Source organism: Myodes glareolus, chromosome 1 (genome assembly GCF_982192425.1).
Source record: "Myodes glareolus chromosome 1, mMyoGla1.1, whole genome shotgun sequence".
Lineage (NCBI taxonomy): Eukaryota > Metazoa > Chordata > Mammalia > Rodentia > Cricetidae > Myodes > Myodes glareolus.
In genome coordinates this window covers 30,128,572-30,240,694 of record NC_142026.1, presented here as the reverse complement: position 1 = coordinate 30,240,694, position 112,123 = coordinate 30,128,572, and the positions used below count along the sequence as shown (strand labels likewise).

The 112,123-nt window shown below is 47.1% G+C and overlaps 2 protein-coding genes and 1 long non-coding RNA gene across 5 annotated transcripts; 2 read left to right on the top strand and 1 right to left on the bottom strand.

Moving 5' to 3' along the window:
* Nucleotides 1-39,283: 39,283 nt before the first annotated feature.
* LOC148123285 (uncharacterized) lies at nt 39,284-45,496 on the top strand. The gene is made up of 2 exons (XR_015737656.1): nt 39,284-39,414; nt 44,704-45,496. It is a non-coding gene; the product is annotated as an uncharacterized LOC148123285 (long non-coding RNA).
* Nucleotides 45,497-58,204: 12,708 nt separating this feature from the next.
* On the top strand, nt 58,205-73,594 carry Hjurp (Holliday junction recognition protein). Its single transcript, XM_048441772.3, has 8 exons — nt 58,205-58,431; nt 58,531-58,597; nt 60,796-60,851; nt 62,992-63,082; nt 64,151-64,209; nt 65,284-65,376; nt 66,848-66,920; nt 68,214-73,594. The coding sequence occupies exons 1-8, from the start codon at nt 58,336-58,338 to the stop codon at nt 69,656-69,658; spliced, it is 1,980 nt and encodes a 659-aa protein (XP_048297729.1). The 5' UTR covers nt 58,205-58,335; the 3' UTR covers nt 69,659-73,594.
* Nucleotides 72,189-110,682, bottom strand: Mroh2a (maestro heat like repeat family member 2A). 3 transcript variants are annotated; one of them, XM_087905245.1, is made up of 42 exons: nt 110,478-110,682; nt 109,529-109,627; nt 109,268-109,449; nt 107,234-107,365; nt 106,917-107,079; nt 104,410-104,508; nt 103,183-103,337; nt 102,570-102,713; nt 101,428-101,520; nt 101,178-101,256; nt 100,964-101,077; nt 99,741-99,817; nt 98,575-98,694; nt 98,175-98,285; nt 96,788-96,935; nt 95,694-95,734; nt 95,077-95,218; nt 94,770-94,822; nt 94,239-94,346; nt 93,398-93,517; nt 93,177-93,299; nt 91,815-91,967; nt 90,706-90,828; nt 89,750-89,829; nt 88,388-88,496; nt 87,772-87,867; nt 86,955-87,059; nt 84,405-84,528; nt 83,888-84,006; nt 82,774-82,926; nt 81,945-82,099; nt 79,576-79,735; nt 79,311-79,504; nt 78,917-79,054; nt 78,443-78,557; nt 75,780-75,929; nt 75,495-75,677; nt 74,513-74,668; nt 73,740-73,871; nt 73,194-73,296; nt 72,846-72,911; nt 72,189-72,445 (listed from the first exon to the last, which is right to left on the bottom strand). In XM_087905245.1, exons 2-42 carry the CDS (start codon nt 109,611-109,613, stop codon nt 72,324-72,326), a joined length of 5,025 nt encoding a protein of 1,674 aa, XP_087761371.1. In that variant the 5' UTR covers nt 109,614-109,627; nt 110,478-110,682; the 3' UTR covers nt 72,189-72,323. The 3 variants fall into 3 exon arrangements, with proteins under 3 accessions (XP_087761371.1, XP_087761390.1, XP_087761382.1); XM_087905264.1 differs by having other exon boundaries at nt 82,774-82,878; XM_087905256.1 differs by having other exon boundaries at nt 103,183-103,334.
* Nucleotides 110,683-112,123: the final 1,441 nt, after the last annotated feature.

Genomic DNA, 112,123 nt, shown 5'->3' with positions numbered 1-112,123 from the left:
CACATGGTACAGGTGCACGTGTTTGTTGATCCTCTAGACACATTCCGATGTGAAAAACAAAACAAAACTTTTGGAAGAAGTCCCAAGAGAAAAGACTGGAAGAGAGCTCCTAGGGTCCTGGAGAGGGTCTGGAAGAGGGAGCCCTGGGGGAACCACAGGAAAGGAAAAGAGGCTTACACTCATCCAAAGGAGAGGGAACTGGAAAGACTGACAAAAAAAAAACCCAGAAAGGCCAGAAGGAAAAGAAAACCAAGCCTTGAAAGGGGCAGCAACATGTCCAATCAATGTCCACCCTCAAACACCTACCCACATTCAATAACCTTGAACCTGCTAGAAAAAATGGGCCAAAGACTGAAATCTAAATCCAGGACAGGTAATACAATTTCTAATCAACATAAATATTGTTCAGCCTCCTTGTAATCGAACCGAAAGAATTCATCAATAATGAGGCACCAACAGGGAGGTTTGTGGATGGCAGTATTGTCTGTTTGGGAAGAGGGTGAGGGGCAGACACATTCAGAGAGTGGGGGTGAGGGTCAGGGGTGGAAAGTAGGGTAAAAACTGCTTTAGCTCCTGCAGAGTCATTGGTGGTGACACAGCAAACTTAAGTATTGCAAACAGCAGAGAAAACATTAAAAATGATCATTATTGGCTTCAGGGAATCTAGATAAAAGAATCAGAAATATGTTAAGAAGTTAGAATTAGTTTTCATCTGCAATGCATCTTGTCTGTGTGCCAATGGATGGCCCTATACCCGTGAACATACTGGCAGCGCAGCATAGACTCAGTGGGAGATTTTTAAAGTACATGAAGTTGGGAGGGAACTAAGAGGGAAGGGTGTTGGAGAGGAGAGAGAGTGGGGGTGAATCCAATTGAAACATATCCTATGAGTGACATTCTCAAACAGTAAAAGGTTGCTATCCCAGCGCCTGAAGAGACAGCACAGCTGGCAAAGTGCTTGCCTCCAAGTGTGAGGACTTGAGTTTGGGTCCCAGGAAGGCACATAGAAAAGCTGCCTGTGGTGGTGTGTGGCAGTCACACCCAGAGCAAGATACCCAGACAGAGACAAGCAGCTCTTTGGTGAAGTCCCAGGCCTATGAGACCAAATAGAAGGTAAAACACGTAATGCACTTGTATTTTAATAAACAAAGCTTGCCTGAAGATCAAAAAGTAAAACAGTCCCACTGGTCAGCCTTACAGATCAGGCAGTGGTAGCGCACACCTTTAATCCCAGTAGCCACACCAGTCTGCCATAGAAACCGAATGGTGCAGGCCTTTAATCCCACCCCTAGAGAAGATTGTAAAATGGGAGGAAACAGTTTTCAGACACAGTCTCATTCTGAGATTCCTGGAGGCAGGATCGCCATTTCATACTGAGGTCGAGGTGACAGCCAGTGGCTGGCTGCTTTGCTTTTTGAATCTTCAGGGTGAACCCCAATTTCTCTCTCTAAGTTTTTATTAATTGTTCTTCAGAAACATTCCTGAAGATTGACACCACACACTGTCCTCTGACATTCACACATGTGCACATGTGCATCCCCACATGCATGAGTGTGAATTCCTGTGTACACACACACACACACAGTTATACTTAGAAAATGTTCAATAGTGATTTTTTTGCCACAGGAAAAACTGGAAGTAACCTGTTTCCATCACCAGGAGAATGTTTCTCCCAGAATAGACAAGATGATGCCGGGGCAGGCATGTACTGGTGGTATAGGAAAATCGCTAGGGCTTCTTGCACGTAGGAAAAGATCAAGGTGAAGGAAGTAACAAAAAAATTCTGATCTTACAGTTGTGCTTGAACACTGCCTCTAGGACCTTGAATGAATGCTTCCAGACAGTTTCCCTATACATGTAAGTTGGGTAGCATGCTTGCTGTCAAGGCAACTATCAAATGCATCACACATAACACTCAAAAACAGGTGGATCCAGATCTGTCGAAGTGCTAGTCACTTCTGGGGGCGGGGACATAAATCTGTGGGTGAGGGTGAGGGTGTGTGTGTGTGTGTGTGTGTGTGTGTGTGTGTGTGTATGTGTATGATTTTAATTTTGTTCTTTAACTTTTTGCGTTTTCCCAAATTAAATACATCATGTATGCCACCTGGAGAAAAGTCTTTAATGAAAAGAACAGCATCTTGGAGCTGGATAAAGTGAAGACAAACTGTGACCTTAGCTGTCTCCTTCTCCTCTAGGAGACAGGAGGTGAGGGAGTGAAGATGGCCACACAAAGGTCTCTGTCTCCAGAGCCCATGGAGAGGAAAGCAGAGCTGGAGGAGAGATGGTCACTATGGGTTTGTTTGCTCTAAAGAGGTACTATCAATGTGAGTCTTGGGAAACAAAACTAACAGATCATGGGAGACCCAAGTCCAGGGTAAATGCCAGAATATAATAATGTCAGCAATCAATAAATAAACAATACAGGGACCAGAAGGCATCTCAAGGGTCGATGGGAGAGATGAGAAATTGAAAATAAAATGGTTGAAGAGAACCCCAAGTCTGTCCAAGGACATAGCTTTTGGAGGTTCACTCAGCATCCAGAAGTGTAACTTCAAAAGAGTCCCCTCAGCCCTCGGGGACTCCTCTCCATATTAATAGGAGCAGAGTCTTCATCAGGTTTTTTATTTGTGGTTCCATAAGTTTCCTTTTGCATAAGGATACAGATGTAAACATCTGCTCTGGAGCCCTTGGTCCACTCTGCCCATTTGCTCTGGTCATATAACTGCACAGGTGGCCAGAAGAACTTCTCTTGTCTCTTGGAATGGAGAGGGAGCCACTACTTCGTTCAAGGAAAAATCATACAAATGGTTTACTAAGAACAGAGCTCCAAAATTTAAAGCTGATGCATCTGTGCATGCCAGCCTGTCCTACAACTGGGTATTAAACCTTCACATAGAACTTGAAAGACAGGATTCATGACCGCAGGGTTCTAATACAGTATGACACCGTATGGCACAACATACCCAGGCTGTCTGATCTGCCAGCTCTTGAGGGCTCAACAGAAATGCTTATTGGAAGCTGTATCTTTCTATAAGAGGTACTGATGTTGTACCATCCAGAACACTTCTTTAAATGTAAGCTTCAAGTCCGGGGCTTCTTGGCTTATCTTTTGCACCACAAGAGTGTCTGTCTCTAAATCACGGAACTCTGGAGAGCAGTAGGACAATGAAGTCAAGAAAAAAAATGACAGACACTGCCTAACCCACCAAGACGACCACCATAAGTAAGACTCCATTAGGAAAGTGTCCTGCAAGACTGAGTGGTGACTTTTGATAAGACTGGGTTCACTTTGCTCAGTACGCTATTCTACCTCTAAAGCTGGGGAGCTGGCTCAAACTTGTTGTCCTTGCAGAAGACCTGGGTTCAGTTTCCAGGGCTGGGGTCACAACCATTTGTAACTTCAGTTCCAGAAGAATATGATAGCCTCTTCTGGCTTCCACGGGCACCGCACACATGGAGTGCACATACATTCATTCAGACATACACACATATACTTAAATAAAAGTATTTTTTAAGTCAAGAGGATAGGAACAAAACATAAAAGTTCTGGAGTCCTTCACTCCCAGGTTTCATAGAGAAATGGAAGACTCACTTTCCCGTAACAATGAAAACCATATGTCAAGAAGAAGTCAGACAAACCAAGAAACGCCTACTAATCTAACACTGAAGGGAGAAAGAGGTATCATGGTACAGGAAAAAAAAAGCCAAAGCAAAGGCTTGTGGGTCTGAATGAAAACTAGACTGAGGCTGGGTCCCCTGACAACCAGGAGTATTATATAAGTTGTTGGAAGAACTTGATTAGATTTGCACCCCAATGGACCAGAAGCAGAGGGAGCAAGTGGAGAAAGAGCTAGTAAGAGGAGGGAGGGCTCCATGAGTGGGGTAGAGGGGTGTCACCCATTAGATTAATTGAAGAAAGTTGCCATTAGCAGGAGTTGACTCCTTGAGGGCTGTTAAGTTGAGAGTCTCAGTCTATTCTCAGCTACGAGCCTAAGTCCACCGTCAGGTTTCTGTTCTGTGGGGCCTCTCTTGCATGATGACTGTTCTATACAGGCCTCTCTAACATAGAACCTGGTCTCTGTAGGCCTCTCTACCATAGAACCTGGTCTCTGTAGGCCTAACACAGAGACTGCTCTGTGTAGGACCAACATGGAGACTATTCTATGTGGGCCTCTCCATCATGGTGAATTGACCATAAGGGTCTCTCTAACTTGGCAACTTGCTTTATTGAAACAAATGGCCAAGAAGATCCCAAAGAAAGCATGATAGTGAGACAAATTCACAATCTTGTATTATCCAACCTTAAAAGTGACAACCCATCACATTTTCTATACGCTTTTGAGGGGCAGCAAAACCCTAGGTCCAGCCCACACTTGAGGAGGGGGCTATAAGAACGCAATACTGGGAGGTGGGCATCCTTGGGGATCTTAGAAGCCCGTCTACCACAGGACCCTTTCATTTAACAGTCCCTTCTAGTGCTCTAGATTTACCAAAAATATTCATCCTTTTAATACAATATTATGTCAAGAATGACTACAAGACTGCCAAACACCACTCGAGTCCCATAGTGTAAGTTCAGGTCAGGGGCTCCTAAAGCCCCTGACTCAGAGTTACCTATAGTAAAGGGGGACAGACCTCACAAGCAACCTACATTCTTACCACGTGCCCCTAACTAGGCTTTAAAATGGTGGTTGGTGCTTCTCTCTGCCAATTACCGTGGCACTGATCACTCCACTTTACCACAATGACCAACTTCATCTGTTGACCTGACATAGGATTAAGCAATTCTCTTTGTTACATATCTTTAGCTTTGAGAAGAAAAATTATCTTCCTATTAATGGTCACTTCTGCATTCTCCACTCTCACAGACAGGCATGGTCCTTCCTCCCTGACCAGTTCAACCTGGACTCATCCATCAACTCCAGAAAATACTATGGGAAGGATTGCAGTGGAGCATGGTGGGGAATGTGCATACTAGGAGGCTGGTATCAGTGTGAGAGTCTTGGCAGAGAGTTCACACGCGGACAACTTGACCTGTGTTTACCCCCAGTGTTACATGCATGGTTCTGCTTCCGTTAGATGTTTTGGACCCTGTAAAGTAAACACTCCGGGCGGTCTCCTCTTGCTGTTCTCTCTGTACCACGTTTACGCTTTTGTCCTTTATTCATCAGGGTTAATATTTTATTGATTCCGGCTAGAAATGGGTCTAAAATTTTCATATTGATCATAAAAATCTTCTACGTGCAAATTCAAGTTTGTTTTTATTTCCTGGAAATCATCTTGTTGTTTTCTGGCTGCAGCCTCCCTGGGGCATGAGTGATCTCACACAGGATTGGGTTTCTTCAGATCTAGAACAGATCACAAAGACGATTGTGAGGAAAAGAGAGGGGATGTGATAGCTCAGAGCAGAGTGCCGTGCGAGCAGAGTGCCTTTCAGAATTGCTGTTGGTCCTCACTTCTACATGAAGCTCTTACCCTCATAGACAAAGACTAGCAGCATCACACAGCCAATGCCAAATCATGGCCAGTGTCAAGCCAGAGAAAGCCCTTGAGGTGGCAGCGGATGGCTGTCCATGGTGTGTGATCGTGGACAGAAGGGAACCAGGAAGGCAGAACACAGGCAGCCATGAACGTGAGGCTCTGGATGTAGATTCTGATCCACCCAACAGGGATAGGAGCTCCTGTGCCCGTGTTTTTGGTGGCCCAGCTGTGGCAGTCACCGGTGAAGCCCAGAGAACCTGGAGATTTATGTAAGGAACCATCATTTTAGAAGCAGAGGCCCAGTGTGCAGAAGATGTGGACAGGAGAAATTCCCACTGAACTAAGCAAAGAGCAGAAACTTTACAACAAAAATCCCCCTGGATCTGATGCAACAAAATGTACGGGTAGGGAGGGTCCTGGAGAATGACTTAGGGGTAAGAATAACATCAAATCATAAACCAACGTAACCAGAAAACACTGCAAAGGAGGGGGAAAGTTGGCAGCCAACTTCTCGCCTCCCAAACTGTTGCCTAGAAGCATCTGGTCACTCTGCTTTGTAAGAGGGAAAATACTGTGACCTAAGACTTCTGTCCTCGGGCAAGGCAGCTACGATGGCAGCAGAAAACACTTAATAGTATGATAAAGAGAGAACGACACCAGCCAGCCTACACTGCAAAGCCCAGCTCTGGATGGCCAATGCGGGTCAAGGGACATAAGGAGTGCTGAAAATCAAGATGAAATGGAGAAAATAGGACAGGGTTATATTGCAGTGTCTGTTTTTTATATTTCACCTCAGTGAATAAAGATCAGAAGAGACTTACTAGGAAATTCTGTAATGTAAAGAAAAGAAGCAAACAGAAAGCGGTAAATGAGGGGGAAATAAGAGAAAGAGACTGGGGTGCGAAGGCTTCCTCCAACCACAGAAGAGCATGGCCAACCTTCAAGTTCTGCAGAGCTGGGAAAGTCGTACCAAGTCCACCCCACTCCACCCCTAGCAGAGGCCAGGGTAAGAACTACAGCTGGGACGGGGGGGTGACTCTGGAGAGCAGCACTGGGGGCTTTTCTACAGATAGGACCATCCTAAAACTTGATAGTCATGTGATAAACGACACGTGAAAATGACACACGAGTGCATGAAAAAATGCGGGGAATTTCAGTGACGCTGTGGCCGGTACCTGCGTCCAATCCCTGGCCTGGGTCTAGTAAAATCCAGTTATTTGTGATGTCATCCGTTGGAGGGGGTGAGTGAAACACACATGGCACTTCTCTGCAATACTTTTTTTCCAACATGACTGTAAATTAAAAGAAAAATGTCTCACCTTCCTGAGTGTTGTGGTCAGAAGCATCCTTGGTATAACTTTGTAATTCCTACAGCTCCAACTAGGTAACACCTACAGCTCCTCACGTGTAACACCTGCCACTCCAATGTGCCTGCTTCCTACAACATCCTGAAAATGAAGCTGAAGCTGTTTCGCCACAGTTAAGTTTCAATGAGTACCCTAAATCCAGACCCACGGGAGGGGTATTCAGCCAGTTCTGGGATTTATTTAACTCTGTGAAATTTTTGGCTCTGTATTTTCTTTCCTATCTCAGTTATTTGATTTTCAGTCCTTTCACAGATTTCTGATGCATTTAATGGGTTCCCTGTGCCCACGAGGAGGTTATATCCGTAAAGAAAAAAAAATACAACCAAGGTGGGCTCTTAGAATATATCTATATTTCTTACAACCTAAAGATGCTCCCTCCCTCCCAGGAGGAGGGGGCGTGGCTCTAAACCAGAGACAGCAGTTCCTCCAACTTCCCACTCAGGCAGCAGAGGTTTACATCACAGGCTCAATCAACAGACTAATCTGAGACTCTAGACCAGTGGCTCTCAACTTTCCTAATGCTGCGACCCTTTAGTATAATTCCTCATGCTGTAGAGAGTCCCCAAACATAAAACTATTTTATTGCAATTTCGTAACTGTAATTTTTCAACCATTATAAATCATAATGTAAATACCTGATATGCAAGACCTGGTATGTGACCCTCCCAAGGTCTTGAGACCCACAGGTTGAGAACCAGCAACCTAGACTCACTTTCCTGTGTTCTGGGAATGAATGAGCTTGCAGGGACTGCTGCATTCTGAACCACACTTGTAGAACTTCTGGTCCACACTGGAATGCTACAGATTAGACAGTGAGCATCCACTCATCCTTAGGCTGCACTAAAGACTTCACAGAGCATCCATCAAATCTCCGAAAACACAGTCTATGACTGCTGAGACCTGAAGAGGCAGCTTCATGTAAATTTCAGACCAGGGCTCTTCTACAGTCAGCTTGGACCCATGAACAATGAAGGCAAACTGCTCTTTCTAGAACATGAGACACACACTCCACCAGTACAGGGACACTTTCAAGGGCCAGAAATCAAGCATAGCTAGGATGCAAGCCTACAGCGTGCCAGGTTCTGTGCTGAGCTCCTGACAACCTTCCCATGAGATTCCCGGACGAGGAAAACAAAAGCACACACGGGGAAGCAGACTTTTCCAGAGTAGAAAATGCAGGGTTCCAACCCAAGCAGGCTGTCCCACAAGCTCAGCCTTGAAACTGCAAGGGGCTTTGTGCCGCTTCAGTGTCTCTTGAAGAAGGAAGGGATTCTCATTATCACTATACGAATATACTGCCAAATGTAACTATTAGGAAGTTTATGTTGTTGTTGTTGTTGTTGTTGTTAAATAAGAGACTCTCCGCTGAAGATTTTTAAGGGGGGGGGGGTGTGGTGCACGGGGTGTGTGGGATGTGCATGTGCTGTGGTGTATGTATGTGTGGTGCATGTGGTATGGTGTGTGTGTGTGTGTGTGTGTGTGTGACGTGTACAGCATGCATGTGGAGGTCAGAGGACAACTTGCAGGAGCTGGTTCTCTCTTTCCAACATGTGGGTCCTGGAGATTAAGCTCCCATCGTCAGACTCAACGCAAGTCACCCCTGCTCACTGAGCCACCTCACCAGCTGCCTTGCAACACCACCTCACCAGCTGCCCTGTAACTTTTATCGCCAATACTTACGGATCACGTGTATAACCCATGTCACCACTAGAATATTCTTGCATTCTCTGAACCAGACAAACATGAAAATCAACGATGCTATTGTCTTACGCAATCATGGTATTTGACATGTTTTTAGGATTGCTTCTTAGTTTGACTCTCACAGGGACCAAACTGACCTTACAATGCCATTTTCAGGAAAGATGGACAGTTGTGTCCCTTTATGGTAAACACAAATGAGGAAATTGCTCTCTTAGACAGCTCCAAGTGGGAAAAGTCAGTTGTTCGGACTCTGGGTGTGCTCCAGAGGGCCTAGCACCAAATTCCAATCTGCTTCTCTCTCCCTTCCCATCAATTATTCATTGTGATGGGAGGTGACACTTGCAGAGACTTCAGATGCCACCCAGAGACATCCCCCCCTCCTCATTCTGGCAGTAGCACTGTAGAGGTGTGTGCAGAGGTGCACCGGTCTATAGGGGGTAGCATCCACCTTGGCCCTCATCTGTCAATCATCATTGAGACAGATTAAGATTGCTTTTTTAATTTCTTGTTGTTTTGAAGACATTTTCCTGTTTTTCTAATAGCAGCATGTTTGAACAGATGGGCAAAGCTGCCAAAGCTGAAAAATTTGTGCAAGTTTTAGATTATTGGTCCCAGCGGACATAGTGCCCATACCTGGGATCCCAGCACTTGGAAAGCAGAGGCAGGAGGATCTCTGCGGGTTTGAGGTCATCCTGGTCTACAGATCAAGATCCAGGACAGTCAGGACTACAGAGAGAGACCCTGTCTCAAAAACCAAAAAATAAGGAAAGATAATTGCTCGCGCTCTCTCTCTCTCTCTCTCTCTCTCTCTCTCTCTCTCTCTCTCTCTCTCTCTGGAGCAGACACAGACAAGCAGAGGTAGCAGACAGTGCTTAAAGGTACTATTTGCCAAAAGCCATCTAGAACAAGATGGGCAGCAGGGACATCTCAGAGGGGGCTGGAACCTGCCGCCTTCACAGGTAGTGAGAAGACCATCAATTAAGACACAAGAAATCTAGTCTGAGACAAGAACAACTTCACCCCAAACTTTGTAGAAGGGTAAGTACAAAGTCCCAATCTCGAAAGAGCCTCCCTCCCACTCCCAAGCCTCTGAGGAGGTAGAAGTCCTGCCACGGTGGGGACACTTGCTTTAGTGCTGCAACATCACATGCAGAGGGCATCTGACACACCACAGTCTCAACTGCATTAGTGTGGCTACAACACACGCGGAGGGCACCCGACACACCACAGACTCAACATCAGGAACACAGCCGCCTAAGTCTTAACGTGAACTAGAAATGAAATCTTCAATTATTCATCCAGCCCCTTTGCTTGCCCACTGACTTCTGAATAATACAAGCGATGCCCATCCCAATCAGCTGAGAGGTCCAGAGAGTCACAGTGAGGAAAGACAAGCAGAGCCCACTTCCCTTCCTCTACTAACAACAACAACAACAAAAATCCCTATTTGAATTTTATCCCTTAGAATTTGAATAGATCCCTTCTTGAGTTTATTCCATCTCATCATAGTGTTGAACTAAGAAAACTTAGATTCCTCAGATTCCCCATAGATAGGTGGAACTGTGAGTGTAGCTATTTTGCGTACATTTTTATGGGTCACTCAAGAAAAAGAATAATATTTTAAAATCATGCCCCAGAAATTCTAAAAGAAATCACTACATTTATAAAGCAACTCAAATGGAGAGATCACCCAGGAAGCAGCACCTTGCCCCTGTCTCTTGAAGGGACCTAAATTTCACATCTCCACAGAAAATGATACCCTGACCAGAAGCACCAAACTCATCACCTAGACTGCACAAACCACAGCCAGAGCAGCACAGACCGAGGGGAGAAAGCAAAAGCTGAGAACATACCGTGGAGCTGCTCAATCAGCCAAGAGCCTCTCTCTCCCCAAAGAGCCTGCTTGTCTCTTCTCCCACTGGAGGAGGGAGGACTTTATAGACCAAGCCATCCTAGCCACGCCTTCCTCTCTAAGCCTCTTTGAAGAGAAGGAATACAGAAAAGAAAAAGAAAAGAAAAGAAAAATTCACACCACACAGGAACAATTTTCGTAAGTGAACAGGGCTGAGCGATGCCTGAGCATGTAGAAATGCCGAGAAGATAATTACTAAATGCTAATAAGATAAGCAATCCCGATTTCCACTCCTGCTTGCCATGAGTATTAATTCATACTAAAATCTACTTTCTACAGTTAGTGGCACATTTTAAAAAACCACAAATGAGATGGAAAATGCTCATTATGAAAAATGATGATGAGATTAATTAATGAATTAAAAGCCTTGATTAAGATTAGCAAACACACTTAACTGGAAGTGATTTAACTGGCATGGCTCTTTTGCAGATTTGTAGACCTTCCCAACTCTATCTTTCATTCAGCCTTGGAGCTGCCTATGTAGGGCTTAAGGGTGAGAGGTGGACCAGCTTTGCTAATTAATAGTTACTTCCACACAAATTCCCTTGACACTCCTTTGTCTTCGTTAAACCAGACTAGAAGAGAAGATAGAAGAATGGCCAGTGAATACCTTTCAGCCTTAAAGGACACACCACCAACGGGATGCCTTTGTTCTAACTGGGGGAGCCTAGTATTGGTCAATTTTTCCAGTTTGTGCTCATATGTGGGGTGCAGGCTATAGACATATAGAAACGGCAGAGTGTAGTTTCAAATCTGATAACTGAAGAGAGAGCTCAATCAATCCATGGTTGGCCTGGGAAGCATGAGGGCCCAGCTTGGATCCCCAGTATCCACACCATACCCTGGTATGGGGTGTGCACTGGGTTAGTCCTAAAACTACGGAGGTAGAAACAGGAAGATCCTTGGGATTCCCTGGCCAGCCAGTAAGGTCCAGGTTCATTGAGAGATCCTATTTCAAGAAACGAGGTGGGTGGAGCTAGAGAGCTGTCTCAGTGGTTAACAGTACTGGTTGCTCTTTCATAGCTTAGGCATTCAGTTCCCAACACCCATATCAGGCGTATCACAACCACCTGTAACTCAAGCTACAGGGGATCAAACGCCCTCTTCTGGACGTGGCCAGTAACTGCATGGACATGACATCAACATACATTATATAATAATTAATAAGGTAGAAAGAAATTGAGAAACATCGCCCTCTGGTCTCCACATGCATAACTACATACACATATAGTTGATGGCATGGGAGATACAAATATAAAGGGACTAGAGACTAGGCAGGATGAGTGTCAAGGAATGCTTCTGTAGAGACAGACGATTGAACAAACCCTGGAAGTGAGGCTGGATTCTTGTGGCAATTCCCATAGATGGTATCTTCAGTACAGAGAGAAAAGCCCTCAGCAAAGAGGGCAAAAGATGTCAGACAGAGGTGCCTAGCTCAAATACCCCAACTACAGGACAGGTCACAAAGGTTAAAACAACGGCCATTTGCAAAGCAGTGGGGAAGGGAGGGTGCATAGAAAGTGGAAACAATGCTTCTTCTTCTTGTGAGTGAAGAAGCTGTAGCAGGAGATCAAAAAGTCAGGCCGGAAATCAGAAATCTCAAGATCACCTATAAGAACAAACCTAGGACCACAGCATCCTGATCCCCTGTAATCCCTTCCCTACCCTCACACCCTTGCACCTACACCTTTGGTAGCCAGCAAATCCAGGTTTCTCATTCCCTGACCTGCACTGGAAGCAACAAGAGTCTTCAGAGGAATTAAGAAATCAGAATATAAAACCTAAAACCTAAAAATGAAAAGAAAATCAAGCAAACTAAAAAGATCGGGTAACAAAGAAAAGTAAAGATACTGGGGTACCAACTGCAGTTTCTATATGAGGGTTGTCTGTGTCTGTCCAAATGCCATGAGGGACCCTGGAACCTCTTGACTTAGAGCTAAATTCCCAAGAATAGAATCCAAGCATGTGTTGCCAAGTGACTGGTACAGGTTATGACACAGATGTACAATTCCATCATGGGTTTAACTTGTACCTACAGAGAAAACTCCTAGGGGGAGAAGACTTGCTGCCGTCTGCTGCCTGGGGGCTGTGCTGGGAAAACTGGATGAGGTCATGGCACTGAAGACTCAGAGCCTGGCCAGGCTTTGGGTATTCGGTAGGAGACTTGAGTATGCTGTAATAGTGAGCACGTGTTGGTCCTAACTGAGAGGGACAGAGGCCAGGAAAAGCATCTGAGATGCTGAATATCACAGGCGGGATGTGAGTTGACCCTGCAGGACAAGAGGACCTTGGGCAGATGCCTTCCTTGAAGGATCTCAGATCCTGGAGAGCAAGTTCCTGCACTCCAGGCCTACAAGTTTCTTCATGCTTCCTGCAAAACACAACTTTCTATCTCCTCCAAAATGTTGTATTTAGTCCCTATTATGATCCGAATTATGTCCTTATAATACATTACATTGAAGACCTGACTCTTTGCACCCCTAGAGTGTGAGCCTACTTGGAAATATGGTTTAAAGAGATGATTAAAGCACTAAGGATCAGTGGGTAAAGTACTTGCCTTGCAAGCGTGAGGACCTGAGTTTGGATCCCTGGCGTCCACCTATAAAGCCGGACTTGGTGGTGCTCACTTGTAATCCCAGTGTGGTGAAGTCAGAGACAAATAGACCTCTGGGACTCGCTGGTCACCCAGCCTGGTAAGAAACTCCAGGTTTTGTGAGAGACCGAATCTCGAAAAATAAAGAGGCGAGTTATCGAAGAATATACCCAGTGTCAAACTCCGACCTTCACATGCATAGTTACACATGTGCATGCCTACACATATGAACACATGCACCTACCATGCACATCATCTCCACCACAGCAACACATAAGCAAAGGATTGATTAAGGCAAAATGAAGCTATTAGATTGAGTTTTGATCTCTATTAAGCAAACAAAGAACCGTCATAGAAACACACAGGGAGTAATCCCATGAAAGTCCTTGAAGAAGATGCCGTCCTCAGGCTAAAAGGGAGAAATGTCAGTACTGCCACTTTGACCTCAGATTGCCAGTCTCCAAAAGCCAAAAAAGAAAGAAAGGAAGGGAGGGAGGAGGGAGGGAGGGAGGGAGGGAGGGAGGGAGGGAGGGAGGGAGGGAAGGAGGGAGGGAGGGAGGAAGAGAGAGAGAGAGAAAGAGAGAAAGAAAGAAAGAAAGAAAGAAAGAAAGAGAGAAAGAGAGAAAGAGAGAAAGAGAGAAAGAGAGAAAGAAAGAAAGAAAGAAAGAAAGAAAGAAAGAAAGAAAGAAAGAAAGAAAGAAAGAAAAGAAAGAAAGAAAGGAAGAAAGGAAGAAAGGAAGGAAGGAAGGAAGGAAGGAAGGAAGGAAGGAAGGAAGGAAGGAAGAAAGGAAGAAAGGAAGAAAGGAAGAAAGGAAGAAAGGAAGAAAGGACTGCCATCATAGACACCCAAGAAAGGCAAAGAAATCTGATGGTGGCTGTAGTCCCAGCCTCCACTGCCTCCTAAGTACAGCCCAGGAGAGCAGCCAAGCATCAGGGGCCAAGGGAACTGTCTTAGTGTCCAAATGAGGACACTGAAGCCAGGAGGGACTTTCTCATTGATTTTTATGGTTACTGAAGTCAAGTTCTTTGCTTTATCTCATATGTTTTCATTATTCGCCTGAATGTCTTTGATCAAAAACCAGTCAACTATCATTTGGCCAAACCAACCAAGTTCCATTTGAACAGCTTTAGCATGTCCCGAAAGGCATTCACGAGTGGATCCTCCTATAAACAAACGTCATCCAGAAGTGGGCAAAAGAGTTGGAGAGATGGCTCAGCCGGCCAATGTGCTTGCAAGCGCTAGGACCCCAATGAAACCCCAGAATCCACATAAAAGTCAAGCACAGATAATCTCAATCCAATGATTACACAGAGAGCCCACATTAAACCAATGTATCTCACAAAAAGGACCAAAAAAAAATCACAAATCCGTAAAAGAGACAGGTAAGGGTGGAGGAGGGGAAAGGCAGGGAGATAAGAGAGGGTTGGGGAGGTGGTAATCAGAATGCATTATATACATTTATGAACACATTCAAGAACTTAATTTTCAAAGAAAATGAGGTAGAGAACTCTTTAGGAACAAGTCCTGAGGTTGACCTCTGATCTCATATGGATGTGCAACACACACACACACACACACACACACAAGCATGCACACACACACAAGCATGCATACACACACATGCATGCACACAAAAAAAATAAGTAAATAAAATGAACAATGAGTGAGGGAAACAAGTAGAAATACAGGCGGACGGTCTGAGTATGGGCGTGTAACCTAAAGGTTTGTCATTTTACCCAAGACTTGACAAATTGCCCCGATCCAGCTAAGCAGGTAAAGACTTATTTTAATGTTAGGTCATTGCACTGTCTCTCAATGCCAGGAGATGGCGGCCATAAGCAAAGTCATCCAGCTCTATCCACCAAACAGGCTTCACAGGTGAGAGACAGTGTGGACCCTGCTGGCTCCTCCTTGTGTCCTAGTCCCCCACTAAGAGAAACACAGGCACTCACGTAATCTCAATATGCAAAATCCAAAGACACAGGCTGTCTTGGCTTTGCTTCACTGACGCTTGTGCCTTAAGAACAAACCAGAAGTGACCAGCAGTGGTAGCTACAAAACACTTGATACCACTGAGCTTTGAAAATGCTCTGGATGGCAAACTCTGTGTGTGCTATGGATTGGACCTGAAATGCATCCACGCAGGCATAGGCTCATGTTCTAAACACTTGTCTCCAGCCATTGGTGCCTGGTTGAAGGCTCGGGGGCTATCCGAAGATGGGAGGAGGTAGTTTACTGGGGGTGAGACTGAAGGTTAGAGCCCAGTCCCTAATTCCAGCACTCCGCTTCCTAACACACAGGATCTAAACAGCTGCTGCCCCCACCACCACCACACACTGAGCCACCTTCCCACGCCTTTCCCACTCTGGTGGACCAAACACTTTGAAACTAGGAGCCGAAGTAAACCCTCCCTTCTATAATTTGCTGCTCTCAGTCATTTTGTCATGGTGGTGGTAAAGTAGCTGTCACATGGTCTATATTTTACGTTGACGGAAAATTTTCTTAAAATGTTGTGTAAGATTGGTTCTAGTACAGGCTCTGGTACTTTGCTAGCTCTGGCATTGTGAGCAAAGCTCAGGAAGATGGGATCCTGTCACCTTGTCTCAGGTGTGCCCTCAGCGGGTCAGCTGTGGTGATGGACCAACCCAATTAGAACTCTTTCTTCCTGGGGCTGCAGAGATAGCTCAGTGGTTAAGAATGGCCGCCGTTCTTGCAGAGGATCCAAGTTTGGTTCCTAGCATTGGAACTCGATGATTCTCGGGCTCAGCGGGGCTTAAGCACTGTCGATCCAAAGAAGCAGAAGTCACCAAGAGGCAGCACATGGTGGGCGGGGCTAGCATGCTGCCCTCGAGTACAGAGTACTGAAGACAGGAATGGAGTAATAACACAGAGAAGCAACTGATTCTACCGCATTTATCACTTCACACGACAAGACTGGAGAGAGGGAACTAAAATGAGCACAGGAAGTTCCAACCATAGCTTGGGTTTCTTCTGAACTACCAGGGACCACAGTTACAGGAGAGACGTCTGGTACCACCAAACAATCCCTCGAGAGAGGAACAAATGGACTTCCAGTGAACATGGTAAGCTGATTCCATATCTATAACTCTATGAGGTACCCACTCCGGACATAAAGAAGCCTGGGCATCAGCAAGAGGACCAGGTACTCAATGGGTCTTCCCATCTTCCCAGACTGCTCCTTCTCCAATCTCATTCCTCCCAGGCCTACTAGAAGTCATCTGTTCTCCCAAGCATGGAGCTCAGCTCTTCCCCTATGGAGATGGTGCACAACATCACACAGCAGAGTGCTGCCCTCTCTGGATGAGTTTGTACCATGAAAGATGCTTAAAGGGACTTGGTCCTCTCATCTGCTGCAAGGAAGATCCCTTGGATGGCTGCATAGAGTCTGCCCTTCTGTGGAGGCCTCACAGGGTCTAGGTTCTTGGCCCATCCTTTGGCCATGTTTGAGGATGCAAGTCCACATAGGCCTGGGCTTTGCCCTTCCAGGAACCCAGGTTGTCCCCCAGAGGTTTTGACAAAGAAAGAAGCCTCAGGTACTAGTTGAGTGGACCCATCACCCAGAGACTACTTCCCATTCTAGAAGGGAAGTTAGAGAGAGGGCTATCGCAGCCTAGTCTTCGTCCTGGCCGAGCACAGGTGAGAATTTTGCACACTGATGACAGCTGATGGAAGCGAGCATCTATCCGCACGTTGGAACTCGGGGATCTCAAGGGAAGCAGTTGTCCATTAAACTACGTCAGCCTTAGCTAAGGGGCATGATGCTCACCCGGCACAAACTGACTCCTGGGAAGAAGAGATGCAGCCGTGAGCACACCCATGGCAAGCTCCAGGTTCAGTCTCAAGCATAAGGTGATAGGGCCTCCACATGTGCAAGCATAGGCAAGCGCATTATCTGTGCACACATACATACATGCACAGGTGTGCATCACATCACACACACACACACACACACACACAATTAAATAAATATCTGATTGGGATGGAAATCATCATAAACGAATAAAAGGACCTGTTTTCTTTCACACACTCACAAATAAACCTGCCCTCTCTGTTTCTCTGTCTCTGTCTCTCTCTCCCCCTTCTTTCCCTTCATCCCTTCCCGCTCCTATTTATTTTTGGTGCTAGGGATCAAATCTAGGGCCATACATTTGCTAAACTAAGCTATGTCTGCAGCTCTTAGGTGTTTTGAAATATGTTTTTGCTATGACGCTCAGGATAGCCTTGCATCTCCTATGTAGCCACACCAGTCTGAAGCTCCCAAATCTATTGCCTCTGCCTCCCCACTACTGCGACTGCAGGCATCCACCACCGTGCTCGGCTTGTCACGAACATCACCTGCAAATCTCTGGCTCAGCTCTCACACTGAATCTGGAACCCTGGTGTCTACACCACAAGCCACGGAGATGCAGACACAATACCTAAGGACTACATTCTCCAGCAATAGTACCTGCAGACCCCCATCATCCAGCGGGTTTATGGATCCAAGTCACTGATTTTGAGGAGGCCACAGAACCAGGTGTGGTGGCACAGGCCTGCCACCCCAGCGTTTGGGTGACTGAGAGAGGACAACGGTGAGTTCAAAGCCATTCTGGGCTCCACAGTGAGATCTAGTCTTAAAACCGACTAACCAATCATTGAACAAAAATGAGCCAAGCATGGTGGAACAGTCTTAAAATCTCAGCAATTGGGAGCCGACTATTATGTAGTTTGAGGCCAACCTGGGCTACAAAACAAAACCCTATCTCAAAAGAAGAATGAATGAATAAATGGATGGGTGTATTTTTTAAAAAGAGTCAATGAGATGCAAAGCAAGTCATTTCAAAAGGCTTCCAAGACTTTCTTTAAATTGTATTTAAATGTCTGCCTTCAAGTAGAGGAAGCGAGGCTGGGAAGAGGTGGGAGTAGGCTTTTGAGGAAGCATTCCCCTGCCTTTGCGTGTACTTCAGTGCCTGAGTGAGACAGAAAGTATTAAAAATTCACACAGCCTTCAATCCGGCCTATCTGACCTTGCCCTGTCCCATTTTAGAACTCCAGGCAATAAGAATCCATTTCTTCCCTTTTATCCAAATTACCGAAACTTTGAGATAGCAGAAAGAGTCCTGAGTGATTCCTGACCACTCTTATGTGGTAACGGCACGGCGAGGAAAACATACTCCAGGCCCATGTGGCTTCTCAGAGCTGTTGCTGGGCTTCTGACCAGGGATGTGACGCCCCTCACTTAAAAGCACGGTGGCCAAGGGTGATGGAGGTAATGGAGAAGGTAGGGGTGGCCATGCACAATTAGGGTCATTAGTAGCATTGCCATCCCACAGAGGGCCTTGAGGGCAGAAGGTTCGAATGCCAGAGATGAAAATAGCCAGGCCACCACAGATGGGAATTAAAGATTTGCCCCAAAAGTAACCTGATGGGAAAGATATTTTCCAATGAGCGAGGGGATGCTGTCATAGTATGCATGCTAGCCCCTGTAACCTCATTCCTACCCAGAGCTAGTTGCTATACGCTTTGAGCTAAGGGCTACAAGCACCCACACAAGGAAGTCTGTCTAGCAAAATCAAGCTAGGTAAGCAAGGAATAGATGATAGTTATGAGATTCTGGTCTCTTTAGATAAGACATCCCATCCATAAATTTATATAGGCTTTGTTTAGCATATAAAGATTATATAATATACATATATATATGTGTGTGTTGCATGTTCTATGTTATATAGTATATGTATTTATGTATGTATGTGTGTATATCTCCTTACTATATCAGTAGCACCCCAAGTAGAAATTCATATTCGAATGTGTGTGTGCAAGTATTTGTGTAGGCCAGAGGTCAGCTGTCCACATTGGTTCTCTGCTTGCCTGTTTTTTTGAGACAGGGTCTCTCATTGGAACTGGAACTCCCTGGTTGGGCTAGGCTGGTTGGACAACACGCTCCAGCATCCTCCTTGTCTCTGCCTTCCCAGCTCTGGGATTGCAAGTGCACGCCACCACTCCTGGATGTTTATATGGGGGCTAGGGATTGAACTCGGGTCTTCATCCTTGCTCAGCAGGCACTTTACCAACTGAGCTATCTCACCAGATCCATGAATCCCTATATTTAATAAGCCTTCAAGCACACACTCTCTGTGTGATGCACACGCATCTGAGACAGCAGATGGACTCATCAGCCAGAAGTGAAGTCAGGTAAGTTAAGCAGAACTTAGAGTTCTTTGTGTCTGCGCTGCAGCCTGAAGGTGTCACCACTCTGGATGAACCTCTTTCCCCTCAGTTAATCCTTCCTGGAAATGACCTTACAGGACACCTAAATGCCTGTCCCTTAGTTGATTCCAAATCTAATCAACTCAAGAGTCAAGTTCCTATGGAGTTTTTGACTTGGATTTTTAAGACAAGATGTTTTTATTGAATGGATCTCGCAATTATGGGATATTGTATAATTTAAAAAGTGTGAGCTATCTGTACTATTCTGGTTCTAATTGCTACAGCAATGTGCCTGTAGCAGTCTCTGTTGTGGGATATTCACCTGCCAGAGAAGGTTATCAGGCACAGATTTCAGGCAATAGAAAGTCTTTATTAGCCAGCTGGTGACTATTCTGAGTGTTTGGGACCCCAGTTTGCACTGAACTTTTCTCAGGATGGGCTTTTGAGCCCTGAATTCATGCCCTGGATTGACGCACCTCAGTTAACAAGAACAGTTAGCCAGAAGCAGAACCATAGAAGCCAAAGAGCAAGGTTAATAAATTTAGAGACTTTTCCAGAATTATGGACTGTGATGGGTTAGGTCTTTGTTTCTGTTTTGGCAGGTGGTGCTGTCTACATGCTGAGTTTTATGGCCTGGCTGGTACTTCCATCATGGGGTCAGTTGTGCTGAGGTCTGGGGGTCTACTACAGTCTCCTAAAGAAAAAATTTAGCCCACAAATTGGGAGGGCCAAGGATGAAGCCAACTGACCTCATTGCTTTGAGATCTGGTGAGGACAATTATTGGTCACAGCACGGGCACAGATCAGAGCATGCTGACACATCTAGAGCTAGAAAATTGGAGAGAAAGAAATTTTATGAGTGCATGTGTCCAGTGACCTAGAGAACCTCCCTTAAAGCCCCATCTTCTAAAGGTCCGCAGCATCCAGCAGGAGACAAGCCTTTGCACCAGGACATTTTGGGAGCACTGCTCACAGAACAGGCCTGCTTTGTTTCCTTTTCAAGATCTTGAAGACAGATCACATGACTTTTGTGGGTAGGGGTGATGAAATTAAGAAAAAATCATGGGCCAGAGCAGGTGCTGGGCCTGGGGAGCGCTTCCTCGGCCCTGGATTGTGCTCTGCACTTTCAGGGTGATGTCTCTGAACACCACTTCCAGGACTCATAAGGTTGAAAAGCGCAACATAGACATTCTTAGTTTTGCCCTAGATCTGAAGGAAGAGGAGACTGACAAGAGCTCTCTTCCTCCTGTTACTTTTGTCCTTTTTCTTCCTTCCTTCCTTAATTCATTGCTCTCTTCTTTCACCCATTCCTCTCTTGAATCCTCTTCCTTCCCTTCCTTTCTTTCCATTCCTTCTTCCCTCATTTCTTACCTTCTTCTCCTCTCCCTCTACCTTTTTTCTTTCTCTCCTTTTCTCCCTCCCTCCATCCCTCCCCTCCTTCATCTTCCTGCCCTTCTTTCTTCTCCCCTCATCTCACAGATGCACATCAAAAGGCTATTGGACCCATCTGATGATGTTGGATATATGGAAATTACAAAATTAAGTGAGCTGTTTCACTTAAGGACTTTGAGAGGGAATATTTGATAATAAATGGACATATTAAGATAGACTTAAGATCTTAAGATATTAAGATAAATATTCTTTGGTTGGTAATGCAGGCCAACCAAAGAATAAGATAGCTCCCCCACTATACTCACTAGACCCTATGATGGCCTTTGTTTTTTTTGTTTTATTTTGTTTTGTTTTGTTTTGTTCTGTTCTGTTGCTGCTGGTGTTTTTAATTTGATTATTAATTTTCTGTTACACACAAAACGCAAGTTAGCTAGGAATAGGAATTGGTCTCTTTTACTTTCCTTTGTATTTTAAATAACTCAACATAACCTGAACAAAGAAAACAAAAACTAAGAAGAGAAGGCAAGAAACGAGGTTGGGGAATGTGAGTCAGTGAGAGAAAGCACTGCTCATGCAAGCCTGACAATCCAAGCTTGTTCCGCAGAGTGCACGGAAAAGGGTTGGGTTTGGAAAGTGGCTCAGCCCTGTGATTGGGGCGCTCCTACAGCAACATGGGCGGGAGAGACCGAGGAATCACCTGGAAGCTCGTGGCCACACTGGCCTGCAGTACTCAGTGCACCTCGACAAGGTAGAAGGCGAGAACCAACTCCCGAAAGCTGTCTTTTCTTCTGTGCTGCGGTCCATGCGCACCTGCCCACACACCTGATAAGAGGAGTCCTGTGGTATTGAGTTGTGTTTGTGTGGTTTATCACAGCAACTTAACACTGATACTGTCTTCCGCGAGCAACAAATTTTAACTCCCCCTTCGTTTTCTTCTTCTTTGTGGAGGTTTTAATTGGGTTGCAGCTTCATAATAGCAAATGAAAGTGACAGAAAGAGACACTGGAAACAGACATAACCCTTTCCTGTCGTCTTAGTCCCTCTTTGTGACTAGAGATGAGATGCTTGCTGAAGGGTGACTTCGCAAGAGTCAAAGTTTGGGTATTATAGGGCAAGCCCAGCATATATCACATCTGATGACTCAGCTTAGAGGAGACCAATTGAGAATATTGTCACCACTGTGAAATTAAATTTATTGACACTGTGTCTCCTGTAATGAGCCATCATCCCTTCAACTGTTATAACTGAGAAAAGATGAGAGATGTGGTGGGAATCCAGACAGCATGGTTATTTATGTTATGTTACTCATGGAACGGTAAAGTCAGTAAAGCAACCAAAACCTCAACCTATGACCAAAGCTCTCTGCTATACCACAGAAACAGGACATGACACTCCTTCCTGCTGGAAGTGAGGGCACCGAGTCAACCAAAAATCCTGGGACCATATGATATTCAGTTGGCATCTGTCTTCTTTGATCCCTGAGGTTGTAATTGCACCCGTAATTTATGAGACAATCCTCCTAGGAAGTCTCAGCACATCACTCAGCTCACAGTGTTCTGTCAGCTTAGCTGAAGCGCCAGAGCGGCCTGTCCCAGGATACCCTGGGGGATGCAAGAGGAGGTAGTCAATGCTACTGACTCTCTGTGTGACAAAATTACAGGCCTGAATTCCCACAAGACCTAAGACCTGAGGTCATGGGAACCAAAGCTGAATTCATGTATATTTTTAAGTTATTTGTATCCCATTTGCTAAGCCAGAGATGGAATAAATCATTTGGGTTCCTATATGTTCAATGCCTTCCTGTGAATTTTTCCATACAAAGTTGGCTCCTATCCAAGACTAGACCTCAGGTACAAACCACCTTCCCCTCTAGTACCAGACAGCTTTCAGAGATAGGTTGTGTCCAGTACAATGTCCCTGCATCTGCCGTGGTTCCTGAAACAGTCAGTACCTAGTGCCCACTGATGTTTGGGTAAGTTGATTGAGTAATTCAGATACCTACCACCAGGGCTATTTCAGCAGCCACGCTGTAGAATATGATGGGAAGCTATGACCAAACAGGCTCCCTGGCCATGCTTCTATCACTCTAGGTCTGGTATTCTTTATCCCCACTTGAAGGTTCAAAGCCCCTTTATCAGGAGACTCTCGGCTACAAATGAATTTATTTCTAGGTTCGAGTAACAGAAAATCCTCAAAGGCAGTCTCATGACAAGCCCAATCCAGAAATGGATAGAGACACACAGGAGAGCTCTTTGTAATGACTCCCTTCCCTCTGTTCCTCTCTTCTCCTCCCTCTTCCTCTTCCATCTCCCTCCTCTCCCCTCTCTCCCAATTCTCTCCTACTCTTCATTTTTTTTTTTACCTTCTCTTTCATCAGGACTCTTGCCGATCCCAGCACAACCTCAGAGCTCCACCATTGACAGACAGATATAGAAGCCGCCGTACCTTGCAGGCCTGTCTATGCCCAATCTATTGCATTTAATGAGCTGAAGGCACTGAGTTTTCCACATCTTTCTAAGAGGAGGGCTTATGAAGTTTTAATAAACAAACAAACAAAACTAATGAGACTAAGAAATCACAGGACACACTGGCTCAGAAGAGCACAGCCTGGGCTTACTCTCTTAGGATCAGCCCAACGGGGGCTCCGGCATCACCAGGACCCAGTTCTGTCTCTGTGTTTTAGCCTAGCATTCTCTATCTGGGCCTTATCCTCAGACGTGTTTTTCCTTCATGGCTTTGAAAAGGCCCAAGCAGCTAAGTCTAACACCACATCACAGGTGTCTACGTGTAACTTCTGATATCCCAGCGGTGCCTCCAATTGTAACACCTGCGTCTGCGTTACCCTCTCGGTACTGTTCGAGCACCACTGTACTGTACGTGAGCCGGGCAAGGGTCTGGAGATTGAAAGAACACACAAGAGACCTGGGTCATTTGAAAGGAGATCAGCTGTTTATTCAACCTTGGAAAAATCCTTACATACCTAGATGCTGCACAAGGAATTCCTCCAGGCAGGTGGAAAATTGCCACACCCAAGATGGAGTAAACAATGCTCTATAGCTAATCACCAGGCAGGACAGAGGGAGTACAGAAACAAAGAGGAAACGCTGGCTGGCCAGAGACTGTCCTCAAAATGAACCCCAGGAGCAGGGGTAGACCCATGGGCCCTACAGGTCCCCCTTTTACATAAATTATATGACTAGGCATGTCTTAGGTGGCACTGGACATCAGGCAATACCCCTTACACATCATGGGAAAGAGTCCAGGTCAAACACATTTCCTTTCTTAGGTTGGGCAGCCCCCAAAAACCTTTCCCGTCACTGACTCACTAGTCACCCATCACCGAGCTCAGCCAGATTCATGCTGAAAGATCTTCCGGGGCATTAGCTAAGAGGACTTGCCACGTGGCGACATTGACTTGAGCTTGCCTTTGGCTCTGGCACCATGAAAACATGAAGATGATGCGCCAGCACGTATAATCACTCCTTAAGGAGGCTGTGCCTGCTCACTCCTTAATAAGTCTGCCTGCAAATTGGAGTCCTTTAAGTAAGATCTCAGCGCTTGCAGGAGGAACCCTGGTATAGTTAACTAGAATAATCTCAAGAGTCAGTTTGAAAATTGTGCACTCCAGGGTCCATGAATAATAGCAATAAGCCTTTTACTGTATAACCTAGCAGTGGTCTTTAACCAAAATCAACTGCAAAATTAACTGCAATATTCATTTGTAAATTTAGCTCAATATGAGTGGCCAAGGCGTTTGCAACCTGCCCTGATAAGGTATTCTTTGTGCTAGCAGAAGCAACTGACTGACTAATGGAAAATCCAGCAGCAGTAGCTGCTCTGGCAGCCACAGCAATGGCTGCCATTATCATGGGATGGGTTGATAGGGAGAGGAATAATCCTTAGCACTCGGACCATCACAGTCAGCTCATGATCCCAGCAATTCTTCAGTTGACAAGCCAGTGTCTATTTGATCTCTTGGCTCCGTCCTGTCTTCAGGCTTCTGGACAGGAAAATCCACAGCACGCACCAGACACTCAGATACCCATATTGGACTGTCAGCATCCTGCGGAAAAGCACAAACAGCCCCTCTTCCCCACACCAGTACGGGATCTGGACCACACCAAGTGCCATCTGCTAGATTTTTCCATTTGATGGATGAGGCATCCAGGAAGAAACTGGCCGCCAATGCCGGTCAGCAGTGGTATGAGATTGAGCATCAACAGTAAAAAAAAAAAAAAAAAAATTTAAATGTATAAAGTAAAAGACAAATGGTCTCTGAGAGTGGAACCATATTCCCCCTTTTTTGTTTTATGCAAATAGGCTTTGAGCATACGATACACTCGTTCCACTATAGCTGTCCTTGAGGATTATAAGGTATTTCTGTTTTATGAAAAATAGAGAATTCAGAGCAAAATTTAGCAAAGCCAGTTCTGGTGTAGGCTGGCCCATCGTCAATTTTTACAGTTTTTGGAACTCCCATGTAGGCAAAAGCCTGGAGACAGTGACTTCTAACATCCTGTAATTTCTCTTCTGTATGGACTGAGGCAAAAATAAGATGAGAATATGTATCCATGGTTATGTGAACATATTGCATATGCCCAAAAGAAGGAACATGGGTAACATCCATTTACCATAAATGGTTAGGAGCAAGCCCACGAGGATTAACTCCCAAATGGGGAACAGTTAAGAGTTCTGTACACAGAGAGCATTTTTTAACAACATCAGTGGCCTGCTCTCAAGACATCTTAAGATGAAATTTTAGAGACCCAGTCTTGAGATGAAAATGTTTATGAGCCTTTTCTGCAGCTTCGTAAGATTCTTGACTAACTGCACAAATTTGCTGAGTAAGCTGATAAGTCAATGCATTCCCCTCACTCAAGGGACCAGGAAGGTCAGTATGAGCCCTCAAATGCCCTACGTAAATGGGAACATATCGGGCCCAAAGCAATGTTTGGGTAGCCAATAACTGCACCTGAACTTGAGATACAGAGGCAATATAAGCTGCAGTTTCCAAAGGTGCAAGAATTTTGCTTATATATTAACTGTCAGTAAAAAGGTTAAATGGAATATCAGCATATTTCTCTAAGGCCATTTGTACAGTGATCAATTCAGCCACCTAAGCAGATTTAGCATTAACAGGCTAGATATCAAAATCAGGAGCAGAGCTCACCACAACTCTCCTGGTGGAAGACCCATCAGTAAACACATTCCATGCCCCTGCCAGAGGCTGCAAAGAAATAACTTTAGGAAAGCATACGGGATGATTTTTGGAAAAGGTGACCAATTTATCAGAAGGATAATGATTATCAAACCTGCAAAGATTAGTGTTGGGTCCGGGGGGGTCACACAAAGATGAGAACACCACCAAGTCTAAGAAATTGGAAGCAAACATTATTCCAGAAACCAGATCCTAGGAAAACCAGAAGCAAACTTAAAAATAAAAAAATAAAAACACCATGGGGCACAGAAGCTTATCAGTTAGCTAAGACCACAGCCAGAGATGGTGGTTGTTAGGCTGTGGCCCCAGGCCGGTTTTTGAACCCACTTTTTTATAGTAGGGGCACCAAACATTAGCTCTGAAAAAAAGGAATTTTTACAATCTTGCCCTGACCTGTGGGTTAGTCAGCAGAGAACCTAAAGAGCAGAGTGAATTCTAATGTCAATGGGTAACTAGGCAGCCATCATGAAATATGTTTCAGAGGAGATTACAGCAAGAAAACAGATGTCTTTAGCAATTAGTCAGAAAAGGGACTGCTAGTAATACTAGAAGGTTAGTAAATTAGGATTAACTGATTCTTAGACTGAGAACTTAGAAGATAGTGGAAAGCTTTTCACACTATCTCAAGGTAAAACCCAGATACTGACTCCCACACTTTACAACCTCCATTATCAGAGCTCATTAATTAAACCATTGTATTTGTCCACTGTCTCCTGGGACCTCCAGGTGTATACTGGAGTTTTATGCCTCTCCTCTGGTGGCACCAGTTGTCCATAACAGAAACAGTGCCTAACTCAGAGGTCAGTATCTCTGTCTCCTAAAGGTTAACTCAGTTCACATCTGTCATTTATCAGGGATGGCCAGGACACTACTCTCAATTTGCAGGGAGAAGCTCTGGCTTTGTAAATAAAACAGCCAGTTGTAAAATGGAATGACCTGAGCTGATGGAAGCTTCCCAGGCATCTGAGAAAATAGCTCACTGTGAATGACTGATCCTTGATCTGCTGAAAAAGCTGCTGATAGTCTGCTTTCTTTCTCCTAGACTTATAACTTTATATTTCTTTATTTCTACATTCTTATTTTTAGAATCTACATTTTTATTTTTTTATTCTTGGACTCTTCAACCTGCTGGCTAGCATCCGATGGCGATCTCTTGAGGGTCCCCTACTTCCTGATCTCGCTGATGGGCCTCCAGCTGTGACTTCTGATATCCCAGAGGTGCCTCCAATTGTAACACCTGCATCTGCGTTACCCTCTTGGTACAGTTCGCGTGCCACTGTACCATAAGCGAGCTGGGCAAGGGCCTGGAGATTGGAAGAACACACAAGAGACCTGGGTCATTCGAAAAGAGATCAGCCGAATGCCGTTTATTCAACCTTGGGAAAATCCTTCTGTACCTAGCTGCTGCACAAGGAATTACCCCCAGGCAGGTGGAGTAAGATGGAGTAAACAATGCCCTATAGCTAATCACCAGGCAGGGCAGAGGGAGTACAGGAACAAACAGGAAACGCTGGCTGGCCAGAGACTGTCCTCAAAATGAACCCTGAGAGCAAGGGTAGACCCATGGGCCCTACAGGCACATCTTCCTAAGAGGAGGACTTATAAAGTTTTAATAAACAAACAAACAAAACAAATGAGACTAAGAAATCACAGGACACACTGGCTCAGAAGACCACAGCCTGGGCTTACTCTCTTAGGATCAGCCCAACTGGGGCTCCAATGGCATCACCAGGACCCAGTTCTGTCTCTGTGTTTTATCCCACATTCTCTATCTGGGCCTTATCCTCAGACGTGTTTTTCCTTCATGGCTTTGTAAAGGCCCAAGCAGCTAAGTCTAACACAGGTGTCTACTCTAACCAGCTACTGTGGAGGTCATTGAATGGCTGGGACCCAGGGTCTGAGCTGATCCAGAGATATGTTTCGTGAAGCCAGCTTTGGATTTGACTTTACTTGTGAGCCTCTGGCTGGTTCCTGGACTCCCCAGCTTCCTGGGCACTGTCTTCTTGCTTAGCCTGGTTCTCACACTTTTCCTTGCAGGTGCCTAATTTCGGACACTGTTATAGATATAAGTAAAGAATTTGGGCTGTTGAACTAAGGGATCTTTGAGGACCAATTCCTCACGCCCCCCAATACCTAGCTCAGTGTCACACAAAGAGAACATAGGGCAAGTGTTTGTGAACCGTGCTCATCAACATAGAAACCAAGAGATGAAAATAGCATTCTTAATCAGAGGGTCTATGGGACATAGGGTTAGTTTCTACTTAGTCACGCATCAGTCAGAGGCCTTGGCAGGTTTCTGTGCCTCAGAAAGATACAGTAAGGGAAAAATGGGTTTGTATTACATTCAAAGGCCTAGAGGCCACTTTTGCAACAGTCAGGAAAGACAAGGTGCTGTGGTATAAAATCATTATTTCCAAGGAGTAATACGAGATAGATAGATAGGTAGATAGATAGATAGATAGATAGATAGATAGATAGATAGATAGATAGATAAATAGATAGATGATAGATGGATGGATGGATAAACATAGATAGATTATAGATAAATACATAGGTGATATATAAATTAAAGATAGAAATGACAAATAGGCAGACAGACAGTCAGACAGACAGTCAGATAAAATTTGCTTCTCAGTCATAACCAAGTTGAATTTCCTCACTGTTACTCACATGTGACATTTATGAACCAAAGGGCACATACACACCTTACAGTCATAGATGATAAAGAACTTAGCGACAGTTCTTTCTCTTATCAGTGTAGGTTGTTGGTTCCTCTTAAAATCTGATTAGTAATGATACAAAAAGCTCAGCCCTCAGTTCATGTAGCTCTCTGAACCACGGTAAGGAGTGGGTATCCTTCCATGTCACAGGTGAGGATGCAGGGAGTCACAACTACAAAGTGATAACTGTGTGACTTACTAGCAATAACTCGTCTGTGCTCTGGCTTGCTAGTAGGGATCAGAACCAACACTCAAGCCACAGTTTGTCTGATCCGCCAGACACCTCTCTAGGTGGCCAGTCAGTCTCCTAAGCAGAAAGAGCCACATGGTGAGTCCCCTGCTCCCTCAGTTGTCCTTGCTTGTCTGCCCCTCCTTGATCTTTCCCTTAATGACTGCCCTGTTGACGACATGAATTCAGAGTACGAGAAATCTCTGTCCTTGCTCACAGGGCCCCTTTCATGGTGAAATCACGTGAGTGCACTACACTCAGGTGGATCCATCTCTGCCAACCGGCATGTGGGCTACGGCTGTCAGCTCCTACACGCTGCTAAAGTGTTGGCACCCGTGTGACTCTGCTCACAATGACAAGCTGCTGAAGTGTCACTGTGGAGCATCCTGGCCTTCGCTCTCACTCTCACTGATGTCTTCATGTAGGCCAGAAAGTCAGGCAGAATCAGCAGCAAGGAACAGCAACTGAATCCCACATTTCTCAGCCGCCCACGCTGACAGGGAAGCTACACCACTGAGAGCATTGAAAGCAATTATTGAAAGCCATTTAAATTCTAAATACACTGGATTTTAGAGAAAAAATATTGCAATGAAATGACACTTTCATGAAAAATGTATGAGGTTGTTTCCAGTAATTATAGATCAGGGCGGATGCTTCTTTCATTGGCCACTAATTTATATCAATTATTTATTGAGTCCTGTGAAGCTGTATGCTAAGAACCACTTAGCACTAGGTGCCCAAATGTGCATTTTAAAGGGACGACTGTAGCCTCTGTCTGGATTTGTGTCTCCTGTGACTGACATGAAAACAAAGAATAAGCATCTGAGATGATTTCTGTCTCAGTTAGGGTTTCTGTTGCTGTGAAGAGACACCACGACCATGGCAACTCTTCTCAAGGAAAACATTTAATTGAGGTTGAGGCTTACAGTTTCAGAGGGGCAGTCCATTACCATCATGATGCAGGCATGCAGGCAGACACAGTGCTGGAGAGGAAGTTAGAGTTCTACAGCTTGCAGGCAACAGCAAGCGGTCTGTTTCCCTAGGCGCGGCTTGAGCATATATGAGACCTCAAAGCCCGCCTCCACAGTGACAGACTTCCTCCAACAAGGTCACACCTACTCCAATAAGGCCACACCTCCTAATAGTGCCCCTCCCTTTGGGGGTAATTTTCTTTCAAACCACCACGACAAAAAATAAAAAATTTAAAAAAAATTAAGATAGGGTCTCATGACCAGGCATAGTGGCATACACCTTTAATCCTAATACTTAAGAGGCAGAGGCAGGTGGATCTCTGTGAGCTCAAGGCCAGCCTGGTCTGCAAAGAGAGCTTCAGGAAAGTCAGAGCTACACAAAGAAACCCTGTCTTGAAAAATCATAAAAATAAAAGATAAAAATAAAAAAAACTTAAAAATAGGGTCTCGTGGATCCCAGGCTGGCCTTGAACTCACTGTGTAGCCAAGGATGACCTTTAACTTCTGATTCTCTTGCCTTCACCTCCCAGGTGTCATTTTTTAAAAAATACTAACAGTTATTTATTTTTTAAGAGGAAAAAATGTGCTTAATTTATCGTGGTCACCACACTTAAGAAACAGTGAAAGGCATGTTACTGTTGCTAAGTAACTATATACGTCTATTTCAGTATTAAATAGATAATGAATCTGAAGATTCAAAAAGCATTTCTGGAAAAAAAAAGACTGAAGTAGTTGAGATAATGTTTAGGTGAAAACAAAAATCTTGTCCAAACATTTTTTAAAAACACGTGTATAAGCCAGGAATGGTGGTACACACATGGATTTCTACCACTCAGAAGTGTCATTTGATATATATGTGTGAGTACCTGCTTATATACATGTGCACCATGTGCATGCAATCCCAGAAGAGAGGCCAGAAGAGAGCATGGGGTTCGCCGGAACTGGAGTTAGAGGCAACTGTAAGCCACTATGTAGGAACTGAACCTGGGTCCTCTTTCAAGACCAGAAAGGGCTCTAACCACTACGCCATCTCTCCAGGCCCACCAAGTGCCATTCTTAACCTGCAGTTATCTCCACCCTCTGACCTCTAAAGCTATGCTGAGAATTTTTATAACTTTTTTTTTTTTAAAAAAAATGGTTTTTTTTTTCTCCAATCCCATAGAAGATTCCCTTTTAAGAGAACCTCTGGTGGTCCGAAGTGGAGGCCACAGTAGGACTTATCCTGATTCCCTGGATAACCTGCTCACACTGGACCCTTTTCAGGTTCTTTCATGGCATCTGACCATAAAAGCAAATGGAGAATGCTTGGCCCTCGGGCATCGAGCAAATTGAAAGCCCGGATCCAACACTGAGTTCGTGTGCTACACTGTAGTCTTCCTACTTTTGTGTTGTTTTCTGGTTTTCGTGTTTCATGATAACAAAAATGATCACTCGATACAGAACACGAATTCTTGCAAAAATGAAGAAGATGTGTCAATGAGACTGTAGTGTTGGCATCGTTAGGGGTGGTGGCTTTAATGTCAAGGTGAACTAACTGCATGGGTCCAGAGACTGGGAAAACTTGTTGCAAGGCTGGGTCAATAAACTTAATTCCAAATCACTTTACGAAATCCCTTTAGCCTCCGTGGTTGACCAGTTGTCCTTCAGTCTGATCCTCACAATAGGCTGCTCCCTGTCATTCCTGTCTCTCCCATGTTTTATACATTGCTGGCTTGTTCTCTCACCTTGGCATTTTTCTCTCCCACTTCCTTGGCCTAGCTAACCTTCATCAGCCTTGAAGGGTTAATTTCAAGCACTTCCTGTTTTGAAGACTGTTCTTGGGTGGTTCCTGTCCCTTCCCATCCTGTACTTCCCTGGATCATGAATCCCTAGGAGGGTAACTACCGCAGCATACACCAGGCTTCCTACTAGTAACGCCTAGTACGACTGGAACGTCTCAGGCAATCTGGTATTCCCAAGGCAGGCACAGAGAGAGAGGGCTTCCCACGTATGTTATAATTAACCAATATTAGCCAATATTAGTACAGAAAAACTACACCTTGGTGACAAGCTTAGACTTGCTTCATTGGTTCAAATCACAGGAAAATATTTTTATCCCAATTCCTTCCCCAAACTTTCTAACATGGGCGGTTTCATTTCAAATTAGTATATAATTGTTAATGATAATGGTAATAATTGCCTTGAAAAGCAACAGAATTGGGACTAGAGTTATTACTCATGTTTGCCTACTGTGCATAAAATCCTTGTTCTCCAGCCCCATACAAACCAGGCACAGCAGTGCACATCTATTATCCCAGAACTCCAGAAGTGGAGGCAGGCGAGGCTCAGAAGTTCAAGGTCATCTCTGGCTACAGAGTAAGTCTGAAGCTAGCCTGGTCTACATGAGACCCTACCTCCAAATAAACAAACAAAAAAAAATTGAAGACCTGATTCTTTTCTAAAATGAACAAATAAAATTGATGAAATCTCAAACTTCTTCCTTTAGTAGAATAAATGCAAAAGGAGTGTAGCGAAACTAGAAATAACAATTTATCATCTTTAAACAGTTCCTTGTCTGCTAAAAAGACCTTTTGAATATAAGATGCCCTTTTATTGGCTCATATTTCTATCAAATGCTACAATAAATAGCATTAAGCCCAGGCATCTGGCGTTGCAAGTAGAGTATATAAACAGCTCAGCTGTAAGGCCAGAGTGCCTGTGTTCTCATCAAGTTCAACTGTCTGTCTGCGTGACCCTGGGCAAGCTGCTTGACATCAGTCCCTGTACCCTCACCCACACAACGAAGACGGTGCTGCATTCTGCACTGTGAACTATAAAATGAGTTAATGCTGTGATTCTCAACCTGAACTACACATCGCCTTCACTGGGGAGCTGCAAGCGAAAAGCAAAGAGGCCATGGGGCTGGGGAGGTAGCTAGGCATTTAAGAGCACGTACTGCTCTTGCAGAGGACCAGAGTTCAGTGCTCAGCATCCACCTCTGGCGGCTCACAACTGGCTGTAACTCTACTTCCAGGTGATCCCAATTAGGACTACAGATGTGGCTTCCAAGAACACCTGTACTTGTGTGCACATATCCCCCATGCCGACCAACACACACACACACACACACACACACACACACACACAGAGAGAGAGAGAGAGAGAGAGAGAGAGAGAGAGAGAGAGAGAGAGAGAGAGAGATTAAAATGTTTTAATTTTTTTTAAAAAAAGCTCCAGCCACCTGGGATGGTTAATCTCAGGTGCCAACAGGATTGAATTAAAGAGAACTAGAGGGCCTGGAGAGATGGCTCAGTGGTTAAGAGCACTTCCAGAGGACCTGGTTTCTGAGTCCCAGCACACATATGACAGCTCACAACCATCTGTAACTGAACCTTCTCTTGGTCACTATGGGAACTGCATGCTGCACAGACAGACACGCAGACAAAATGCTCATATACATAAAAATAAATTATTTTTGAAGTAAAAATGAATAAAAAAGATCTAGAGAGTTGACTAAGCATTGCTTCTTGCTCTGTGTCTGTGAGATGTTTTCTTTCCAAAGAATCTCTCTCTCTCTCTCTCTCTCTCTCTCTCTCTCTCTCTCTCTCTCTCCTGTTCTGGAACACCCTTCTCTTTTTGCTCTGAGGCCAGAATTCTGCGCACACTAGATTTGACTCCAGGATTCTCCCTCACCAACCCTCTGGTCTGCAAACCTCTGGTCTGTACTGAGAACCCCACCATTGGCTTTCCTAGGTCTGCAGCTCTGGAACTCCTAGACCGTGCTGGAGAACCCAGGATCTTCAGCTTACAGCTGGTCATGAGCACATCTCAATAACTCTAATAAATTTCCTCAAATAAGTAGGAAGGCAAATGGATAGACAATAGGTAGATGGATGGATGGAGAGAGAGAGAGAGAGAGAGAGAGAGAGAGAGATAGATAGATAGATAGATAGATAGATAGATGGATGGAAGATAGGTGATAGATAGCCTATTGGTTCCATTTCTCTGTAGAACCCTGATTAATACAGCACCCAGTAGAACATTTGAATGTAGCCAGGTCATCAGGGCAGCATTACCTGTCTCCCAGGTACATCCAATCTGCTGACAGCGGGCACTGAGACCCATCAGCTCAGTATACGTTGCCTATCAAGGAGTCCTCACTATGCAGCCGCTCCATCCTGTGCAGCATTGCCAAATGGGAAATTTGCTTGATCCGTCTGCATTGTCCTGGGATGGGGATGCAGAACAACTATGGAGCTCACTCTACCAGTTTTCCTTTTATTTTATCTGCTTCCGCTAGACAATTCTGTGCCGCTTACCCTGCTCCAAACTTTCTCTATTATTACCTTTAAAATATATACAAGTAATTTGACAAGAAAAGAGCAAGTCCTATGACTCCCAGCACTGGGGAGGCTGAGGCAGGAAACTTGTGAGTTCAAGGCCAGTCTGACTACATAGCAAAGTCTTCTCTCACAAAATAGAAGGGAGAGAGAGGGGGGAAAGGAAATGAGAAAAAAAGAAAGCAACACAGAAATACACAAATTTTCACGTGGAAAATTTTGAAAAATAAACAATGTATACACTTTAAATTGTGTGTTGTCCTAAGTACTGTGATGAAATCATGTCATCTCAGTCCATCTGGCTAAGGACACAACCTCTCTGTACAGCGGATCCACAGGGTGGACACCACCCTTCTGCTAGCCATTTCGGTATCCATCCTGGTTGACTCATCGATACTGTAGGATTCACATTCAAGGTACTCTTCTTTGGCTTAACCATAGCCCCAGATTATAAGAGCAGTGGTGTGGGAGATTGAGTTGTACCGAAGAGAAGCGACAAAGTGGAAAAGGAAGAGCTCGGGATTTAACGCGGAAAGGTCGTATTGACGACGTGGCGAAGGCTCACAGAAAGAACAGCTCTGCCCTCCACACATTTTGGAAGAAGGAAAAAGAAATGTACGCTGGTATTGCTGTAACACCCTCCCCTGCAAAAGTTACAGCTGCAGTGTGTGTGTGACAGGTGCCCTGGGAGAAGAGCCACACAGGCAAGTGTTCCAAAACCAGGTCACTCACGCTGTATGTTTTGCACCCTTTGCACCCTACTTTAATGTTTCATGAGAATTTTAATGGCACGTGTATTTCCAAGATTTATGGTTGTGGTTGTTGTTTTAACTCTTTGCTCTTTGTGGAGCCCGCCACCCAGCTCCCAAAATACACACAGTCTTACTCTTACTTGTGAATGCCAGGCCTTAGCTTGGCGTGTTTCCAGCCAGTTTTTCTTAACTAAAATTAGCCCATCTACCTTTGGCCTCTGGGCTTTTTCCTTTTCTTACTTCTGCATATCTTACTTTCACTCTTACTCCATGGCTGACTGTGTGCCTGGGTGGCTGTGTGACTAATGGCCCCTAGCAGTCTCCTCTCTTGTTCTTCCTCCTTCTCCTTCATTCTTCCCATATTTCTTTTCCTATTTATTCTCTCTGCCAGCCAGCCCCGCCTATCCTTTTTCCTGCCTTGCTATTGGCTGTTCTGTTCTTTATCAGACCAATCAGACAGATATGCGGCAGGTTGGGTGATGGCAAAAGCAGTAAGGAAGGCTGTTTTAGTTAGGGTTTTGTTGCTATGACAAACACCATGACCACAAGTCACTTAGAGGAGAAAGGAGTTTGCTCATCACCGAGAAAAGTCAGGGTAGGTGCTCAAATCAGAACTTGAAGGCAGAAACCATAGAGGGCACTGCTTGCTGGAATCCGTTAACATGAAAATTCTGTTTTACTACTTGCAAGCAAACCACTACCCCATACTAAATATGGGGAGCTAATCTTGAGACGAATGTTCCTAGGGCCATCCAGACCTGAAACTGACTTTGTAAAGCTTGTACTGAACTCATGGATTGAACTCCGCCACTAATGGTCTCAGCCTGCAAAGTTCAAAGAGCAGAGGCCCACAGGAGTTGCTGCCTAAGAGTCCATTCCCTCCTCCTCTGTCTGGTTCTGGTCCCCTCAGGCCCTTCTGCAATCCTTCAGAGAGTAGCCCCAATAGGCAAACTGATATTTATAACACCATAACTGGAAAGAACGGGCCTTTTGTCCGTTTGAGAATTAACACTTTTGAGACACGTCTGCCTATGTGCCCTGTCCAGTGAATGACTTTCCCCCTGGTCAGTCTCCAGTTGCAGGGTGGCAGCCTTGGTTTCTGGGGAACCAGTGTTGTCTTCTGCAAGCATACTGAGCTCACATGGAGAGAACCTTCTGAAGGTTTCATGGCTTTGAAGCAGTCTTCATGGTCTGCTTTTCCCATGTTAAAGAATATTTTTATTTTGTTTTTAGTTATGTGTGTATCTTTAATGTGTTATTTTATACTATGTTTTAATATATCTGTCATGTGCCCTTGAGTGTAGTGCCTATGGGCGGACAGAAGAGGGAGCCAGATACCCTGGAACTGGAGCTACGTGTGGTATGTATGTGAGCTTACATGTGGCTATTCAACATGCGGACTGAAACCAGGCGTGGGTCCTCTGGAAGAATAGCCATCACTCTTAACCACAGGGCCATCTCTCCAGCCCCTAGACAAGGAATTTCTTGAAAAGGTAACATATTCTGAACAGTCAAATACATAACTACTCAGCTGTTTCCACCATCTCCCCAATGAGGCTCCAATTTTTTATTTTTATTTATTTATTTATAATTTTTTGGTTTGGTTTTTCAAGACGGGGTTTCTCTGTAGACCTGGAGCCTATCCTAGAACTTACCCTGTAACCCAGGCTGGCCTCTAACTCAGAGACCCGCCTACCTCTGCCTCCCGAGTGCTGGGATTAAAGGTGTGCCCAGCTAGCTCACACCCCTTTTCTGGTTTCTGCAGTCCTATGGCCATGTCTTCTTCATGAACGTTCTGCCAGTGCTTCAGAGCTGTTTTCCCTGATCTTCTGTCACGAAGAAGATGGAAAGGTTTAGATACTCGTGACGCTGCTCCTGCTGCTGTCATTTTGGTTGCGGCGCTGCCCATCACTCTGTCCCCTTCCACCGAGAAGAAAAGGACTATCTATTAATGCTTCTGTGGTCACAAACTCTGAGTGCTGTGTGTGGCTGCAGAAGACAGTTCTGTGCCCTGCCTCTCTCATTTCCAGAATGGCAGACTTGGATAAAAGACCCATGTAGGTGAGTGGTGATAGGGTCTCAGATGGTCTGACAACATCATGGGCCCTCTTCTGGACCTGTGTCCTCCTCCGTGAATGATAAAGCAAGGTCTCCTGCCAGCTGCTCTCTCCAGCAATGGCGTATCTGCACCTAACCACCTGGATGCCGATTTCACAATGGAACTCCTCTCCTCTCCCTGTGAAGTGTATTCAATGAAAGGACAAGAGACGTCAAAACAGATGTATAACAGTCATCCTCCACGTACACAGAAATGGACTCAGTCAATGTTTTCAACAAATGAGCTGCTCGCGGAAACGCAACCTACGCAGTGGTGTGGAAATTTCCACACCCTGATCCCCAAAGCTGTCCGAAAGGTTCGTCAGAGCCTCCCCCAACTCCAGTATAAAGGAGAATTGCAGCATTTAAGAATCGTTCCCTATCCCAGTCATTTCAAGGTTGTGGCAAAGAAGTGTGATGTCGTCAGACCCCTCTGGGACAAAGTGGTCCATTAGGCTCTGTGGGCAACACGGTAGGTGTGCAGTAATAGCTGAGAAAGGACATGGAAAGCAGGCGCTGGGGATGCAAGTGTTCTGCCCTCCAAAGAGCAGCGAGGGAAAGTAATTTAGCTAAGTCCCTGTGCCGCAGGCATTTAGAAATCTCTGCCCTTGGATTTGAGTGAGCACTCTTTTGGTTTCCATTTGCGTTTTGGAAACTGTAAAGCTAGATTCAAAAGAGTTATCCTCTGAAATAAGTTAGAAGCTCTTTCCAGACCAGAATAGAACATAACTGTCAGGTGGAAATTTAAAAAGGTGCCTGCAGCCACCTCCCTTCCTCTGTGCATACTGGCTTGGCACATGTTTGTCCATTCTGCTCAGGTCATTACAAGTGTGACTTAGAAACAGTCCCTCTCTGGTGCCTGTTCTCAACCCCAGGCCTGTGTGGTTAGGGAATCAACATTCCCTTAGCAATTAGCTTGCTGATACCGAACACTGTCCTGTTGGTACGAATCTCCAGCACTCTATAAAGACGATAGTGTTCCCATTTTACAAACGGCATCACTGAGGTTCAGATGAATTGCCCAAAGTATCCTTGTGCAGTTGTTTGAAAGAAAATGCCCCCTCTAGCTTCACAGGGAATAGCACTATTAGTAGGTGTGGCCTTGTTGGAGGAAGAGTGTCTCATTTGTTTTCTGTTGCCTGCCAATCCAGATGTAGAACTCTCAGCTCCTTCTCCAGCAACGTGTCTGCCTGCGTGCTGCCATGCTTCCCGCCATGATGACAATGGACTAAACCTCTAAACTGTAAGCCAGCCCCAATTAAATGTTTTCCTTTATAAAAGCTGCCGTAGTCATGGTGTCTCTTCACAGCAATAGAAACTCTAACTAAGACAACTTGGTAGCAGACTGCAGAATTGGAATCTCAACACAAGTCACCTCCCTCCTTTGTTGGGTGTTGGAGGGAGGTCTGCTTATTGGTTCCCAGCTACTCGGCATCTCAGACCCAGAATAATCACAAAGAAATGCATTAATTAAATCACTGCTTGGTCCATTAGTTCTAGTTTCTTATTGGCTAACTCTTACATATTAATTTAATCCATTTCTATTAATCTGTGTATTGCCAAGTGGCTGTGGCTTACCGGCTAAAGTTTTGTCTGGCTCCTGTAGGGGTCCATGGCTTTTCTCTAACTCCACCTTCTTTCTCCCAACATTTAGCCTAGCTTTCCACACCTGACTAAGTTCTGCCCTGCTATAGGTCCCAAGCAGTTTTTTTTAATTAATCAATGATAATCACAAAATACAGAGGGAAATCCCACATCAACTGGGACAATGGAAATATCAATATACTCAAAGTAGTTAGTATTGTCTGCTCAGTGGGTGTGTTACTGTTATTACTAAACAGAAGCAAATTGCCTCAGGATCAACCAGCCAAAACCACGATTTTATCCGAGACAAAACATCAATAAGAGTATCACGAGACTCACTGATAACCTGAGAATTGCTCACAATGGATGCCATAGTTTGTATCTTGAATGGTCTTCAAAAGTCCATGTGAGAGGGGTGGGGGGACTTTGAACCCAGGCATCCTGGCCAGAATCCTCCTTACATTTGCTGCACTGCGCTGCACACTGGGAGGACAAACCAAGTCTAAAACACTTGCATTGAGATTCAGAGGGAGGGGGATAATGAAGCAGGCATGTACATTAAGTCGGATAACAACGAGGCACTAATGCACATGGGAATAGAGTCAATGCCAAATGGGAAAGTAAGGCATGGTAAATGTGTAAGCCTATAAGCAAATCTAGGAGCTGCTGCCGTGGTGCGGGAGAATTATCTGTATTCTGTCAATCATTTAATAAAACGCTGATTGGCCAGGCAGGCAGTATAGGCGGGAAAGCCAGACAGGAAGTAGGGGTGGAGCAAAGAGACTGGGAGTATTCTGGAAGCAGAGCTCCCTCGGCACTCCTGCGCAGATCACTGAAGAAGCAACATGTAAGCTGCCCCTGCTGGAAAAGGTACTGAGCCATTATGGTTAACATAGATGAGAATAATGGGTTAATATAAGTTATAAGAGTTAACAAGAAGCCTGACCTAATGAGCCAATCAGTTTATAACCTTATGGAGTCCTGTGTGTAATTTCTCTTTGGGATTTGCCGGCTGTTGGGGTACCGGGCGGGACGGAAATCCCAAAAAGCCGGCCCTCATGTTACACTGCCGCAAAAACATGCAGGGAATAGGGAGCACAAGATGATCTAACCTAGAAAACTAAATGGAGGAAACGTGAGATTTGAAGTCTGACCACTACAGAGCTGCCTGTCTCCCCTGGCCTTCTCGGTGCAGCAGCTGAGCAGAGAAACATCCATAGGAATCAAGGCTAAAGCCAGTTTTTCTATTATCTTAGGGTCGGCACAACAAATTCCACTTCGCACAATGCTCATTAAAAACTTTTTGAGAGTCTAAGGTATCCTCCCAGCAGGAGAGAAATTTTCATTCTGAGAAGGCAAAGTTGAGAAGCTCTCATAATTGAATAAACTTTCTACAGGCTGATTTCAAACCGTATTCAGCCTCTCTTCCCCTAAGTACTCAGATGCTGGAGCAAATGCAGTCTCTTGCTCTTCTGACAAGGCTGCGTGGACGTGGGCAGTGGACAACAGGAATATTCTTAAAAGACTCCTCTTGTGGAAAACCTGATTAAATGTAAATCCATGTAGAAGGGTCGGCTGCTTTCCACTCCCACCCGGAACCAAGCAGACAGCCTCTTGGCATTATTTTCCTTAGATCTCAAACAGTGGCTCCAGCTAACCAAAGGCCATCCAGTGCAGGGGATCGTGACAGAAAAACCACTACAGTGAAAGGGATTGACTGTTTTAACTGATCACAGGCAGAGCATCTGACGAGTGGGATGTTTGTGACATTTAGGACCAAGTCAACACACTAGCCTCATCACCAAGCTCTGGGCTTGATTGAAACCCGGCTTCAAAGAATAAGGTGAAGAGAGACTAAGGAAGATTCCCAACATTGACCTCACATCTCCACATGCAAGAGCACACATCCATGCAGAAGCACACATACATGTGCACCAACACACATGGGAACACACATCGATGCATGTACCAAAATCACACGCCTGCACATAAAAATAGTTGTCTGAAAAAGGCAGGGAGCACAATGTGCCCTGTAATCCAAGTTCTGGGCAGACAGAGACTGCAGGGTCCCTGAAGTTAGCTGGCCACTGGTCCAGCCAAAAGGTACACTTAGAGGCCCTGTCTTAAAAGATCAAGTAAAGAACAATTAACGAAGACACCAAATATCAACCTCTGGCTTTGATAAGTCTGCCTAACACATGTGTGTTTAAAGTGCAAAGCAGAAGACATAGGAGAAGTAGAAACATGGAGAATTCTCTGAAATTGTGGGGGGAAAAACAAGTAACCACAATCAAAAATAAAAATGTCAGTTTACAAAAGCGCGTACACACACACACACACACACACACACACACACCTCTAGACATATCAGATCAAACTGTTAAAAAAAATAAAAATCTTGACTTCAGATGGAAAAGGCACACATGACAGAGAGAGAGAGAGAGAGAGAGAGAACTATGACAGACACCAGAAGCTCCACAACAAAGAGGACATTGAAAGTAACAATGACAAGAGATTAAGAATTCCATAGCATCAAACATGTGTTTGGAGTTGAAGACCAAATAATTTTTTTCAGACAAAAATGTTGAATAATTGAGGAAATTCTTCAATAAAGGAATATATATATATACACATATATATGTATATAATTTCTCATACTTTAGTTTCATAAAAGATAATTGGCTATGATATAAAAATATAAGCAATGTATTATGGAGCTTGTAACAAGTTTAGTGTATGGTAGACGAACGGAAGAGTATGCCAGGGTCCAGCCTCAGCGGAGAAACGGGTCTCGAATCTGGGATGTCTGGAAGGGGAAATGAGTACTCGAACACAGGATTCTGATGCAAGCTGACAGGCTCTCAGCTGCAGGGCAAGTTCTTCTTCCTCCTCTTCTTTCTTCTTTTTCTTCCCTGCACTTCAAGCCTCAGTCTCTTATTGCAAATTTTACACAAGGAAAATGATTCTTTTTACTTGCCACAGGTTAATCATTACCTGGGCAAAGCAGTTCACAAGAAGTACAAAGATTCTTTGAAATCAGAACATCATTCATCATCACCTTTCCCCAGATCCCAAGCCCCATGCCAGCCACTATATTTTTAATTCTTAGATGAGTTAATCATAAAACAACTTCTGAGGCTTTCACCTCAGAGGCTAACTACTTGCAGTTTACAGAAGCATAGTTCAGTGGGTTTTACTCCATTGTCTTACCTTTCCCATTGTTGTTCCTCACAATATTGATTTATAAAGCCATAGGCAGTCAGGCCTAAAGCCCTAGGTTCTTCAGAAACTTTATTCATCACAGCCAAGTTCTTTTCTGTTTCAGTATAATTCTTTTGTCAAGTTTTATAATCAAGCAAAGAACAATTTCTGCGTTTTCCCAATATTTCCCCAATTCTTTCATCAATCAGGTTTTTCCCCATAACCTGCTTTACAGCTTCAATGCCTGCCCACTCTATCAGATCAGGAGGACTTATATTACCATACAGCACATCCATATTTTCAGAAGCCACTGGTGTGGAAAGAGAAAAAGAACATGAAGAACAAGTACACTAGTGGAATTGCTATAACCAGAATCATCTGTGGCATTACCAAATGCGTATGCAAACGCCATAGAAGCAGTCCTCGGGGCCTGTAGGTGTTTTCTTCTTGGCCCTCAAATAACATGCTCATTTAGCTGCCACTGGGTTGCCTGTAGGAAATCGCTTCCTGCATCTCAGGAACCACACATGGAGGGGGGCTATGCTTTGCCGTCTCCAGCAAAAGTATAAAGGAGAAATTGGAAAAACATGGTTACGAGCCTTTAGCGCTGTCTTGGAGGTTATCTTTGACATTTCAGATAGACTATAAAAAAAAATCAAAAAACGCATACTGAAAGCATAAGACAATCACTCAGACAAGTTAAGTCAGCTGTGAAAATAATACAGATTCAAAGAAAATAATCTAAACATAGACTGAAGATTGAAGAAGAGGAAAAGAAACCATTTGCAATAACAGAAAGGATTAGAAAGAAGGTAGGTAGTAATCTCAATAGTAAATATGTTAACTTCAGATGCTCTAAACTTTACCATAAAAAAAGCAAATAAAAAATATCAGACTTTATCTTTCATTAAAGGCAATACTCAACTATGTGTTGTCTATAAGAGAACCACTTTAAACAGGAAGATCTAAGATAAAATAAAACAAATGGCAGCAAGATTGCATAGTGGGTAAGAGCTTACCTAATGATCTGAGTCCAATTCCCAAAGCCCATGTAAAGGTGTCCTCCGACTGTCACATGCATCATGCATGACACATGTGCGCACCTGCACACACACCCACACCCGCACAATAAATAAGAAAACAAATGGGAAAAATGCCATTAATAATTGAATTAAAGCAAAGATGAAATGACAGATTACAACACATTATTAGATTTTACAATAAAAAATGTTTCCAGCCATAAAGGAGGGTGCAACTGAAGGATAAAATGGCTAGTTCACCAAGAAGACATAAGTACCCTAGAAGAGTCCAAGAATAAGAAAATAAAAATGTAGAGTCCAAAAATAAGAACATAGAAAAATATAAGGTTATAAGTCTAGGAGACATAAGATAGACTATCAGCAGCTTTCTCAGCAGATCAAGGATCAATCATTCACAGTGAGCTATTTTCTCGGATGCCTGGGAAGCTTCCATCAGCTCAGGTCATTCCATTTTACAACTGGTTATTATATTTACAAGGCCAGAGCTTCTCCCTGAAAATTGAGAGTAGTGTCCTGTGCCACGCACCACGCCTCCGTGTCTGCGCTCTGTGCCCTAGAATCCAGTTTGCGAGCTTCAGGCAAGGGGCTGGAGGTTGAGAATACACATGCAGAGACAAACCAACAGACGCAGAGACAGACCGACACACGGACCTCCCAACTCTGGTTCAGAAAGCCCCCTTTATTAACACCATGTAGGCTTAAATACATTGCAGTCAATGGCCAACAGGTGATAATCCCATCTTCTGATCCTCTAAACTAGGCACAGTTTTTAGTAACTTTAATTAGAAGGTTCTAGGAGGGAAGAGCAGCTGAAGGTCAGAGCTCATTAGTCCCAACAATCCTGGCCATCCCTGATAAAAGACAGATATGAACTGAGTTAACCTTTATGGTATAGGAAGGTCTTCTTTCTATGTGTTGCTTTCATTGGTTGAATAAAGAAAACTGCCTTGGCCTTTAGATAGGGCAGCCCTTAGATGGGTGTGGTAGACAAAGCAGATTTCTGGGAGGAAGAAGGCAGTGTGGCAGATGCCATGGCTCTCCTCTCTGAGATGGATGCTGGTTAGACTCATGCCGGTAAGCCACAGTCAAGTGGCGATACACATTAATGGAGATGGGTTAAACAAATATGTAAGAGTTAGCCAATAAGAGGTTGGAACTAATGGGCCAGGCAATGTTTAAATGAATACAATTTGTGTGTTGTTATTTCGGGGTATAAGCTAGCAGGGCGACCGGGAGCTGGGTGGGACGAAAAGCAGCCTGCACCTCATACAACACCTTTAGGAGACAGAGATACGTGACCTCTGAGTTAGACACTGTCTCTGTTATGGAAAACTGATGCCACCAAAGGGGAGGCATGGAACTCCAGTATACACCTGGAGGCACCAGGAGACAGTGGACAAATACAATGGTTTAATTAATGAGCTCTGATAATGGAGGTTGTAAAGTATGGCAGTCAGTATCTGAGTTTTACCTAAAGATAGTGCAAAGAACTTTCTGCTATCTTCTAAGTTCTCAACCTAAAAACCAATTATTCTGATTTATTAACCTTCTAGTATTACTAGCAGTCCCTTTTCTGACTAATTGCTAAAGATGCCTGTTTTCTTGCAATTAGTGACTCTCTATAATCTACTCTAAAATGTAATTCATGATAGCTGACCCATTGACATTAGAACTCACTCCCCTCCAGGTCTATGTTGACTGACCCACGGGTCAGGACAAGATTGTAAAAATTCCTTTGTTCAGAGCTAATGCTTGGTGCCCCTACTATAAAAAGTGGGTTCGGAAACCGGCCTTTTGCCACAGCCTAACAAACACCATCTCTGGCTGTGGTCTCAGCTAGCTGATAAGCTTCTGTGCCCCACAGTAGTTTTTTTTTATTTTTACTTTTTATTTTTAAGTTTGTTTCTGGTTTTCCTAGGGTCTGGTTTTTGGAATAAAGTTTGCTTCTGGTTTATTAGACTTGGTGGAGTTCTCATCTTTGTAACTGGACCCAACAGTTACAGAAGTCATCAAAACACTGATGGCCCTGAATACGGAAATATGAAAAAGTCACATTATCAGTTGGAGAATCCACATCTCCTCCCTCGATGATCAGTAAGATAAGTGCACAGACAATCTGGAGGACACAGAGGACCCAGATCACGCTGCCAAGGAGCCTGACCTCCTGACACATTAGCAGCAACAGAGTTCACCTTCCTATCAAGTGCATGACCTAGCTGATCACATTTGAGGACATAAAAGAAAATCATCAACAGATTTTAAAGAACTGAAATTTTGTGCTTTCTGACCTGAAACCAGTAGCTGGAGGGTGTTGTCCGGGGCTGGGGATGAGGCAGGCTGACAATGAAAAACTCAAGGGGATGAAGGGAATAAGGAAGGTTTTCACCACTATCACGATTACACGTATGTCAAAATCCACAGGGCTGTGTGCTCAATGGGCAATGCCACTGCATAAAGATAATACCTGAAGCCTGAATAGATTTCTTTAAATAACAATTGAAGATAAGCTTCTGACAAAATAATGTGAAATACAACAAAATAACAGCTTATATGAAATGCAAGGTGTCAAAAATGTACAGGAAAAACTAAAAATGCTTCCTTCAATACCAAAGTAGAGGCTGGTAGATACAGTTGTATTCTCTTCTGATCCTTCACATTAATTCTGTACATCCAGAATGTTCAGGGATAAAATAAATTCACTTGCATGGAAATTCTATGTGGTTATTTAAAATGAGAACAATCTTTTGTTGTTGTTGTGTAGCTGCCATTCCCAGAGACAGCTGCAGACAGCAAGTGTCTAATACAACTGCTTAGAGTCTGTGCTAGAAGACCTGACTGGCAGATACTCACCATGAGACAATTCACCTCTCAAGAATGCATCCAGGGTGTCACAGAAAACATTGTGCAGATTGGAATAGGAATCATGAAGGAAGTCTCATCTCAACAATGGTGTCAAATATGCAAAGTCACCCTCCTTTAGCTTTGGGACACTAAAACAAGTCTGCTGTTTTCATTTTCATTCAAATGATGAGACGCTATGGTCTCCATTCTGTTAGTGTTTAATGTAAGGAACAAATAAATGGGACAAGTTTCTCCAGCTTTGAGAATCCAAATCCTCTTGTCCCATCTCTTGAATATTAAGGAAATGCAGAAACTTGATGTTCCCAGAGAATATTTACACTTAAAAGAGCTAAGGCCCAAACTCCATCTCCATCAGTTATTTGGAAGTTGAACAGGTTACATCATTTCTAATATTCTAAGCCTCCAGACTTAGATTCCAGTCTGTAAGATCTGGATCATGACAATGTCTACCTCCCAGGTCTGTGGTAGGAATGAAAGGACCTGAGGTATGTGATGTCACAACCAGCTGAATCATAAGCCCCCGTGAGCTGCTCAGCATGGGAAGGCAAAGCCTTTGCTGTCACATATGATCAGAATTGGCTTGACTAGCATGCATACCTGAACTCCTGGATCCTACACACTAGGGACCCACTGGTCTACCATGGACTGTCACAATCAGTGTGATGACATGATTCATCACAGACTATTGCATCACACTCATTGATCTTTATAATTTTCCCCCTTTAAAAACTGTCAGAGATCTGCTTTGACAAAAATACCATTTACCAGGGTAAGGTCATGAGAAAAAAATAAGTAAAGATAATGAAGACATGAGTGAAAATAACAAACAGAAGCATTGGATAGTGTGGGACAATGATCTCGTACCTTGTAAAGATTTGACACTTGTATAGGTTTAATAAAACACTGATTGGCCAGTAGCCAGGCAGGAAGTATAGACAGGGCAACCAGAATAGGAGAATTCTGGGAAGAGGAAAGGCTTAGTCTACAGTCGCCACCCAGATACAGAGGATGCAAGATGAGAATGCCTCACTGATAAAAGGTACAAGCCATGTGGCTAACACAGACAAGAATCATGGGTTAATTTAAGACATAAGAGTTAGTTAATAAGGGCTGGAGAGATGGTTCAGCAGTTAAGAACACTGACTGCTCTTCCAGAGGATCCGGGTTCAATTCCCAGCACCCACATGGCAGCTCACAACTGTCTGAAAATGCAGTTCCACGAGATCTGACACCTTCACACCAATACACATAAAATAAAGTTAAATAAATCACTTTTAAAAGAACCCTGTCTCTCAGAAGGGACCAAAAAATAGTTAGTTAATAAGAAAGCCTGAGCTACTAGTCCAGCTAGTTTATAATTAATGTAGACTTCTGTGTGTTTCTTTGAGACTGAATAACTGGGACAAAGCAGGACAGAAACATTGGCCAAAAAATGGTGCCAAAGTCGACAACTACATCCACTTAAAACCTGAAAGAGCTTGGGAAGTAATACCAGACACAAAAGAACAGAGTTAAGTATGGCTTCTTGGTAGCAGTTGTTTCTTGGGTGGACTCTGTTTTCTAGAGGCAAGTGCATCTCATTTAAGAGAGGCTTCCTGACTCAGCTTTAGTGGCAAAAACCTTGCAGCTTTTTTAAGAGGCCCTGACACCAAACACTTAAATTATGTTCATGAATATCCGGCAGCATGCTTCTTGGTAGTGTCAGGGACCTTGAAACTCCATAGAGTTGTGGCAATAAACATGGCTCCCACCAGTACCTCTGCCATGAAGCTAGACTCTCAGAAAGGTAAGGAATGGGATGGATCTAGCCATCAAAGCCATAGCTTTAATCCTATCCATATCGCTGAGCAAATTAAAGACTCATGTAGTCAGAAAGAGAGAGAAACAGTAAATATAGATTCAGACCAAAAAAAAAAAACTTCTAAATGGTTTACACTGTGTTTAAAAATATATGTAGACTTGGGGAAAAAGAATAAAGGTCTTAGAAAGAAAGAAAGAAAGAAAGAAAGAAAGAAAGAAAGAAAGAAAGAGAGGAAGAGAGGAAGAGAGGAAGAGAGGAAGAGAGGAAGAGAGGAAGAGAGGAAGAGAGGAAGAGAGGAAGAGAGAAAGAGAGAAAGAGAGAAAGAGAGAAAGAGAGAAGAGAGTAGAGAGTAGCTGGGTGTGGTGGCACACACCTTTAATCCCAGCACTTGGGAGGCAGAGACAGGCAGATCTCTGTCAGTTCAAGGACAGCCTGGTCTACAGAGCAAGGTCCAGGACAGCCAAAGATACATGAAGAAACCCTGTCTCAAAAAGCCCAAAAATTAAAAATAAAAATAGAGTTTAAAATAAAGCCACGTAAAGATAGAAAATACACAGAGAATCTGGATATTGTGTCTTATTGTGTTGTCTTTGAATGGTTTGATGGCAGAGGAAGGAACAACAGCTGCTAAAAGACATTTACAAATGCTGTTGAATTAATATAACATATATATTCTGAAAATGCTTTGACTTCAAAATTTAAGTCAAAAGACATGTTACTTTGGAAAAGAGGTTTTGTTTTTGTTTCTACAGGAAATGAGGGGCTGTGGATTCATTCTGGGTTAAGAAAAATCAGGTTTGATAAAGGAAGACACCCTGAAAAAAATCTCTGACAGGATTGGATGGCCCACATGAGCCAACATTTCAGAAGACCTCTGTTGGAGTTCACCCTTGAGTTCTACATCCAGAACAGCTTCAAGACTGTTGGCTGAGATGATCAAGCCTCAAAGAATATTCCAGTCAGGACTTGACCATAATCCTAAATTTTCTTTAGGTCCCCATAAGATTATCAGCACCCCCCATCAGCAGGAAGTAGCCTGGAAAACTATGCCCACATTCCCCAAAAATGGATTATGGATGTTTTCCTTTGTTTAGAGTGATGGGTACAAGTTGTAATGGATAATGGTTAGGAAGAAAACTAAAAGGTGGAGATTAGATTCAGAGTTTTTGTTTTGAAAGAAAACGGAGGGAAGAGCTATGGGACAATGGTTTGTACCCTGTAAAGATTTGTCACTTGTATAGGTTTAATAAAATGCTGATTGGCCAGTAGCTAGGCAGGAAGTATAGGCAGGGTGATCAGAATAGGAGAATTCTGGGAAGAGGAAAGGCTCAGTCTGCAGCCATCACCCAGATACAGAGGAAACACGATAAGAATGCCTCCCTGATAAAAGGTACCAAGACATGTGGCTAACACAGACAAGAATTTTATATTAGTGTAAGATGTAAGAGTTAGTTAATAAGAAAGCCTGAGCTAATAGGCCAACCAGTTTATAATCAATGTAGGCTTCTGTGTGTTTCTTTGGGACTGAATGACTGCAGGACTGGGTGGAACAGAAACCTCTGTCAACAGGATAGTACCGGGAGGGAGTTCCAGTGAAAACTGAAATCCCCTACATTTAATTTTTCCATACACTTTTATACCCCAATACAACAGGGGGAAGAAGACAAAAGACTGCTTTAACATGATACAAAGGACAACTTGGACAGTTACTTGTTTCAATACTTTGAGTCATCATACAATTAATCCTCGACAAAAGCATTCTGTTGTTTAGGCAGTGAACCCACCCTAGATCAAGTATCCTAAAGGTAGCCACTCCCAAGGTCAAACCTCCTAATTCAAAAGGAGAAGTATGTTTAAATATCCTGATCATTGGTCAAGATGGGTAGATATTCCTGTATGGGCCATCTTAATGTTAAAAAGACCGAGCAACCACACCTTAGGTCAGGATGTGTAGCCAAACTTGTTGTCAACAACTTTTAGCAAGCTAAAACTCCTACCTTCAGACAAGGTGGAGATAGGCTCACATTTTGGGGCCTCCACAGAAAGCTAGTGAATTATACTATGAACTTCAGAGATGAGTACAGATTTGGGGAAATGAGGCTGAAATGAGAGCCCTTGAAGCCTCTTGTCAGATGAGAAGTAAGGATTTTGACCCAATCAATAGTATTTGCTGAGGAGGTTGTTAACATGGAACTTATATGCCTTTCATACATAAACATTTCATATTAAAATAGCAATGATTCAGGCTTAAGCCCTAACAGTACATGACCTTGGGCAGAGTCTCATTCCTTTTCTCAGACGTTTTCTGGAAATTAACAAGACTGTTTACCATTAAAAAAAAATCCCTCCTCTTGGCAGCCCTGTGAACTAGTCCCAGTGGACTGCAATCCTGACAGGCGACCTTTGGGAACTACCCTCTGATCTCCTTGAGGTTCCTTAGTGACCTTCTGAGATACCAGCTCCTAAGCCTACAAAACCACCTTATGGTGGTTTGAATAAGAATAACACCCCCCCCCATAGACTCATAAATTTGAATGCTGAAGGAGTGGCACTATCTGAAAGACTAGGAGTTGTGACCTTGTTGGGGTAGGTGCAGCCTTGTGGGAGGAGGTCTGTCACTGGGGGTGGGCTTTGAGATTTCAAGAGTCCAAGCCAGACCCAGTGGCTCTTTCTCTTCCTGCTGCCTGCAGATCCAGATGTAGAACTCTCAGCTCCTTCTCCAGCACCATGTCTGCCTACACGCTGCCCTCCACGACAATAATGGACTAAACTTCTGAAACTGAAGGCAAGCCCCCATTTAAATGCTTTCCTTTGTAGGAGTTGCTGTGGTTATGATGTCTTGTCACAGCAAAAGAATGCTGACTGAGACACCCCTGTATATTATTACTATTGTAAAGTCAACCAAACACAGCCCCTTTGCCCTACACAATGTTCTCAGGTACAATCTCCCAAGAAGGTCCTTCCTCCTCCTAACCCTTGTGCTCAAAATCAAGATTTAAAATGTCTTATACTGGTTTACCCTCAAATTCTTTTTTTCCCTCAAAATTAAGAATGATTTTAACAGTGTTGAGATTTGTTATGGTTTGAATGACAAATGCCTCACATAGGCTCATTCTGAACACTTGGTCCCCAACTGGTTGCATTGTTCAGGGAGGTTATAGAATCTTTTGTGTATGGAGCCTAGCTGGTGGAAGGACTTCACTAGGAGTTAGCTTTGTTTGTCCTGTTATGGGGTAACTGAAGAGAAAAACTTCCAAGATGCTTGAGTCAAATGGAGTCTTTATTAACTGCAGGTGGACTGTCCCAAGCTGTTTGTGGAAAGCAGCCTGACCTCCAGTTTGTTTGAATTTTTAAGAGTTAAAAAAGAAAGAAAACCACAATCATGATGTATACAGAAAGTAAGCATTGTTTACAGAAATGGAGAGTTAACTGTTAAATGGTCAGGTGGCTGACCTCTAGCCCAGAGTCACATTGCATAGGTACTTAGGGCTGGTCCTGAGGCCCGTTTACCCAGGATATTTCTAGCACTTAAAGTATTCTTAGGAATACTTTCATGAAATGCATAACTGTAGTTCAGTAACCTACTATAACCTCACTTCCTTTTCTTGTTCTCTCCCTCACCCCCCCCCACTCTCTCTCCCCTTCTCCCTGTCTCTCTCCTTCTTTTTCACTCCCTCTCTCTCTTTCTCTTTCTTTCTCCTTCTCTCTCTCCTTCTTGTATGTGGATGAAAATGTGCTCAGCCAACTTCCTGCCCCACCACCACACTTTCCCTGACTGCTGCCATGCCTTCCCTGCCATGATGGACTCTATCCCTCTAGAACCATAAGCCAGAATAAACCCTTTCTTCCCTACATTGTTTCTATTAGAGTATTTTTATCACAGAAACAGAAGGAACTAATGTAACTAATGCAAGATCCATAAGAGATGAGAGAACTCAGCCCAGCAGACAGCTTAGCAGGTAACGGTGCTTGCCACAAAGCCAGATGACCTGAGTTCAATCTTCAGAACCTATGTGGTAAAAGAAAGGAACTATGTAGATTTTTCTTTCTTTTTTAAAACTCTTTGGGGGCCCACCACCCAGCTCCCAAATAAATACACAGAGACTTATTCTTACTTAGGAATGCCTGGCCTTAGCTTGTCTTATTTCTAACCAGCTGTTCTTAAATTATTCCATCTACCCTTTGACTCTGGGCTTTTACCTTTCTCTATTCTATATATTCTTCTTTCCTTCTTACTCCATTACTGGTTGTGCGGTTGAGTTCCTGGCCCCTGGCATCCTCCTCTCCTCCTTTTCTCACTCCTCACTCCTGGATCCTCTCTCGAACCTAGATTTCTCCTATTTACTCTCCCTGCTTGGCAGCCCTTCTATCCCTCTCCTGCCTAGCTATTGGCTGTTCCACTCTTCATTAGACCAATCAGGTATTTGGGGCAGGCCAAGTAACACAGCTCTACAGAGTCAAACAATGCAACATAAAAGAATGCAACACAACTTTGCATCATTAAACTAATATTCCACAAGAGAACTATCTCCCCAAAACTGTCTTCTGACGTCCACATATAAGTCAGAAAGGGAGCCAGTAAGCAGCATTGTAATGATTGTTCTGTCTCTTTAAGAGACAAGCCAACGCCCCCAGTCCCTCACTCATCTGCTGAGACAGGCTGATCTTAAGCTTCCAGCCTGAGTTCTCTCTCTTTTCTGTCTCCCTCTAGGAGAGGCAGCTTCAGTCTCTCTCTCTCTCTCTCTCTCTCTCTCTCTCTCTCTCTCTCTCTCTCCCCCTCCCTCCCTCCCTCCCTTCCCCCCTCCTCCACTTCTCCCCTCCCTTCCATAACCCCCTGAATAAATATCAACTTCATTCTGCATGTAGAGCCTATCCATCTGTCTCTGCCTACCACCACATGGCTCGCCGGGGACCAGCCACCTTTGGAGACCTGCCGCATGGTCTCCTGCACCATCCCTGCCTGGAACTGGCTGCTCTCCGTACCTGCTGCCCCCTGCCTGCCACCATGTGGCCCGCTGCCTGCCATGGCTCAGGGACTTGCAGAGTTTCTGCCACTACAGCTACTCAGGGATCCTGCAGCAATTTTTAATGATCTATTACAAGCATTCCTCTATTGTTTCTGCTCCAGGTTCTGCCTTGAGATCCTGTCCTGACTTCCTTCAGGGACAGACTGCTACCTGAAATTGTTAAACTGAAAAGAACCCTTTTCTCCCAGGTTGCATACAGTCAAAATGGCTATCACATCAACAGGGACAAAACTAGAACAGCCCCAGTGAATCATGGGAGGAAGAAAGCACTGCAGTGGGCTGAAGGCCAGGAAAGGGGGCGAGAGGGCAAACCTAGAACATTCCTACAGCAGATAGTTTTATGAGGGAGAAAATGTATGAACTACAGAGTGAGAAATGATCTTAAAAAGGAAAGGGGGGCATGTTTAGAAATTTATCAATTAACCCTGTGACTCCTATTTTAAAGCTATTCGCACATAATACCAGAACAGCTGATCTCTGCATGCTCCAGAGAAAGATGTCCTGAAAATTTTCAGAGCCTTAAATAATGGAGTTGATTAAAAATAGGTCACCCAAATCAATCTGTGTTCTATTTTTAATATAAATTCTTCTATTGATTTTTAAAATGCGTAGCCCATTAAAACACATTAATCGTGACCCTAAAAATGTGTTTGTGTTGAAAAAAAAAAACCAAGGTGAAGAAGATAAAAACAACTTCCCACCACATGAAGGTAGAGCAGAAATATCACTAGAGCCTTAGTCCTATTTTCCTGGGGTGGGGGAGAAACATTAAACCACTTCTGGGTAAAGCTGGAGAGGTGAGGGGCCATGATGATAAAGCACGGCCCAGTTGCATAGAGACGGGTTTAGAATGTCTGGAGCTTCGCATGTCTCACTGGGGAGTGCGGGAATCTAATTTTGTAGAACTCAGGGGGGAAAAACATATGATTGTCTATCTGTGTTCTTTAGTCCATGAATAACACAGTCTCATATTTGTATAACAGGAACCCATTATAGAAAATGTGGCCCAAAAAAACCCTATTATTAAAAATGTTCCATTACTCCATCATTGATCTGATATCCTGGAAATATTTTCATAAATGCATTCTCAAGTTGTGAAAACATACACATTTTTCAAAAACTTCTTATAGTTATATGTAGAGGGTGTATACACATGAATGCAGGGACACACAGGAGCCAGAAAATGCACTTTCTAAAGGTGGAGTTACTAGTGCTCGTGAGCAGCCTAACAAAGGTGCCAGGGAGAAAACTTGGATCTCTGAAAGAGCTGGGCATGGTTTTAACTGCTGAGCCATCTCTCCAGCCCCTTACAGACATCTTTAAAGTACAGACATATAATGTATATGTTTAGAATTCCATTTAAGACTTAAATGCCCTATTCATTTTAGAAGCCAATGGATGAAGTTCTTCAAAACTTAATGAAACATATATGGTATGTTTCCATCTTGCTCAACACCCTCAGAATGCTGAATGTAGTGGTTAGGTCTTTGTAAATAGCCCCAGGCCAAATTCCTGCCAACGTGTTTTTTTTTTTTTTTTTAAATTTGCTTAGATTTCAAAATGTAGATCCATGGCATCAAAGCATAAACATGTTTTGAAAGCCCTTGCTACATCATGGCACACTGCCCTCTGGAAACACTGCATAAACAGAAGCTCTCCTGAAGGGTCAGCAATGTGCCCTCACTCCCACTCTAAGATCTGTTACTACAGTTTAATTATGCTAATTTCGTAGGCTTTATGCCGCTGCTCCTTTCTGACTTTCGTAAGTTAGCATAAAAGGAATGGACTTCACTGTGGCGTCTTCACACACACATTATACCCTACTCTTACTCCTTCCTAATTAATTTTGAGATAGAACAGTGATTATTGCACTTTACCCTTGTTGACAATTGCTGACCTTTGTCCTTTTCCCCCAAAGGGTTTCCTACTCCTTTCTAAATGCTCTGTTATTAGCCCTCTGTCAGATTTAACCTAACTGCTTTTTCCATTTTGTTCTTGGACAAGTATATTTGTCTTAAGTTAGGCATTTTTGTCATAAAGCAATGTTTCATTTCAGGGACTGAGAGGTGACTCAGTGGTTAGGAGAGCTTGATGCTGTAAGGACCTGACTTTGCAACTCCATTTTAAAGAAGGGGCTTCTTCTTAAGCCATATAATGGGGGGGGGCCATCTCAACTCCAGAAATGTGCTGCGATAGCGGAATTTGAACAGATACCCCGAAAATGGCCAATTAAGGACTAGGAAGCGGGGCTATAAAATTTAATGAGATCCAGATGTTCCTAGAAGGCATCCTGTCCTTGAAGACACCTTGTCAGTTATTAATGGCTCTTTGTTAGGGTTTTTGTGCCCAAAAACTGACCAATGGCTTCAGAAACCTTACCCTATGCCCTCCTTACCCAGTTGTCAGGACATGAACTCCCCTGATTACAGCATTTCCCCTTTGAAAGTTCTCCCTTTCCCTGGGCTCGGGGCCTCACTTCCCTCAGCCACTGTGTGGGCATGCTGGTGTAGTCCAAACTCTAGTTTGAATATTAAAAACCCTCTTGTGCTTTACATCAGAATCCAGTTCCGCGATGTTTCTTTATTGGGGATCAGTAACTTGGGCTTAACAATGCTCTATCATGAGGGCCAGAGTATGGATCCATGTCAAGCTGCTCAAAAAAAATCTGTAATTCCAGCTCTAGGGGATCCTATGTGACTTCTGGCCTCAGTGACCACATATGCACATGCGTGCCTCTCTCTCTCTCTCTCTCTCTCTCTCTCTCTCTCTCTCTCTCTCTCTCTCTCTCTCTCTCTCTCTGGGTGTGTGTGTGTGTGTGTGTGAGAGAGAGAGAGAGAGAGAGAGAGAGAGAGAGAGAGAGAGAGAACACACGTGCGCGCATACACACACACACACACTCTAAACCCTTTTCCTTTTAAAAGTTTCTTTTCTCTATTTTTATATTTTTTTCTTGTCTGTCTTTAGATTAATTTGGTGGGAGGGGCGGTTTCGAGGCAAAGTTTCTCTGTGTAACAGTCCTGGCTGTCCTGACACTTGCTTTGTAGATCAGGCTAGCCTCAAACTCACAGAGATCTGCCTGCCTCTGTCTGCCAAGAGCTGGGATTAGCTTACTTCTTACAGTGGCTTTCCTAATGTCTTCATCTACTGAAATGACTGTGAATAACAGAGTTATTTCAGAGAATATGGTCTCTAAGTAAAACAAATACACAAGATAGTTTATAAGTCAGCAAAATATCCTAACAATATGAAAAAGAAAAATATAATTGTATGATAGCAAGTACTTGTATGTATAAGTAATATAAATGCCTAAGTTTGCATACTGTAAAAACCATAATGAAAGAGGAGCCAGGATGTAGGCTCAGTGGTAGAACACTTTACTAACATGAATGAGATCCTGGGTTCAATCCCCAGCACTGCATCGAGCCCTAACCCAACCCCACAAAACAAGAAAATCTGAAAACATTCAAAACAAAGTATCCAAGGTACTGATGAACACTAGGATTTACCAATACTATAAGCCACGGAAGATTATATTTTTACAAATAGGAAAATAAAAAAGAAATTATTTCATTGGAGGAAAAAGTGGCGTATCAGGCATATTGTAGACTGTTGAAGTGAAGAATAATTAGAATGTTTGATATTTACACAAATTATTTGACTCTTGTTTTCCTATCTTGTCAAAGAATGTCTCTGTGCTAATTAGAATATGGGGTGATTCAGACACAATGCAAACATGGGTGCTGAGACTTTAGCGATTGAAAAAACTTGGCACTCTGTATCCTGTTAGAGATGACGAGAAGCAGTGAAGATCAGAGCCCAAAAGGACTCAGGGACGTTGGTCTGTTGGCTACCTCGTGGAAGCTGAATGGTAGGTGTGAGCCACTAGTAGTACATATGGTTTGAATAAACATGGCCCCTTTAGGCTCATATATTTGAATGCTTAGTTACAAGAGAGTGGAACCATTTGAAAAGATTATAAAGATTAGGAGGTATGGCCATGTTAGATAGAGTAGGCGTGGTCTTGTTGGAGGAAGTGTGTCACTGGGGTTGGACTTTGAGGTTTCAAAGCCAATACCAGGTCCAGTAGCTCTCTCTCTTCCTGCTCCCTACGGATCAGGATGTAGAATTCTTAACTATTTTTCCAACACCATATCTGTCTGCATGCCACGATTGTCACCATGATGACAATGAACTAAGCTTCTGAAACTGTAAGCAAGCTAATTAAATGCTTTCTTTTGTAAGAATTGCCTTGATCATGGTGTCTCTTCATAGCAATAGAACAGTGACCAGAACAATAAGTATATATATAATATTTAACTTTCATGACTAGAATTCACATCACTATAATTGAAAACTATTTCAGTAATTAGCAAAATATCATTTGTAAATAGCATCAAGTATTTTTAAACTATTATTAATAAAATACAGTATATCCTTGAATTATATATATATACTATATATATGTATATTCACTGACATAATAATATTTGGGACAGATTATTTGCTCTGTTTCATTTATATAGTTTCTTTACTTGATTTTTCTCAATGACTGATCAGTACTCTGAAACCATCTTCTATGAAGCTAAGCTTACTTTGATGAGCTATTTATGCTTTTTTCAAATGTAGTGGATGTAAAAGCTCTATCTGAAATCAAAATTATCTGTAAATTGATGGTGTCTTGGATATTTTCTTATTGCTGTGAATAATGCCTGGCAAAATGGCAAGTTAAGGAAGGAAAGCTTCATTTTAGCTTTCAGTTCGGAGAAATTCAGCCCGCCATGACAGGGAAGACACGGAAGCACTTAGGAGACAGAATGGTTATCTGGTTGACCCCCCTTTGCGCTGTAACAGCACAGCCTTCACATTCCACCCCCACCCCCACCCCAGACCCGGGTCCTGCTGGAATAGGGACAGTCTGGATGGGGCAGCTCCCAATCAGTAAACAACCCCAAGAGAGTCTGACAACTGATGACCCTAAGCTAACCATCTTGAAAGGGACTTAGCAGCATATTTCTGTGGCTGTTGCAAATATTGTGTGTGCATCCTCAGTCCGCGAGCCGGAAAGTTCCTCTTTCCTCTCCAGCTGCAGGCTGACAGGTGGGGAGGCCCCTCGAGGGACTTCTTGGCACTCAGTAACGATTCCAGTATCACCCAATATTGTGATAATCGCACAAACACAGCACACAAATGCAGCTGTTATGAAGCCAGAATAAAACCATCCTAAACTGCACTTCAATCTCCCAGCCCTGCAATAAGACAAAATCTAAAAAAACTTACCTGAAAATTTTCTAAAATGTCAATCGGTGTAAATGCCCTCATAAAATGGACACCAAATAACCTACCACCTCAAGGAGCAATATAAACGTCAATCAAGAAACAGTATATAATCAAAAACTGGAAAAGGAGTTGATGAAAACCCTAGGGTAAAAATCATAGATTTTGTCACATTTATAATATCGGTCAGCACTTTTAAACATGCCTTTTGTTGGAATTTATGGAAACTGGCTTTCCTGACTCCTTTCAGGACAGTTATTCGGCGATATTTCCCTCCCTCCCTCCCTCCCTCCCTCCCTCCCTCCCTCCCTCCCCCCCCCCTCTCGTCCAGACGCCTCTAGAGGGCGCGGGAGTGCATCATGGGGAAGCAATGCGCATGCTCCTCCGCTCCGGCTGCGCTTCCTCCGTCCCACCCTCCGTTCGTCCCACCCTCCGTTTCCGCCGGAAGTTCTGGAAGAGAAGGCCGGAACTCGGGCGGTTCGTTCGCGTAAAAACTTTTGAAAGAGCCTATCAGCGCGAGGGAGGTACTTTTAAACCGTTCGCAGCCTTCAGCGGTGCTGAGCCCAGGCAGTGAGCGGCCTGCGCCATGGATCCTGACGTTTCGTCGCCTAGGCGGCTGGTGCGGCTTCTCAAGGAAAGACATAGAGGTTTCCAGATGTACATGCAGCGCCTGATAGCGAAGGTGGGCTGGGTGGCCGAGGCGGGGAGGGTGCGGCCGGCGGGCGGGCGGGCGGGCGGGAATCCAGCGCCCTGGGATCTGACCGGCTTTCCTTCTCCGCAGTATAACCATCCCTTTGAGGACGACCCGCTGGTGCAGATGGCCACGCTGACCTACGAGACACCCCAGGGTATGGAACCCTCCTCGTAGCAGTGTTCTAGAAAAGTGGGGTCTAGAATTTGCAGTGCAGCACCTGTTTCCCTTCACTCATAGGGGACGTTGCAACCGTGAATTGCTGATTTCCTAGTTATTTCTCACAAGAGAATACCCGGAGACACGGATGCAGCCTGATTTTTAAAATGCCTGGCGCGGAAGCCCGAGCTAATTGCTTAGCGGGACAGTGTCTCTGTGATAAAAAGGATGTTTACAACCATGGGTACTCCGTATGGGTGTGTTCACATTCACCGGTGTGCTCAAGCCAATATCCGGGACTGCTCGGTTCTCATTGTGTTGTGTAACTCGGACCCATCTGTTTTGGAGAGCATCTGTCAGGATGCAATTTTACCCCTCAGGAGCAATTTTATTTAATGCTATGGACTGCCTTAAGCGTCTTGGATTCTCTACCTGAGGTGTGTTTTGAATTCGATGAGGCCAGTTCCTTCCATAAGACTCATCCCTAATGTTTTCATTTACTAATACAATCTGATTTCAGATCACAGTCTGCCAAGGGTCCATAGGACCCACCTTGACAAGTGCAGTCTTTGCCCTTAGTTTTTTCGGCTGTTCAAGGCACACACACGTTCGGTGAAAGTTTAACACAGGCAGAAACAGAAATAATACCGCAACAGGTTGCTTTTGCTCCAGATGGGATCAGGACCCAGTAATCCTTAAGGGTGCTGCCTGTCTCTAGGCTTCTCTATGTGATTGTTCATGCAGGGTGGGCAATGTCTGGAATGTTTTGGACAGCCTGTCTGTCTCGAATAACACTCATTTTTGCCGGTGAAAACCTGATGTCGGTTATATGAGAACAACCGTGAAGTATCTTTACAGTTTGAGACCGTCACAGGTCAGCATATAACAGCCCTCCCTGAGAACTAGCCAGCCCACAGACTCCTAGGGCTACGGCTGTTAGCTAATAGCTCTGTATCCTAGCAAGCTCGTGGCTTGTATTCATGCCGCAAGTCCCTCATCCTGTAACTTATTCTAAGAGAGTTTGTGGCCTGGCATTTCCTAAGATGCTCCTGGCCCTTCCTGTGTAGTATGAACTCCTGTTCAAAGACAGTGATTGCAGTAGAGACAGCAGGGACGGAACCATTGGCCTGTATTGATGGTTCACCTGTGCCTGCACTTGTGCATTTTGTGGAATTCCATTTCGATCCTGCAGTGGAAGCTCCTGTTAAAGGTCATTGCAGTTAAATGTAGATTCCCCACCGAGAGGGCCACTCAGCCAGAGTGGCAAAGCCTCGGTGGGCCGCTTGAGCCCATATACTCAAGCATCGCTATCTTCTGGAAAGACTGTGTTGCAGTCAGCACCTCCCAGAATTCACATGCTGGCTCCGCTACGTGAGCGGAGAACCTGGGCTAGTCACTGCCAATGAACATGGTCTCTGTCCCTTGGGCTTCTAGGAGGGTGTAGGAGTTCTGTGCTGATGGGCTGTGGGTACTGAATGATGTCTCCTTGGTAAAATCTGGAGCAATGAGGGTGTTGTGCAATTTTTTTTTCTGCTTCTGTTAATACAGTCATATCAAACCTCAAAACCCACCCTTCTTCTAAGTAACTTGTATTTTCTCAGGAGATTTAGAAGAACTGACAGGTTCTGCTAGTGAGTGACAGGACTGGGACACTTGAACTCCAGCGTTCTCTGTATCATGCCACTAGACTGCCCTAGGAAAGCACTGACTTCCAGGATGAGGTGCAAAAATTGCCCTATAAAAATGCTTGCTCTAAGCCAGGCAGCGGTGGTGGTACACGCCTTTAATCCTAGCACTCGGGAGGCAAAGGCCAGTGGATCTTTGTGAGTTCAAGGCTAGCCGTATCTATATAGTGAGTTCCAGGACTGCTAAGGCTATACAGAGAAACCCTTTCTCGGGGGGGGGGGGGGGGAGTTTGCTCTGTGAATGTATGCTATATGTGCCTTCTCCCCAGTGAATATGCATCCTAAGAGTAGTATGGAATATGAGCTGTCCTCAGCTCTTCAGGTTGAAATTGGGAAGCTGCTGCTTTCTGGATCGGAGAGATTGTCATTAGTGATGTTTATCCAGCACTGTCAAATCTGAATTGCTTTTCATGTTCACCTTTTGTGCTGTTCAGCTTGGCTTTCTCTCCATGCATTTGGAGCAGGAACTGAGCATTTCCGGTTACTTCAATTGTCGTCTTCCTCTTTTAAGGACTGAGAGTTTGGGGAGGAAAGCTGATAAAGGAAAGGAACAAGGGACAAACTCAGGTAACTGCCATCAAGTTTACTGCCTTAATGCTTTGCTGTGGTGTGTCGGTGTGACTGATCCCAGGGTGGCTGAGCCCCCAGGCCACTGCTGAGAGCTGTGAGAGACTGCCCCAGGGACGCTTCTCTTTCTCTGCCTTTTCTCCTCTGAGGATCCACCAAGAAGTGTTTCTTCCATTGCCTGGCTCTTGTGTGCTACCTTTTCTCCAGCATAGTCCATAGGGCCCCTCACGACAGTCGTATCTGTGCAGATGCTGGACCAGCTTGGAGACCTTCAGGCTGTGTACGAGACCAGCTGGGGGCGCCTTTGTTGGGTCCTTATAAAGAAGACCAAATCACATTTCCTTTGAGGGAAAAACAGTGCCCCTTTCCTCTTCGGGAACCAGGCAGCAGAAAGATGAGAGGAGGCAGAGAGCCGACCCACACAGCCTTCTGCCCTTCTCTGCCTCAGCCGTACAGCTAGTGATCGGACAGGGCTCCCTGCTGTGAGGCTGGGTGTGATCTTTTGCCCTAGGAATGAGTATAAGACTGTCTAGTCTAATTGAATCTCGGGCAACCATGATTCCTGGGGAAGCCTGTTACCCAGAGTAGAACATCAAAATTAAGGTTACACAGCTTAAACAGCCATTCTGTTAACTAATTAACTAATTAACTAAGCTTCCCTGGTTTATTATAGCTGCAGGAAGACTAGAGCTCTTGGGTTAGCGGACCACAGTGCCATGTGATCATTGGTGCCACCTTAGTTCCTATCTGTAAGTGCACCTCACACCCCTTTCCAGTTAACCAGTAAGGGAACCCTTGTTTTCACCAGTTGGTATACTCTAAATGCTTTTTGGCTTTTTGAGGTGAAATCACTAGCCCAAACTAACCTGGAACTTGCTATGTAGCCCAGGCTGGCCTCAGACTCTCATCAGCCCTCCTTTGGCCTCTAGAGTGCTAGTGTTACAGCCATGTTCTGTGGTGGCTAGGTTTTGTTTGTTTGAAATTGCTAATCGGTTCCAAGGAAGGCATTTGCCCTTTCACCTTCCTCTGTTATGAATCAGGGTATGCATGCTTTTGTCTGTAAAGATGTAAGTATTTGGGGATGTGCCAGGCATGTGTGTGTTATTGTTGGTCAGCTCGGTCGTGTGAGGGGAGCCACCAGAAGGGTGAACGTGAGCACAGCTGATCTATTCCATGGCTTGGTTTATGAAGCCCATTGCATGGCTCTCAAGGAGCAGCCCATCCGAGTCCTTGTGTCCTCCTGGGCCACAGAATGCAGCGACACACCTGACAGCCCAGTGCTAGAATGGTCATCCTGGTAGCAAAAGTTATTTAAGGTTTTTGTTTAAAATGTAGAAGACCCTCTGGCTGGGGTCTGTAGAATTGCCAGAGTTTTATTAGGACTAGAAAAGTGAGCGTGCATAGCCTGTAGGTACAGCTGGGGACCTCCACAGTGTTACTGGGTTTATCATTGGTGATCTCCCCCCAAGACCAAGTGTTTGTGCTGGTTCCAAGATTGCCCTTGGTGGGAGTCAGGAAGTCAGAATGGACTGACTCCCCATTGCCCTGCACTGGTTTGCCATGGGCTCACACATACAAGCAGTAGGGGTGCTGAGGACTGCCTGCTTCCATGAGTGTCAGGAGTCACTTAGTTTGGTGCTTATGGGCCACCTCAGGTCCCCTGGGCCCATAGAGCTAGCTCCTGAAAGGACATCGCTCACTGGGCTGGCTTCTAAAATCATGCAAGCAGTCTTCTATGTTGAGTGCTGACACTTTACTAACAGGCACTTGTTGGTGCCATCTTCGTGGAGCCTGGTGAATACAGGCCTTAGAGAGCAGAAGTGGCCTCTCTGGGGGAGTGACCATTTGGCAGTGCTCAGTGGCTCCACCCAGCAGGAACTGCAGCGGCCACTTGTAGATCCCAGGTCAGCCTTGTGGGTTCCTGGCTACTGCTATAGTCTCTCCTTGACCAGTGGAACTTTCCGCTGTCTTCTGGGAGTCTGAAGGCCTTCATTAAGCACGTACAGGAAGATAATTACAAAGCTTTTATTTCCCTGTGTCCCACTAGAATTGTGAATGTATGATATGCAATGGCTAGAAATGTGTTGTTACTTCATCAAGCTTGTATTTCTTGATTTTTTTTTTTTTTATATACCCCAAGGACCCTTCTGTGAAGATGATTACCAGACTAAATAAGCAAGCTCTGGAGGACACTGAGCGTTTCCAGCTCTGGACAGAAGTCCTGGAAGCTGGTGAGTGTCGCCTTGTTAGAAAGGGAGGCTAGGGACAAGGCTGGCTTGTCCTACAAGCAGTTTACAGCTGAGGTATCTCATTGTTAATGTTTTATGTAGATTTCTTGTCCTCCTAGGTCCTTGGGTGGGGACCCATATCTTTCCCACTGGTGTCAACATCTAGTAGATCTTAGGGGTTGCCCTTGAAGGTGATTGGAGCACCATCTTCTATAGACATGACCCCTCTCCAGCCTCTGCAGCCAATGTCTGTCTTTGCTATCTCAGCTTCGCTCCCTTCCCAAGGTTTCCAGGCTGTGCTCTTCCTGTCTCCCTGGCTCCCTCCAGTCAATCCCTTTGCGGCCACATTACAGAAGGGTAGTTTTTTCCAAGTGAAAACAGGGAGCAGGTGGTAATACTGCTTGCTGGGGTTCCTCATTTCCTGGTATTAATTCAGATCCTAGCTCCACAAACACCTAGATCCACTACCTCCCCCACTGTTTGAAGCTACTCAGAATGGTTCCCTGAGTGCTTGCTACCTTGGGTGTCGAGGCCATGAGCACCCTTGAATGTTTCAGTGAGTCCTAAGTTAAAAGTTCTGCTCCTCGGCCTGACTAGCCTTATTTCACAGTCCGGGGACAGTAGGTGGGGACTCAACCCTGGGAGTTTGGTCTGCTTGGTGACTGACTGTCAAGTGTCTCCGATCAGAGGTTCGTGACGTGGCGAATCTGCTGCTCCTGTTGTCAGGTGGGGTATCTTCCTGATCAGAGGTGCTGGACTACTGGTGATCGGGTTTTTTGTTTTGATTTTTGTTTTGTTTATTGAGACAGGGTTTCTCTGTGTAGCCCTGGCTGACGTGGAACTAGCTCTGTAGACCAGACTGGCCTCAAACTCAACAGAGATCTGCCTGCCTCTGCCTCCTGAGTGCTGAGATTAAAGGCGTGCACCACACTCTTAATAACCCCTAAGCCATCTTCCCACCCCCAGAGGAACATTCTTAAGCCAACAGGGATCTTTACTGTAGACATATCTCAACTGATGCATAAACTACCTGTGAGATGCTTCATGCGTTCATATTTTCTTCACTTTCAGAAAGCAGCAGTGCAGATACAAGGTCAGACCAAGAGGAACAGCTATCTTGCACCTCGATGGTAAGAGAAGCTTCTAATAACAATAGGCAGAATCGTGTGGCTGCAGCTCCCAGACAGCATATGACCTGGGGCAGCACCCCTCTTTTCTAGATGTCCCCCAAGTCTCTGCTGCTGCCCTCCGCTCTGGTCACCCCTTCAGATCCCGAGGCCCCCACTCCTCAGAGGCCAGTTCTCTGCTCACTTCCACTGTTGGATGAGCACAGACCAATTCAGAAAGGTGCTCGCTACATGCCGTCATCTTTGACTGGCCTCTAGATGTTGTGGTTTATAGTTACCCAGCCTAGCCTTGTCAGACAGGGACATGACTGAATACTTCCAGGTCAGCGTTTAAAAATCTATATGGTCAGCTGGGCTGTGGTGGCACACACCTTAATTCCAACACTTGAGAGACAGGGGCAGGTGGATCTCTGAGTTCACGGCCAACATGGTCTACAGAGTGAGTTCCAGGACAGCTAGGGTTGTTTATACAGAGAAACCCTGCCTCAAAAAATCAAATGAAAAGTAAATTTGTATGGTCACAAGGTTACTAGCCTAAAAGCTGAGTGCCCTTATGTATTGTTTCCTGTAGTGTCCCCAGGGTGCGAGTGACCTGCCTCCTTGTACCCTGTGGGTCTCACTTCCATGGTTGGTTAGTGAAGGTGACAGCCCTCATGGAGCTTAATTGGTAGAGCACTTTCCTGGCCATGTGGCACTGGATGTCAGAAAGGGAGGTGAACCCTTCTGGTGTCAAGAGTGGGAGAGCCAAAGCTCTCTTCTCAGTCGGCAGCCAGAGTGTTCAGATTGTCTCCAACCTCCCCACTTTGTTTCTGAGTAACGCTGTTATAGACATCTTCAGGATTGTGCGCTCTTGGTCGTTAGTTTTAGTTTAGATCCCTGATGAATTCCCTGCAGCCGCACAGTGGGTCTGGAAGCTCTAAGAGCCCAAGCCACATTATGACAGCGAATGCGGAAGAGTGACTGGATAACTTCCTTTAAATAGTCAGGCATACGTGAGCTTTCGGATTGCTCCGGAATTCGCAAGGCTGAAAGTACCTGGCATTCTTGCTCAGTATTTTGACTTCTCTTTCTGACCAGCTTTCAGTGCCTGGAAGCCCTTTGAAAAATGACTTAAGAAGGAAGTACTTGGCCAAGATGCATGTCCGGCTTCGAGATGAGGAGTATTTTAAGGTAATTTGTGTGTGTTGGTGAGACTGACCAGGCATTGAAGACAAATTGGGGTGCAGTAGTTGGGGTTTCATGTGCTGTCCTCAGAGCCTGTGAAGGGATTTGGTAATTATGTCCACACTCTTCACAAACTGTCAGCCTTTCTCTTTTCTTAGTGAGCACCTCGCGGAGTCATGCAGGGGCGGCTTGTCCACGTGCATGGGCTGGCTCAGCTCCAGGGGGCACAGACTCCGACTGCAGCTCTAGGGCTGGCTGCGCAGCTGAGGAAATAGCTACCCCACCTTCCCTGGTGCGGTCACACCCTGCTCCCAGCCTGCAGGCCTCTCTCCTAGCCCAGGTGCCCTCTGCTCCACGGCATGCTTTCTCAGTGTTTTTGCCTTACACAGCCTAGGACCACCTGCCATCAGGTGACGTCACCCGTAGTGAACTGGGCCCTCCTTCATCAGTTAATAATCAGGACATGCCCACAAACTACCCGCTTGAGATTCTCTTCAGGTGATTGACCATGGCTACGTCAGGTTGATAGCTAATGCTAACTCGGGCAGTTAGTGTTGGAAGTTACCCTGAAGATGTCACCTCTGGTTTCCCAAAGCATCTTTCATAAAGCAAAGGACACCCTAATACCCTAATGTCAGATGCCTAAGAAGTAATGTTAAGTTACAAGCAATGGCACCCCTCTGACAGCTGCAAGTTCCCATGAAGTCAATAATTCTTACTGTGCTGATGGCCAGTGGAAGCCTGTTTGGGGATTCATCGGTCACTGCCATAGGAATACATTCTCTATCACCTAGCAGAGTAGTTGACATCCTCCTGGCTGTTATGTGGTCAGAGGAGAGGGCTGGAGTTAGGCCTGAGTTTATCTGACCTCTGCCCGCCACCTACATGGCCTCTGGACATTCTGACTAATCCAAGTTGTCCCAGTTAGGGTTTCTGTTGCTGTGAGAGACACCATGACCACAGCAACTTTTATAAAGGAAAACATTTAATTGAGGTGGTGGCTTCGAGTTTCAGGAGTTCAGTCCATTATCCTCATGTCGATCACAGTGGCAGGCAGGCAGACTTGGTGCTGGAGAAGGGGCAGCAACAGAAAGTGGAGTGTCTCGCTGGGCGTGGCTTGAGCACATATGAACCCTCAAAGCCCACCTCCACAGTGACACACTTCCTCCAACAAAGCCCTGCTTCCTAGGAGTGTCGCTCCATTTGGGGCCATTGTCTTTTCAAATCACCACACAAGAGTAATGGTAGCCAAGAGCCATTGCTAGTCGGGCAGGGAGTAGCTGCCAGAAATGAGGCTGTGTCCTTGGGGACAGAGTTCTCAGATGTTTAGGAACACCCCTTCCCTCTGTGGCTTGAAGATTGTCAGCCACTGTCATGTTACAAATACACTGCCATGTGTATTTTTAGGACGAGCCCAGTTCCATAAGCCCAAGGTCTTAATATCCCAAACTCTTACAATCATTGGCTCTGATTTCAGAACGCCGAGAAGAGAGACGGAAAAGATACACTCATGACTTGGGTTCCTCCCTCACCTGTCACACCAGAACCTGGTGAGTATGAGGGAGTGATTTTACATGAACTTTTATCTGTGGATACTTAGGGCCCTTGGCATCACCTATGGTGGGTGTTCAATGTGGGGTGTGTCTCACAACATAAACTTAGTGATGTGTGCATATCCTAGAACGTAACGACTACTTCAGTAGAGCCTCACTGTAGTCCAGGCCATCCTGCAAGTTTTTATAGTGAGCTGCTTTCCCTCTGTGGTCACGCCACCAGGTGTTACATAGCTCTTTGCCCTCGGTGTGAACATTTTGAGTCTAGCAGCACAGGGGTAACCAGTGGCATCCATCTGTGTGTCACGGGTAACACTGGTCATCGTTCCTTCACTGGCCTCCCTGGCACATATGCATGAACGTGAGCACTCTATATTTACTTAGCTCATATTTGTAGCACCCCTAAATGCTTCACATGTGCTTCCCAGGAACCAGGTGATTCTCCATGACTATTGCAAGTTTAGAATGTGCCAGAAACTTCTCATTGGCATGACACAATTTTACCAGTTGAGCCACAGTGTCCTTTGCAGCCGTTTTTGTCAGCTGGCACCCGTTGCACTTAGCGGCTCCATGAGTTGCCACCGCTGTTGTTTTTCATGCTTTTCACCTGTCTGAGTGCTCCAGCTGGGCTTCTCCCGTTTCTGTAGGATGGATTCTACCTTTTAAAATCCGTGAAATAGTCGTGTGATACAGCAGTCAAAGCTGCACCTTGCTTTGCAGTCTTCCCAACCATCCCTATAGAGGTCAGGAGTTTGGGGTCATTTGCTGGCTTTTGTTCCACAAGTGCGTGCATGTGTTGAGGTGCTACAGCCCACAGAGTCCAGATTCCCCTGGCGCTGCAGTCACAGGCATTTGTCTGTTGCCCACTGCAGGTGTTGGGAACCGAACTCTGATACTCTGGGAGAGCAAGTGCTCCTAACCTCAGCGTCTCTCCAGGCCCCTGCCTTGGCTTTTTTGATTGAATATGCTTATGTTTATAGAATTTTCCTTTCTAATTCATTTTTAAAGTTTTTAATCCATATGTGTATTGTATCGGCCTTTGAGTTGATAGCCATCTATAAACAGTATAAGGGGGAGAAAACTCCTCTTGCAAAACTGGGGTGAAAAGTCAAAATCTAATTTTGGTTGCTAAAATAAAGTCTCCCAAGGAAATCTATCCTTAACATCCCCAGGGTTACTTTGTGTTACTTTAAACCGTGTGATTGTGATCCCTCTTGAGCTCCCTGACCTTCTCTAAGTATGGGCGAGTTGAGCCATGGTTTACCTTGACTTTGTATATTTTTCTCCCAGGATGCCAGGATAGTATCTCTACAGTGAGCCTTAGTAGCCCTAAAGAGTCAACTTCAGCTGATATGAGCCTTATACCTAGAAATGACAGCTTCTCCTTACTAGAGACCAGCAGCAGCAGTTTAAACAACCAGTCCCTTGAGGCTGATGACATTTGCAATGTGACAGTCAGTGATATGTATGAAGGCATGATCCATTCGATGAGTAGGCTGCTGAGCCTAAAGCCATCGTGCATAATCTCCACCAAGACCTACATCAACCAGAACTGGAACCTCAGGAGGAGGCTCTCACATAAGAGTGGGGTGCACTTGAATAGGACATACTGCTATGGGAGCAAGCCCTCCCGAAGGAGCTCCAAGAAGGGGCCCTGCTCAGAGCCAGGGAAAGAGGCCACGATACTAAGAAACTGCACCAACCTACCGCACATTGTTACCCTCAAGACAGACTTAAAACTAGAAAGGGAAGCTTTCGAAGGAAGCAAACTCCAAGTCCATAAATGCAGTCCAGCTTGGAAGGCGCTTCACAGGACACCTCAGAAGTGTTTGAACTTAAACACACTGAACTGTCTTGAGCAAGAAAATGGAGCGAAGGCATTCCCGTTGCTAATTTCACCTGGTAAAATAGTTCCCAGACCAAGGATGCTACCTGGGGAAATTGAAATGAAATTTGACAAACTAGCTCAGGAATGTAGCCTGTCTTCTGGGAAACAGCTTTGCCAGACTGGCCCCACTGAGTCCTGGGCTGTAGATGTGTACAGAGGTGGTTCTAGAAGCCCAGGCAGCCCCCAGGGCATAAAAACCCACAGGTTGAGTTCACTTTTCAACAGAGAAAAGGCAAAGAGGTCAAGTGAGGCTTTTGAAGACCTGAGCAAAATATCTGTCAAAGCAAATAGATCCCTCCCGAGGAGCTATCCTGCTCTGTTGGCGTCAGAGGGCAGCACCTCACAAAACCCAGGCCTTTCTCAGCAGAAGGCTGGCCTTTTTCTTCAAGAACCTGATTCTGGACCAATCAGAAGAAAGACAGTATCACCCAGGACTGCTATTTCAGCACCATGGAGAGGGTCTTGGCCCAGTGGACTGGACCACTATGAAGAGATTAAAAAAGAATTTGATAAGATTTATCAGAAGTATTGCCTGATGTCACCTCAGCGGGTGAAGGTGACCTCATATGTTAGAGTATCTCCAAAAAAAGCTGGTGCTGCTCTTCCTTGTCAGACAGCCGACTTAAGAAAATTAAATCCAGACTCTGGATTCCAGCATTCTCTAAAATTGTCAGCATCTGACGGGAACAGAAGCCCGCGTGGCTCAGTTCCAACTGAGGCACACGTATCTGCGCGGACTGCTCGTACCTCTGAGAGAGACCCTCCGATCCCAGCCAAGAGGTGCAAGTTGTCGTACTCCCCTCAGGATTCTTCAGGAGCAGTGGACCAAACAATGCCCTGGCCATAGAAGCAGACTAGCCCCGTGTGGCCGGGCTGCTGAGGAGGTGTTTCTGTCTGTTGAGCCTGCCGGCTATGTGGAGTGAGTAGCTGTGGGGAGAGAAGGCACTATGGCAGACACTTCTCTTTCTCTTGCTGGAGATGGTACAGTCAACCACTGCAGCTCCCTCCCCGTAGCCGTCAGCCCCTGTCCAGCTACCTCCCCTCTTCCACATCACCAACATCTTTGTCTTTTCATGTGGAGTGTTGGTGCCTTGGGCTTCCCCAACCACTCAGCCAAACTTACCCATTATTTGGTCTCCTAATTATATTCAAGGGGATTCTCAATGGCATTCTTTTAATTTTAATTATTTACCTTGTCTCTACTCCCCCCTCCCCATCTTATCCGTCCTCACTTGTGCCTCTGTGTAGTTGAATGTCTCTTGGTATCCACGGGTCTTCGAGGGGACATGGTGTAGACATGGGTAAGTCCATGGATTTGGGGCACAACACAACCATTGGCTTGATCTTTGGAGCTCTGGGTTTTGTGGGGCTTTTTTTTTTCTTTTTGGAGGTTTTTGTTTCATTTGGTTTTTGAGGCAGGGTCTTATATAGTGTGAGCTGACCTCAGCCTCACTGTATAGTCTGGGTGCCCTTGAGTTCCTGATCCTTCTGCCTCTGTTTCCCAAATGCTGAGATTATTTTTGTTTTCTAATTTATTTCCACGGATAAAATACTTTGTGAACTATATATTCCTGGTTGAACTTCCAGAAAGGGTCCCACCTAGGATCAGGCCAGACGACACAGAAGGAATAGGACCAGACCTGCAGAGCAACCCCAGTCCTAGGTGCCTTGCCAACTGGTTCTCTGGCTGCCTGGTGTGGCAGTGTCCCTGGTAGGGTGTACCCGCCAACAATCCCCTTTGCTGTTGATCTTAAGTTGTTTTGTCTAATTGTCTCAACCCCCAGATTGCCCTTTGGCTTTCCTAGGCGAAACAGCCACCGTTGTGTGTCTCAATGGCCTGCTCCAGACACTGGAAGTGATTGTGAGACTGCACTCATGTTTGGGTCCTAAGATCCTCTAGAGACCTTAGCCACTTACAGATAGTGAGTGGGTACAGTCTGCCTTCAACTTGCCCAGTAGCCTTTGTAAATGACTCCCAGCCCAGCAACATAAACAGCTACAACTTGGTGCCCATTGGTGCACTCTGCTAATGGCAACAAACATTGTGCTTGGCTTTCACCTTGGTTTTTTGTTGTTATTTTGGGGGGGGGGGGTTGTTTTGAGGTGCTAAGGATGGAACCCAAGCTTCATGCTCTCTTCATGAGAGCTGACACGGACCCACACTCCAGTCTGCCGACTTGAGTCTGACAGGTTCCCAGTGCACTTGATGTTCTAGTCACCTCTGCTGGAGCTGGGCTTACTCTGGGTTCACGTGAACCCATCTAGTGCCAAGCATCACAAGTAACTTCTCTGATTTCTTAGTTTTCTGATATTATGTGTAATACAGTAGCTAGAGAGCTTAAGCCTTCTGTTGTGCTTTTGTTGTTGTTTGTTTGTTTGTTTTGTTTTTCGTGACAGGGTTTCTCTGTAGCTTTGGAGCCTGTTCTGGAACTAGCTCTTGTAGACCAGGCTGGCCTCGAACTCACAGTGATCCGCCTGCCTCTTCCTCCCAAGTGCTGGGATTAAAGGCGTGTGGTGGGATTAAAGACCACCACCTGGCCGACTTAAACCTTTTACTCTCCTGAATTCTGTTACTTTATAAAAGAAAATCCACATCAGAAATGGGACATTTCCTCAGTTCTGCTGGTCACCTTTTAGCCTATAAGTGTTCTACACAGTGGGGAGGGGAGCCCAAGGCACAGATGTGTGTAGATATCTTATATGATATATCTTGGGCCAGTGCACAAGTGGCTCTACAGTTATTGATATCAACACTTTACTGCTTATTCAATGGGAGCCAAAAAATAAAAAGCTACAAAAGTCACCCTTGCTGAGAGGTCTCAGCAAGCTAGTTGCTTCTGACTGGGTGATTGCCTCCCTGGTTGGGGTTGGGAATCCCCTGTGTGGTGCTGCCTTCAATACAGTTGCCTGCCCTAACCTCACCCTAGACCACTCTGTTGCCATCCCAAGACTTAGAAAATCTGTCCTTGTTCTCTCTTCCGCATCTGTTTACTAGATACAGGGCTAATTACCCCTTTTCCTCCTTGCCAAACTGTTCTAGGGCCCCACTGAACTGTTCCAGCAACATTCCTTGAGCACCTCAGGCCGGGGTAAGCTTTGAACATTGCTTCCCCAGGGTGTCATGGTTGGCTACAGATACATCTTTTGCTTTAGGAATTAGGCCCCTGGGGGCAGGCTGGTCAGTAATTTCACCTTCGCTTGCTGCTTGGCACCGTGCGTCAGATGTGGGCGAGCACTGCATGACCACACCCACAAAGGCTCAGCAAAGGATGAAGAGGCCCCATTGCCCCTTGGTCAGCTCTGGGATGCCGTGTCCACATAGCCAGGAACCTGCACTCCAGAGAGCCATGGCGGAATATTTCAGAGGGAGAAGAGAGATGGGTACTCATTCTTTATCAAGTTGTTTTTTGTTGTTGTTTTTTTCTACAAATGAGATCATTTTCTACAAAATGATTTGCCTTGCTATGGCTGACGTGACCCTGACGAGAGTTTACACCTTACATTGGGGCCACTTAGGGCAGTCCTCTGGGTGAAGCCAAGAGCCAGTGCTGATTGCAGTTGTCCAGGACTTTGAGGGTCTCCAAGGCTGCCCTCCTGACGCCAGCATCGGAATCTAGCTGTAGGTCCTGGAGAGCTGAGTGGGAATAGAAAAGAGCAGGCCTTCTGGTCAGGACCACATGAATTCTGCTGATTGAGGCAGGCTGACACCAGCAGGGACACCCCTGGGAAGCTGGTGTGGAATCAAAAGTGGGCCATAGGCCTAAGTTCCCACACTCTCCACACACCTGTCAGGACTCCTTACACCACCTTGGCTGTGGGATTGGGGCAGAGGCTGCTGAAGTAGCTGAGAACGGGGATGGCATGGACTCCACCTACCAAATGGTCCTGGAAATCTCTCCCTACATGCAGTCCCAGGTCCAGCTATTCCCTCTTCCCCGAGCAGCTCACAGTCAGGAGTCACCAGCCCTTTCCCATCATGGTCTCAAAGTGTCAGTGAGTCATAAATTTCTACAACTGAGTCTGTGCCACTTAACAATTCCGAAGCCCCACAAGGTCCATCTTCTTCAGATAATGGGCAGACAGCTGCTTCATGATAATTCCTGAAATGACAGAGGTACTCCTTATACCAGGGAGTGTTCAGCAGACAGTTCTGCCTCCCTCCTTCAAGAGGTGCAGGTTAATCTATGAAGATATCTGTCAAGTATTGTCAGGCTGAAGTCGGTAGTGAGCACCCTTATTCAAGCAAGTATGGAGCCCTGTGAACTAGTAGGCCCGGTACTGTAAGGTAGACCTAGATTCTCATCCCAGCCCAGACACTTGTCTCTCCATCCAGGCCTGGGGCTTCAAGGCTCCCCTTAGCCTGAACACATCTGTCCGCTCACCTGCCAAGGCACAGGCAGCGATTCTGATCCTTGACAAATTGCTCTTCATGAAGATCGTTGTTTCTACCAGGAAGCCACAAAGAGTAGCAGGCTTTTTCTGGGCCTGCAACAAACAAGTGCTACATGTTGAGGGTGAGATGGGGACAGGCATTCCCATCTGATGAGTCAGTGCTTGGCCATAGAGGGCAAGGACCCCTCCCAGCACCACCCAGCAGAGCAGCTGGGCCCAGTAATGACCCTTAGCTCCTGGTTTCGTAAACCTGTGCTGTCCAAAACACCAGCTACTGGCCACTCTTGGCCCCCGAGTGTGGGAACATGGCTGATGGGAATATCAGGGACCTTCCTGGACTTGGTCATAATTTAGTTACCTGGATCTAAATAAATCCTATTGTCAAAATTAACTTTTGTCTCTACTTTGATTGTGGCAGTTATAAAAGGTAATGTGGGCATCCTCACATTGTCCCTTTAGGTGTTTCATGGTAAAAGGTGAACATGGGGTCATAAACCAACCTTGTGTCCCCCCCCCCCCCCCCCCCGCCTTCTCACCAGTATGGAGGACATGTTTGTCTGAAAAACCGTCATCTGGTCATTGATGCTGTCATTGCTGTGACCAAAGGAGCTCTCCAGGGACTTCCAGCCCCAGAAATGCACACAGTGAAACATGGTAGCCAAACATGCCTGAAGGAACGCAGGACATAAGACAGCAGGAGAAACATGAACATCGGGGCGCTGGGTAGCATCTCACCCGTGGAGTGAGAGGGCAGCCCTATAACGGCCCCCAGAGCAAAGAAAAGCCAGGCTGGAGGCTCCAGGGAGCTCATGAACCTATGATAAGCCCTTGCAGGTCAGGTACCCCTGACATGCTCCTCCAGCCAACACTTTTACAGCAGCCCTGCAGGAGTTGGAGCCAGGAACACATTTGGATGGGCAGGCCTCCTACTCTACTCTCTCCCACCCCACTTCTCCCACTCCCAAAGATGTGACAGACCAAGCTGGGCCCTCTCAACTCCTAGCAGCCCTAACATGAGTATACCCACAGGGACCTGTAAGGGAAAGTTTAAGACAAATTTTAAGTGGGACCAAGTCCAGGTATGGCCTGCAAGATACTGAATATTCTAGAAGGAAAGGAAATAAGACACTAGCGTTCATAAGCTCCCTTTAGGAGTCCCTGGCAGGATTCCTATCCCAGCATGCATAAGGGATGGGGCAGATGTAGAGTGAGTAAATCAGGTAGCTCACTGAGCCAGCAGAACCAAGGCACCTTTTCCCTTTGGCACTGCAGCCCCAGATCAGAGGACACAGAGGAGGGTGTTTGTTACCTGAGCTGCACTGGGGCAGGGGTCTTGGCAGTGCAGCATGAGGGAGACCCAGCCTCTCTTCACCTCCCCTTTGAAGAAATGCTTCTTGGAAATCCCAACCACCTTCGCCAGCTTCCCGAAAAGGGTGAAGGCCTTCAAACGTATCAGCTCGCTCTCCTGATACCAAGAGGTACAAGTGGGCTGGCAGCGGGAAGCCAGGCAAAACCCCAGCCTTCCTCCAGGGACCATTCCAATGCCTTGGTTTCCACAGAGCTTTCTGGAACCGTTCATCACGACAGTCCCTCCTTCCTCAGGGTTCATGTAGCACTCAAGAGACCGGGCATGATTCTAGCTCGGGAGCCCACCCCAAGGGCGTGTATAAGAGTTCGAATGGAATATGCATGCACCGTGTTGCCTGCTCAGCTCCAGTCTCCACAGGCGCACAGAGAGTGTATGTGAGCTGCAAGGGGTGACTGGGTTCTCCTCCTTGTAAGGTAGAAGCACCTGAGCCCTCAGATTCTAAGGTGCTGATTCTCTGGCTCTTGGTATACGACATGGTTGCTACAGGACCCCAAAATCAATCAAGGAACGTTACCACACCATGGAGAACCAGCTATTCTGCCCCAAGACACATCTCTTTGTGCTGTGAAACACAGGGTGCTGTGGCTTGAATGTGCCCCAACCTAGAGTCCACATGTGGGAAGCTTAGTCCTCCAAATCATATATAGATGGCATTTGTAGGTGAGACCTTTGGAGGCAATCAGTATGAGATTCTGAGGGTGGCGTTCTCATGGTGGCCTTAGTGGCCTTATAATAAGAAAGGCTCCAAGCTAGCGCACTCACTCCATCTCAATACAACATAGCAAGCACCGTGCTCTCAGATACCAGACTCCAGAACCACATGCTGCATAGATCATTACGCTTTATAAATCCTCCAGTCTCGGGTGTTGTCTTAAAGCAAGAGGACACACAGATATGGAGGGAAGCTCTTATCTGCACTCACGCTGTCGAAGAATGCCCTGCACTGTTCAGAGATGGCTTCAAACGAAGATCCTATGTCCCCCTCTCGGAGCTCAGCCAGGATCTTGGTCAGGGCCTCCATGGCTTCAGCCATCACACTGCAGCTCGCCTGTCCCTGCAGGGAGCCCAGGCACTTCTCCAGCAGGAGTTTTCGATACTGCTTCACCTAGAGGAATTCAGATCACTCAACTGCACCCCACACTTCCTGGAGGAGTGTGCCCACAAAGCCCTCAAGCCCCTGGGACCTGAACCAGTGCCCGTTTGATACCTTCCGAGGAGCACCGAGAGCCATGTTGCCCAGGGCACGCAGAGAGAGCACCTGCAAGGTTTCATCTTTGTCCTGCCCTGTGCCCTTCTCCAGCATCAGCACCACCGGCCTCAGCAGCTTCTCCTGGTGCAGAACCGGGTCACTCATGAACTAGAAAAGGGAGTGTTGCAGTTACCCATAGTGGAGGGCCGCTACTCAGCAACAAGGCAGAGGAGTCGGGGGCAACACAGAGAAGGCCACTATGTGAGAGGAAGGGAGGGGACCAAGTGCCTCTGTCTTCTCATCCAGAAAAGGGGGTGGTACAGCTGCCCCAGATTTGATGTAGCATTCAGTAAGGAACCACGTGGGAAAGCAACAGGGTAAGCGCTGCCTCTTGTAGAGACGGGCATACCTTATAATTAATTTCTTCAGTTAAGATGCTGCCATGGGTAAAAGCCTCACCTACCGGTGCCTGAACAGAGGTGTGTGCAGAAGCATGAATTAAGGACAGTTAACAGAATCTCCATCAGGCTGTGCCCAAGAGTGTCAAGACTTTGGGCCAGTGGGGAACCTGTGGGATGCATGTGTGTGCGCATGCTCAAGACCACCTGAGTATTTTTAAGCATGTGTGTTTGGTGTGTGTGTGCATGCACACGCTCAGAAACACCTGAGTCTTCTTTAATTGTGTGTGTGCAAGCGCACACTAGTTTGCAGGCAAACACACCTGCGGAGGCCAGAGGCTGAAGGTAGTATCATCTGTTGCTTTTCTCCTTACTTTTTTTGTTGTTTTGTTTAGAGACAGGGTTTCACTCTGTAGATCAGGTCAGCCTTGAACACATAGAGGCATGCACCCGCTTCTGACTTCTGAGTGCTGGGATTAAAAGCATGTGCCACCAGTCCTGGCCTTCAGGGTCTCTCCCTGAACCCGGATCTCTGGCCAGTAAATCCCCCAGATGTGCCTGTCTCCACTCCTTACCCCACCAACTCTGGGGTTTCAGTCATAGCTCTATACTCAGCTTTTCTGGGGGGTCCTGGGGCCTGAACTCAGGTCCACAGGCTTACACAGTAAGCGCTTCGTGTGCTGAGACAGGTGTCCTAGTCTCATGAGAGTGTTTTAAAGAGGCCTAAAGGAAACTAAACATCAAGTTGGTGGATTCTGGGGCAGAACCTGGTTTTCACTGCCATGTCCAGTGCCTTGAGGCCCCTTAGGCCCACAAAGCTCTCCTGTTCCGCTAAACGGCTTGAGGAGCTCCCAGTAAGGGCAAACAGTTGGCAAGTAATGACCACATCCTACAGGGCAAAATCCAAACTCCTCACCAGGCCCTTTGGCTCAGCCTCTGCCCTGCCCAGTACCTGACCCTTAGCCCAGCTTTGCAATCTGTAATCTCTTCCCATAATGATTTTTTAATGGTTTACAGAGGCACAAATATGGAAGGAATCTATGAGCCTAAGAAAGCTTGACGACTGGGGCACAGTCCAAAGCTGGGTATCATTTTCACGTATTTAAGTACTAGAAAACATCTCAAGGGATAATGCCCCATGGAGACTGTGTTTAGTCTAAGGGTCAGTGTCCCTTGGGAACCCAACCGTGCGTACTTTCTGTGGCTCTCTCCCCTCAAATAACCGGGTCTCCCATGACCCCTAAGTCAGGAAAACTTCTTCATTTTGAGGCCTCTCACAGAAGGTTTGCTGTCTGCAGCCAGGGCTGCTTTGATCCTTAAGGCAACTGGACATGATACAATGACACTTCTCCCAAGGGTTCCCTAGCCAGCTCCTCTAAGCCTCCATGAATGCTCTAACCACACGATAAGGGTAACCAACCCTGATGCTCTCCCTGTTTTCCTGTGGCAAGGTGAGCACCTCCTAGAGCTGACCAGGGAAACACTTCTCAGCCCCAACTGAGGAGCTCCTTTTGCTTGGTTCCCTAGAGACACAGGCTGTGTCTCAGCCTCTGCATGCCCACAATGTCAGTGAGTAGTGAAGGAGGGAAGACCCATACAGAGCATGATCTGTCCCCTAAGCTCAGGTCCCCAAAGACCAGGTGCCTGCCCTGGAAATGGGTGTGGTAGTTTGAATGTAAATGGCCCCATAACCTCACAGGGTGAGGCGCTGTTAGGAGGTGTGGCTTTGTTGGAGTGAGTAGGGCCTTGTGGAGGAAGTGTGTCACTGTCGGGGTGGGCTTTGAGGTTTCCCATACTCAGGATACAGCCTAGAGTCTGGAGCTGACTTCCTGCTGCCTGCAAGATGTAACATTCTTCAGCTAGGCCTCCAGCACCACGTCTGCCTGCATGCTGCCATAGTGATAACAGAATGAACCTCTGAAACTAAGCCCCGCCTCAGTTGAATGTTTTCCTTTGTAAGAGTTGCTGTGGCCGGGCAGTGGTGGTGCACGCCTTTAATCCCAGCACTCGGGAGGCAGAGGCAGGCGGATCTCTGTGAGTTCGAGGCCAGCCTGGTCTACAAGAGCTAGTTCCAGGACAGACTCCAAAACTACAGAGAAACCCTGTCTCAAGAAAACAAAGCAAAACAAAAAAGCAATAACAACAACAAAAGAGTTGCCGTGGTCATGGTCTCTTCGCACCAATAATGTGCCATCCTAGGAAGCCTGGAGACAAGTACCCACTACCCACTCGCACCCCTCCCTCCCTCCGTCCCTCCCTCCCTCCCAAGGTTGGATGCCTCACTTCCACACAGATGGCTGTGCTGCTGATGCGGTAGCTCAGGATCTCGGAGCCCATGCCCGTGAGCATCAGCTCTGCCAGCCTCTGCATGTAGCTCTCCGCGTTCTGCATGCACAGCCTGAGGAGAAAAGGACAGCACAGGGAGGGCTATCGGCCCCGCTCCTACCCTCCACCCTGAAGCCAGCTTGAAGGGGGCTGAGACAGATCTCTTAAGCATCTCTGGCTAGCTGATGGTAGGGGGCAGGGTACCAGTTAAATACTCAGGGTTGTGATGGTCAGACCAGAATGCTCAGAGATCTCCTGTGGCCTTGGGGGGCCCTTCTCTCTCTGGTCTCTCATTTCCTGTCCCCACTGCCACTCCAGAATCCAGGACATCCATCAGCATGGAAGTGATCCCAGGAATGAGACATCTAGCCATGTCATGCGCCGGGCTAAGCCTCTGCGGAGCCCTTGGACCCCTGTGAGACCTGGCCCCACCTGGCCGTCAGGCTCACTCCCGCTAGGAAGGTGCCTCCGTTCTCCAGCAGGGACCACACGGACTGCTCCTCCAAGGCCTGTTCCAGGGGCTCTCTGTTGAGTCTCTTGACCAAAAGCTGCATGGATTTGATGGTGATCCTGGAGAGGGGTGAGCCAGGATAAGGCTGCTGAAGAGGACTGAGGGGAGTGGTCACGAGACAGAGGTCTCCACACTCGGAAGCCTACAGCACGCTGGACACACATGGGGAAAGGTTGTGAGTAAAATCACTCCCACCCACTCCCGGAAGGCCTTGTGGAGCCCACTGGCTTCTAGGGAAAAGCTAGAGGGCAGCTCCAGCCCAAGCCTGCTGCCTTGCGCCGTGCCCCTCCCTTCCGCCCATCTGTTCTCAAGCACCTCTGCAGGGTCATCTCCTGGGGCAGGGACCCTGTGTGGACCAGCCTCCAGGTCTTCAGGACAGGTGAGGCAGCCTCTGGTCCATGGCTGCTGCCAAGCTGCAACAGGAAGGTGTACAGCAGATCGGGGAACAGGTCTGGGAATTTGTCGTCCTGGTTCATCTTCTCCATGAGGAGCCGTATGGTACACAGCGTCTGCAGGGAGAAGGGCTGGTCCGTTCTACCCTGAGTTCCCTGGGGAGCCTGGCCATGGCCTCTGCACTCACCATCAGAGGGTCCACAGCTGCCAGGCGCCAGATGTCGGCTTTGGAGGTGGCGTTGATCCTGGCCGTGAACCTTGACTGCAACCGGCCCAGCAAGCCATGCAGCATGGTCCTCGCGAAAGGCACGTTCTCTGCCACAGCCAGCCACACCTCTGTCAGGTGGCTAGCCGAAGAAGGAACAAAGGATAGTGAGCTTCTGGCAGATTAGCACTCTTTATGCCACCCCTTGGTGACCCCTGTGCAAACAGTTGAATTCTTGGAGATCACCAGAGCCATTAGGGGTCGTCCCTCACTTTCTCTAGGGTATCAGTGAGAAATTCACAGGGCCCCTGGCTTTACCAGGCCTCCCACCTGTTGACTTCCTGGGAACAGCGAATGATGTCTCCGAGCCTAAAGAAGCATCAAGCAGTTTGCAGGGGATTTTTTTTTAAAAAAAAAAAATCAGATAATCCTTCCAAAATATGTTCCAGGAGTTTGGGGAGAAGAATGGTCACATGAGACAGATGTAGTGGAGGGGAATGAATCCTCACACACGGTCACCAGTTAAATGCTGTGGACTGATTCCAGGAAGGTATTTTTTTCTCTCCATATGCCGCAGAAGAGGAGACTAAAGCTCCAGAGGACAAGCGGCCTGCCAAACTATATTTGAATAAGGACTTCTTGAGATAGGCATGGTGATGCAAGCCTGTAATCCCTCACTTGGGAGGTGGAGGCAGGAGGATAGGGGTTCAAGGCCAGCTTCAGCTTCATAAGGGATCTGAGGCCAGTCTGGGCTACACATCTCAAATCAAAACAAACAAACTAAAAGATGAAAATAACATTAAATTAGAAAGAAAATAGCCTCCTTGACCACAAGGCCAAGCCTACTGCCCTGATGGGAAGGGAGATGCCTTGTGGACTGACAGCATGCTGGGTACAGAGCCCCAGGGATACCTAGGAATCTGGAAAAGTCTAGAGAGAAAGCAAACAAGTCTAGCCAGTAAACAGACAAGGTGACAAACTTTATTCAGACCCACAGAGCCGGTGCAAAAGCCTGGAAAGTCTGGGCGGGAGAATTCAGGGTCGGGTGTGATGTAGGTCGATACTAGTGCTAGGAAGCTGAAGCAGAGGTGGGTGCACCCTGCCCCTTAGCACAAGAGTCACGGAGGTGTCTGAAACAAGGGCCTACAGCACTCATCCGAATTCTACCAACACGCCATGCCCCTGGCAAGACTTTAGGATCTGAAACCTAGTCAGGCATCACCTAAGTGGCATCTGGTGTGACCCTGAATGAGGGGACCAACTAAACCACTTCCAAGCTTCTGGTTCATGGAAGCTGTGTGCTAACAGCTGCGTTCCCCAAAAGTTTCTGCATCACTGTGGTTCAGCAGTGACAGCTAACCAAGACAGATTTAGAGGGAGTGAAGGCTAGCTTGTGGCATTGCCACCAAGAAAGCCATTAAGGCCTGCGTATGGGCTGATAGGTGCACACTGTACGGTGGCCCTGCCTACCCTGCTCTGATCCTCTAAGCACCACCTTTAGAAAAATCTCAAAATACGAACAGTCCCTCCTCCCCACACTCTGCAGGCCTCCCTTAGGACACGCCACACCTAAGAGGATTCACACACATCAGCCCTGTGGCTGTGGATCTGAGGCTTGTCAGGAAATATTCTAAGTTGACCTCAGCTCCCTGATCAGCATCGATCAACAGAGCCCTACTGCTCTGGGGAATGGCTGTGACCTCTTTCTGAGCCCCACCCAAGTGAATTCTGGTATCTTTGCATACTTACTTCCTAGGTTTGGTGCGACCCTGCCTATACCCTGGAATTGCCAGTATCAGTAAAGATAAAGTGAGAAGGAGGGAAGATGGCCCCGGCAGGTTGGCTCAAGCACTTAGGAGCTAGTACTGGAATGCAGAGGACCTGAGTTCAGTTCACAGCACCCGCAATCACCTGAAACTTCAGTTGCAAGGAGTCTGACACTGACTTTCTGGGTACCCGCACACATGTGACATATGTACCCACATGCCCGGAAACAAACAATAAAAATAAACAAGTAAGAGGGGACTACTATCCCTTGGAAACTTAGAAAAGTCACTTGCCCTCCTGGGACACACTCTGAAAGGTCACAGAGACTCAGAGGTACAGACCTGAGGAGCCACAGGGGAGGGTTGGCATGAGAGAATGCCCTAGGTTCTGTGGATGTCCCAGAAAGGACAACCAGGACATGAGAGGAACTATGAGATTCAAGTTCAGCCTGATAGTGGGATAAAGCCTGGGGTCTGGCTCAGTGGCTCGACAGAGGCAGGTGCTCCCCGGATGAGACACAGGGCAAGGCGCTACCCAGGACTTAGGCCTCCCAGCCGTGTCCACCTTCCACGCGTGGCACTCACCTCTCCATGGGCAACGGCTGCCTCAAGAGCGACGTGAGGACCGTCTCCTGGTGGTAGTGCGCCAGCAGGAGGATGCCTTCAATGAGGTGCCGCCTCACCTCTGGGTGGTCCACTACTGGAAGGTGGACCAGGATGGCACCCAGTATCTCAGCCACCTGAGGAGGGCATGGACATCTTCTGGGGGAGGGAGGTATTTGGGACTGATGCTGGTTTATTTTTAATTATCAACCCAACTTAGAATTACTTGGAGGAGAGAATCTTAATAAGGAATTCTCTAGGTCAGGTTGGCCTATATGGGCAGGTCTCTGTGTGGTGGTGGTGGTGGAGGGGGTGTTTTAATTGTTAATCAAGGTGGGAAGACCCAGCCCACTATGGGCAGTGGCTTTCCTAGACTGTGCCCAGAGCTATGAAAGAGTAAAGAAAGTACGCCAGTTCAACCCATGTCTTTCCTAAGTTGTGTTTGGTCAGTGTGATTTATCTCAGCAACAGAAAAGAAAACTAGTTCAGGGGCCCTGTAGGACAGACACCTCCACTTTCGGGGAGCATGGTGGGTGAGTTGAAACCCCCCCAAACCTTCTCCAGCAGCCCACAATTTTCACTGTGTCTTCAGCTGGGGCAGTTGCACACCCTCCTGAGAAGAGCCTAACACCCTCAGTCCCTCATTCACTCACTGGCCAGTAGCAATTCAACAGCTTTCTCATCTAGAACTCTGTTTTATCTTCTTTCACCCTTGGTTTGGGTGGAAGCAGTCATACTTCCCCAGCTCATATCTGTATATACTGGTCAGACCCCGCCCCAATCCCAAGCAACCCCTGCTGGGCTTGGCTACCTTGTCCTCCAGCTCCTTGACCCGCATCTGGAGGAAGATGCCTATCCAAGTGACAGCGGCCCGGTCATGCTGCAGGTCCATGGCCCCAATGTTCTCACAGAGCTTCTGAATGAGAGAGACAACTTCATCGCAGTTGAATTCCGGGCAGACCACCTAGGACCAGAGCCAGGCAGAATTCCAGGCTTCCTCCTTCCACTCCCTTGTTCCAGAAGGTTAACGAGTTTTCCAGAGTCTGCCCAGCCTCTCCCCCTCCTCATCGCTGCCTCTCACTCTGCCTGCATCTCATACAAGTCATTCCCCTCTTCACAGCGCTGGCTTGCAGGCACCCTCTGGCCTCACTGTACAGCTATACAAACTCCTGTTGGCACCAGGAAGGCTGCTTTTGCCCCCACGGCAGAAATGACTTTACGTCCCATGCCTTCGAGGTTTAACAACACCTGCTTTCATGGTTCTGAGCACTCTACCCATCCGTGTGCCACCAGCATCCAGGAGCTAATGCCAGTGTGGTGGTTTGAACAAGAATGGCCCTCATAGGCTCGTATATTGGAATTCTCAGTCACCAGGGAGTGGAACTCTTTAACAGGATTAGACGGGTTAGGAGGTGTGGCCTTGTTGGAGGAAGTGTGTCTTTGGGGGTGGGCTTTGGAGTTACAAAAGCCTATGCCAGGTCCAGTTTCTCTTTCTTCTTGTGGATCAGGATTTAGCTCTCAGCTACTTGTCCAGCACCACACCTGCCTGCCACCATGTTCCCTGCTGCCATGCTCCCCACCATGATGATAATGGACTGACTTTCTGAAACTGTAAGCAAGCTCCCAATGAAATGTTTTCTATTATAAGAGTTGCCTTAGCCATGGCACATGTAATAAAACACAGTGATAAAACAGCAACTCAGACTGCCAACGCAAAGGGTCTATCTGGACCTTTCCCACAGTCCTCTCTATACTCGCTAGGGATGTGGAGGAGTCAGCCCTTAATGTCCCAGCCACTACAACCTATGTCAGTACAAATGTATTAGATATACCAAAAGCTGCTGAGAAGGAACCCCCAGGGTGACAATATTGGCTGTACAGCCAGCAGAGGAAAGTGGGGCACCCCGGGCACAGCCCAGCGTCACCTTGGCAATTCTGGAGGAGGCACTGGAAATCTTGTCCATGTCTGTGTCCTGCAGGTCCTCCTTACACTTCTCCAGCTCCTGCTCCTTGGTAGCTCCCCACAAGGAGCAAGTCTGGCTCACTGTTGGCAATAGAGTTTGGCATGATCAGCAGGAGAGTGAGCAGCCTGAGCTGCCCTCCAGCATCTGCATATCCCTTCCCGTCTGGCTTCCATTCACCGATCCTTCTACATGATGGGCTTCCGCACACGCCACTTCCACACACAGCCTATGTTTCCACTGTCCCTCTAGCTCGGTTCTATCCAGTACTGCTCCTCCCTCGGTATCTGCCAGCTCTGTGACTCAACCTCATCCAAAGAGCTTCTTCTGGAAGCATCTATGACCTTTGTTATGCTGGCCACACACTTGTCTTCTTACCTACCCACATGCGGGCTGTGCTTCCCTCTATGGCAGGCCTGCACCAATCCCCCAGAACTAGCCTTCACCCCACTGCATCCCTCGTGCCCCGTTTCCTCCCTACCGTGAAGATCTAGCAGGCTGGACAGGACATCAGTTGAGGCCAGGCGGGTTCGCCTATGGACATCACAGGTGCATGGAGCAATGAGCCCTACGAGTATGCCAAACTGCCCCAGCTTCAGGGGGATCTGGGAGACGGGAGACATCGGGTCTCAGAGCTCCACACTCAAATGCACAGCCAGGGCCACCCAGGAACACCATAGAGGGGAGCTAGAGTGAGTGAGGCCTCAGTCCCACAGCTGGGCTCTTGGAGGCCAATCAACTAATATCAGAGAAATCGTGGTTCAGGACGCATCCCCAGTCGGCTCGGTTATACACCGCGCTGGACTTCCAGACGCCTGCCAGATTCCCACAACGGGACTTCGGGTTCCAATATGAAATCCATTCACTAAATGAGTGACCTGGACAGGGGCTTCTGCAGTCCCTCGTGTTCCCTGTCTGTAAAGTTAGCTATGCCACCTCCTTTCAGAGAATGTTATCAAACCCTGATGGGAGAACCTAGCTGGCATAATGTGTGTGCAAGACACTGAACACCCTGTAACGCGGGGCTAGGCTCTTTTTTTCGGCCAAGCCTCCTTCCCCACCTCCATTTAGGTGTTTCTGTGGCCTACCACATACTTCTGTGGCTTACCACACACCACCCGGCACACTCCTATCCTGTCCACAGCCATCTCTAAGAGTAAGACAGCCAGAGCTCAGAGCCAACACAGATAGAAGAAAGACTTCATGCTGTGGGTGCCCATTAAGCAATCAAACACCACCTTGTCTTAGACTCCCCATGTTGGTGAGACTTGCTCAGCTTGCTTTATGACTGTAGTGATTCATTTTATTATTAGAAGGCATCTTTCCTGTGTGGTGTTCAGGGTTGTATACACGATTGCATGTTGTGGGATATTAGTTGAAGATGTGTTACATTCGTTTATGCTGAGGAACATTTGTTTAATGATACAAAGATTGCTGCATTCTTTTATGTTGCATTTGTTTAACTCTGTGAAGCTGTGTTACTTTGCCCACCTAAAACACCTGATTGGTCTAATAAAGAGCTGAATGGCCAATAGCTAGGCAGGAGAGGTATAGGTAGGGCTGCTTGGCAGAGAGAATAAATAGATGAGAAGGGGTGAGCAAATAAAGGAGAAGGAGATAATGCCAGAGGCCAGTCACCCAGCCTCACAGTCACACACCCACCCAGCCTCACAGCCACCCAGCCTCACAGTCACACACCCACCCAGCCTCACAGCCACACAGCCACCCAGCCTCACAGTCACACAACCACACAGCCTCACAGTCACACAGTCTCACAGCCTCCCAGTCACACAGCCTCCCAGTCACACAGCCTCCCAGTCACGCAGCCTCCCAGCCTCCCAGTCACACAGCCACACAGCCTCACAGTCACCCAGCCACACAGCCTCACAGTCACACAGCCTCACAGTCACACAGCCTCCCAGCCTCCCAGCCTCCCAGCCTCACAACCTCACAACCACACAGCCACCCAAGCCACACAGCCGCACAGCCTCACAGCCAAATAGCCACACAGCTTCACAGCCACACAGCCACGCAGACATGCAGCCACACAGCCTCACAGCCACACAGCCACACAGCCACCCAGCAACCCAGCCTCGTAGCCACACACACACACACACACACACACACAGTCACACAGCCACACAGCCATCCAGCCAGACATGACATAAGAAAGAAAGGAAAGATATACAGAAATAGAGAAAAGTTAAATCCCAGAGGCCAAAGATAGATGGGATAATTTAAGTTAAGAAAAGCTGGCAAAAACAAGCCAAGTTAAGGACGGGCATTCATAAGTAAGAATAAGTATTTGTATATCTATTTGGGAGCTGGGTGGTGGACCCTCAAAGAGTAAAAAGAATAAAAACAACAAAAACAGAAACAAAAAACCCCAAAAACACCCAACTACAACTGCATGAGCCTTGGGTACCACAAAACCTGGATCCATGCTGTGCTAGGATCCCACCCTCTCCCGCTTCACCCACTCCAAAGCCCAGGTCTCTTCCAAAGGGACTTGTGGAACAGGGCTTATCTGAGAGGTGTTCCCTGCTCTGAATAGAATGAGGACATTTTCTGTGGATGCATCTGAGAGTGGCAGGCAGTAGGAGCATCCTAGAGTGACAGACAGTGGGAGCATCCTAGAGTGGCTGCCAGTGGGAGCATCCTAGAGTGACAGACAGTGGGAGCATCCTAGAGTGGCCATCAGTGGGAGCATCCTAGAGTGGTCATCAGTGGGAACATCCTAGAGTGGCGGCAGTGGGAGCATCCGAGAGTGGCAGGCAGTGGGAGCATCCTAGAGTGGCAGCAGTGGGAACATCCTAGAGTGGCAGCAGTGGGAGCATCCTAGAGTGGCCATCGATGGGAGCATCCTAGAGTGGCCATCGATGGGAGCATCCTAGAGTGGCAGCAGTGGGAGCATCCTAGAGTGGCAGGCAGTGGGAACATCCGAGAGTGGCAGCAGTGGGAACATCCGAGAGTGGCAGCAGTGGGAGCATCCTAGAGTGGCAGGCAGTGGGACAGGTATACCAGGACTCACACAGACACCAATACTTTGAACGTAGATCTGCATGAGATGGAGATGGAGGGTCATGGCTTTCTCCCGTTCCCATTCTTTCTCTGACAAGATCCACTTCTCCAGGAGCTGTGTAGAGATCCCAGAACACAGGAGCAGTGTTAACATCCTGGGGACAGCCAGCTGCACTCTAGCCAGATTTCATGCCATGGTCCTTCCCACCCAGAATTTGGCTTCCATGGTTCTAAACACTTTCTTCTCACACTCTACCATGAAGGGAGTTGAGGCTGTGGCCAGAGTGGGAGGTCTCCAGTGTCCTCTCAAGAATAGTACTTGAAAGTTGGGCTTGGCCTAGCTCCAAACAGATATCCCTAAACACAGACCAACCCTCAGCTCAGGTGTTGCTGACAGGACATTCTAATGTCAGTTTTTTTTTCTCTCAGTGCCGTGAACATTGCTGTTAAGGCTTATATATGAATGCCCTCCCCCCACCCCCCGAGACTGTGTGTTGAAAGCCTGGCCACCAGCCTGTGGTACGGCTGGGAAGTGATGATGTCTTTGGGAAATGGAGCTTAGTGGGAAGTGAGGTCAATGGGGATTATTCACTTGCAGGTTGTACTGGGATCCTATCCTCCCTTTCCCCTGCTTCTCAGCCACAGGGTGGACAGACTTCCACGCTGCCCTTCTGTCATGATGCCCTGTCTTGCCACAAGCCCAAAGCAATGGAACCAGACAGCCATAGACTTAAAGTTTTGAAACCCCAAGCCATTCCCCAGTGTCTGGCTCTCCAGCATGGCTGGTGGCCACCTCTGGCTCTTCCTCCCTCTGCCAAGTAACTCACGTGCACGGTCTCTTGCAGTCCCTTGGGGTCCAGCTGCCTCTGCAGGAGGCCTTCCATCAGCTGCTTCAGGGAACTCAGGGCATTTGCATACAGGGTCTGAGAGAGAAAGGAGAGAGAGAGAGAGAGAGAGAGAGAGAGAGAGAGAGAGAGAGAATCGTGCAGCCATGAAAGGCTCTTATAGCCACTTATCAGTGCTCCGCAGGTGTCTTTAGGAGATGAGACGAGATGCTATAGGAATGCGTTGTTGCTCATGGGAGGAAGGCAAAGTGGTACATGAATCTTCTGCATATGTTCTCATCCCTCATATCCAGAGACCTTTGAAATCATTTACTGGAGATACTGAGGTCTCTATCAGACTGGGGTCCCCAACAAATTCAGGATGCATCTTTACGTATACACACCCCACTGACCACTGGACTCGGCGTAGATGATCTAGTTAAACCATTGAGGTTTCAGGGTTTACGTCTTACAGCACCTAGCATTAGCTCATACTTACTAACAGAGCTGCTCCAAACTGCTATGTTGTCGGTGGTTTGGGAAAGTGGAGCCCACCTATGCCAATGTACAGTTTTGGATTCTGACCCAGGAAACAAGGAGGCCTCCCTGAGGAACCTACCTTAACAGACTCGTTGTCTTCCCCTGGGGGTTGGAGAGAAATAATAGTGTGTATGCTTATATCCATCAGCTCCATGCTTTCCTCTGAAGAGTAGAAAGGCTTCAGGGTGCTAAGGAAAGACGTGTTAGCAGCAGGAGTGGCCACTAGGAGCTAAACCCATTCTGCCCACCACCCACTGGGCAAGGGAGGCATGTCTCAGAATGAGAGGAAGGACCCAGCACTGGGGGGTCAGGCATGCTTCCCTGACTAGGACCCTGTTCTGCCTGACCACCAGCATTCAGTACTTTATCTGTGATAGAAGCAGGACTTGCGGGCACAAGGCTCACTCTTTCACTTCCTGTTGCCTGCTCTGAGCCTAGCAACCCCTTCCTTACAGATCACAACTACAGCGTTGGCCCTCGCAGCCTGGTTCTGGCCTGGAATTTTCAGTATCATGACTGAGTTGCTCATCAGTGTAAACTCTAAGACTCCACATGGAGGGAACCTATGGAATCAAAGCCCGTGGGAGCATTCCAGCCCGAGTACACGCAGGGTAGCAGCCAGCCCATTGCTGCCTCGTGCTCTTTCTAGACTTGCCTCAAGTTCCAGTTCACAATCCCGGATTAGAATCGACTCGACATCCTGTTAAAAACTCCCAAGGACCACGTCCAGGCTCTAGGGCCTCCTTACACTTTTGGCTGGTTCAAGATCAGTGCATCAGTTCTATTAATAGCTCTGAGGGCTTCCACTGTGCCCCAGAGCTGAGACTTCCTGCCTTAAGAAACTCCTGCCTCTCCACCACTCACTCTGTGGGGGGTCAAACTCCCACACAAATCTTATCATCCTGCTTATGCTCGAGCCAAAAATCAAATGGCAGTCTGCATCAGCCTTTCTGACAAGCCCCTATTGTGCAGAAGCCAAATTAGGTTTTCACGGCAGACCCTTCTTTAGAATTAGAGACGGTGTTCAGTCTCCTACAAGCACCTTATTCTATCGGTTCTTACCCTGAATCCTCTCTGTATGCATTTGTCTTTTCTCCAAGTCCTTCCAGGCCTTGCCCTAGAGTGTAACCATCTCTGTTCCCTCGAGGGGAATGGAGCATCTTCAAAATCTGCCCTCAGTGACTCTGCTACTGCAGCCCACATACCTGCCAGTCACCTCCATATCCCAGAAGTAGCACCCAACTTGAAAAACTCCCGAGGAGTCTAGGTGGACCCTACCTACTGGGCTAGTCCAATGTCTCAGGAAGTTACTGACCAACACCACTGCCACTGAGGTAGAAAGAGGAGGTAGGAGGCTTGGAGAAGCACTGAGGGGCGGTCACGGAGTTTGTCCTATCATCGGGAGGCAGTAGGAGCTCCGGCAGGCCCCGCCCCAGCTCACCTCAGTTGTGAGAGAGCATCCATGGCCATTGACCTCACTGGAGAAGCCAAGTGGTCAGGCGGTTCTGCTTTGATGATCGCCTGTCCAGCACAAGAAGGGTTTTGAACTGTTGGTCACCCAGAAGCTGAGTAAGGGCACAGAGGGCAATGACATGACCTGGTGCCAGGATAAGAAGGACCTGGGCCTTTGTACTTAATGCTCATTTGGCAGCAAAGCGCAGGGGAGGGAGGAGGCTACACAGTGGGCCTAGGTTTCTCCCCCAGGGCCACCAGTGACTTGATGTGTGTCCTTGGCCACACGATGCACTTTCCCAAGCCCAAGTTCCCTTGTCCTATACAAGACTTGATTTTTTTTATTGCGCTAGGCTTTTGTAAAGTGACTGGGAGTCAATGAACACTCACTTCCTCGTTTCTCCTGCACCTCTCTTTCCCCCAAGGACTGCTTCTGGTGCAGTATAGGTGGTCTTTAAGACCCCATTTTTTGTCAGCTATGAGAGAGTGGGGACATTTGGGGACCAGGGATTGGCTGATGTATGAGTTCTATCATCCTGTAGATGGTTGACCCTTTCTAAACTTCACCAAGGCTCTGTGCTGAAGATACTCTAAGTCCTGGTTCTCAATGGCCTCTGTCTCTTCCTGTGAAAAAGTACTGAGGCTGTGCCCTTCACCCGCTCACTCCCACCCATCCTGACTGGGCCTCTGTCTGCCGCTGATCCCTGAGCTGGCTTCTTCTGGGCTCCACTGGGCACAAGCCTTGCCCTAGTTTTTCCCACTCTTTTGTGACTGTGAAACCCTCTGTGATATACCAAAGTCATCCTCAGAGCCTACAGTCCGGCAGATGAGAGTCAGGCAGGAAGGCTTTACAGCCCCCAGAGATATGTCCCAAATATCCCCCAAAGGACCTCGACCAGGGCGACTGGGGAGCTCTGTCCCACTGGAGATCCCTGCTCCACTTACAACAATGAGGCTAGTAAGAGCAGACTTGTGGGTAAACTGGAAGTCCTCCAGGTCCTGGATGCTTTTGATGGCCTTGGTGACCTGCACAACACTCTTCATGAAGGCCATTTTGAGGCTGATGTCCTATGGCCAGAGGAAGAACATGAGGGAGAACCTGTTTGCAAAAGACTTAACAAGAGCCCTGAGCCATGGCCCTCTCTCCTGAATCCTTCCCCTTCTCTGAAGAAGCCTCCACATCAGGGATGCTCTGAGTAACAGCCCCCTTCCCTGTCTGTTCCTCAGCCACAGTGAACTGGGTTTGGAAAATGGCCACAGTGGTCATTTTTATGTTCTGTGTGTCTTTTCATGGTTCACGTGCATGTGCATACGTGGTGTGTGTGTGTGTGTGTGTGTGTGTGTGTGTGTGCGTGTGTGTGCGTGTGTGTGCATGTGTGTGCATGTGTGGAAGCTGGAGATTAGTGTTGAGTATCTTCCTCAATCACTCTTTATTTTATTTTTTGAGACAGGGTCTCTGGTTAAGCCTGGAGCTGACAATTCGGCCAGACTGGATGGAGCCTCCTATCCCCACACCGTCAGCACTGAGATTGCAGATCTTTGCTGCCATATTAGCTTTTTCTTGGGAGCCGGGGATCTGAACTTAGGCCCTTATACTTGTGCAGCGAACACTTTTAGTGACTAAGTCACCTCCCCACCTCCCACGGAGTGTCACCTCCCCACCTCCCACGGAGTGTATTTTACCACAGCGTTGAACAATAAATTCTTCCACTTCCGTCTGCTTTCCTTTCCAACAAAGTGCCCCACACTTTTGTGACTTTTTGAAGACAACCCCTATCCTCCTGTATGAGGTAAGTGTGACAGTGTAGGAGAGTATGGGAAGAATTGGGGCTCACTTTGTACTTCTGGGGAGCCAAGGTCACCCGCAGCACTCGGAAGAGGTCTGTTCCCTGGTCCCGAGTGTGACCCCAAGCTCAAGAGTGAGCAATGTATTCCCCAGAGGATGATCAAGTCGGACCCCTAGAGATCTCCTGAGTGTCGCATCCCGTGCACAGCGCAGGCTGACTCTCCACCACGGGAGTCTAAGGAAGAGCCCAGAACCGTTTGCGGGTTACCTGGCAGCTGCTGGAGTAGTGGTGGATGATCTTGGCAGTGATGGGGCTGTCCACATGGGTGAGGAGCATTTGGGGGTGGCAGTAAGAGGACACACAGCTGTACATCACCATAAGGGCGCTCTTCACAGTCTCTCGCCTCCAGGGGTGGTCCTTCTGCATGAGGGCAAAAGACGATAAGAGGACTGGAGAGATGGCTCAGTGGCTAAAAGGCTTGTCACACAAGTGTGAGGACCGGGGTTAGACTCCCAGAACATACATAAATGCTGGGTCGGTGTGATGGCCCAGTTGTAATTCTAGCCTCAGAAGGCAGGAACAGAGCATCCCCAGAGCATGATGGCTGGCAAGGTTTAGTCATATTAGCAAGCTCTGGGTTTGACTGAGAGATCCAGTTTCGGTGAATAAGCAAAAGAGTGGTTGGGGATGGAGCTAAGGTCTCCACATGCATGCACACACATGTGTACTTGCACACATATGCCTCTACACGTGCAAATATGCATATGTACATATTCATACCACACACACATGAAAAATAGGAAAAATAAAAAGAGAAGGACTCGCAAGGAGCAGGGAGTACTCAATTCCCCACAAGGAGGGTGCAGGTGCTGCACTGGTTGTGTGGGGGACAGTCTGTGATTGAAGAAGCTGTTAAATCCGTATAGGGTCTTCAACAGACTGTTCTTTGGGTGCTAAAGCCCTCATTCATTTTCTCAAACACTTACACTTTAGTGGTTTTATCAGGCACAAATTACTTACCAGGCACTGGGCAAGAAGGACTGAACCAGACCGATCAGGATCTACCCACCCTGGGAAGCTTCAGCACTGGGACACATGCTAGGACCACCCATTAGCTGTGAGAGGAGGCTGGTATGGACCTCCTAAGCAGAGGCTCGCTGCACACGCCATACTTAGGCAGCTGTGGGGAGCTGGCTAAGCATTAGATAAACACTCTCCAGAGCCGTAAAAATCACCATTGTGATGATGAGTTCATTAAATTCTGTGCCAAGTGCTCCTTCATTTTGCCATAAAGAAGGGACGACAAGGGGATGGGTCTTTTAACTCCCTAGTTGGTAGTTGCTGGACTCAGCCTTATTTCTTCAACTGCCTTGAGCAAAATGACTGCAAATCAAGCCACGGGTTGGACCTTACACCAGAACTGATCACTGGGGATGCTCTGCAGGTGTCTCGGGGAAGCTGCGTGACATCACAGGTGCTCCACCTGTGCGTGGCCCCAGCCATGGATGACTCAAGCAGCCTACCTCAGATGAGCAGCCTACCCCAGATGATCCCTGCGAGATCTCGGCTTCTTTCCCGGGAGTGCTGCCTTCGAGGCCCGCCACCCAGCCTTACAGCGAGGAGCCTTACCCTCCAGGCACCAATTTGCCAGGACTGCTCTGACTCCTGGATCCTCTCTTCGAAGTCGTGAAGCACATTCAACACTGTCTTCACCTGGCCCCGGGCACACAGGCCAAAGCACAGGATGACACCCTGCAGGGAAGCCCCGCCAGGGTGAGGGCGGACACATAAACCCACATGCGCCCCGATCACAGAAGATCGTAGGTAAGAGGGGCTGAGGGTATCCTCACCTCCCGGTCGAAGTCGTTGCTATAGTCTGTCTTGTACAGCAGCTCCAGCAGCAGCACCTCCACCCTGTCGGCCTCCAGGCCCATGCCTAAGGTGAAGCCCAAGGCCCTGTATAGAAAACCCTGGAGAGGTGGGAGGGGGGAGGAAAGACCTCAGGCCTTTCTACTCCCGGACTCTGGGAGACGCTATTGGGGAGCATTTGACCCACAGTTCTGACTTTTTAAAACAGACATTTATATGCATTTTCTACATCCTTTAAAAATAAATATTCAGTTTGTTCTGGGAAGTCAGACTATGTAAGGGCAAGCATATTATACGCTTCAATAGTGGAGGCCGACTCCTTTCCTATACACGTTCAATCAGATACGTCCCCACCCACAAACCCAGCTACTTCCTGACAGAAGATAACAGCAAGAGATGGAATAGCCTTGTTTTGATGTGTCAGTATGAGGGGATGGTGGCTTCAGGACAGAGGTGATGCTGAGCCTGGAAACACACTGAGGGTCACCATCTTAGCTCTATCCATGAGCATGGGATGCTTTCTAGTTACCAAGCTCCTCTTTGATGTCTTTCAACTATTTTTATAGTTTTACAAAGAAAGAACAAGGAAAAAACTTTCACACACACACCAAAAAAAAAAAATGCACATGTGACCATGGACCAGAATGTGGAAGACAAACAAGAAACGTTTAAAGAAAAAAAACAAATCACTGGACTCGATCATGATCGTGTCCTTTCCTTCTAGTAGTTGTAAGGCTGCCTGATCAGATGTAAAAATCAAAAGCCTCTCCCACCCCGGAGGCCCCTCCCTGCCTGAACTCAGAGGTCCCTGTGAGGACAAACCTTTTCCAAAGAGGGGCTGTCAAAGGTCTCAAGCTGGTTGTTCAACTCTTTGCTGAGGCGTAGGCTCCAGCTGGTGCCACGGGTCTTCTTGAGGGAGTTTCTCAGAAACTGGGAAGTGGAAGACTTCGGTGGGCAGAGGCAAGTGACCCCAGCCTTGCTCTCAGCTGGGTTCTGGGAATGCTATGTGACCTTGAACGTGAGCTTGCTCTTTTTGGGCCACTAAACCTCTGAAACATTCAGCCGATGGGTCTCCAGCCTAGCACTAACATTGTCTGGAGCACAGCCATGGCTTTTGAGGTCACTGGTGGGGCAGGATTTTCCTGCTGCCTTTCCAGGCACTTGGCTCACTTGGTTCTCCCTTCCTGATCCACACAGACACACACGCCATCTTGCCAAGTCAGCCCTGACAGGTGGGCATGTGTCCTTTACATGACCCTAGACTGATCCACATGTCAACCCCATCAAATGCCCTCCCACGTGTTCTTTCACTTCTCCCTTCCCCTGGCCTCAGCAGACAGCTTGCCCCTTTACCTGAATTAGCTTATCCTCCCAGGCCTCCTGGTTCCAGGTGAACTCAGTGTGTTCTGCAGGAGAGTATGCATGGCCTCACAGTCTGCTCTCTTCCCCTGCTCCCCCTGGGTAAGGTTCCTGGTCCCAGTATCTGAGGCCCTCCATGCATGAGCTCATCACATTCAATCTTTGCCTTCCCACCTACCCAAGGCAGGCATCCCCTTAACACCAAAGGAAGTCTGTTCAGGTCCACCAGCCCCTAGGTTCCTGTCATTCAAGTCACATGTCTGGTTGGTGCCCCAGCATACACACAGAGTGGGCACCTCACCTTCCAGATACTGGACCAGCAGCGGGATCTCCTGCTCCCACATGTCAGCCATGGAGGGGGCAATGCTCTGGCTTAGGGTCCTCAGGAGGTTGAGCATGGCGATCCCACGACCTTCTCCTTTGTAGGGCGATGACATCAGCACCTGGAGGGTCCCACAATAAGGCAATGGAGCAGGGGTCAGGCATCTGGAGTTCAATGTCTTTCTTGTAAAGAGGAAACTGAGCAAGGTATATGGTTTTCAAATGGAGCCCATGGATTTCCAGCACAGACAGGTCCCTGTAGGGGACACTGCAGGGAGGAAGGGATGAAAGGCCAGACCCGGCTTCCTCCCTGACCCTGAGAAGAGCACTGATTAGTGCCCACAGGACTGAGCCTATCTGGGGACAGACAGGCTATGGGTGGTGTTCTTGGCATAGGAATCTGAGAGCAGATCCCGACCAGGACATCTGAGCATCCTGGAGTCTCATCTCAGGAAGAACAGTACAGACCTTGGGACACTGCTCTGCCTAATATTCAACTTCCTCAGTGCATCCTGGTTCCCCCTCCCTCTGGAGCACTGAGAATAATCTCAAGGAAGAGGCATGCATGTACCATGTCAGAGTATGTCAGCCACTCACCAGGAGACGGGCCAGGAGCTTCTGGGGTGCTGGCAGGTCCACTGAGGAAGCAAGAGAAACCCCCGGTGAGGATGCCTAGCCAATGTCAAGACATGTCCTCTATCCCCCAAAGGAGACACTTTTGAAGGTGATTTCCCGGAATTATTACCCTCACCCCAGATGAAGACTGCTCTGCCCAGGGGGTTTTCTTATGAAGGATGCCATTGCCTCCTTCCAGAAAGGAGGGAAGTTTTGGCTCGTAGATAGGGTCTAGATGACATCTTTTCAGGTTGTGAATGCTTATGTTTGAATGGGCATGCCAGGGCAATGTCATAGCTCCTGCTGTACACCTTGGCCTTTCTCCAACTAGCAGTAACTTGATTCCCTACCCTGACCCCCTCTTGTCCAGTCTATTAGCCTTAGGAACCAGTGAACCCTGAAAAACAGAGCAACATTGTGCAGATGGATGGGAAAGGGAGGGGCCAGGGCTGGGCTGCTACAGGTGTGGAGACCCAGGAGAGTCAAGGTTGAAAGACCACAGTGACGCGGGTGGGTCACTTAAGTGTCACAGCCTGAACTCAGACAACAGGCCATGCCCTTTGTCACCCTTGATAGGAAAGATCCCCCTAAGTCCCCCTACCACCAGTCATGCCTGAGCCTGTGAAGCCCCTTTGGGACCAGAAATAGTAGGGAAGGGGGAGAGCAGAGACATGATGTAGATGGGTATGGTCCCTCGGGAGCTTGTGTTGACAGTGCCTGCCCCGAGAGGACCACAGTAGGGTCAGCTGACAGAAAAATTGGTTGGGGTGCTACAGTTGCTCTAGGTGACTCAGAGAAGCCGAGTAGGGCAAAGTCCCATAAAGGCCACAGCTAGAGCTAGGTTCAGGAGTCCCCTCCTTGCCCCTGCCCAGGGTGAGAGCTGAGGATCTGGGAATATGATGGATGAGCTATCAGGAGGGAGTCTACAAGGTTTGAACCTTCTCCAGACTTGGCAGGGAAGATTCTGGATGTTCCCCGGAGAAGGGGGCTTTGGTTGATAAAGACACTGTGAGGAGGGTCACAAGGAGTCAATCCACCTGCCCATTTTGACTAGTTGACCCAGGGATACCACCCACCATGCTTGCTCTTTCCCGCCATTCCAGCTTCCGTATCTTTGCCATGAATCTGGTTCTCTGCTAGGTTCGTGAGACTGATACAGATGGGGGTCAAGGCCTCTGTGTAATCGGTCTCCATGATGTAGCACAGCAGTCTCACCCAGAACTCCTGGGGCAGGGATGTGAAGGGGGGTCAGAATTAGAAATAGTCTATGTCTCCCCAGTATTGGCAAGACTCCACCCAGGTTAAAACCCTGTAGACTCCCTCCTGGTATCTGTGGTAGGTTTGGACCTTACCTGGCCTCTATCCCAAACTCTCACAAGCTCAGCACTCAACTGACTTTCCTGCCCACCTTGGCCTTTTTCAGAGGCATCCAGATGGCATCTGTCCAGTTCTGGTGGCCTCATATCCATTCTATATCCAGTACATCCTTTGGCCAGGGCCTTCCTCTAGGTCCCAGATTCTCTGAATTGCTAACTAGTCAGATAATCCAGCGGTGCTTGCCTGTTGTGATATTCAGATTTATTTGTCAAGTTGGCTATTCAAGCCAAATACTAGTCTGTCATGATTGTGCGCATGTCACATAGCTGTGAAAATTCACAATCCATAAAGATTGCCCTTGAATGCAGGCAGTCGAAAGGCCTGAAGAAAACATTTCAGAAAAAGAAATTTTGCCACAAGTGGCAGCCTTCTCAGCTACCTACAACTCCAGCTTGCACCCTCTAGGTTGCAGCCTCCAGCTTGCATCCTCCCTCCAACTTGCAGCCTATAGCTTGCACCTTCCAGATTGTATTCCCCAGTTTTCACCCTCCAGCTTGCATCCTCCAGGCTGCAGCCTCCCTCCAGCTTGCAGCCTTCAGCTTGCACCCTCCCTCCAGGTTGCAGCCTCCAGCTTGCATCCTCCAGGTTGCAGCCTCCAGCTTGCACCTTCCTTCCAGCTTGCAGCCTATAGCTTTCACCCTCCATCTTATACCTTCCAGCTTGCAGCTTCTAGCTCACATCTCCAGCCTAGATAGGAAGCATCCCACCTATGGCTTTACTTTATGGACAATCATTCATTCCTTCCTTGATGCTGTCATATTTTCCACCTGCTGTTTGCTGTGTCTCATCTATTGCAGTTAAAATCTGGTACACTTATTTCTCCTGTAACCCGGGAGGTCATTTCGAGTCTTCCTAGCTGAACTCACTGAACTGGAGACTGTCTCCCAAAGGCATTTTAAAAACAATGGGCATACTTCAGGCAAAAAGGCAAGTGCTATGTTTTGAGACCTACTGTGTGCCAGTCACTGCTCTAGCCACCGGGGGTTCAGAGATAGAGTACAGCTAGGTTCTTCTACCAGCCTTCAAAATGTGGCCAGGCGCTATCATCATGGCTATGGTAGCCCACTGGGTGGGGCGTGAACTCACGTTGGTCATGCCACTGATAGAAGAAGTTATGATCTTCACAGTATCCATGGTGACTTTGTGGACCATCTTTTCTTCCAAGTCCCTCTGATAAAAGCATTCCCGGCGGTTTGTCTAGAAGACAGAATCAAGACATTCCTGCAGGTGGGGGCGTGGTCTCAGGGATAGTCTGCTTTGCTCCCCATCCAGACAGAGTCCTAGGATGTTGAGGTCTGTGCCTGGGCCTCATTCCTGGGAGCCAGCACAAGCCCAGTCCATACCTGCAGGATCTGGGAGCCAGCACAAGCCCGGTCCATACCTGCGGGCTAACTATGAGTACACGGGTCTGAACGGGTACTCAGCCAGGTGTTCTTTGCTCAGCATTTGCCGCTGTCCTGAGGGGCTGAGGGTTGGGGCCACTCACCAGCTTGTAGGTAGATAAGGTAAGCTGTACAGACACGTATTTCAGTCCCCAGCCTTTGATCTTCTCCTGAAAACCTGACAGAACCAGCTGGCCAATGATTCGTAGAATTGCCATCCGGACCTGTGGGGACAGGGTGGGGGCAGCTGGGGAAGGTCAGGCTTCAGCGTGGAGTATTCTTGTGACAGAAAACACTGTGGGAACTGTGGGTGCATGTAGGGAGCTGCGTGGTTCCGTGCCTTAAAGATGGCGCTCATTTCCGCTTTCCACCTCCCAGAAGGTGAGTGCTCCCTGGCACAAACAACTCCTTATAAGGCTAAGGCTAGAGATCTGGCTTGCTTCCACGTATGTGGACCTATCTGCATTCCCCACGTAGCATGCCAGGGTTAACTACCCAGAGGGTACTTAAGCTATGGGCTGGCTTTCCCCGGGGCGAGAGGGTCAGAAGATTGTTCAAGGTTCCTGAATAAACCACAGAAAGAAGAGTCCGGTGTTGCATCTTCCTTGCTGCCGAGGCGGTCGCCACAGGTGCACGTGACTGGGAGGGATTTCAGAGGATGGCTGGCTACTAGCCATTCTGGCCATCACCCCTTTCCTCATGGTGGAACATCCTTCTGCAGTTCACTCTCGTGAGTGCCTGCCTCAGCTGGGCCCTTCACAGACATCTTCAACCCCTTCTTACATTGGCTAGTCTTAGCAGCTTTGGTTGAGAAACCTATTTTTTTTCTCTGGGTGGGGCACAAAACTAGTAGTTTTTCTTGTGTCTGAGCGATATCCAGAGTTTGAAGATAGCTCTGTTTTAATCTAGTCCCAACACGCCCCGCCCCATGTTCCTTAGTGCTTTTGTGACTATTCCCTCCTGGGTACCGCTTTCCCAGTGAGAACGGCACTCCAAGCTAGCCGTGGACCACAGCGTTAGTTAGCGGAGAGGATACTGAGAAACATGTTCCACACTTACTTTTCTCACAAGCAGTAAAGACTACTAGACAAACTCCGTGTGTCTTGGGAACTTTCCTCCCTGCAAAGCAGAGTCCAGGCATACTGCTTGGGAAATCCCTGGTGCTGGATAGGGAGCATCTCGGTGCCTCAACTTTGCCTTGTCTCCACTTCAGACTCTTCCATCTGAGGTGTCCGCCCCTCAGCCCTCACTACTCCGACAGGGTTATTACCTTGGACCGAGTGTCCGAAAGAGTGTTCTTGACGACGCGGATGGCCAGGTAGATGGTCTTGATGTTCATTTTGGGGTCTGAAAGAGAAAGACCGGCCTGGGGGGCTAAGGCTCAGGAAGACACTAGGTGGCTTGTCCCTGACACGTCATGTTCAATTCCCTCTCACAGACTACAGACTCAGAGTCACTTCCTTAGGACCCTCACTGGTAGGTTCTCCCTGAGCACAGCTTTCTCTCCCAGAACCACATTCACACACATGCGTGGCCAGGTGGAGGGCAGAGGTTCATGCCCTATGTCTTCCTCTATCACCCCACCACCACCACACCTTGTTTCTACAAAAGCATCTCTCACTGGACTTTGAGTTCAGTTCAGCTAAGCTGGCTGACTAATGAGTTCCAGGGGTCCACTTGTTTGTGACCCCCCCCCCAGTGTGGGTTACAGACATAACCTTTTAGAGCCAGCTTTTTAACGGGGGTGTTGGGCATCTGAATGCAGGTAGTTAATCCTTGGATGACAAGCACCTTACCCCAGCCTCTGTCTAGGCTACTTTGGTACATTGCTTTAGTGCAATGCTTTAATGAGTATCTTGGTCCACTTATTTTTGGGTAATTATTGCCTTGAGACAATTACCAAAAAGATTGTTAAACCCAAGATTTGGTCCCTATCCAACAAAGCACCCAGAATCGTTTAGCAATTTGAACCCATCAATGAAGTGTGAGGAACTGGTTTCTTGTGGCCCCTGGCTAGTAACAAGCAAAGCATAGTTCACGGGCTAAATACAAGCCCCCAATTTGTGTAATAATGGTTTGTTTGGTTACTTTATTTTTATTTTATGTGTGTGAGCATTTTGCCTGAATGAATGCTTGCACAAGGTATGCTCCTAGTGCCTGCAGAGGTCAGAAGGGAATGGAGGATGCTGAGGGTAAACGTTAAGTCCGTGGACTTGAAGTTATGCCTGTAAGGTTGACCCTCCAATAGAACTGGAGGTCAGTAGCAGGATTCAGATTCAGGCTGACTGTGAAAATCAAGCTCAGAGGGCAGAGGTATGGAAGGGACACAGTGCTGGTTCAGTTCAAGGTTAAACAATAAAAAGCAATCAAGAGTCTTGGCCCATCCAACAGTGACTACCAAAACAGGGCAGCGAGCCAATGTCTCAGATAGGAGTGCCACTACCTCTCCCCCTACACTCTGCCCATGGCGCCCGTTCCCTCCAGCCAGCTCACCATCTGCGCTCACCACCGCCCTGATCAGGGCCAGTGTCCCCACGCGGACAGCTTCTTTGCTCATCTCCACCTGGCTGAAGAAGAACTTCATCAACTCCTTGGGGTAGGAGCGGGCTGCGGGGCGGAAGGAGCACTTGGTCAGGGCTGACAGGCCCTGCCTCGGTTCCTGCACTCAGCAAGGGGCTGGGCCTCCCCAGGTCCCTGCAGAACTCACCCAGGGCTACGAAGCAGTGCACGATCTCCATCAGGTTCTGACTGCTGAACTGCTGCTGAACTGGGGCTTTGGTGCACACCTAGGGAATGGTGTGCAGGGAGAGTTAGGAACTTGTAGGGCACTGACCACATGGACAGTCCAGCCCGATATGTGCCTGCATGCCAGCAGAATGCAGTGGCGGGGTGGGGTGGACCATATCCCAAGGTGGTTTCCTGTTGACTATCTTGGAGGATGCCCTCACTGGCCTCACCTGGACATGCAACTCTGTGAAAATGGGGTGTAGCAGCATCGGAGGGATGGGGGTGCTGGTGGTGACTGATGCTTCTAGAATCTGCCTCAAGATCTGTGAAAGGGATGGGCAGAAGGCCACAGGTGACTGCTCCATTCGGGTTGCTTGCTACTCAGCAGGCCTCTGAGTTATGGTCCAGGTTCCCCGGTCCCACCCCAGTCCCTCTCCAGATAACTAGACTTAGAACTTTAGTTTCTATTGGATGGACTGGATCCAACCCTACATTCCCACCAGCCTTGGACGACTCCTGTGCCCAATAAACATTGAGAGGGCACACTGGGCCACTAAGAAGGCATTCGAGGCTCTTTCAACCTCTCTTGTTTATTGTGGTGTGTGTGTGAATGAAAGTCTATGCTTCATCCGCAGTGATATATGCAGTGGTTCCCTAGATCTGTTCTGCTCGTTTCTGCTCCTTGCTTTACAGGAAAGGCCCATGATCTGCCATTTGTCAGCCCAGGCCAGGCCTTCACTCAGAACCGGCAAAATCTCCACTTCACACATGTCAGAGGCTGTGAAGGCTCCAAAAATCATCCAGGACTCTAGGTTATGCCCTTTTACTTAGCAATAAAGTCTTGCCGGGAGGTGGTGGCACACGCCTTTAATCCTAGCACTCCGGAGGCAGAGGCAGGTGGATCTCTGTGAGCTTGAGGCCAGCCTGGTCTACAAGAGCTAGTTCCAAGACAGGCCACAAAGCTACAGAGAAACCCTGCCTTGAAAAACTGAAAGAAAAAAGAAGAAAAAAGAAAAAAAAGGAAGGAAGGAAGAAGGGAAGGAAGGAAGGAAGGAAGGAAGAAAGAAAGAAAGAAAGAAAGAAAGAAAGAAAGAAAGAAAGAAAGAAAGAAAGAAAGAAAGAAAGTCTCTTTGGGTATAACTGCTGAAGGGGCTAAACGACCCAAGGTTCTTAGTTACAGCAACCATAAAAATCTAAAGGAAAGCCATGCCCATCACCATGGATTCCTGGACCTTTTGAGATTCTTCTACCTGAAATGACAGGTTGTTTTCAATAGTCTCAGGTTCCCCAGTACCATGTAGGGCACAGGCCTTGGGCCTGCTGGTACCCTGTGGATTCTTGAGGATCAGAGTTTCTTGAGTCTGGCCCTCACCTGTGTGATGAAGAGGGCCTCCAGGCTGCCCTGAAACTCGGCCAGCAGCAGGGGGATGTAGTCGTACACCTGTTCCCGCAGGTCATCATTGGGCAGGAGAAGGCTCAGCATGGGCTTCAGAGACTTGATGACTGCCAGTTTCACCTGCATAGAAGGGGGTCAGCGAGGCGCAGCAAGGCCAGGATCTTAGCCACTCAATACTCTCTAGTATCACATAGTGCCCAGGCCTCACCCTAAAGCCCCAGTGGGGCCAGACTATCAGATGTGAGTCCCATTCATAAATTGTTCTTGAGTAAGTGCTAAACCTTTTGGCGCCTCAGTTTCCTTGTTTGTAAATGGTCCTACCTCTTAGAGTTCATAGACAAGACATCCTAATATCATCTGGAAAGGAGCAAGTGCCCTCAAGTCTCAAGACCCCACCTGAAAGCTCTCTATGGGTTGTTCCCACAGTCCAGCCCTTAGAGCAAGCCTCCGGGGTCCGCTCCATCCAGCATCCCCAGAGTTCCAGGGTCTCTGGTGCTCCAGGAATGAGGCTGAACCCAGAAGCCCGGCAGCACCTTGTGGGGAACGCAACCCAGGGAATGCAGGGGCCTCTGAGCAAAGCAAGTCTCACCTCGAGGTCCTGGTGACGCAGCCACACTGTCACGAAGTACCGGTACATTGGGAAGAGCTTCACAGCAAACTGGTCCTCAGTCATCACGGGGTACAGACTGTCCTCCAGATGCCTCAGGTAAAACTGCACTGTCTCACAGAATGTCTCCATGGCTGCTGGCAGCAGGACAGGCAGGTAGGACCAGAGGGGTTAGGGTTGGAACCACTTCTTCCTTATGAACCTCTCTGAGTTACTTAGCCCCCTCCTCTCTGCTCTGCTCACCCAGCACAGCCCCCTGATTCCGTATGTCCCTGTGAACATTGAGCACAGAGGCATATCTGGGCCCTTCCTCTTGGGGCTGAAGAGTCGGCATGGGGCCATTTCAATAAGAGGGATTTCAATAAGAGCAGCAGCGAACACACAGGACCTTCTTTTTCTCAGGCATCAGGGGGTTTGGGCCCAAACTGGTGTCAAATAACCAAATCACAAGGCCAGATGATCAGAGCTAAATGGCCTCCAAAGACTTCCAAGCCAAGCCCAGCAGGGAATGTTCTCCCCACCGTTTCCTCCCTACAACCATCTGTCACCTCACCCTTCTCGGAAGAGTTTTAGCACAGAGTCACAAGTAGAACCCTGGTCTTCTAAAGTGTACCTACAAGCCTCAGCCACCTGCCTACAAGGTATCCCACAGACTATCCTGGTTAGTTTTGTGGTTTTTTGTTTGTTTGTTTTTTACCAACTTAACACAAGCTGGAGTCATCTGGGAACCTCAACTGATAAAATGCCTCCATCAGATTGGCCTATAAGCAAGCATGGCATGGGGTGCAGGGGTGGGGGAGGACGGGACGGGAAGGGAATTTTTCTTGATTCACAGCTGATGTGGGAGAGCCCAGCCCACTGTGGGAGATGCTACCCTGGGGCAGGTGGTCCTTAGTTGTATAAGAAAGCAGGCTGAGCAATTCATGGAAAACAAGCCAATAAGCAGCCTTCCTCTATGGCCTCTACTTCAGTTTCTGCCTCCACACCCCTGCCCTGACTTCCCTTCACAATGGACAGCAAGCTGTAAGCCAAAATAAACCCTTCAGTTTGGCCTTTGGCCATAGTGTTCATCACAGCAACATTCTGACTAAAGTAGGAGGCTGAACAACTGCTGGGGTGGGAACCAACACACCTCTCATTCAACAAAGCCTCTTCCCATTCCTCGTCCCCTTCCTCCCTCTGACCCACGGGCCCAAAGGGGACACGCACCGCTACAGATCACCTGGCGCATCTTGGCTTCATTGGCAAGTCTCAACATGGTGAATATGGTAGCCAAGGTGATGCCCATGTACGGCATGAACTCAAACACTGCAGGACATTGAGAAGCCACAGGGAAAGGGTGAGAGGGGAGAAGGCAGTAGAGGCCACCTACTACCGGCAGATTCTACAGTCTACCAGGAATCCAGCCAGGCTGAGAGGGCAGGAAATAGGCTGAGGGCAGTCATGATTAAAGAGAATGAATTTAGAACAAGAGAAGGGGAAAGGCATGAGAGGAGAAGCAGGGAAGAGTGGAGGGACAGAGGAGGGGACAGAGGAAGGTAGATATAGAAAGAAAGGGAGGGTCCTAGTCAGGGAGCATGTCTGTCTCACGGGCCTATGTCTACTATGGAGAGCAAGTTTCTCTATTCTTGGGTGAATGATAGCAGATGTTGTGGGGACCCACGGAGGAACAGAGAAGACAGGACTCACAGACATGGAGAGAATCCCATGGTGGACCCCAGAGTCTAGACCCATCGCTCCAATCCTGGCCCCATCCCTCAAGATGAGAACAGTCTTCCACGCTTCCTCAGATTCTATCTAAAATCGTGTTTCTGGTAATTAACTAATTATCTACTGGTCTCCCTGGCTGGGTCTGCTTTCCAGGTCTTTCAGTGTTAGTAGCTGTGGACCTTGGTCCTCCTGTGCCCCTAGGCCATCCAGTTGCAACCTCGTTTACTTCTCAGCTCCCAGCCAGGCTTCTATCCCCAGCAGGCCAGGCCATGTTTCTCCCTCCTTCAACTGTTCCCTCTAAAGCATTGGACGTGTGGCACCTTGGTCTCCTCTGAACTACAGGTGGCTCTGGTTTCAGTGGTCTGACTTCACTGATGTAAAGCTATCTGTCCTCAGTAGAGGCCCTGTTTCCACCTCTGAGGTTGGACCTTTTCCTATACTGACACGATGCAGATACCCCTCTTTCACAGCCCGAAGCAGCCCACCCCTATAGAGAAAGACTAAGCTCAGTCCACTATGTGGTTAAGCCAGGATGCTGGTGCATCAAATGGGTTCAGTGTATCTTAACGAAGTATATTTTCTTTTCCCATGGGTCCATCCAAATGTAGCGCTATTGTAAATTGAGGAACATCAGCACTGCTTTTCTCCCAGGTCCCTGATTCCACCCTGGGGTGCTCTAGGGATGCCTCCTAAGACACCACTACATTGGGGCTTCCTCAGGCTGAGTCCTTCTTATCTCTTAGTGATGATGGCTTTGAAACCCACTTACAAGTCAAGGCCATAGAAAGGTCACAGCCAGACCTGACCTCTGACCTCTTCATACAGAAATCCTATTCTCTCCTGGCCTCTCTGTTGACTGTTCTCAAAACCAGATCCTTGAGCTGGGCCGTGGTGGCACATGCCTTTAATCCCAGCACTCAGGAGGCAGAGGCAGGTGGATCTCTGTGAGTTTGAGGCCAGCCTGGTCTATAAGAGGTAGTTCCAGGAATGGCCCCAAAGCTACGGAGAAACCCTGTCTCAAAACACCAAAAACCAAAACAACAGATCCTTCCTTGAACACTCAAACTCGCTCCCTGTACTTCCAGTCTCGGGAGTGATGCTCCACACACCACTGCCCGATCCCATCGCGCCTCCATTCAGAGCACCAGCAAGTCCCCTCAAGCAGGGCCCGCTCACAGATGCCCACTACCCATCCCAAGCACCGCCCTCTCCCACTGGGTATCTCCCATCCCTTTTCCATCTACACAGTGGCCATAGTAGTCTCCCTGGAATCTGAATTCCACCCGGCAACTGCAGCTTAGAAAGTTTTGCTAGCTTACTTCACTAAAGGTGAAGCCTAGAGTCCTGGGGATACTGATTCCGCCTGTGTTCCTCACTTAATGCCCATGGCCTCACTCTGCACCTCTTCATTCTTCAAGTTCTTCCTGCCCTGTATCCTTTGCACTTGGTGTTCACACAACTTCTCTTCCATCATGTTCTCCACGGGCTTTTCTCCCATCTTTCAGTCTCAGCTAGACAATGGCTATCTTACTAAGAGCCCTCCCCTCTCCTGGTCTCCAACAGTCGACTTGGCTGTCCTCTTCATAGCTGCCATCTCAGAAACTGTTGTTTTCTGGCTTCCTTGGTCACACAGGAGCCACACGTGTCTTCCTCATGACTCGGACCCAGCACCCACCACAAGCCATCTGGGCCAGGAGCTCAGCATGTTTTTATAGATGGAAAGAAGGAGAAAGTAATCAAGAAAGAGAGGTGGAGAGACAGAGGTGTGTGTATAGACGTAAACGGGGAGAGAGGAGAAGAGAGTGAGAGAACAAAGGAAAAAGACAATGAGAGACACAGAAATGGAATCTTGGTGGTGAGAGCGAGGCACAGAGTGGAGTCACAGAGAAAGAGAAACAGAAGGGATGGATCCAGAAACCGAGATAAACTGAAGAGAGGGGAGCAGGAAGGGGCCCTAGGCCAACCCGAACAGGCCAGGAACTGGCGTAGGGATCTCAGATCCTTACCATTGCCGTTGGCCAGCTTGGCCAAGGTGACAATGACAAACTCATCAGTGAGGTTGAGAGGCTTGAGATGATGTTGCAGTTCATACATGACCAAGCTGAAGTGGTTTCGGGACAAAGCCACCAGAGTCTCACTGGCCACCTCCGCGGTCTCGAAATCCTCCATCTGCAAGGGGACAAGAAAGACACCACTACCGCCCTCCTGGCTCCATTAGGCTCAGCCCGCCTCAGTCCCATGAGACAGCCTGGGCCAGGGTTAGCCGCAGTCCAGCTCCTGGGCCTGCGGAAGGAAGGCCCCGATAGAATGCAGGCCCCGCTACCTCTGTGATATCCCTCATCTGCTTGGAGGCGATGGCCACCAGCCTTTGTATGCAGCGCTCCTCCATCTCCCCTTCCTGCTGGATGATCTCCTGCAGGATGTTGTAGACGTTCACCTTGCGCTGGGTAGAAATCTGGGGACAAGCATGGCGGGTGGCAGTAGGGGCGGTGCCTTCCACCCAGCACCACCAGTCCCCTCCCCTCCCTGTCTCTCCTCCCTTCTTCTGTCTACCTAGCAAGGGACTCTCACTCCAGCCATCAGGTCTCAGACCCCCACTCCTCCATCTCCAGTCCTTCCTCATTCTGCCCACTCGTCTAACACTCGCTGTCCCCAAGACCTGCAAATGATTTCTCTTGTCTCAGTCAATATTCAGCCAAGCAGGTGCCATATGGTCAACACACAATGCTCTTCACACACCAAATGCTGTCAGGCTTGAGAGACCAAGAGGCAGGCTCCCCATGCTCTTTGTCCTGTCCAAGGACTCAAGACAGAAAACCTATTTCTCGCTCTCCTACAGTTTCTCTGTGGGTAGCATTTTAGCACCGGATAAGGTGACCTGATTTAGGATAGGGTTGGACAGACAACTTGTGTGCCCAAGAACATATTTGGATAGCTAAATTTGAGAATGACTTATTGTGTGCATGTAGGGGCAGAGCATGCATGCATGTGGGCATATGCATGTGCACGCATATGGAAGCCAGAGGACAGACAGCCTTGGGTGTTGTTCCTCAAATGTTATTCACCTCTTTTTTTTTAAACAGTGTCTCCCACTGGTCTAGAGCTTGCCAGGTGGCTAGACTGGCTCCTCCATCCAGACCCAGAGCTCTTGATGTCTCTGCCTCCTGCTTGCCGGGATTATAAAGGCACACCACCATGTCCAGCTTTCTTATGTGGGTTCTGAGGATTGAACCCACATAAGTGGGTTTGCAAGGCAAACACTTTGCTGCCTGAGCTGTCTTGCCAGCTTGATGGCTCCTATTCACTCAGGTGCGACAAGCCACTCCTAAGATGATTTTACATGCAGCTTCATAACTCTAGACATTGAACTCTGGACATAGAGAAACAGTCAGACCACGGTCACTGCTCAGTAAGTGTTTCATGGCTCTAGACCAAGTCCTTGGCTTTATAATTATCAGTGCCCCTTCAGTAGCCTTTTGAGACATTTTCCTAATTGTCCCTGGCCCATGGACCTTTGGAAACCAAGGTATAATGTTTATGCTCCATGTCCACTTTGTACTTTATACATAAAGAGCATGGAAAAGCTGGTGAATAATTGGTTTTCTTTCTTGTGCTGTCTGATGCTTTGAGGTCTGGGGATGACTAATGCTATAGAGCCTGCCCCTCCAAGCAGTAGCCAACACCTAGAGATACTTCACCAGTTGCCCGGGTACAGGCCTTTGGAAGTAGAAAATGAAATCTGTTATAGACTCACTTGAATTCCCTCAAAATCTAAATGTTGATGTAAGACCCCTAAGTTGAATGGCTTTTGGAGAAGGGTCTTTGGGAGGCAATCGGGACTTAATGAGATCAGAAGGGGGGGCCTAACCCAAATGGACTGGTGTCTGTTTGGAGAAACTGGTGCCCCCCCCACCACTCCCTTGCTCTCCATAGAAGAAAAACCATGAAGATGATGTCAGACAGCTGTCAGCAAGCCAGGAAGAGCCTCAGAGCAGAAACCTGAACTGTGGGCACCTTGGCTACGCCTTCGAGGAAGCAGAATGGAAAGAAAATCCATTTCTGGTGTTTCAGCCACACAGATTATGGTTTGCTGTCATGAAACCTCAACAGGCCACAACACCAGCTAATCCAGAGTCAAGTGTGCCCAGCCACACCAGACACTGAGCCTCCCAAACATGAAATTCCTAACCCCAACTGGCCCTGAGGAATGAGTACCTCTTTTGCCAACCATCTCTGCTTCTTGGCCCCTAACATTGTGTCCTTGGTTGTCAAAAAGGTGTGCTGAAGGGTAGGTGGGCTCCCAGGCATCTAAAACCATCTGATCTAAGGAGATGTGTGGAGGGGAGGGTGTCCTTACCTCTGGCACCTGCAGGCAGCGGATGAGGGCGTTCATCACCATGCAGGGATCAGTGGTAGCCTTCTCTGTGATTATTACTGAAGCCAAGGTCTTCCGCATGTCCAGGCCTGGCTCTGTGGTGTCTGTCTTTGCTGATTCACTGTCCATGATGTTCAGGAGGTTGGTGACTTGGAAGAATGTACCTGATACAAAGATGGTGGAGGTATGGCGTTGAGTGGCCAAGAGGGACCAGTGACATGGTGATGTGATTGACTCCCTTACCATCATCCTCTGGCTCCAGAGGTTCAAGAAGATGCTCTGCTTCCTCCAACACATCTTCATTCAGCTCGGTGGCTGCTTCTTCCATGTCTCCCCAAACTCCTTCGAGATGAATGAGATAAATAAATACTTGGCATAGCGATACTCCCTTAGATCACCTCCCAGGAGTTCATAGGCTTTTTTTTTTTAATTTTCCCTTCAGTGTGGGCAGCACCCATGGCTCCATTTAAACCAGCATAATAAAGCAAAGAGAACAGGATGTGCTGTCTTAACTGGGTTAAATTAGATGCAATGCTTGTAGGACGTTCCTCCCTTGAATTGGTTGCATCGTTAGCAAAGGTGATAAGACTTGACCTCCAAGGTCACATCTTTTGCATGGGACCCTTCACAGACTAGGAAAAGATACTCTGCCATCGCTGAACGGCAAGAGTTGGGATGCATGCTGCCTATGGGATGAGACTGGGGTTACCGGTTCTACAACTAGAGGAACTGAATTCTGACAACGATCCCATGCACTGGGAAGAGGCCCTTATACTGCAGAAAGGAAACAGCCTTGCCAACAGCTAGGTTGTAACCTCTAAGACCATGAGCAGTGGACCTAGGCAAGTCCCACCCAGATTCCTGCCCACATGGAAGCTGAGATAGTTTGTGGGTACTCTTTCAATCCATTAAGTGGGTTATACTTTGTCACGCAGCAATAAATCAATTAATATGCCAGGAAAAGAAGGGACCCTCCTCCTTCTCTAGATATTAGAAATTGGGGCTACATTACTCAGTCTGCTCACAAACTTCAAGGGCTGTTCAACTCCCACAATTTCTTAACGAGTGACAAGACAGCACAGATGTCCACACGAAGGACAAAAGCTCCCAGATCCTTCCTCCTCTGGCTCCAGTTCCTCAACCTTCAACCCAGAGTAGCTCTTTAGAGGATTCCCAGGACCTAAATACTGGCCTTGTCTCGAAGTCCTCTTCTGGGTAGAACAAAAATGTTGGCCAAGGAAGATTACCACTCTTTGTCTAATATGCACCAATGAAAATATGACCAGTGACAACAGGATCAGCTGTCCACTGCAGAGTGTTAAGCTCCTCCATGGTAATCCTCATGAGGAACAGGACTCCTGGCAGGACAGGAAGTTTTCTTAGAACCATCACCGTTAGATCCCAGACCCTTGGAACTTTGAGGTCCAACTGCCTCCCTGGGGCCCTGCCAACCAGAGCTTTGCGTACACTGGACTGAAATCAGAGCTCCGTATCAAGTTGTCATTAAACATTTCTGTACCCAGAGGTGTGTGCTGATGTATGGTGGCCTGTTTGGGAAAGGGGAATCGTTAGTGGGGGTTACAACTGAGTACCGAAGGGGTGGAAGTAGAGCCCATATAGAAAGGTGCAGTCAAGGCAGCTGGAAGGGAGAGAAAAGGTGTGGCTGTGGGGAAAGAACTCCTTTTTTCATTAGTAGGACTAGTCAAAGCTAGGCGAGCAGGTGTTGTTCTCATGGCTGGAACACAGGCCGGGTGAGGACATGTGTTCTCATGACTGGACCACAGACCACGTGAGGAGGTGTGTTCTCACTGGGAGAATCTCAGAAGATAAGGAACTCCAAAGACCTAGAAGAATAGGTATTCTTCCCTGAATCTAGTGGACCTCAAAATATCTCTCTGTTACCTGTAGCTGAGAGAGTTTGTCAAGATTAGTGGTTTGTACAGCGAGGAGCATTCATGCATTTCAGGTCAACAGAATAAAACTCAGAGTCATATTGACTCAAGGTTCCTTTATTGCAATTCCAACTTGAGTCTGTCCATCTTGCTAAGTGGAAGTTTGTACTAGTTATATGGTTATGTTGTTGTTTTGTTCTGTTTTGTTTTTTGTCAGTCTGACACAAGCTAGGGTCATCTGGAAAATGGGAACCCCAGTTGAGAAAATGCTTAAGCGTGTCTGTAGGACATTATCTTTTTTAATCTTTAGAAAATATTTATGTGTGTGGATGTATTGCCTGAATATTATATTTGTGCAACATATGAGAGCCTGATAACCATGGAGCTCAGAAGAGGGCACTGGACCACCTGGAACTAAAGTTATAGATGACTGTGAGCCACCATGTAAGTGCTGAGAATTGTACCCAAGTATACTGCAAGAGTAGTCGGTGCCCTTAATATTTAAGCCATCTCCCCATTGCTAGGGAAATTTCTTGATTAATGATTATGTTAGAGGGCCTAGCCCACTGTGGGCAATGCCACCCCTAGAAAAGTGGTCCTGGGTTATATGAAAAAAAAAAAACAGACTGAGAAAGCCATGAGAACAAGCCAGGAAGCAGCATTCCTCCATGGCCTCTGCTTTAGCTCCTGCCTCTGGGCTCCTACCTTGGCTTCCCTTAACTGACTGTGATCAGGATGTGTAAGCCAAATAAACTCTTCTCGTCCCAAGTGGCTTTTGTCTGTGATGTTTATCATAACATTAGGAAGCAAACCATTAGAGAGTTCCTGGACCTCTACTTGCTAACTTCTAACACCAGGGAACACCTGACTCCTCATACACCCCAGCTCTACTCCATGCAGTTTAAGGGATTAAAATGAATTCCAGGATGGAGAGAAGGCTCAGTGA

Excerpts from the sequence above, each read along its gene's own strand:
- Mroh2a (XM_087905245.1), bottom strand. The coding sequence starts at position 109,613 with ATGGAAGAAGCAGCCACCGAGCTGAATGAAGATGTGTTGGAGGAAGCA. Across the intron at positions 94,823-95,076 it reads GCTGGTCCAGTATCTGGAAG|AACACACTGAGTTCACCTGG; the intron begins GTGAGGTGCCCA and ends ACTCTCCTGCAG. Across the intron at positions 87,868-88,387 it reads AAGACAACGAGTCTGTTAAG|ACCCTGTATGCAAATGCCCT; the intron begins GTAGGTTCCTCA and ends TTTCTCTCTCAG.
- Hjurp (XM_048441772.3), top strand. The coding sequence starts at position 58,336 with ATGGATCCTGACGTTTCGTCGCCTAGGCGGCTGGTGCGGCTTCTCAAG. Across the intron at positions 58,598-60,795 it reads GACCTACGAGACACCCCAGG|GACTGAGAGTTTGGGGAGGA; the intron begins GTATGGAACCCT and ends TCCTCTTTTAAG. Across the intron at positions 63,083-64,150 it reads GACAGAAGTCCTGGAAGCTG|AAAGCAGCAGTGCAGATACA; the intron begins GTGAGTGTCGCC and ends CTTCACTTTCAG.